Here is a 131,401-nt window from a genome sequence, read left to right on the forward strand (position 1 = left end):
ATAATTTTTTTGGCCAATTCAAGGCTGAAATATCGATTAGGGGGAAAATCACGTAGGAGAGTGGTCTCGATTGAATTTTAGACCAACCGGGTCAAAAGATAATTTTTTGGGGCAAAAATTACTTAACCAGAAGAGTGCGCGACAGGTCCGCATCACGGACCTACCCCCACCTAGTTCATTTTCTTACTTTGTTCATAAAATTCATTTGGAAAGTGCATTTTTTATGTTGCGCGACTTTTGTACATAAATCGCATTTGACAAATGCGATTTATGTGTATATTTTTTCATACATTTTTTCAGTTTCAGTGAGGGGTTTCCACCCCTCTTATACTTAACCCATGACGGATATAGGTCATTTTCGACCTTATAAGGGTTTCTAAACTCACTCCTTAGACTTTTTACGCATTCAAGCAAAAGAAACTAAGGTCAAAGAGAGGAGAAAGGGCTAGGGTTCAAGGATTTCAAGTCAGAATCTTGCCAATTTGATTGTCTATCTTCATCCCAGGTATGTAAGGCTAAATTAAAGAATGTACCTTGTTCTCCATGTTCTCCATGATTGTGATAGGTTGATATGTGAATGAATTGAGTCTTCATGATTGTGTTTCTTGAGAATTTCCTTAAATTTAACATATTTTACATAATTTTGCATAATTGATATTTTCCACGAACTTATTGCTTGAACAAATTATTTAAACTACTTATTTCATAAACACTAATATTATTTTGACTATTATTGGATGTATATACCTAAGAATTGAGTCTAGAGCCTTGGATTTGTGAATGCATGATTGTGATTGGGATGTTAGCATGATGATAGTCTCGATGACACTTAATAGTCTTTTGTATCTTCATAATTGAACCCAAGTGAATGGTCTCAACTGAATGTTGTCATAAATGATTGTCCAAACTAATCTTCAAAAATGTGATTGAGATCGATTAGATAGTATGGTTGGTCGAGAGGTTTGATTGTGATAGAATTGATGAATTGATTAGAGTCCAATGTGACTAGATGGAATGACTTGTATAAACTATTAATTTGAGTCTTATGAGCATATTGAGTCTTGAAAGGAGTCTTGAACACTGATTTGGGTAGGATGTAGGATTAAACCTCTTAAGTCCCAAATCGATGGACTTTAATTGATTGTGAATCCAATAATAGTAATTCGTCTCTTATCTTGGTAGGGTATTGGATGAGTGTGGCAACGACACCGCTTTATTGTATATCACCGACTCATAGGTGATGGTTGTCGGTTAGAGAAACTCTCATATAGGTCTTGATAGTACTCTGATTGAATTAGATTGAATTGAATTTTATATGATTAGTCTCTATCTAAACCTTATTCTTGCTTTAGACTTATGACATTCTGATTGAGTTCTTGTCTTTTGAGTTGAGTACATTGAGTTGATTGTGGAGATTGAGGTAAGTATTATTGACTGTTTTTCTTTCCTTCTATTTTACATACTCGTACATTCCATGTACTGATGCCTTTTGGCCTGCATCATTTCATGATGCATATACATGTGCTAGAGATCATCAATATGCATACCGTTAAGAATCTGTTCACACTCAACTGATTATTGAGTCCTCTCCTACATTCGGAGGATACCACTTATGTTATTTTGCTTTGAATTTAGTCTTTTCATTCTAATTTGAGGTAGTCATGAACCTGTCATTTGCACCATTAAAAAGTAGTGATAGAGGCTTCATAGACTAGATATAGATAGGTTGATTGTGTATTTCTATTCCTCAAATTATTTTTGTCAGACTATTCTCGTGACATAGATTGGAGTTTGTTTTGTTGGCCTATGACCTTTATTCCTTGAGTTAGATTGTTGATTGGAATTGCCCACCTATTTATCTCTTTATTTTAAGTGTTCTGCTGATTGAATGAATGAACAGATGTGTGACCAGGCCAAGTGGTTCGCTTAGGAGCCAGTAATAGTTTCTGAGTGCCGGCCACGTCTAGGGTACCCTCCCAGAGCATGACACAAACATGCTTGAAATACAAAGTCCAAAAAGCAAATGTAAGTTCTTAGTTTAGCAGCAATGATGTTTGTAGCAAAGGTAGATTCTTGGTTTGGCTGCAACGATGTTTGAGTTGAATAAAACAAAGGACACTCTTCTTCTCACATATGGAGTTATTGGTTCTACTTAACAATGAAGAAAATGATTGAATGTTTCATACACTAAATTGTGGATAAAATTAATATTTTAAAAACTGAAATAGTTTGGGAAAGGATCAAAAGTGCACCAATATTGCAAATATGAGAGACTATTAGTGATTCATATAAAAGAACAAGAATGACTTTGAGTCTTAATCCAAAGATAATGGATCATTTTGGACTTTTAATCGTATTTGAATGTACCTTTTCTAAATATGATTTATACTCCCAATTTAAAAAATACTAACAAAGTCATCCTCAAACATAACATCAAATTTGCTCTAAAAGGGCAATATATCAAAACAGATAGTAAATAATATCATAGATTATATCCTATATAATATCTTCTACCTACTATTACAAATATTTTTCCACTTTATTTTGAAGTTTTGAAGTTGAACTTGAAGTTGGGTTGGTTATAATTTAGAGAAAATACATACAGTCCCCCCTAAACTTATACCTGTTTTTTAAGTAGACACCTAAAGTTTGCGGGGTCCTATTACCCCATAGAACCATTTCCAACCATTATAAAGTCACCACTTTAATCCATTTTCACAGCAACTGTGATATCAAATTTGAGAAGCGCGTGAATGAATAAAATTTAGCTTCAGACTAGTGCATAAATGACACGTAGTATTGCCAATTTGAACCCCCAATTACTGTATCTTCTTCTTTTAAGGAAGAGAGCGACAAATGTGAAGAACTCCCGAATCCCGAGCAAAAGACTTTAGCAGAGTTGAAGTAGTTGTTGAAGATGCTCTTACTGCTCTACCGCCACACCCGCCGGCTAAGCAGGAGGAGAAGAAATCAAAGGCTAAAGCAGTAAAATCAGAGGCTAAAATAATCGAAGGGGATACCAGTTACCGTCGATGAAATTCTTCGCCTGTGGAGAACTTTGTGCAACCAGTTACAATTGAATTTCTCCATTGAAATTCAATTTGAAACAAATATCCATAATTTAAAAAATGAAATTTGATCGATTTACAACGATTTTAAAATTTCTAAAAAATTAATTAAATTGAAGCCATTAAAGAGTGACCAATTTTTGCAGTATATGAAAGATACAAAATGTGCCGAGTAAGCATTTTGGATCAACACCGAAGGACCAATTGATAATTCAAGCATCAGATTTATTCTTTATTTTGCTATAATTTGCAATTGCTCTTTTCTTGTTTATGGTGGCATTAGTTAAAAAAAAAAGAGAAAAGAGTTCCAGAAAGTTTGAGAGGAAAGGAGAGAGCGGAGAGTGAAATGAGTTATCTGGTTGGTTTGATGGTCAAAATGTGAACAAATTGGGGTTTTACTCGATCCTTTATCAAAAGGTAATAAAAAATAAAATTATATATATATTTTTGGAGAGTGAAAACACGCGCTGACTTTGAGACTAACATTGTTGTCAAAATGTTGTATTTATAATGGTTGAAAATGGTTCCATAGGGTAATAGGACCCTCACAAACTTTAAGTGTCTACTTAGAAAACAAGTACAAATTTAGAGGGGATTCTATGTATTTTCTATATAATTTTTGAAAATAATATTTGATTATTAAATATATTTTCTCTGAAAAACATGAAATATAACTTAAATTTCATGGGAAAATATTAATCTTCACATAAAGCGAAAAAATCTCATGGTATTATGTAAGTATATATGGATGTCCACTTACAGCAGTGGATGTGGATGTCTACTTGGGCAAATTGCCCAGCTTTTCTTATCAATTTGCTCACCATTTTTGCCTATATATTGCCAACTTTGGCAACAAACATATATACACATAGACGCACAGAAATATAGATACACGGCAATTCCTCTGCTTTACTTCCTCTTCTGTTCTCCTATTTACTCTCTCATTTATTTTGTCAAGTTGATTTATTTTATAACACGTTATCAGCACGAAGCTTTGCTATTTATTTAAGGTAACAAAAGTGGTAAGAGTTTTATTTAAATTTATTTTCATAAAATGACAAATATTTCAAAAATTAAATTTACTCCTCTTGATATCTCTAGAAAAGACTACTCATCATGGGCACTTGATGCCGAAATTCATTTAGAATCAATGGGTTTGGCAGACACCATTAAAGATGACATTATGGCATCCAATCAAGATCGTGCTAAAGCCGTAATATTTCTCCGTCACCATCTTGACGAGGGGCTAAAATTACAATATCTCACATTAAAAGACCCCCTTAAATTATGGAAAAATTTAAAAGAAAGATATGATCACCTGAAATTGGTCATGTTTCCACAAGCTCGTCATGATTGGCTAAATCTGAGATTAATGGATTTCAAAAATATAACTAAATATAATTATGTTCTATTTAGAATTATAGCTCAGTTAAATTTATGTGGAGAAGAGATCACTGAGCAAGATAAACTTGAAAATACATACTCCACATTTCCACCCGCGAATATGCACCTGCAGCAGCAATATCGCAAAAATGAATTTAAAAAATATTCTGAATTACTTTCTCACCTTCTTATTGTTGAAAGACATAATGAACTATTAATGAAAAATCATGATAGTCGGCCAGTTGGTTCTTTGCCACTCCCTGAAATGAATCAGGCAAATTCTAACCAATGAGAAAGAGGTCATGGCCCCAGTCGTGGTCGTGATCGTGGTCAAAGAAAGAATTTTAATCATGATACTCGGCTGACACCGAGAAATGATCAGCAATATAAAAGCATGGGTAAAAAGCCAGAAGCTTTACCAAAGAATAATTTAGAAAGTGTATGTCATATATGTGAAGGTGTGGGGCACTGGTCGCGGACTTGTCGGTCGTCAAAACGTCTGGTTCAGCTATATCAAGCATCATTAAAAAGGACAGAAAATAATCCAGAGATAAATTTTATCTCTAAAAATAATATTGAGCCCATGCATTTGGATGTAGCTGATTTTTTTAATTTTCCAGACGAAAATATGAATATTGATAGGACAAATACTATGTAAATGTTTTTCTTTTTATCTGTATTAAATATGATGTTTGTATTTTTCTAGTCAATGTAAATAAATAAAATTTATGTAATGTACCATGAGTTAATACTTATTTTATTTCTTATTGAAGAAAATATGAAAATACCTCAAATTTTATTTGGATCAATGACCAATCATGAGAATATTTGTGTAATTGACAGTGGAACAACCCATGCTATATTTAAAGACGAGAAATATTTTTTTAACTTGCTAAGAAGAAAAGCAAATATTACTACAATTTCTGGTAATTCAAAAATGATAGAAGGCTCCGGAAGAGCTACTATAATTCTGTCTAAGGGGACAAAAATTGTTATAAAAGATGCACTATTTTTTTCTAAATCCCCAAGAAACTTGTTAAGTTTTAAAGATATCCGCAGAAATGGATATCACGTTGAGACACTAAATGAAATGAATATTGAATATCTTGGTATAACCAAGATTGTCTCAGGCCAGAAATATATTTTGGAAAAATTACCAACTCTGTCATCTGGCTTATATTATGCAAAAATTAGAGCAATTGAAGCACATACGATCGTAAACTAGAAGTTTACTGATCCAAATACATTTGTGCTATGGCATAATCGAATAGGTCATCCTATATCAATAATGATGAGACGAATTCTTGAAAATTCAAGTGGACATCCGTTAAAGAACCAGAAAATTCTTTGAAATGATGAATTTTCATGTGCTGCTTATTATCAAGGCAAATTAATTGCCAGACCATCGACCCTGAAGGTTGGCATTGAATCTCCTGGCTTTTTAGAGCGTATACATGGAGATATATGTGGACCTATTCATCCACCTAGTGGATTGTTTAGATATTTTATGATCCTAATAGATGCATCATTTAGATGGTCTCATGTGTGCATGTTATCATCTCGCAACCCGGTATTTGCGAAGTTGTTAGCACAAATAATAAGATTGAGAGCACAATTCCCAGATTATCCAACTAAGGACATTCGCCTTGATAATGCTGGAGAATTTACATCCCAAGCATTTAATGATTATTGCTTATCAATTGGGATAAAAATTGAACATCTTGTTGCTCGTGTTCATACTCAAAATGGCCTTGCAGAGTCATTTATAAAGCGCCTACAATTGATAGCAAAACCTCTACTAATGAAAAAAAATTTGTCAATTACTGTTTGGGGTCATGCTATCTTACATGCAGCAGCATTTGTACGTCTCAGACCGACACATTATAATAAATACTCTCCATTGCAATTAGTATTTGGTCATGAACCAAATATAGCCCATTTAAGAATTTTTAATTGTGCGGTATACGTGCCCGTAGCACCACCACAACGTGCAAAAATGGACCCTCAACGAAGGTTGGGCATATATGTTGGGTTTGACTCACCCTTCATAATTCGATACCTTAAATCGTTGACCGGAGACTTATTCACTGCTCGATTTACAGATTGTCGGTTTGATGAAATAATTTTTCCACCATTAGGGGGAGAGAAAAAGAAATTCGAAAAAGAAAAAGAAATTGCATGGAAAATTTTATCATTATCATATTTTGATCCACGTACCCGTACATGTGAACAGGAGGTCCAGAAGATCATCCACTTGCAGAAAATAGCAAATCAAATGCCAGATGCATTTACTGATTTGAAACGGATAACTAAGTCACATATCCCTGCAGTGAATGTACCTATCTAGATTGATGTCCCAAAAGGACCATCTACAAGTATCATAGTTTCTGAATTCCAAACACGCCAGAAGCGTGGTAGATCGTTGGGTTCAAAGGATAAAAATCCTAAAAAGAGAAGCATGAGAAATAATAAAGATGATACTACAATAGAACCTCCTGAAGAAGGTCAAGATTTGAGTAATCCTGATATTCCTGAAGAAATCAGTGAACCCGAGACTCAAATGAATGAAAAACTTTCAATAAATTCTTTCGGTGATGAGATAAATTTAGATCGATCTAAAATCACGGTTAATAATGTTTTTGCATATAATGTTGCACTTAATCTCATGCAAGAAAGTGAAAGTCTTGAGCCTAAATCCGTCGAAGAATGTCGACGTAGATGTGATTGGTCAGAATAGCAAAAGGCAATTCAATCAGAATTAGACTCACTAGCTAAACGTGAGGTTTTTGGACCTGTAATCCAAACCCCTGAAGATGTAAAACCAGTTGGCTATAAATGGGTTTTTGTTAGAAAACTAATTGAGAGAAATAAAATTGTAAGATATAAGGCACGCCTTGTTGCACAAGGATTCTCTCAAAGACCCGGAGTCAACTATGAAGAAACATATTCACCTGTTATGGATGGAATAACATTTCGATATCTCATCAGTCTAGCTGTACATAAAAATCTTGAAATACACCTAATGGATGTAGTTACAGCTTACCTTTATGGTTCACTTGATAATGAAATTTACATGAAAATCATAGAAGGATTAAAATTTCTTGAAGCATGTAATAAATCTCGGGAGATATACTCAATAAAACTGCAAAGATCATTATATGGTCTGAAACAATCAGGGCGCATGTGGTATAATCGCCTAAGTGAGTACTTAATAAATGAAGGTTATATTAATGATGTTATTTGTCCATGTGTTTTTATTAAGAAAACAGAATCAGAGTTTGTCATACTCGCCGTTTATGTTGATGACATAAATCTCATTAGAACCCCTGAAGAGGTCCAAAAGGCAATTGAATATCTAAAGAAAGAATTTGAAATGAAAGACCTTGGAAAGACAAAACTTTGTCTAGGTCTGCAAATTGAACATTTAGCAGACGGGGTTTTTGTTCATCAATCTGCCTACACTGAAAAAATCTTAAAAAGATTTTACATGGACAAAGCACATCCATTAAGTACTCTAATGATTATTCGATCACTTGAAGTGGAAAAAGATCAATTTCGACCTCTAGGAGAGGATGAAGAAATTCTTGGTCCTGAAGTACCATATCTTGGTGCTATTGGTGCACTTATGTATCTTGTTAATGCAACTAGGCCTGATATAACATTTACTGTTAATTTGCTAGCAGGGTATAATTCTTTTCCAACGCGAAGGCATTGGAACGGTATCAAACATGTTTTGCGATACCTGAAGGGTACTATTGGTATGAGTTTGTTTTATACTAACAAAGGTTGCACAGACCTTATTGGTTATGCAGATGCAGGTTATTTATCAGACCCGCATAAAGCTCGATCTCAGACAGGCTATCTATTTACACACGGAGGGACTGCTATATCATGACGATTTACAAAGCAGTCCATTGTTGCTACTTCTTCAAATCATGCTGAAATAATAGCAATTCATGAAGCAAGTAGAGAATGTGTATGGTTAATATCGATGATACAGTTCATCAAAGAAAGATGTTGTCTGAAAAATAAATGTTAAAGTACCCACAATTATATTTGAAAACAATGCTGCGTGCATAGCGCAATTGAAAGGTGGTTTCATAAAAGGAGACCGAACGAAACATATTTCACCAAAATTATTCTTCACACATGATCTACAGAAGAATGGTGATATTGATGTACAACAAATTCGTTTGAGTAATAATCTTGCAGATTTATTCACAAAGGTATTACCAACATCAACTTTTGAGAAATTAAGATATAAGGTTGGAATGCGTCGTCTCCAAAATATCAAATGAAGTTTTCATCAGGGGGAGTAAAATACGCGCTGCACTCTTTTTCTCTTCACCAAGGTTTTGTCCCACTGGATTTTTCTGGTAATGTTTTTAATAAGGCAGCACTCAAGGCGTATTACTAGATATGTGTACTTTTTTTTTTACTAGGCTTTTTCCCACTGGATTTTTCCTAATAAGGTTTTAACAAGACACAATATTTATGGATGTTTACAATAGCTATGTATATTATTTCTTGTAATTTTTTTTATTTACACGTGGACATCCAAGGGGGAGTATTATGCAAGTATATATGGATGTCCACTTACAACAGTGGATGTGGATGTCCACTTGGGCAAATTGTCCACCTTTTCTTGGCAATTTGCTCACCATTTCTGCATATATATTGCCAACTTTGGCAACAAACATGTATACACACAGCCGCACAGAAATATAGATACACGGCAATCCTTCTGCTTTACTTCCTCTTCTGTTCTCCTATTTACTCTCTCATTCATTTTGTCAAGTTGATTTATTTTATAACACATAATTTATTAAAACTAAAAATTATGGACCAAAAGTGTAATAGCGCAATTTGTGGTAATAATACTGTGAAATTTTTCGGTGACTCTGAAGGTAAAAGGGGTCTCATCAGCATTTAACGGGGCGAAGCAATTTACTTATATTGTTTCACTCACGAAAAACACCTTTGCTCTTTCTGCTAAAATCTCTGCTCAAGTATCACCTATTGAAGCTCTATTCTTCTACAGGACGCAGGCGCAAATTCCAGAACGTGTAGCTATCGACGAATTTGTTTCATCTGGAATACAAGAGTATTAAGCCGTGAATCACTGTCGGAATCAGTTATGAAGCTCCGGTATGCAATGGTGTGCTCGTCTAACCAGAATCGGAGCATGGAGGCCCATTTTCTACTGAAAAGGGAGGGCTTTGATGTGGCCTCATACGGCACTGGGCAACACGTGAAGCTTCCGGGTCCTTCTATTAGGGAACCCAATGTCTACGACTTCGGTACTCCTTATAAGCAGATGTTCGATGACCTCCGCCGCAAAGACCTCGAACTGTAAGCCAAATTTGTCTTTCTGCTTCTTGGAACTGGTTGTGGTTAAAATTGTGTGTGTCCCCCAATTCAGTTAGATAGCCCTAATTATGTGTAGTGACTGTTATTTGCGCTGAACTTAGCGAGTTAAGGAATTTCCCTCTGTTAGGATTTGGATGATCTTCTTGAAGTTTTTGGGTGCCTAATTTCCTGTTCTAGTTTCCTCACCTTAATGGATAATAAAATAGGAGGACTTAATGTAACCACCTGGAGTTGGTCAAGGGACTGTTGTGGGTCAAGCTGACGAAGCGTATGGGCATTCATATTATAAATCTTACTCTTAACTTCTCGTCTTTTAGCCTGCATTGGAGGTTTCTTTCTAGGGTGAGTGTGTCTATCATTATTTCTAATGAGATAGGGAGCCTGTAACAGGATTTTCATGTGTATTGAGAGTTCTTTTTGTTCTTGGGGATAAATTTCAGCTCTTACTAAGTTTTTGACTTTTGAATATGGGTAAAGTTGCATGTTTTGGAATACAAAATCCTCAAGATGTTCAAAGCTATAAAAATGTGGCGTGTTCCTTTGCAGGACAAAAGTCACAACCTTCACTGTGTTTTTATACTATGAAGTGGCAATTATACCTATAATTGTTGGCAAATATTTCTTTATTTTCAGAATCCTCTTGTTTTAATTTGGATTAGGGGTTGAACCTCAGTTTCAATTTCCAGGTACAAACGAAATGGAATATTGCCTATGCTGAAAAGGAACTTGGGTGTAAAACTTGCACCTCAACGTTGGCAGGAAAATGCAACTGATGGTCCCTTTGATGTTGTAATTACATTTGAAGAAAAAGTTTTTGATTTGGTGCTTGAAGGTTGGTAATACTCATTTCGCATTTACGTTTTGTTCGAAAATGATGGATCGAGAATCCTACTAGAGGGTTCCACTTAAATGAGCTCTTTCTATCAGCTTGCTTAATGGAGTTGAAAAAAATTGCACATTATTAAGGTCAAGAAAAAAGATTGATATTATGAATTGGGTAGCACATTAGTAAGGTAAAAAAAAGATTAATATTAGGCCTTGGGTCAGACTTAGGCCTCATTTTTTTTCATTAGGACTTAGACGTTTCAATCTGAATGCATATCTGAATGATTAAGATGTTGTCTCTAGGTCTGACACTAAATGCTTAAGATAGTTTGTTTTTCAACATCTGAATGTGCATAATTTATTTATATTTAAACATCACATATATATAATTTAAATAAGAAATTAATTAACCATTGATCTTTATTCAAAACATATTTAAAAAGAGGAGGCTGTTGGATTTCGTAACTAAAAGATTCAGAATGAAACTTACTTGCCGAGGGTAGAATATCTACTTTGAGTGCTCTTCTTTCTCTTTATTTTCTCACAAAATTTTGGGCGCTTTATTTCCTCTTTGTTTGGCTTAAATTGTAAACATCTTGTTGGTCTTTTTAGACTCTAATTTCGCAATTGAAAACTAGCATTAAAAATACGGAATAAAGATGGAGAATTAGATTCGAGAATATCTGAAGGGGATTTGATAATTTATTGGTTCAAGAGAAAAATTAGGTTGATTATTGATAGTTGAAAGAGATGGAAGTTGCTTTGAGAAAGAAAACAAGAAAATAAAGCGTGAGTTTGAGAGAGAGAAATAAAAACGTGAGTTTTAAAGTCTGAATCGTATTAAGACTTCTTCACAGATTGTCGGATGTACTCAGTCCTATTAAGAGATATTTTTTAAGAAAAAACAAATGCATTTAATGGGCTTAGATCTGAATCATTCAGATTCAGACCCCCATTACGTGCAAACAAATGAAGCCTTATTTTATTACATCTCCAAACCTTCATCGTCGAAGAATGTGAACTTTTTTCTTTTTGATAAAATTAATGCAATATTTTATAAATGGGAAACTTGTGTTGAGCCAGTGCTACAAGAGATAATTACAAAATCTGTAATTCCCCAAATTCGAAGAGCGGTAACTTTACTTGACTACTTACCTTTATACAGCATCCCATTTTGAAACTAGCTGATAGATAGCCATGGAGCATCTGAGGAATAATTCGTAATGCTCATAACAACCTTTGAATAGACACATACAGTACAAAGCCAAGTTGTCAAATGATATCCCTGCAATTGCAAGGTATTTACATAGTGAAGGTGAAGATTGGTCAAAAATGCTCTCCAGTTGCAGTAGATTATGACTTGGACAGTTGGACATTTGGGGTGAGGAGAACTTCAATATGGTTATCTCTTGCAGAGGTATTCCTGTCATGCTTTTCGTAGGCAAAAAGAAAAATAGAGTAGCAGCCTAAGCCACTAGTTTTACCATCTATTTCTGAGTAAAACCTCGATATAGAATAATGATGGTGGTAGGTGTCACGACCCAAAAACTGAGGTCATGATGGCACACATCTCAAAACCCAATATGATGTGTAACCCTAAAAATAAAATTCATACAAGACTCCTAAAGGGGAAAGTGATTCCACGATTTAAATAAAAAGAAAAAAAAAACAATGAAGAAATTATCCCAAAACCTGGTGTCATAAGTATAAAGAGCATCTAATACAAGCTTCGAATCTGAAGATACAACATAAGTCTCTGAATGATACAAAAGACTGAAAAATAAAGATAGACTAGTGACGATCCGAATTCTGGGACCTCACCACTAATCTGAGAATTACACAATCCGCTAGAATATTAACTGCCACGTGGGGTACCCCGACTAGTATCTGCATCAAAAAGGGACACAGAAGTAGGGGTGAGTACAATTCACATGTACTCAGTAGGTTTTAGCTGACTGAGTATAAGGAATTAATCAAACCTATGAAATAAACTAAGGAACGCTTCCACCTGCATATAGAATAGTCCCACTTCGGCATCGGTGCCGCCAGTTTATATATATAGTGGCACGAATAAAGTATAATAACAACTCATAATCACAATTAATCAAATAATTCAAGCAGCACAAATGTCAATGCAATGCAATGCAATATGATGATGCAATGATGTGGTGGTACGGTGGAATCAAGACTGTCGCACAGCCTGTCGTATACACCTGCCGAGCTGTGCTACCAAGCAGGACCCATGGGGGTCTCGCAGACCATATACCTCAATCTCATTATCCTTGCCACCTCCTCGTGGTCAAGGGATCACAATGCATCCACTACCCTGCCGGAAAACTGCCTCAGTCAGGGACTCAAGATACAAAGGTTAGGATCACAATGCATCCACTACCCTGCCGGAAAACTGCCTCGGTCAGGGACTCAAGATACAAAGGTTGGGATCACAATGCATCCACTACCCTGCCGGAAAACTGCCTCGGTCAGGGACTCAAGATACAAAGGTTTAAAGGTGTTTCATTTTCTTTCTCAAAAAGAATTTCCATATTTCTCAACTTCCCATGTTTCATGATATGATGAATGAGGATGAATGCATCAAAACACATATGCATGGAAGTAATAATCAACTCACATGTGGTATAAGGTTCAAAGTTCTCAAAACATAACCTACACATGATATTCACCCTCAATAAATAGTAATGGGAAGAACACACTTTCATTTAAATATTCACCCCTTTCTCAACAATATTTCAATACCCAAGTATGCTCAAAAACCCCAACTCAATCTCTCAGGCGGCATCACAAGTCAAATAATATACTCAAGCCTCTCTCTTAGGCAAATCATAATTCACATGCTCTCAAAGCAAATAAGATAACAAATAAGGCCCCCCCACGGGCTATGTAATACAAATAAATCCCGTCACGGCAACACATTAATAAATAAGCCTCCACACGGACATCACAATATATATAACATTCTCAACTCATACTACAACCCCATCCCAAAGTCTATAACATATGAATGACTAATTACCCCATCTCAATCTCAAAGAAAGATAGCCAAACCTACCTCAATTGCCGAAACCGCACTCAAATACCTCCACCGGACAAGCAAATCTCGAATTCAGCGCCCGGAATGAAAATCCACTATCAACAATGAAACATACACGTCACAAGGAGTCCAATGACACCCATATTGATAGGTTTTGGAACCGGAGGTAAAATGGTTCAAAAATTAACTATTTTCGAAAAGGGTCAAATCTGTAAATTTATTGAACAATCCCATTCTATTGGTAATAAGGAACTCATGGTTGAAAAACCCATAAAAATAGAGCTCAAAACGAGTTGGAAATCACAATTTTCCTTAAATTCGGATTAGGGAAGAAACAAGGATTTTTGGGGTTTGAAACTAAAATTTAAGAGTTAAAATCGTCAAAAACTTAATGAAAAAGGAAGGTTTTAGGTCAAAAATCACTTACCCAACACTTTGCCTCGAAAATCTCTTCTCAAATCACCTCAAGGAGTTCAAGAACTCAAACAAATGTTGAAAACAATATTGAAATGGGAAGAAAGGGGCATTTTCTGCCCAAAAAGTTACTGTTAACGCGTGTTACTGTTCACGCGTGTTACTGTTCACGCGTGTTTTGTACAAATTTACGAAAATCACCCTCAAGGTCATTACAGTAGGAGAGTAAGGAAAGTAGTTTGGAGATTCAAGAGAGATCAGGGGCCAGGGTCTTCCTGGCTACTGGCCATGTAATTTAATCTCAAGGAGTTGCTGTATGAAGTGATTTTGCCAATGGTGGATGCAGTACTCTTACTATGTTTACTCATCTTGGAAAAGATTGTCCCTCCGTCCCAAATAATTTCTGTTTCTTGACCAGGGAAGATATAAGCTAGGATGTTTTACAAATTCTTACTTCACAATGCATTTAGAGTTTCTTAATGTTGGATAGTCTGTAATTAGACGAGAAATTACAGTGTTATTATCTTGGCATCCTTCCTCTTTTTTTCCCTTTTCTTTTCTTTTTGTATGTGTTTCTTTTTTCTTCTTTTCCTTCCGGGGTTTATGTGGCGTAGCTAGTAAAATTTATCCTAGGAGATGCTATATTTTCTCTTACCAAGGGAAAAAAGGGTTCCATGTGATATTCTTGGACCTAGAGAAAGCATATGATGAAGTCTCAAGACAAATCTTTTGATAGGTGCATGAGAAGAAATGATTACTTTTATAAATGCCTTAAAATAATATGCAAGAGAATAGTTACAAGTGTGAGAAGAATAGAGAGAGATACAGAGGAGTTTCTAGTAATGGTGGGTTACACTAGAGACCTACCTAAATTTAGTACTTGTTGACTATAACTATGGATGTGCTAACCAATAGGCAATAGAATATCAAATGATGTTCCATCATCCATTGTTCGTGGTGTTTGCAGATGATATTGTGTTAACTGAAAATCCTAGTGAGAGTGTCAATAATTAGTTAGAACAGTAGAGAAGTATTCTAGAGAAGGTTTTAGGATAATTAGAAGTAAGATTGAATATACGAAGATAAGTTTAGCTCTCATCAGGTTTTTATCCAAAATAAGTAGTTAAGATCTTATAAAGAGAACAAAGGTAAAATGAGATTAGATGGGATTGTGGGGTCTACATGCCGATGTTTCAGATACCTAGGTTAATTCTTCCAAGAGAATAAGATATAGATGAAAATATAACACAGAGAACGGCTGAAACATAGAAGATCTGCGGTAGAGAAATGCAATAAGTAGTTCTCTAGCAAAGAGAGCGGTTGCGAGACCAATACTATTAAAAGAACAGGGGTGAGGCTATGCTGTCATTCGTCTCACAATAGTATTATTTCAATGAAATATGTCAAATAAAAAGCAAGAGAGTGACACAAAAGACTCATATTGCCAACCCCGGCTAGTTTTGGATTGAGAATAGTTGATTGGTTGATGATGACATGAGCCTATGTTCCCTTGTGCTGTTCCAGGGTCTATGGTACTGTTTCTGCTTAAGTTTTTATTAAATGAATCAATTGTTCCACACTTGCTGAATCATGGTGTAGACATCAAAATTTTGTAGGACTCTACAAGACGAGTCGTATTTCAGTTAGGGTTACTTGGAGGCTACTTTACCTTAAATCTAAATCATGCATATATAAAGGGTATTATATTCCCTTGAAAAGGCATCTCGAATATTCGGCAAATTCATGGAATATTTATAAAGAGATCAAATCTAAATCTCCTAGTTCGAGAAATACGCCACTAACGGCCCTCAAATCATGGATAAATCTTATGATAGAAGAATCAAGGGAGGAACAAAATTGTATCCATATTGTTTTATGAATAAATTATTCTTGTTTCTTCAAATTTTATTTATGGTTGATTTATTTTCCATTTATTTAAAATTTGTTGCAAACACATGGTATAGCAAAATGTCTCTGTCTTATCAAAAGCAAGATCTTCCTTCATATAGATTCTTGTACCAAATCCATCCTATATATTCCTTAAGAGCTGCCTAGAATTGTTCTCATTCTGTGTTGTGGTACACCCGTCTTGTAATTCTATGATGGCGAAAAGCTTTCTACATTGGCAAGAGCTCCTATAATCATGGCTGTTTCCTCACTTGAAGTTCAAGTTTGAACATCATGTATTCTGCTGAATAATTTGAAACTTGGTCTGCTTACATTTTTTTATGAGTTTTTTTTCCATTTATTTTTGGATATCAAGCATAATTATTTTGAGCATGGTCTGATAATGCAGACCTTCATAACCGAAACCAAGTTCTCTTGAAGCCGGTTCTTGTAATCAATTTAGAAGTAAAAGATAACCATGAAGAGGCAGCAATTGGAGGTCGTCAAGCTTTGATTTTGTGTCAAGAAGTATGTGGTTTGTGGTTCTTCAAATTATCACAAAATTAATTTTGCTTCGTCTCTCACTAACAGTATAAGTTTGCACTGCAGCTTGATGCGACTGAAAATTGGGAGGATACAATTGATGATATCATCAATAATTTTGAGAAACAGCACCGACGGAAGCTCCTGTACAGCATCTCCTTCTACTGAAAGGGTAGCGATCTTAGTATCAGTTTGTTCGGTATCCAATTTGTCTGCTGGTATTCTGGGAACACATCACCTTTTTATGTAGAACCTTCCCAGTTATGTCAAGTGAAGAAACAATTGCTTCAAAAGACTTTGCTGGCTTGGATTTTTTTGTGCAGTGTTCCTGCTTGTCCGTTCTCATAAAGCATAGCAAAGTAATCGTTTTACTTAGAATTCTGTTTAAATTTAAGACAGTAACATCTTGGATTTGAGAGCGAATTAACTCATGCGTTGTTCCAACTGATGATAATTTCAATCATTTGTTACAATTTGTGTCCAAACCGACTTAATTACGAGTTCCGTTTGATTTGTGTAGTAGAGTCGATACGACCGAGTCACAACATTTTGCTAGGTTCCAATGTCGACTACATAAGGAATGGTGTCTTGAACTGGTGTCCTGTTGCATGATAAAAACAATTGTTAGATCCACTTATAAAATTCAAGAACTTGTCCTCATTTATAATACAGACAAGGGTCTTACAAGTAGATGAAGACAAACTTTTGTAGTTTTTCGTGGAATTAACCATCCCCTTTAGGTCAATTGAAGAAATAATGTACTATGATGAAAACCGTTGGACAAATCTTGGAAAGGTAAAAGACGAGATCACCATCCTCAAAGAGTTGAAAATATCAATTGGGTTTGTAAATGAGAGATGAAAGGAAAGGCAAGTACGTGGACGAATAAGAGTGAGTTTGGCTTAGTCTACAACATATCATTTTCATAAGCAAAGACATTATATACTGTCAATAATTCATTTCTTTTTGTAGTTCCTGATTAGGTTATTGTTGGTATAGAAAACAGAAGGACACCCATTGTAATTTAATAGATAAAGTGAAGCTTTTGGGGACAAATTTAGATTAGTCGATGCTCAGTTGGCAAACTAAAAAAGGACGCTGTTAATTAGATGAGTCTTTACTGTTTACTGGTGACTCGCAGAGAGCATGTAGGCTGCTTTTAGTAGTTTAATATTGCTTTTAATTTTCAAAACAAACGCCCACCTGGCCACCGTCCTGTGTTTACTCCTTTCCCAGTTCATCCCTTCTCTCCGTCTTAATTGTTCATTTCAGTTACGTGCACCCTAAATCAAACCTAACCAATTTGCCAAACCAAATATGTCGCCATTTCCATTTCACACTCTGCAAATTCCTTCTTCTACCTACTGAATTCCCACATGACTGAGCCATTCGCTGATTCGAATTCCGACGCTTGGCAAGATCTTCTCCGGAGAATGTTGCCGGCCGGAGCTCCCTTGCCGGACGATGAACAACTCGACTACTCCATCGCTGTTGAGTATAAAGGTCCTCCGTTAAATTTTCCTGTTCCTGTAGTTGATCCACTGTCTTCCCAAACTACCCTCCCAAAACCTCCCAAATACCGTAAGGTACCGTCTGTTCATTCCAAATTTGCTCTGCACATGAAGAAAAACAGTAGCGGAAGTTCCAGTTCGGCTTCAAGGCTACGCATCAATTCCAGCTCGGAATCCGAAAGTAAAATCCCGACAGATCAGTCTCTTTCGGACTTGAACAATAGTGGTAATGTTCCGGATTTTGATATTGATGAAAATGCTGAGAATGAATATGAGTATGATGATGATCAATATAATAGCGTAGATAGAAATGACTATAATTCGCCGCGGTCTGATTATATTGATGGTATGTCTTTGCCGGTAGGGGAGAAAGATGGAAAAAATGATACTCTAGGGGTTAAGGTTAGGATTCGGGTATGTAGTAGGTGTGGGAAGAAGAATAGGTTAAGGGAGAGAGAGTTTTGCATTGTGTGTGGGGCTAGGTACTGTAGAAACTGTTTGCTTAAGTCTATGGGCTCAATGCCAGAGGGTAGGAAATGTGTGGGATGCATAGGAGAGCCTATTAATGAGGCTAACAGAGAGAAATTGGGTAAGTGTTCGCGTTTGCTGGCGAAAGTCTGCAGTCCATTGGAAGTCAAGCAGATAATGAAGGCAGAGAGTGAGTGCTTGGCGAACCAAATTCAACCTGAGCAGGTGTGGGTCAATGGAAGGCCATTGCGGGAGGAAGAATTGGTAGAGTTGCTCGGATGTGCAATGCCACCACAGAAGTTGAGACCTGGAAAGTATTGGTATGACAAGGATTCAGGGCTTTGGGGAAAGGTGAGCACCGAGCAGTTTTTATTGTCCTCTTCTGAATTTGTGGAATCTTTTGGTATTTCATTTTACATGTTTTCTTATTGTAGGAGGGAGAGAAGCCGGATAGGATAATAAGTTCAAAACTGAATGTGGGTGGTAAGCTTCAGATTGATGCTAGTAAAGGAAATACAAAAGTGTTCATCAATGGCCGTGAGATTACAAAGGTTGAGTTCAGGGTTCTGAAGGTAAAGTAAATTGGAATATTGGATTATTCAGAATTTTCTGGTGCATGTGTTTTCTCCATTTTGCGCATGTGATTAGATATTCAGTCCTATTTTTAAGTATATGGGTTAAGAAATACTCTCTGAAGTTAGTCTGTTGCCCATTGGATCATTCTATCATGGATTCCATGTTTATAGCTTTAGTCGATTTTCCTTGTTGATTAGAGATTCTGGAATTAATCTGGGTGACAGCATTTTTGTAATTAAAAAAAAAAGAGATTCTGAAATTGAGTGTTCAACAGATCTTATTGTTGTTTCTATAGTTTGTAGAAGTTTCTAAATTTATTTAAGTTATCACTTATTTTCTGAGGTTTGAAGCTTGACATATGATTATTGGAATCAAATTTTGCTGGGCGCCAGCTTTGACCATTCTGACGCATGTAGGATTCTATTGGTGTATTGCGCAGAAGAATTATGTGCTTGCTTGAAGAGTGTTGTTGTTGAAGGAAGGTTTAAGACTGTCATGTATTGGACTGACATGAAACATGAAAGCTGCAAGCCTGCAACTTTAAGTGATGCAGTTGAAGTAGCATCTTTTTAGTTTTCGCAGAAAGCGAGAGAGGCTGGAAGAGTTCGAACCCATTTTAGCCTTGCCCTCCCACTCATTGTATTAGCAAAGCTAGGCCTCATCTTTTTAATGAGTTTCAACATTTTCCATCTTGAAGGATGCACTTAAGTAATGATATACTAATTAATTTTGCTCAAAAAAATATTTTCCTATATAGCGACCCTGAATTAGAGGTTTCGAGATGTTCAATACTGGATTCCTGGGTTCACATTGCATTCTGGAAATCAATTCAGATAAAATTTATAAAGATGATGATGACTTATAAGAATGGAAAACCTATCTACCTGTGCTGAAATCTTTCCTCTTTTTTCAGTTAGCCAAGGTTCAGTGTCAACGAGGTACTCACTTTTGGGTATACGAGGATGGATCCTACGAGGAAGAAGGTCAAAATAACATTAGAGGAAATATATGGGGAAAGGTTCTCTCGTAATCCTTCTAAGTAAAATTCTCCAATTGAGTGCAATTGTGATCTATTAAAATATTTTATGTTTACATTTAATTAGTTACAGCTATACTTTTTGTTAGGCAGGCATCTACTCGTTTCATTTGTTCATTGTTTTCATTGCCTGTTCCACCTGGAAATATTCACGGGCCAAAAGAAGATGCAACTGCTTTTTCAGGTGGGTCTATACCTGAGTATTTGGAGCATGGTAGAGTACAGAAACTTTTGTTGTTTGGGTTGGAAGCATCCGGGACAAGCACCATTTTTAAGCAGGTCTGCATTCATAATTATATATGTTCGATTATTAACATAAATTGGTAGGAAATTCCTTGATAAGAAGCTTGCAGTTTTCTATGATGCTCTTTAAGTGAGGGCCTTTCTTCATTACTCATAATATATCAGATAGCTTATTTGAGAAGAAAGCTTAAAACAAAGGATTCTTTATTCTTGTTCCTTCTTTTTGAAGGAAATTAGTAGTACTACTTTTTGATCATATTACAAGTTACAAGTTGGTAATTGCATTTATCATTAAGTTTGAGACTAATTTTTTTTTGAATATACACACTGAAACAGACTCTTTTCCTTTCAATCCAAAATTCAAAGTAAAAGCGCCTTCCTTCTTACTTGGTAAATTGCGCTCTAATTGATTTTTTTTGAGTTTTCTTTTCAACGGTTCATATCTTGGTGGATCATCTGGAGTACTATCTAGGGAACATTTTCATTCTAGTGGAACACAGACCAATTTTAATGGTTGCTTCTATCATTTTCCTGCATAACTGTCATGTTCGAACCTGGAAACTGCCTATTTGCTACTGTTACAAAACCTTAGTAATTTTTTTCCATGGTGATTTCTTAATCAATTGTATCCTCAACCTCTTTCAATACAACAGGTGAAGTTTATGTCTAAAAGCAAATTCACAGTTGATGAGGTACAGAATATCAAGCTTACCATTCAAAGAAACATCTATAGATACCTTAGCGTTTTGCTCGAGGGGCGAGAGCACTTTGAGGAGGAGGCATTAATGGATAAAGAAGCTTCTGATTTGGAGAGAGAAAATCTTTTACCAGGTATTCTAGTCACTCCTTGATTGTTGAACCTAATCCAACTTGAGTTGAACCCATGCTGGATTCTTGTAATCCTAATTTATTTTTGAGTTGACAAAAATTAAGGCCTGCAAAGCGTAGCTACTTTTGATAAATAAGGAAGCAAATTGGTAAATGCATTGTTTTAGAAATGACAAGTAGAGGAAGGGCACATGCAGATAGATTTTTTTCCTACTACTTCAGGTGCATGCTTATAAAGAGAAAGATTATGTTTGCTTTGTTTCTGATTTGACTGTGTAGTATACACGTAGGGAAGACTGGGTTTGAGGTCTGGTTCTGTATATTTTCATCCTTGTTATGTTCTTAAAGGATAGGATATGACCCTTATTTAATGTCAAAGTTGGCTCGTCATGGGTTGACCAATGGATCCTAGGTGGTTGATTGGCACAATCTTCAAAGGGCTAATTAAGTAGCATATTCCTTAAGTGAAGCATTAAATGAATTATCCTACTCCTTTTTCAACTTAGGTTGTCAAATGTTTTGGGGAAACATTACTATAAAATATACACAGTTTCACTGACCCCCTCTGTCTACATATACATATATATAAAATATACACACGTGTGTATTTACCTATCTGTCCGTGTTGTGTGAGCTGTTTATAAGCACAACGACATCCTCTCCTTGATGGCTATATATCATGTGGGCAATATCTTAATATTTTATTGTTGTGTGAATACTGTAAAGTTAATTCAGGTGAAACAGGAACTGATGGGAGCAAGCGCTGCATCTACTCAATCAATCAAAGAGTAAAACATTTTTCTGATTGGTTACTGGAAATCATAGCTATGGGAGATTTAGATGCTTTCTTTCCTGCTGCTACACGTGAATATGCTCCAGTTGTAGATGAGATCTGGAGAGACCCTGCCATCCAGGAAACATACAAGAGAAGGGGTGAACTGCATTTTCTTCCCGATACTGCTAACTATTTCCTGGATCAGGTATACCTTGTTTATACTATGATTTAACTTTGGGTTTCCGTAAAAAAGATGGCATCTGCAACTACTGAATAGCATTTGGTTTGGGGGTGGCAATTTAGGACGCGAGACGTGATGTGGACATGGAGTAAGGTCTTAAGTATATGTTAAATGCATTTGGATGAAAATGAGTAAACATTGTTAAAATATTTGTAAGGATGAAAAGAAATACACATTCGAATATATGATGTAAATGAATCATTTGGTATGATGAAGGAAATTGAAGAGTGAATACCTTTGTGAGTGGCCCAGTATTAGTACATCCAGCTCTGAATTACTGAGTAATCAACTAGTAGTAGTTTGTGCTAAATCAAGTTACAAAGCATAAATCAAAGAAAAAAAAATGATATCTAGTTGTTAGCTACACAATTTATTTGGGTTGATGTTTTATTAATTGATTTTATTTTGAGGAATGGAAGCTGATAATGCACGTTTTTTCGACTATTAATAGCATCAGGAATTTACCTAATATTTTTAAGTTATTATTTACTCACCAAACAAAATTAACATTTATTATAGCTTTCACTACTATTTATAATGTCAAACAAGTTAGGGTGGCCTTTCACAAGAAGGTCCAGATGTCACCATTTAATAATAAGGTCGATATTTCCTGACATGATAGAGGCAATGGGTTCCCAGCAAATACACTCCAGTAAACAGGTCACCTGAAGTTTATGGTTTTTACTGCTCATTGTGTGAAATGTAGCTTACTTTGTGTAAAGCATAAACACTGAATTACAGTGATAATGGGCAAAACAACTTCGAGTCATCTCAAAGAAAGTATTACATATCTGATAATAAAGGCTACTTAGGTTTGAAATGATTGTTAAAGTACATTTCTTTAGAAATTATCTTCCAATCTAATCTGCTTACAATATTCTCATTGTCAGTGCTATTGATATTTTAAGGGTTTTGTAAATTTCTTTTTGGTTCTGTAATTGCTTGCTAGATGTTACTAACTTTTTATATTCATCTTTGATAATGCTTTTCTTGAACTTTAGCTTTGTCTCTGCTGGTCAATATGTTATCTTACTTTTGCCAGGCCCTCGAGATATCTAGTAATGAGTATGAACCTTCAGAAAAAGACATTTTATATGCTGAAGGGGTGACTCCTAGCAATGGACTTGCTTCCCTTGAATTCTCATTTGATGATCACAGCCCCATGTCTGAGATCTATGGCGAGGACTTAGAAAGCCAACCTTCTTGGAACAAGTAACTCTTTTTGCATGGCTAATATTGGTTTTGATAAAATTTGACTCGTACTCATGGCCCCTCAGTAATCATTTGCTTTCTTCTGTCCGTCTTCCTTTAGGTATCAATTGATCCGTATCAGCTCCAAGGGAGTCCATGATAGTGGCAAATGGCTTGAAATGTTTGAAGATGTCAAAGTTGTAGTCTTTTGTGTGGCCTTGAGTGACTATGACCTGGAGTGGACCCGAGGTGATGGTATCTCCGAAAATAAAATGTTGGCAAGCAGAGATGTATTTGAGAGTTTGGTTAGACATGGTAGTTTCAACGATGCTTCTTTCGTGCTGCTCCTAAATAAATATGATAGCTTTGAGGATAAAATCAACCAAGTTCCTTTGACAGTCTGTGATTGGTTTCATGACTTTAGACCTTTCAGACATCGACAAAATAATCAAGCCCTGGCAAATCAAGCATATTATTATGTTGCTGTTAAGTTCAAACAGCTCTATGCTTCAATCACAGGTAAAAAACTTTTTATCTGGCCAACCAGAGCACTTGAACGTTCATCTGTCAATGAAGCATTTAGGTATGTACGGGAAGTTCTAATGTGGGAGGAAGAGAAGAAAAGGATGTATTGCATGGCCGAGGATGATTCTTACTCTAGTACAGAAACCGATTTTACTGCATGAGTGCAGCAAAAATGATCTTGGTCTGTCTGTTACTGGAAGAATGACATATCAGTATGCCACTTGGTTTTGTCATGAAAAATCTGCAGCCCCTGTGCTTTTCTAGTGGTTCCACAACATCCATTCAGAACTTCAACTTACTGGAAGGAAGGAGTATAGCATTTCGTTTTAACGATTGAGACAATCATTGAATTCATTTGAATTGATTTAGCTGATTCGATGAATCAGTTCGTAATTGAAATGGATGACGGTTTGATCCTTAGTTCCGTATAGCTTGTAAAAATGTAGAGCAGCCTTTGGACTCTCTTTTCTTGTAAATGTCTCAGCTATTTGAGTTATAAATGAAGAGTGTTTTTCCCTTTGCGTTGGTTTATATAGAACCTCTGCCCATTTTACTCACTGTATCAATTACAAGGACTTATTTACAAAAATAACAGTGATTTCTGAATTATTACAAATATAAAAGATTTTATTATGATATAGCAGTAGGGGAGCACATTAGATAATTGTGGTCCCGAGTTTAATGCTGTAACCAAAACGCCAATATATGTTGCAATCTTCACCAAACTCCTGTTTAAAAAAAAAGAAAGGAGTGCCTACTTTTTCTCTTCCATAACCAAAAATTGCTGAATATATCCAAAAAATATTATCGCTCTCTGTTGATTTTTGCCGTTTTATTGTACTGTTGAAAACGGAAACAAATTTTTTTACATAAAATTATTTAATACTGTAAATTTTACTAGCATAAAGTATTTTATACCTAGTATTTATTTCTTATCGATTCATTTTTTTGGTAACCTTGTAAAATTGTTTTAGTCCCAACGCAGCATTACTGAGTGTAATTATACAAGAAACCTGAGAAGATAAAAGTAGATAGTAGTAGAATGTATATAGGTGACTGTGGTAACAACCACTTACATTTATGTTTTTCGAATAAAAAAGAACCACCTCGTGGAGGAGGAGCACACAAAAACCTAACAAAAGCAATGCCATTAGATGGCAGTAGCAAAGCGAAACACAAGATTCATATCACATTACAAAGTACTAAGGGAACTGTTTGAGCTATGCTACAACTAGATCTCAAATACTACTGGAAGAGCTGCAGCCTAAAAGACCTACTCGTCTTTGAGTCTCTTTTCCACCACCTCAACTCTCTGAATCTCCTTGTGGTACTTGCAGACACGATAGATACACCTATAAACACATAAAAGCACTTTGTAATGAACTGAAATTATATTGTTTTGCATCAAAACACAAGGTCCCAAGGGATTATGCATATGTACCAGTACAGAAGGCATGCTGCTACACACAGAATAGCATTTCTTTGAGCCTTGTAGATCTGCATAAAATTTGGGAGACCGGAGAAGTTATACAGCCAGAACATAATGGTAAATGCATTTTGTTGTCTCTGATCTGATGTATCGTTTCGCATAAATAGGAAAGAAGACGGGGAACAAGTGCAACTCATGCTTTATATGTTATGTCGGTACTTTCAAGTTATAAGTGAAGGGGATACTTGGAATGATGTCTCTTAGAACCAATCTATGAGAGCAATAGGAAAAACCTAAAATGTCATTCTAAAGGTTGTGGTTTCTCGTATTTCTACAACAACATAGCTAGTGTAATCTCACAAGTGGGGTCTGGAGAGGGTGGTGTGGACGTAGACCATACCCTACCTTGTGAAGGTAGAGAGGCTGTTTCCGAAAAAACCCTCGGCTCAAGTAAAGCATTTCAAAGCAAGTTTGGAAAGTAAATACAGTAGAAAATGGTTTCTCATATATCTAAACTTGATATTTTGAAGGATCTGGGATCAGGTAGATTATATTGCTAAGACTGAACTCAATCATTCGATTCAGATCCACCAAAGTGGATCTAATGCATTTGATCCATGGATGCAGATAGACGAAATAAGAAGTGATGTTACAGTAATAAGCTTGCAAGCCTTTCATGCTAATAGCAGTCATCAAATGATTAGTTTCCCGCCATGATGCTCAACCCAACTCCGTATATTTACATAAAACTTCTTTTTGCTCAATCAGTATATTCTTTTTTTCCAACTCAATCTGTATATAAACATTCAAATAAAAAAAAGAGAGACTAGCTGCCCCTGAACCAACCATGTAAATTCATCCTTGGAATAACCACTTAGTTAATGTTTGTGTCCGAGTATTCTCAACATTAAGAAAATAGACGAGTGGCAAAAAAGATGAAAGGTAAGCAGCACATTTCTAAAAAGGCACAAAGTGTTTCCTTATTGGTGCAAACTCCCCCATTAAGTAGAAAGGCAAAAACGGATAAAATAAAAATGAAAAAACATCCGTCCAAACAAAGTGCTTCATTGACCTTTGAGTTAAAGGTTTCATTCTGCCTAGACGCATTTACACATAGATATCAAATTGATGAAATAATTTCACCACTTCCCTTAATGGGAAAAGAACAACAACAACAAAGTATGGTTTCTCCCCTAGTTTCCTTCAATTTGTCAGCAGATTACCGAAATTTCTACTTTTCAAAGCGATGAAAATTCCTTTCCCCAATTGGCTCATATTTTCATCATCACTTGATCGCGCATGTGTTGCTCCTGTTTTTGTGTCACCAACTCACTGTAGTTGGCACTAGTACAACCCCTAATAAGTTCATGTGAAAACCATGAAGAAGACACCCCTAAGTTACTTTCCCTTTAATACCACTTACTATATAGATTAATGGGAGCTACCAAAAAGCCAATTTTACTTATTATCTTAGTTTATCACATTGCCGCTCTTTTTACTAATTCAATGTAGAAGTGTCAACGTGACGTATATTGGTATAGTACAGTGGGATATGTGTTGTATTCGGTTGAAGTAATTTGGATGTTTCAACTTCTACCAACCATGCAGCGCTAAGAAGTAGTAGCCAATTCCAATTTGAAGAGCATTTTGGACGAGTCAATGTAGATGATAAATCACTCCCTTGTTGTTTTCTTCTTTATGTTGAATCAGCAAGTATCCTCCGACCTAAAAAGGTATTCTCCCTTTACATGACCAGATAGTCAAATATCATGTATAACGTTCATTTTATTACTCATATCCTTACATCAATCTCCAACAACTTGTCCATTCTTCTTTATAATAAATCTAAGGTCCTTCGCAAATTAGACACCTCAATATGTCAGATAATTCAGGAAACATAGTTATCAAGAAAATGTCAGCATGATTCTATATCTCTATCCAATTCTAGAAAGAGTGAAACTTGACCGAGGTGGACCTAGCCTATAAGGTATCGATTCACGTAAATCCAATAGCTTTCGTTCAGATTCTGTATTTGTATTAAGAAATCTATAAAATATTTTCAAATATTAGACCATGAATTCAATTGTTATTATATAGCAACTTGAGATTGTTATAAGAACCCATCAACTCTTGGCCTCGTGAACCACTCTATCAAAGAAAACTTAAGCATAAGGCTTGGAGAAAATAGAAAACAGTGTAAAGCAACACACATTAATCAAAAAGAGGATGGAAGAGCTAGATAATTCCATGGTGTAATCCCCTTAGGTTTTCTTCAGTAACAATAAGAGTGCAAGGATCACATATTGAGAATTCCTCAATTTCTAGGTCTCATCAAAGAGAATGAAGCAGACCTTTTGCCAACAGGCAGCTTACAAAATTAGAAAAACACAAATACAATCAACTCGTTAATCAGTGCTAAACTAGTATCTGCTAGACCTAATAATCATCAATTTCAGTTTAATCTGTATATACGCAATCCTATAAAATTGAAATATAAGAGAAAAATTACCGATCTCTCATAGCGGTCTCTCTCAGCAGCAGTACAGATCTCACCGGTGCACATCAACCGATGCTCATTCTTCCAATATATATCTAATCAAAAACAAAAACAACAAATTACATATAATTTTCCAATCAATAGATGACAGAAAAAAGGGTATTAATTATTACCAAGGAGCTGAAAACCGGCAAAGGGGATTATGAATAGAGAAGGCTGAAGAGCGAGTGAAATTAGGGAAACGAAACGAGATTTGAGTGCTTTTGGAGATGGCAATGTCAGGAGAATTGCTATGGCAGCCTCTGCTGCTACTACGTACGTCAAAATCATCCACTGTAACGCCATTTTCTCTGAATCTTTGTTGCTTCTGAAGATGTTATTCTTCTTATGGTAGAATTTTGGTGGTTTTGGTTTCACACAGCGGTACTTCTTACTTGACAAGTTTGAAGAAGCTACTTCTCAAATCTAATCGAGGCTTACTGTAGGAAATTACTAAACTATCCTCCATATGAAGTAAGTATTTATGGGGTAATTTGTAATTTAATTTAAGGTAGGCTAGATTTTAATAACCACGCCAAAAAAAGGAGACAGAGTAGTTGAATTTAATCTTTAAAAGAAAATAAAAAAAATATATATGTGTTAAAAGGAATCAATATTTATTTTATCGAGGAAATGGTTGTCTCGTGTTATTTCATAATTTCAGTTTGCATATTTAACCTTTAATTATTTAAAGTGTGCAATTTTAATCCTTGGAATTAACAAAAGTTAATTATTTAACAAAATAATTATTTTGAAATATATAAATAAAATGAATTGAAGGATTGGTAATTCTGAATGCTTGAAGAATTATGTGGGTAAAAAAAATTAAATTTAATAAAAAATAAATATTAAATTTTTTAAAGAGCGAAAGTTGTTAGAACACCATTGATAGTCTTAAGAAGCATGTCCACCTATTAAATTCTTAAATATAATCGTATTTAATCTTGATTAGTAACCATTGAAAAAGAGAGGAAGAACGAGTCGCTAAGGAATAAAAAAAGAGCATAGAACATTTGAATAAAATGGAGCTAATGAATAAAATATAATTTTAATTTTATATGCATAATTCTTCAAGCATTTAAAATCACCAACCCTTTATTTTAGTTTATTTTATAAATTATTAAATAATCATTTTGTTAAATAGTTAACTTTTGTTAACTTCAAGGACTAAAATCACACACTTTAAATAAATGAAGGTTAAATATGCATAGTCAAATAACACAGGGATTAAAACTGAAATTATGCAATAACACAGGAAATAAAACTGTCATTTCCTCTATTTTATCGTAAACAAAAAAAAATTAACCTTATCTATACTATATTAAAAGCATGAAGTTAATTTTAGATCCTAATTAAGGTGAGTAGGAGAGAAAATATACTACTTTAAATAATTTTATTCCTTCTTAAAATTGAAATTGAATAAAATATTTAAAAATTCCAAGTTTAGAATCTACCTCCCCCTATTTAGAATATTCTTAGAATTATTTAAATTCAACATACAAAACGCAATTTTTCATGTACCCTTCTTATTATTTTTATATATGTCAATTTCTTTTCATGTACTTTCATCCAAGTTTTTTGAAAATTTTCTACTATTTGTGATTTAATCTACTTATATTAATTGACATTGTTGTTCGCAATTAAATTTAATTTTTCTCTATAATATTTGTTATCACATAAGATATGCGCTTTGATCACGCTAAAAACGCGTTAATCAAATTTAAAATTTCAAAATATTATGAATAAAATATAATTTTAATTAAAATTTTCTTAAAGAAACCTATCCAAGTCAAAATAGAAAAGAGAGTCTTTAGAAATCAGACTCAAAATAATTACAAAATGTAGGAGTATGTAATGTAATTTTATCTTAATCTTCCAATTGTGATGGAGAGAAAATGTCGATCCAAATAATTGAAGCTAGAGTCCAAAAAATTTTCAAAAGAAGATTGGCTTAATGAGGTCTAATAGCCTGTTAATCATTATCTTTTTATAACAAAGAGATATCCCAAGAGCCCCAGAGGCAAAGCTAGAGGGGCAAAGGGGGTTTCATTCCCAGAAAATGACACAATAATGAACTGAAGCTTATTTTTGGTCATGGGAATGTCGCATCAAAGTAAGGGGGCCTTACATAATAGGTCATGTCACTAGTAAAAAATTCAAAATGATCATCTTTCTTCTTGACCGAAAAACTAAAGAACATCCAACCATCCTTTCCACACTGAAATTAAGTAAACCACCATAAAGAATTAGTCAAAGAATATCATTCAATGCAGTTTGCATCACTACACATCCAAATCAGTGAAAGAAAATTTTTGGAATTTGACTTCCTAAAGTCAAGTTGTTTTCTGTCTTTTGCTTCCCATTCATCTCCTCAACACCTCTATCTCATTGCATTAATAACAAGTTGCATCACAAACAGGATACTAACTCCTAATAAAGAGGAGAGGGGAAGAGAAGAGGACAACATAGGAAGAGTGATGGGGAGGTTGAAGTTGAATAGTGATCCAAGTACAAGGCTCAAGCACTTCAGTCATCCACATGAATTAGAGCTATGCACCCAACTCCAGAATAACCCCGCACCTTGTTCAGGATGCAAACTCCCATCATCAACCCAAATGTACATATGTAAACCTTGCAACTTCACCCTCCATTTGAGCTGCACTCAGTTCCCAAAACTGATAAATCACCCTGCTCATCCAGACCACCCTCTGGCTCTCCTTCCCAGGTCTAAATACCCCCGTGGCCTTTTCAATTGTGATGCCTGCAACCACCGCGGAGATGGCTTCAGCTACCACTGCAGAGACTGCGAATATGATCTCCATGTGACCTGTGCATCAAAACCCCTCAAAATCACATATCAATTGCATCAATGCCAGCTGGAACTTACCTTCAAGAATCCATATACCGATGCCAAAGGCTTCTCTTGTGATGTATGCCAGAAAATTGGAGTCAAGCAGTGGCTTTATAGATGTGGCACTTGCGATTTTGATGTTCATTTGGATTGTTCAAATTCTGCCCCGATATCAGCAGTTCAAGGGTCAACTATCCTCCAGCACCACCATTCATTCCCTGGGGCAACAAGTTCACAGAACCAGTTCCAGCAGCCTCCTATGACGGCAAAAATGAGGCCTAACCACTTTGTGCATAGTGCAAGTTCAGGCGCAAAGGGCAACCAGCTCCCACAAACTCCCATATTATCAGGACAAGTGATGCCAAATCAGTACACGCAGGCCAGTCTGGGTACAGCCCAAGCAAGGCCAAACCCATTACTCCACAGTACAAGTACAGGTTCAATCCCCCAGCACCAATCCCTGCAACCTCCTCTAATTCAAGGACTGGTGAGGCCTGATCAATACATGCAATCTCCTGGGACAAACAATGATTTGATGAATGCTGCAGTTCAAGGACTTGTGGAAGTTGCAGCTCAGCAGGTTGGTCAAACTATCATGCAGGGGTTCGTAGGTGGTGGTAACAACAGTGATGGGAATGAAGGCTCTTCAATTCTGAGAAGCATTTTTGGTGACTCGTCGCAGAACTAAAATAATTCATATCTTTTTTATTTCAATATTATTATCAGTTAATGTAAAATAGGCACAACTTAGGGTTAGTATCTTGGTAAACTACCACCCTATTTTGTTTTTTAGATGCTTGGAACTACCATACTTATGCTATATCAGTTGTCATAATCATGAGCCATGAACTCACAATGCAATACTACCTAAGAAAATAAATTACATCTTGATAAATGCTTATAATTTAATACTTGATTATTGACGTTTCTTGTTCAATATTCACAATCTGGTTGTGATTATCAAGAACTTGGGCATGTCCAATATGGCAGGTCCACCACCTTGCTCTTGGTGAGATGACCCAAACAACCATCTCTCAACGCCCAACTGAGGCATTTGGAGTTACAGTGGTTGAAGATTTGACTTTATTAAGGATAAACATCATTAAATTAATGCATCTTCATGAAGCAGTTGTCAGTATACCAACAAACACCACCGCGTTCTGCATTGTATTAAATGGTTTCACACTATTCGGCGATTAGTTTATGGATATCAGCATTAAAGAGAAGCATTAACACGGTATTAAATTCAGTAAACTTGTCTGCCAAATATTGGAGAACCAAATGAGGAGGAGAGGGAGCAAAGGGTGTTCATTAGCAGTTTGAGAATGATAAACAAAGGGTGTTCATTAGTTACTGATACATTTGCATTCCACCTGGAGCGTATTGTTCCAGGAAGTAGCTATACTATATCTAAGTAAAATGAGATTGAGATTAACATTAAAACCCATGGGCATCTTATTCAATAATCCAAAAATAATGCAAAGAATTATCTGCATATTAACCGACAACAATGAAACTTACACCAGAACTACAAATCAAAATCAATTTCTGGGAGCAAACGGTCGGGAAACAGGATATATACCTGTACAACAACAACATACCCAGTGTAATCCCACAAACGGGTTTGGAGAGGGTAGCGTGTATGTAGACCTTACCCTACCTTGGGAGGTAGAGAGGTTTCCGATAATTGAAAGAAGCTTTTCCATGACCATCAAAAGTAGCCTCAACTATGGCTCTATTTTGATATGCATCTAAAATATACAGCAGCCTTCTAGTTTTAGGTATAGGTTTCAGTCTTCCAGCAAAATTTGGCATTCAATACCCTCTTTAGAATATACTGTATGCTCAACTCTTAAAGAAAGCAACCTCTATCACTTAAATTAGTCTATTTCACCAACAATAACAACAGGAAAAGAATCATAACATTAGCTACCCTATCAAATAAGACAATATGATTTACCATTGCAACACAATTTTATCTGGAAGAGAAATGGCACCATATCGAAGATTAAAAAATACATGCAGAGAATAATCATCTGCAAAACAAATAGCCTTACACACACAAAAAAAAAAGAATCACCTTGTACTTTTTGACCTGAAAGGAAGCACCAAATGAGAAAACAAGAGAGATGAAAATATAACAGTTACCAATGAAAAGGTGTTAAAATCAGGCAGATTCCTTAGCCTCTTCAGCTGCCTCTTCCTCTCGCAATTTCTTCAAAGAAGGAGGGGGTCTAGGGACAATGCTTTTCTTCCATTTCCGATCAAGCTTCCTAGATATCCTTTTGTTAATTCCTTCTTCCAGCTCACGCTCCCGTTTAACAGTAAGCATTCGAGCAATCTAACAGATTAAGAAGGCCAGACGACCAGAAACAAAACTAAATCAGATTAAGAAGTTAAACATGAGAAAAGGTAAGTGTAACTACCAAATCCAGGCAAAATTCAGGAAAGGAAAGTAACATAAGCAGTGGCTCATGGTCACATGCGATAGGTGAAAGATTAAGATTAGAGTACTACCAGATGTATTCAAGAACTTGAAAACATCATTACTCATTTCAGAACTCAGATAATAACATAAACCCCCCTACCCCCAGCCCAACCCAAAAACAAAGGAGATAAAATTGGAAACTGTAAAAGAACCTAGGCACACCAGAAAAACATTAACAATGAAAACAAGGAAAAATGATGGAAGACTAAGCAGCCATTATTTTGGTTCTGAAACCAAAAATGTAAGGCCAACCATAACTGCTAGAGTCCAACCAAAAAACGTAACCCTTTTACAAGTACCAAAAGCAAACAGGTAGTCTCAATCAGAACTGATGCTAGTCTTTTGTGACTAATGAGGATATATCCCTCATTATGACTTAGGGCTTCAGGAGTGTTATGCCGAGAACAATAGTCTTGCAAACACAAGGATTGGATAATTGACACATTAAACTTCAAATTTTCAAAACAATACAAGATAATTAACATGAAGATCAGAAAAACCTTTTCAAACAGACCTATTAAGCTGCTCAAGTTGTTGATACTGCAATTTGGTTGAATCTACTACATTCAAAGATTCTGATGATCTCTCACATAAAAATTGAGTTCATTCTTTCAGTTCATTGACTGAAGTTCACCTTCATTATAGTTTAGAATAGGAAACTTGGCACATGCTCATTTCTGCAATAAGCGGAAGCACTTGTATTACTAATTACACTCGCAGAAAAAAAAACTAGCAGCCAGCAACTCAAAACCTTGTTCTCCCTCGTCGAGTTTGGGACTAAGGAATGGCTGGGACAACATACGCCCACCATAACAAATCAAAGGTTATTGAGAAATCTTAAGGAGGACCAATAATGTTTCTCAGATTAGTTCAAAATGTACAAGAAAAATTACTGCAAATTCTTCAACCTCATCTTAGGCTAGCAAATTCCATCAACAACCTCAATAATTGCTGCAAGGGACAAGCTATTAACTATGTTCTCTCTGGAACTACAACGCCATATACTTAAAAATAGTAAAGCATGAATCTACCATGTAGATGAAACTCCTCCAGACATATAAGATTCTCTCTTCAGTGCGAAGTGATCCCAAAATTTTGGCACAATTTTATGCCATTGTCCAAAATTTGCTCCGACTTTCACTCAAACATGTAGCAAAATACCAACTAATGCTAATCATGTGACATCAAAATTCGTAAGAGATGAGAGACTACAGATTCCATCACTACGATAATTTAACAGTGACATTTGCCAACTCAAAACCACACCAATTTTGTACAAAAACACAATCATTTTGTAGCTGGAGCTAACTAGTAAACCAAAAGGTAAAACCAGAAAAGAGGGAGAGTAAACAGTACCATTTTGCGCATTCGAAGAAACTCGCTTGACTTAAACTCGTTCCGAGCTGATCTTTGAAGACGAAGCATGAAAAGCTCTCCTTTAAGATCCACAATCTCTTCCTGAAGCTCCTCAGTAGTTTTTGTTCGAATTTCCTTCAATTCCTCTTCTCTCTTTGCCATTTTCACCACCATTGACGAAGAAGAGCGAATTGTCGTCATAGAGTAGGCGGTTCGAGCATGAATTGGGCAGACTTGAGCAATTCGAACGCCATGGAAAGAGGATTTTGAGAGGTTTATCTTGGAAGCAAAGGTGACAGTGACACTTGAAGGAGGAGTGGCAATGGAGAGGCTCATCATCCTTTCTGATGTTCTTGCTACTACTGGATAAGGGGGGGGGGGGGTCTTTTTTTCTTCATGTTGATGGCTATGTTTTATTTTCATTTTAACTCGAGCAGCAAAGGCCCAAAGAAAATGGTTTAATATTTACTGGGCCTAAATTGTCCAATTTTGACCCTAGATGCCACTTTTTTCCGGATAAAACTCATAAATAGCCGCTTTTTAGATCCTGTAATGGAAAAATAGCCAACATTATGAAGCTTCTAATTCCACAGTTAAAACTTCATGCCAATGCCATTTTTCAAAGATGAGGTCAAAAAGGGTCAGCCTAACCACCATTCATCAACAAATATATACGTGAGATGATAACCATGCGCTCTCCTCAACCCCAGCTGCTTCTAATCACGATGACAAAGTTTTTAGTCTTGGTGTTATCAGAAAGCTCTTAACATTAGGTTCCAATACTGCATTATCTATTCAGTTATTACATATTTAAAACTATATTAGTGTGTTTCCTTCTTCTTGAGAGCTCACTAGAAATTACAATATGTTGAATGGTAGTACTGTTTTAAAAACTTAATGTGCTTTCACTAACTAAAAACAGTTTTTGACCATCAGAGATCATGTTTGTATCCAGGATCTTGGCTCCATCTTCTGACACTACACAATTTGCTGATGAAACACTTAACTGCTCCTGTGCTGTGTTAATGAGCTCATCAAGGCTTTGAGGTACCCATAGAACAACTCCTCTTCTTCTCTCGTCTTTGAGATCTGTAGGTTCTGAAGCAAATACTGTGCATCTAACTCGCTGTCCTTCATCTGTCATGCCAATAAATATTGGTTAGCTCAGTTTATTATTGGGAGGGAAACAAATAATTAAGGACTTGGACACCAGAGAATAGATCATACAAACTTGAGTTCCTTACAAACACAGAGATATTCAAATAGTAGATTCATGTTTTCCCTCCAATGCTGTTTGTTTTTTGCACCTAACTAGCAATAAAGAGGCTATTGCTTATTCAAAGTCCAAAGATAGGCAACTATTTTAATACAATTTTAGACGCAAGTTGCCAATCAGAACTGATTGATAATTTCATGTACTTTGTGGAAATCTTACGATTACAAACTGCAACTCAAAAATCTAAAACTCATGTTACAGGATGTAACAACAAGAGTAATTGAAAAATGGATTGTGGATTATGGAGAACTCCAAAAATGGAAATTTTGGGTATACAGGAATCCTTGCACTCACTACAATAAAGCAATAACAAAAAACCCTCAAACTCTTGTTTGAATTCAAAGAAACTGCCTTATTTTATAGAATTAAAGTCAAAAGTAGGAACAGTGTGATATAACATGATTGATCTGATACGGAAACCCATTAATTTCGTTCATTCAACTTCTCAGAATGGAAACCTAAGCCAGTGGAGTTGTTTGAAAGTCATATTTGAGACATCAATCCAGAATTTCCTGATGGTACAAGATAGATGAGATTAAAAAAAAACAGTACAAGGGCTTAGTTGAGACATTTTGAATAGTTTAATGGTCACTGGTACTATCTGCACATTAAAAATATTATGTTGTATTGTTTTACTTAGTCATACTTTCTCCAAGATACCACACAAAGGTTTTATTTTGTTTGGCGACTTGTCTGTTCGTCTAAAGTTTGAAACCAACAGATGAGGAACCGGCAAGCCCTATTCCAATAACTCATTCTAATAACTTTTCCCTCTCCTTTCCGGACTATGAACATGATTACCAGAGCGTCATCAGCCTACATTGCAACAATATCAAACAACTAACAGAAAATGACAAAAATAACAGATAATTCTGCTTCTAGAGATGAGCTCAAAGATTCAAGGGAGTACTTCAAGGTTCAAATCGATGCACCTTTTAGTGCTATACACACCTTTAATAAATGGGATAACATGGTTAAGTTTAAAGCGTGAAGATATTGAAGAATCTGAAGCCAAAAAACTCAAGATATAAGTGGTAAACTCAAGTCGACTAGATCTTTGGAGCAAACAGAAAACATCGGATGAAGAGCAAGAATGGTGTGGAAATAGAAGTACTCAAAAGTATAATAAAAGTGAATAACTTAGATGCATATGTGAATCAAGGTCCTGAAGTCAAATGCTATGAATGGGCCAATGATCATGGGCATAAAGTTTAATATTGGAAGTTATGAAGCCCATTGATGATGGATATTACGAAGGACTTGTTTTGAATTTTTTTGAAAGTTGAGAAGATACGAAATCCAAGGGAGCAATTGGATGTGAAATCGGTACACATTCAAGTGAATTTTAAAGCATATACAAATTTGGGAGCTCAAAAGAAAAAAGAAAAATATTTTCACATTTAAATCTGTCAGAAAATAAGTATAAAAATGATTAGGTAATCCATTACTCATTTTGTGGAAGTTCTTAAAATGACGTTATCTAGTAGGGACTTGGTTTATCCAAAAGGTCTATGTCGACCTAATTCATCCCCATCTCTGGTTGGTTTTCCGTCTATTAATACAGAGAGAAGATTTCAGTTGTGATGTTACCTTGACTTCTACCAAAGTTTGGAGAAAATTCTGACAATTGACTACCCTTTGCATCTTCCAGTAACTTAATAAGATTCTTGTTTCCACCTACTCGAGCTTCATCAAGTGGACTTTTTCCCCACCTACAAATACGTATGCAAACAACAATTTTGAGTCTTCAAGAAGATGATAATACTATGCTAAATTTGCAGCAAATCAAGGATTTAGACATCATATTGTAAGCAGATGTCTTTAAAAGTTGTGACACTAAAGAAAAGTAAATAAAATGGCTAAAAATCAGTTCGTGCAATTATTGAGTGGAAATTTAAAAAAATAGAGCAGCATTTATCAGAAAACTCCTTGTTAGGACCATTCACCTTCAAAGATCCTCAATTGAAGAAGTAAATTTGTTCACGCTGTAACAGAGAGACAGACAACTATTTCACGCATGAAACAAAGATTTGATCACTACGTAATGCAGCATTTAGTCATCAAAAGTGCGTAAGATGGTCACAGAAAAAAAGGTATAATATCATGAATATTTTTGCATGTTAGAGGACAGATGAACTTACAATAGATATAATGTGCAGTTCGCATACTTGTTAAACTTGATCATATTTGATTGCTAAGAGAGGAGAATACACCTGCTTCTATTCTCTTACTAAAATAAGTGAATTAAATTCCTGAAAGTACCTGTCCACTGCAAAGACACTAGCCCCAGCTTCTAATAGTAATACTGAAATTGAAAACAACCCTTCTGATGCAGCAAGGTGAAGTGGTGTTCGAAAGTCATAATTTTTGGAGTTAGGATTGATGCCATTGGCCAAAAGTCTTCTCAAATACTCTAAATCTCTTTTTGCAACTGCCTCACAAAGGCAAGTCCCGTCATTATCTATACCTAGTAGTGCCCCTGCTTCCACCAGCAAAGAAGCCACATGATCATGGCCATTCTTGACCGCTTCAAGCAATGGAGTGTAGCCATAGTTATCTGTTAAGATAAGGTTCTATGAGGATTCCTTTTGGGGAGAAAACTAAACATCAATGAAAACTAAATTGAAGAATTCAAGTCAAGAGATGACCCAGCTAAACATGAAACAGGAAAAAGAAGTTACCTCTGCCATTAATCTCCACTCCTCTTTGGATAAGGAAAGCTGTAATATCTCCATGTCCCTTGGATGCAGCTAGATGCTGTACTTACACCATACCAAATAAGACTTCATCACCACCTTTTTGACTAAAGAAATGGAACTATATCCAACACCTTCTTAGATAAGACAAGAAAATGGTATCAACAAAGATACCAAACTCTGTTTGGATTTACTATGAGCAACTGTTGAGAAACATCTAAACTCAGTCCTACTTGTTCTACAGTTGTTGTATATGATTTTTTGTATCTTTAGGGTCAAGTGGGTCATGCCTAGAACAGTCGAGGAATTACTTCTCTGTTGGAAAAGAGGAGCTATAGACAACGTAAACAGAAGATTTGGAAAACCATCCCAGGTTGCATTTTGTGGCCTGTTCAGAGATAAAGGAACAAAAGGTGCTTTGTAGACAAACCAGAGCCAGATACGAGAAATTGTCTTTAGCATCTTAGTGTAAGATGGAAGATCTCTTTGACAGACAAGATGTTAATGTTTATCAATTACCTATAGAGCTAGTTAATTTTTCTATTAATAATTATGATGTGACTTGTGCACAACCTTTGTGCAGTTAAGAGTGAAATAAAATTTACTGAACTTATCAAGTAAAAAAGAAGAAAGGACAATCTTTCGGATTGTCACTTCCAGTCACAGAAAGGTCATCTAAAACTATATGACTCAAGATTCTAATGTTAAATAATATCACATTGTTTTCCTGTTGTGATTCCATAAAGTTGAACCACTGAATTAAATAAGCACTTCCTAATGGATTCTCAAGCTTGTTGTCTTTATTTCTCTGTGTAACATAGTCAGGTGAGAATAGTAATATTCATGTTCGACAAAATACTGAAGTCCTTGCTCTGCTTCTCCACTAGCGGTAATGGTTTATCCCAAATCTGTCATAGCTGCTCATTATATTTTTACTTATTAACATGTAAGGCAGACAATCTAGGATAAACACGACTACCTAAATAGTCTCAGGGTTGTGAACATAAAGGTGTGTTATTTCTCCCTATAATACCTTTTTTTTTCTTCCTCCCTATAATACCTTTAGAACTAGTACAGAATGGTGCATTTATCTGCCATCCTCACTCTAACCTACTTTAACAGCAAATAATTCTAATCTACATTTGCTGCATGCCAAAGATATAAGATGAATATGTGCATACTGCTTGTTCAGGCTTATTTATAAGGAACATTGACATAGGTAAACGGTAGCTATGGAAACAAGCTATAAATAAATTAATGTGACAGGAAACTCCAAGCAGAGATAAAAGACTTCTCAACACATACATAAGCTAAAAATAGATACCAGAGGTGATCTTCCATCATAATCAGTTCGGTTAGGCTCTGCTCCTGCACTAATTAAACGACTTAGTCGATACAAATCTCCATCATGAGCAGCACAGTTCAACCTCATGGCCAGCTCAGATTCATGTTTTGCAATATTTAGTGTTATATCTGACTCCGATATCTTACTCCGAAGGCTTGACTCTTTTCCCTGAGAAATTCCAAATATCACTTAAGATGAAAATGGTCCTTTCTGTAATTTCAAAATGTTCAAAATCACCTAAGACATTTTTTTTAAAAAAAAAAAACTACCTTTCCAAACACCTATGTCCAGTTCAGTTGCTTAATGCTTAACATAGCATTTGAAAAAAAAACAGCAATTTAAAGAAAACAAGAGATTAAAAACAAAATGACCGAACCTCAAGGAGGTTATTGATGATCACACGCCCATCGGAGAAGTATATTCCCAGAATCTCCACTAGAGCTTGTTTATCAATTCGCAGTAGTCTAGATAGTTCAGAAACTTGAACTGTATAAGGGACTGGAATGTTGCAAAGAACCGAAATTTCACCAACAGAGTTATAAGTTTGAAGATCCAGAAGAGACTCTTCAGTTTCATTTTCTTCTGATTTTGTTAGTTCTTCCTGTAGACAATAGAAATATGAACAGTTTATACATATACAGTCAAATCTCTATATAACAATCTCGTTCCTGTTGAGATTTTTTGGCTTTTATAGCGACTTGCTATTATACACCTATAACAACATTGGACATTTAAATCTTATTTGGCTGTTATAAAGGGGTAAGTTTACAAAGAGTGTACTGGTATAAAGATGGTTGTTGATGTTATAGGTAAAAACTGTTATAGAGAAGTAAAATACAATATAAAGATCGGTTCCAAACAAAACTTGGCTTTTATTGTGAAGTATTGTTATATAAGAATGTTAGAGGTCTGACTGTAATTGAAATTGAGACCCTGTTAAGTTCTTTGACAACTCATTGAATCCTTTAAGTAAAATCTTTCCCTTAAAGTTCATATTGATTTTTATAATCACTGATTCAACTAATCTTATATCTGAATAAATGAAACTATTCTTAGTAATTTTTTTTTTTATCTCAGTTGACATAATAGCCAGAACCTTGTATCTGTAATTCTGTACTATCATTCCCACACATTTACATAAATAACCCATTCCTCGCAACCAAATAAAGGGGAGAGTTTGACAATGATTGAGTAGTGAAGTTCATTGCTTATGTATGCTGTTTTTGGCTAGCTAAACATCAGCAACAGGCATCCACTAATTTCACAAAGATATCTATTTAAATTCAGATTTGTTTGCATGAGAACAAGACTTAGACTAAGCTTTGTATTTTCTGGAAGAAAAAAAAAACTCAATTAAGAGTTATTAATTACATTGTTTGGAAAATTACTCCACATATAAATATGGGTGTGAGCGAAATAGCAAATACATGATTTTCTTTTAATCTTAGGAGACTATGCCAACTTTCCTTTCTATCAGCTATCTTTTCCTCTACTTTATTTCTGATTTCTTTGCATCAAAAAGTTTCCAACTTGTGCATATTCTAGATATTGGAATGCCAAAATGAAGAATCACAACCAGCCTTGAATATCAAGACCAAAAAAATAAAATAAAAACCCAGCCTAAACTGGAACTCCTTACTTTTAACCTGGAGACCAACTTTCTCAAGATACTGCAGATGACAAAATATTCATGGTGTAGGGGAGGAGGAAACAGAAACTCTACATGCTGAATCTTTTTTTCTGTTTGCTGTTCATTTCCTTGTTCTCTTTTTCCCTTCTTTCATTCTCCTCTCAGTTTTGTTTTTATTGGACTTTACTTCTGTAGCTAATTGCTATAGCTACTACTACTCCCATTTTACCTCTCCTCCTAGGTTTAACAACTATTCCTTTTAGCATCTTGTTTAGAATGAATATGGAATTTAAAAGAGAGAAATCATACCACTTTACCGTGACAGATAAAATACAGTTGATCTGCCATGCTACCCTGTTCCAAAATCACTTCCCCTGGAAGGAAAAATTCTTCATGTACTCTGATTGCCTACAAAAGGAGAAGATTTGGTGAGGATGACTCTTCACTACCATAAACTTTACATTATCACAACTACTTCTTATCAGCTTCAATTCCAGGGACATGAGCAAACAATACACCCTAATTGACAAAAGTATGAATCATATGAATTGGACTAGTCATTAACCAAATAAGCACAAAACTGTTGGCTGTTGTAATATTTCGAGGAAGGAAACAGCAGAGATAAGTATCAAATTTTGGAGCAAGAACTTGAGAGCTTTAAATAGAAATCATATAAAGCTCTAAAGGACAGATAAAGCTTCCTTAAAGATGTATGATGAATGTGAAAAGGAGCTGCATTTAATTCAACTCATCTAGCTATTTACATGTCTGCTTCAAGCTAAAAGGACATAACTATTCTATAATCACTATGAAATGGGCTTGATATAGGATGAATTTATTTTGTTTACTTTTTTGCTGATAAAATAGGAAATGGCCTGATATAAGAAATTGCATTAGTAGTCTGGTGGAACAATTGAGGTGTGTGTAAGTAGGCACGAACACCAAAGTTCTGAAAAAAAGGATCAATGCTTCAGTAGATTGAACAGCTCTTGGGATATAGGAGCATATCCATTTGGACCAGGCAAGATTGGCCCACATTACAAAAAGCTGCTTGATGAGAAATAAGCAGAAAGGATTTGACTCCACATTTATTCTTTAAAGATTCAAAATAAGCGAACCAGAGACACTTTCTGTAAAAAAATGCAGAATGAAAATATTTTGAAATCCTTTTCTCTGTGGTTAAGTGAACTTACTATCTGTTTGATAAATTCATGCGAGCAACCTCTGAAAAGTGGGACTCCCCTGATGTAGGGCTCATATAACTTTCGCGAAATCTGCAAGAAGAACCATATAATGTAGCAACAGCACTCTAAACAATCATACTTCTACTTTTTACATTTCCTTTCCCTGATCTTTCCTTTTCCTTTGGTTACAGGGGACAATGAGCAAGATATTGTAAAGACTAAAATTCTTCTTCCAATACCTTAGCTCGAATTGAAACTGGAATATCCTGTAGAACAGAAGACTCATTATAACGGCTCTCATACTGTAATCTGACATGATCTTTGATCTCTTTGCTTATGCTCTTCCCCAGCTTGTTTCTGTTCATATATTTTATAAGATCTGCCATTTTATCCCTAAACCTTTCAGTTTTGGATCCTTTTACAATTAATGCTGCCATGTTACCGAGCAGGTAGGCACCGAGAATCATGTCAACAGAGACATAGATCATCACAAATATCATTTCCCTTACATTGACTGCATGAATTTCTCCATAACCTATAGCATAAGAGAACAATAAAATGCATTATCCTCAGATCCTGATTTTAAGAAAGTAACCTTTCCAAGTTCATACTGCTCTAAGAATTAACTAGAAGCTGTTACCTATAAGCTAATAATAGTAACAGAACCAGATATTTTTCCTAAAATGTATGCCTTAGCTTTTGATGTAAAATGTCTAATGAAGGGAGACATTATACCTTCCTACTTATAATATTTGAGACTATTTTATAATGTTATCGTGTGTAGTCAGCACAGACCAACTAATAGCACCTATACCAGCCTTAGAGCTGTATATAACAGAAGATCCAAGACTTCAGCTCCATATGTTAGGCATGATATCAAGTGATAATCTGAGAAGTGGAATATTCTAAGAGCTAAATTCTTTGTACTATCGCTAATGCATTGCATTTTCAGTATATGGAAGAGCTAATAACTCAGAGTTCTTAGCAACAGCAGTACAATCATTTCCTGTTGCAACTAAATTTTTCAATATCTTCAACTGAATGAAAATTTGATTCTGAACAGAATTATTGAAGCATGGCCGCTGTATCTAGCAACTAATGCTCTCTGCCAAAAGAATAACTACCGATTAGTTAGACCTAATTAAATCTCAACTGTAATTCCTAATAAACTGAATCACTAAATGTAACAGCATTTCTCCTTCAGTAACTTTGCTAATACTTTCTTTAATTTTCCTTTTGAGTGCTAAACAATAAGCAAAGAAATAATGAAAAGTCAGAAGATACACAATAGTGATTGAGATGAATCTAAAACATTTCTCTAATATTGCCAAGTAAAAAAGGGAGTAAAATATGAATGTTTTACACATTTACATAAAAATAAATAGATGGAACTGTACTGATAAAATCAACAACCTGATATAGTTTGAACTTTGACATGATAAAGAAAAATAGCTTACCAACAGTTGCCATTGTAACAACAGCAAAGTACAATGATGTGATATACCGGGTCCATAAATCAATTTCTCGGAAATGTGCATAGTTATAGTCACCCATCTTCAAACTTCCTATCCATGTATAACCTTCTTCCCATGGAGGCAATGTAGTAGCCAGGTAGTAAAAGATACAGGCAGCTGTGTGAGTGCAGTATAGTTCGACAACAAATAACTTTATAATCCTTGTAAAAAGATAATTCAGACGGATGTCTTTCTCCAACCTCTCAAAGAGTTCTGTCACCCTAAGGGCTCGGCTCAGCCTAATCCATAAGATATACCTAACTGGCTCCTTTCTGCCACAAGCCTGATCACAGAAAACAGCTTAACATTTCATTTTATAGCCCACACAAACCAAGTTAGTTGCTATTGAAAGCATTGGAAACTGACTAAATAGAGTGCACAACTGTCCTTAATCTAGCATAACTAGAATTAACATTCAAGCTTCAAAGACCACCAGATTCACAAAGATTTCAGTTGACAATCATTGTCCAAGGCTAAAACATAGACTTTTACAGACTTCGTGAGGATTATAACACTTCAACAAAGAAGAAAAAGATGAAAACACACACACAAGTCCATAATCAAAAGGGAGAATTCTTCACATTTGGTAGATACACAGTCCTCAAACTCTAAATTACCACTCTAAACAGTCCTGAAAGGATTTTCTAGACGCCACAATTAAATTTTCAATTTTCCAAACCGGAAATATTAATTACAAAGTCAGCGAAAGGAAGAATAATTCTACGAAATAACAGAAACTAGTTTGTGATAACTTCATTTGTGTCCAAAGAGAAGGATACAAGGTAATCAATTTACTCGAATCTCAAAAATGAGATAACAAGAACAACTTTTGGGTGCAGATCACAAATAAAATAGTTATACCAGTTATGAAGTCATAACACATTATTAGAACCTTGTCTTTTTACTTGAGCGCATCTGTATTAAATAGCATAGCCATAATATATCAATCAATCTATCAACTAAACCTCAATGCCAAATTAGTTGGAATCTGGCTGCCTGAATCCTCTGTGTCTATTCGGATCCATTCAGTTCCGATTCATCATTGCAACACAATGTTAGAACAAATTTTCAACCTACGACAACTCGCCTCCTTAATCGGGATACACTATAAGCTAAAATAAAGGTGATATAAGGGGAAATTTTTACCATAAAGGGGAATACCTTGTATATAGCATCCCATGGAAAGCAACCTAGCAAGTCCACCAGGAAACGAGACTTCAAGTACCTATGCAGATCAGATTATCCAAGGGTTCAGTACAATAAAAATCGGCGATTAAAAACAAAGATACTTCGCAAGGAATGAAAGTGTACAGACCGAATGGCGATGAGTTTACGATCGTAGATCATGCAGTAAGAATGGGCATCTCGATAGGCAACGAAGAAGAGTACGACGATGTCGATGAGGAAAGCAATTTGTCCAGCGATGTCGAGAAGGAACAGATTTTCTGGGAGTCCTCTGAAGAAGCCAAACTCCAGGGGAGTAAAGAATGAGGAGTACACCGCCCATATCAGAATGAATTGCGTCCACAGTATGTACCACCTGCATTCCAAAATTCTGCTTTATTACGCTAAGCCGGGAAGTGGCCATGTAGTGGCAGTGTGGGTGCTGAGGTTACTGGTTGTTTCCTTTGGAGCCAATGATTTGCAAGGATTAAACACGTTTTTTTCCAAAAGAAATTGGGGGAGGAGTCTAATAGAGGACTCGTTTGATAAAAGTTAACCCCGTAAACAACAATTTTTTGAGTCGAGAAAAATAAATAATCAAAATCGAAAAATTAGAGTAACAAGGTGTAATATTTGATTTCAAAATGTAGTGCGTGTTACAATCTCTATGATAATTCTCTGATTCTTCAAATAATATGTAATATGTTGAACTTGAATTTGATTTAGAGTAATCTTCTTCTTCAAATTTGAATTTGAATTATTCGTCACGAACAATTGTATGGTTATGACGAATAATAAATATGAACAAGTAACTTGATCTTGAACTTTTTGATATTTTCTTTCGTTTTTGATCTTGAACTTGAGCTTGAATTTGATTACTTAAACTTTGTAACTTTGTAGAAAATTTATGACATTTGATCCATGAGCTCTCTTCTTGCTTCTTGTTTTTGAAAACACCCCTCCTCTGAGAATAATGAGGACCCCTATTTATAGTTGTAGGGAGTGATATGAGGGTGTGATTTGATTGGTTGGTTTGAACTGATCAATCATAGCTTTAATTTAATTGTTCAGAACATGTCACATATACACGTGGTATTATTCTAGTGGCTCATTTAATTTGACTTAGATTGCCACGTAACTTTGACATGTGGCATGATTTTAGTGACTTATTTAATTTGACTTGAATTGCCACCTAACTTTGGCACATGGCATAATTCTAATGACTTATTTAATTTGACTTGGATTGTCACCTAATTTCGGCACATGGCATAATTCTAGTGGCTTATTTAATTTGACTTGGATCGCCACATAACTTTGGCACATGACATAATTCTAGTGACTTATTTAATTTGACTTGAATTGCCGCATAACTTTGACACGCATGAAAATGGGCCTCTAGAATGAGATGACATTGGGCTTAACAAAGCGGGGTCATCTTTATAGCCCAAATCAATGAATTTAAATTTTTAATTAAATTCACATTTATTAGACTTAAATAATTGACCCAATTTTATTAATCCAAAATATTTATTTGGACTAACATATCTTGAATTTAATATAAATTGAATTATTCTATAAATTTATATTTAATAAATTTTAAATGATTACAAATCCATAACTAATTTTGAGATTAATTTTTAAAAAAGTTTATCACATGTTTGATTGTAATGAAATTGTTCGATAATTTATTTCGATATTAAATATTTCGATCGAAATTTTAATATTATTTTTATAATTCTAGAATAACTTATTCCCCTAATCGAGCCCATAAGTTTTTAGAAAATATATATGAGGAAATTTATTAAATATAAGTGAATATTTAATTACAAATTCAATAACCAAAACAAAAGTATGAGTTCGATGGTAAATTTTAAACTCATCAACCTCAATTCCCAGTTCCTCCTCTAATTGAAAATTATTACTGCTATTAAAAGAAGCAGAGAACACTTAACATTTAATTTATGAAAAATCCTTTCATTTTTTTTCTAAAAATGTTCCAAACAACAAGACCTTCAATTAGAATTCTGGTAATTGAGAAAGTTGATGAGAAAGAAAATTAACTAAATATCTCAAATTGATTTATTGTAATAACAGCTAATTTACTATATTTTAAAGATAATTAATATCTTTTATAAATTATCATAGTGCAATCCTAGCTTCTTTCTTTCAGTATTATTTTTCAATTCTGTTTTGAAAAATATTTTTCGAAGCATGTCAGTTAGAAAAAAGTCTTTTTTTACTCGAGTAATAAAATTTGGGTATCACACTCCATCCTTTTAAAGCCTCATTAATTTGTGTCAAAAATAAAATAAAATAAAAAAGTGGGGAGAGGAAGTAATAAATTAAATAGTAGGCAAAAGGATAATGGATTTTGTTACATAAAGGAGAGGAGATAGTGTGACTGACCAATTATCAGGGTGAATAATAGATCCATAGCAGTGGTCTCTACGTGCCCTGCTTCTACTACTACTCTCTCCATTATTTACAACACTAACACTAGTGTTGTCAAGAGTAGAGTAATTCCGCAGCAGCTTTAACCGATTCTTCCAATTAGACGACGACGCTAATTTCTTGGAATTGGAACGTTCTTCATTAAGATCCTCAACCTTAAACTCTTCTTCTGATGATGATGAATCTTTTCCTAATCTTCTTTTTCCTCCATCCATTTCTTTCTACTTCTATATATCACTACTATAAAATCCAACCAGTAGTAATTTTTTGTTTTTAAGAATTCTCGTCTTATAAATGGAGTCAACTATTAATTAGTTACTGTTGCAGGATACCGTTAAAGACAGAATGAGGTGGTTAGAGGATATATGTGGCATTGGACGAGGAATATAATCTCTTTATGTTAACTCCAGAATCAATGTATTTTAAAGAGATAAGCACAGAATTTATGCTCCTACTTTATTCATTATTGGGCTAATTACAGTGTGAAGTTTTATTCTAGCAATCTTGTTAGCTATAATGTAAAATCTGTACTCTAAAGTATTTAATTTAAAATCATATATATGTTGTTAGTCATTAATTGCTGTGTTTTATGTACATATATTTTAATTTACACATTCGTCTATTACAATGACATGGTCAGGTCCTTACGTATTGTTCAGCCAACTTTTCAGGTGCACATATTACTAATGCTTGTCCATTCCTTTTTGGTTTATTTAGCCTTTTTTGGATTCCTCATGTCTTTGACTTTATCAAAAATTCAAAATGTGCTTATAACTTTTTCGTTTATGGGGGTTGATTTTTTTGGTAAATTTTACTATATACTTTTCACACGCTGTAACTGAAATAGTTAGTGTAATAAAGTTTTAAAATGTGAAACGAATAAAAGATATTGCCATTAAATTTTACTCGTGAATTTGAAATTCTATTATAATGGCTATTTTTTAAGCATGACCAAATAGTGTGATCAATGGATATTATTTCTATTATTCTCTCGGACTTCAATTTTGTCTAATTTTTTTTTTTACAAACTACCGTGAAATTACCATTAACCAACAACATAAAACACCTACAGTTAGGGACAAAGCTAATAGCCAGCATGTGGATTTGGCCAAACTCAATAAATTTTGCTCAAATAATATATTTGTGTTAATAAATTCATTAAATATGTATTAATATTAAATTTTAAACACAATTATTAAAATCGTCATTTTAAATTTTAAAAATCATAAAATTAAAATCTTAGTTTCGCCCTGCTCTCTGCCATCGTCCGAAATGGGTTCAGAGAAAAAGGTCAGGCCTCCGACAAAGAAAATCTAGTTACATAAGCAATGGCTAATCAATGACACAAATATTTTTGGATTAAATTCATACAAAAGTTAGATTAAAATTATATTTATTTGGGTTGATTAATTAGCTTGGACTTTATAAATTAATTAATTCATTTTAATAAATTTAAGTCCAAGATTCATTACACATTAAAGCCCAAATCCAACCATGTGTCATAGTGACTCGACATTCATGACCAACAAAATGATTTCATGGGTCCAAATGATGTGGTAGTCCTTGCCAAATTCAACAACCAATTAATCACAATCCGCCAAATGTCAAAATAAGATCTTTTGGCCAATCATAAGCAACTTTGTACACCCTCTATAACTATAAATAGGGGATAGACATTCTATTCAAAGGATTGTGCAAACACTTCAACATTGGAGAAAGACACAACATCAACTACATAGTTCTTCAAAAGAGTGGTCAACGAAGTTCTTCCCGAAGATCGACCTAAAACAACGAAGTACTGCCCAACATTTCTGGAGATCAAACACATCTCAATGAGATCCGAATCATCCTATATTCGAGAAATACGCTACTGATAGCCTTTAAATTATAAAAAAATATTAAGAGAACAACATAATTACACTCACAAAATTAATCAATAAAAAATTACTTTTTTCTTTAATTTATTTTAATTAAAATTAAATTTCAGTGCCACCAAAAATTATTGCGAACAATCTCCCTAAGAAAATTAATCTTTTTTCCAGTAGAAACTGCAATCAGAGGTTTTGATGCACCCAAATATTTACTTCATTCCTCGATATATATATATATCATGTACCCATCTCACCCATAGAGAATCTTGTTTTCCAGACAGCTGCCATAATAAAAGCTTACCCACATGTGCAAAAAATATTATGTCTATCTTCTTTAACTAAGAATGCCCCGAAGCAAGTGTAGTGGTTCGAAATTTCACTAGATGATGATTGGGTTATTTTAATTATCAAAAAATGTCATTTAGTGTATATTTAATGTATATTTTATGTATAGAGTGTATTATAATGTATATTCAGTATATAACTCATGCATAAGTAATCTATATTGTATATATATTTTTTATAATTTTTGACAAGCTATATTGTATAGTCATTGTCTATTTTTTATGATTTTTAGCTATTTTTTTATGTAAATAAAATATAATTATATTTATTATAACCTAATTAATTTATTATATATATTTAAAATTATCCTCTTTTATTCAATTTGTTATCATGGCACGCATCTAATCCATACCTCTCGTGTTGCATTTCACCCTATATCAAAGCCATGTGGGCTTCTTTTATGTCTCATTATCAATGGATTTTATGAAAGAAATAAGTTTAATTTTTTTTAATATATTTTGACATAAGGCATCAAATCCGTTGAACTGCCTCTGCACTTATTCTATTTAAAATCACTTAATTACAATATAAGATATTAAAAACAATTAGAGTTCTAGCTATACTCTAATCAAATTTATTATTGAGTAATAATAATTCATTTTCTGGTGTAAAGTAAACATGTGTCCCTTAATATCGTTACGGAGTTAATCAAAATTTTTAGTTTTCATTTTGTCACTATCAGTGAAGTTTTCATTAAATGTGTCAGATATTGTTAATAATTCTTTAACGCTTTAATCATAGTTGATTTTGAAGAGTTCTTTTTTCTTTAAGGATTCATTAGTACACATTATTTTTAAATTATTTTGTGATTGCTATATTAAAAAAACATTTTTTTCTATTTATTTGAGAAGCATTTGTGACAACAAATATTATATATAAAAAATTGCATTAATATTTTGAAGTGTGTTAAGTGCTTACATTAAAGAGATGCATAAAAACTACAAAGAAAGTTGAAGAAATAAAACATCTAAGGAGGGTTTGGAGGATAGAGAAAATAATTGTAGTGCTTAATTTTAGGAAGAGAATTTTTTTTGGAACTAATGAGTAACTATTGCTTAATTTTAGAAAGAAAAATATTTTAAAAATTGCTTAAATACACAATTTATTTTAACATATTCTATAAAATTTTCAACCATTTGAAAAAATTACAAAATCCCTATTCTCGGACACATCACTTTACGCAATGTATAGATCGGATACATCACTTTATGTGATGTATTGGGACATCAGAGACGTCACTTTATACGATGTATCGATCGGATACATCATTTTACGCGATGTATCGGTCGGATGCATCACTTTACGTGATGTATCAGGATGTTTTGAGATGTATCCGTATTTCATCAAATTTAAGGGATTTTCGTAATTTGAAAAAGAATAGGAATAAGATGTAATTAACTCTTAACACTATGGATCTCACTTAGTCTCAAAGATCTGAGAAATTCTCTCTCAAGGGAGGATAGCGGCTCCTTATACGGAACTACCATGAACCACTATGTATCCACCACCCCTCCAATCCACAAACCACCGGATCCACCAGAACCACCAGACACAACTAACGCAATGGATGAAGAAGCCCACATTAGCGAATCCTTCAAAGAAATACTACTCAACAAGGACAAATAAATTAACAGCTCTTACTCAATAAAGGATGATCCTACTGAAGAAGAAAATGAACCATATAGTGAGGCCATCATTCTTACTGAAGGAGAAAAGAATCGTTTATACCACCCATGGAAAAACTTCCTAATAGTAATGTTATTTGGGGAAAAAATTGCCCATAACTATCTAAAGAATAAGCTGATTGACTGGTGGAAACCGTCTGAACCACTTGTTCTAATCGATTTGGGATGCGATTTCTACATTGCGAAATTCAATCAAGTGGATACTAGGGAAGATAGGCTTGTCTGGGACCTTACCAATAGTGGTAAGTTAAATACTGCAACTGCTTACTCTCTCATTCATGAAGCCAATAAGCAAGACTGTCACGATCCAAAATGGGCCATGAGTGGCATCCACCCTTAACCTCCTAGGTGAGAGAACCAACGATGTGAACCCCAACTTATAAAGTATAACAATAACGTGGAAGCTCAAACTTATAAAGTAAGAAATAACAATCCACAAGAGTTTACTACATAACGTTTCCCAAAATCTGAAAGTCATCACATTAAGGACATCTAAATTCTAAAACTAAGTTTAGAAATGTCAAGAACCAGAATAAATAAATAATAAAATATGTCCGAAAACTAAGGACATCATGCCGTAACCAAGAGAATCCATCACGAGTTAGAAAGATAGCTCACCCTGAAATCTTATGAATTGGAGACTGACTAGAGCTGAGGTCGAGTTGAAGTCGGTGGAACACTCGCTGCACTCCACAAAATAAAACAAGAAAAGATACAAGTAGGGGTCAGTACAGTACAACATGTACTGAGTAGGTTTCATCGACCGACTCAAAATAGATACCATGTCGAAATGTGACACCCGATCCAAATATACCATATCGGAACGTGACACCCGATCCAAATATATCATGTCGGAATATGACACCCGATCCAAATATAGCTTAATTTATCATTCTTTATGGTTATATTCCATTTCATTAACAATATTTCATCAAGCCTTCTTTATTCAAGGCACCATTTTCGATAGGGCAAAGTTCAAGATTATGGATTTCACGGTCTTGGGATTTCAGACAAATCATAAGAACATACCAACCATCCAAACCACAACAATTAAATGCATAGTAAACTTCACGCATTACTCAATGACTATCAATCACTATTAAGAGTCTATCTATTATATAGAATAAACCATAACCTACCTCAATCGAAGAATCGAAGCCAAGCAAGCTAATTCGCCAAAGTCTTTCCTTTCTTCGATGCCTCAAAATGTTTCCAATCTATTAAAAATATAATATTCATAAATACACGAGTTTATAGACACTCATATTACTATGTATCTAACCTAGACTCAATAACCCATTCAAATCTCAAATTCCTAAATTTTGATAATAACTAATATTTCAAGTCTCGTATTCCTAAATCTTAAGCAAGGGTTAAGTCTCAGTTTCCTTCAAATGTCATAAATTTGATGTTATTTATATGATACAATGCACCTGATATTTAATTATCTATCTCAATATATCAAAACTTGGATCATAATTTGATAACTAAAAGAATAAGATTTCAAAACGGAAACTAACTGATTATAACTAATAGCGCACCAAGTAAATAATTTGCAAGACCTAAATTCATATCATACACCAGTAATCATTAGCTATTGATTACCTCATCACTTATCTTTACCACTAATCCTCCAAATATATAAACATTACTAACTTGTCCCCACATGGCCAATTTACATAGAATTAAAGTTATAAAACTAAAGCTAAGTAAATCTTGATTTTACCTGAAGGCCAAATCTATTGTTTTTCCCCTTTCGTGTTCGACGGCAAATAAATTCTAGTGTATTCTCCCTTTCTCTTTTGCAATTCAGTCGTAGCAGTTCACAAAAGAAAAATATAACCATAATCTACTTTATTTTAATAAATATGGAATAAGTGGTATAGGGTATTAATTAAATTAACACTTTAACCCACTAATTAAATAAGTTATCTAAGTTTACCCCTCAACTCAATAACCGTAATTATCGACTAGTCCAAATACCCATTAACAATTTATGGTATGAGTCTTTTATGAAATAAGAGCTCTAGTTCTTAAAATGACCTTATGAGTCGTTACAAAGACAAGCTCAAAGATACCAATAAGAACTTTGAATGGACTTGGAAACTCAAATTTCCAAACAAATTCAAATTTCTTATCTGTTAAATGAACCACAACAGGCTTAAAATAACTCAATACCTTCATAGGATAGGCATCAATGTTAATGAAAATTGCAGTGTTTGTGATCAAGCTCCTGAAAGTATTGACCACATCTTTATTAACTGCCCCAATGCAAAGGAATTCTAGCCAGTAGCTAGGAATGATAGCAACACCACCAGTAATACAACTGACACAATCACTTCATAGCAAACTTGGAACTCATTTGGAAGAGATACAAGGGAAAACCTTTCAACTATATCCTTGCATGGGATGACATTTTACCTTTCTGCTTAACATCTAGACCCAGAGAAACAGGAATCTCTTTAATGAAAGAAAGGACCCCATCTCTTTCCCTAAAGTCCTCCACCAAGTTTTTGAGTATAAGTTAATCATCAGAAATGACTGTAGCAAGAAGAGTTCGAACACCACTATTCAAGTCAAGTGGGAACCTCCTTCAAGTGGAACCTACAAGCCTAACACTGACGGTACCACAAACACCACTACTATTAGCGGGGATTTAAGAGGAATCATCTGAAACCACAATGGGAACTGGATTATAGGATTCACTTGTAAAGCAACTCAAACAAATCCTACTTTCAATGAGCTCATGGCCCTCAGAACAGGACTCCAAATGGCCCACGACCATAATTTGACTCCTTTAGAAATCAATCTTGATTCGAAGGAAGTTATCCACATGCTAAAACATGATAACCTGTTGTATTCTAACATTGTGCTTGAGTGCAGGTCTTTACTGCAGATGATGGAAAATTCGTAGGTAACACACATTTTTAGGGAGCAAAATAAAGTAGCGAACATCTTAAGCAAGGAAGGAGCAAAAAACCAAGGTTTTGGAAGCCCTATTTTTCTATCTGCTCCACCCATGTATGCATCAAAACTACTATGGGCAGACATTATCAGTACCATGTACCCTAGGACTGTAACCGTTTGTAATAACTATTTAAGTGGCCATACTACGGCCTATACTCTAACATCGTCTATCGTATGTGACAGACAAACTGCTCTTTAATCTATTTATATATAAAATATCCCCATTATCAAAAAAAAAACTCTTAACACTATGAGATTTGTGTAATCCTTTCAAAAAAAATTGAAACAAATAGGTAACCTGTAACAAACACTTAAATTTATCTAATACTATAAAGATTTATACATCGATAATTCATATAACTTGGACTCTTACTTGAATATACTATAAAGATTTACGATCTCTTGCGCTTTGACTTCTGATTTCTGTTATTTCTGTTATTATTTATTACTTTCTATGCTTTGATTACTAAATTTTACCTGTGACGCTTTCATTATTTATTTAATCGTTATTTGTTATTAGTCTTTATTTATTTGTATTTATTTGTCATCTATTCGTTATTTGTTTGTTGTTTTTCTCATAAAGCTTTTAATTTTCTATTCTTATCTAACATTTTTTTATGCATTTATGCTTTTACTGAGCCGAGGGTCTCCAGGAAACAGCCGTCCTACCTTGGTAGGAGTAAGGTCTGCGTACATTCTACCCTCCCCAGACCCCATGTTGTGGGATTTCACTGGGTTGTTGTTGTTGTTGTTGTAGACATGATCCACATAATTCATAATTAACCTCTCACAAAGTCGACACAACGCATACACAAGTATAAACATCGCAGTGACGGTTATTTGTGTAAAAAAAATAAAAATACGTACTACTTGTAGCTCTGAACAAATTAAAAAATAAATAATAAAAAATCTATAAGGCAACTTCCTTTCTAGTCCCCAAAAACCCCTGAAAAGTGATGAATGACGATTATACTAATGAGGTTTTGAGGGAATTAATTAATTAAGAAATGCGCATGACAATGAGAATATAATAATTCATAATATTATCTAATTGTTGGTATTATTGAAATAAATTATCCAAATATTTTCTTATTTGGCAAACACACATGGACCGGTAAAGAGTCTTTTTCCTCTACAGGAGGTCCAACTTGTTTGCTACCTAATATAATAAGTGCAACGGGTTTACGTTCATGCATCACCAAATTAAAATTTCAGATTTTACTATAATATTTATGTTATCCACATCAAGAAGCTGTCGTGAAAGACATATCAAAGCCCAACTCCCTTTAATATTTTTATCATTTAAAAAAAATATCTAAAGATAAAGAAAACTATTTTTCTGAGCACTTTGTTTTTAACTTCAAATTAATCATTTATATTGCTTGTGCAATTTTCACTGATTCAAAGGACGGGACAAGGACCAACTATTACATCAAACTCTAAATATAAGAGGAAATATACCACAAAATGAATTGTTGTCTTCAATTGTAACAAGCAATTCCGGTGAAGTAATTGATGAATAAAATGTCTCATATTCGGTGAATTAATATATAAAATCTTGGGCTTTTTATAAGAATTGACAACTCTTCTCGCTTTGAGCGAGTGGTGTAAATTAGATTCAAAAGCCTAATTTAACAGTAATTGAAATGAGATTTTTGAAATGTAAGAAGTAGGCAGAAATTGGAAGCTACCAAGAAGATAATTAGTGGCCATGTGTGGCGTTAATAAAAATCATTGTACAAAACGGCTACGCAAGTAGGATAATAAGAGCAAATTAATGTTTTTAGCAGCACGTGGGCCATGCGTTACTATCGACATTGTGTAATTGTGCCACTTGCTGAAGACTTCCATACCAAAAAGAAAAAAAGGGAGAAAGGAGACTTTAATACAGAGTATTACTGATGTTTCACGTAATGGAGTAATTTCTCGGAACGGTCATCCACGTTTGGAAAATTGTCTAAAAATGTCGTTCTTCTTTTTTTTTTGAATTATAATATCACTAATTATTTATATTTTTTTCAAAATATACTTAAAATGATAAAGACATCTTTCTCTCTTCTAATGGGAAGACATGTCACACTATTTCTTTTTAAAATTATTTTAAATCATTCATATTTTATAACTAATAAAACATTGTTACTTTTCTATATTGTTAAAAAAAATTATTGTTATTAAATGTCATATCATATTTTTAAACCCGTTTACTTTTAATAAATTTACTTTTATTTATTTATTATATTAAAAATAAAATTGCATTTGTATTTATCTATTTTATCATATCAAGAGAATAATAAAAATGGCTTTTATTTTTGCTTTTAGTTATGAGATGACATGTCACATTATTCCTTTTTTTGAACAATTCTTTTAACTATTCTAAACCATCCATATTTTATAACGGATAAAAAATTATTATTTTTCCATATTGTTAAAAAGTAAAAAAAATCATTGTAATTAAATGTCATATGATATTCTTAACTCCGTTTTACTTTTTAATAAATTTACTTTTATTTATATATTATATTAAAAATAAAATTGCATTTGTATTTATCTATTATATCATTTAAAAGGAATTTTATTTTTACTTTTAGTTATCAAAAATGGGAAATAGATTACTAAAAATGGGAAATAATTTAGAATGAATAATTAATACTAAAAGTAAAAATAAAATTCCTTTTTATTGTTCTCTTGATATGATAATATAGATAAATACATATGCAACTTTATTTTTAATAAAATAAATAATTAAAAGTAAATGAAGTTTAAAATCTTATCTAAAACTAATAATTAAAAAAAGATCAAAGAAATCATTTATAAAAAATATTAAGTAATAATTTGCATTTAAAAAATGTAAGAAATTTTTTAAAAAAATAAATACATACAAAATTTGTTTAGATTTTAGGCCTCTAAATAAAATTTCGCTTTAGGCCTTCATTTACGTTGAGTCGACCTTGTGTGTAACGTAACCTTAAACATGCAAAGTAAAAAATCAGAATTAAAGAATTTTAAAAAAAATAAAATTGAACGAACTAAAAATGAAAATCGGACAAATAAATTGAAAGTGAGGGTTTACCCCTTTTGTTAGCAACCCCATTATATATGCATCTTCCTTCCACCAAGTCCCTAAGACCTCTCAAAAAGTGATGCTAAAATATAATAAACCAAGTATAGATATAGTTGGACGTTGGTGCTGGTGAAAGTATACCTCCAAAACGCACCCATCTAATTATAAAATTCTGTCTAACAATACAATCTACTTTTCTTATTCCTTATAATTTATTCACAACCACGTCTTTCTCTTGGAAATTTCTAATTTTTATTTTTATTTTTGAATTTTCGTTTTGGCTTTTGTACACAAATTAATAATATGAGGTCTAGGAAACAGGGACGTACTTAGGATTTCAAAAGGATGAATGCGCTATTACGAAAAAGTAAATTTAAGATATAAATTTAATCGAATCGATTTTTAGGTTCTTATGATTGAATTTGTTTAACTTTTAAAAAATATAGGTGCAAAATAAAATTTTATTTTTTAAAATATACTTTTGGTTTAATTATATAAAAATTTTATAAAGATAATTTTATTCTTTAGGAATTATTGATGTGACCGACTTGAAGATTTTGAAAAATTAACGAAAAAAGAAAAAAAATACTAATTAAATATCAAAAAGTGCTATCAACAACCGTTTAGAAAGGTGTTACCCAATTTTAGAAAGAAAAAAAATAAGATAGATATAAGATTTAAATTTATAACCTCACTTAAACTTAAAGAGGTGCATCCAATTAATCATCATCGCATTATATGATATTTCTTGGCTCATACACATCTATAATTAATTAAGTATTTTTTTTTAAATGATAGTAATATATGTATATATATGTTGAATTTTACTTTAGTTACTGCAGTAATTTTCAGTTTAATACGTTGCTTAAGTTTAGATAATTTGAATTTTAAATTTCTGTTAGATAGATTAGTTTGTTGAGAGATTTTAGTTAGTTTTGAATTTAAATTATGCAGATTTTTGTTATAAGTTGGATATTTAAAGCCCTCATATGCTTAATAAAAACATTGAAAGTAATTGAAAGCCATTTCAATCCAAATAGTCATTTTAACCCTTTTTTTGTTGCCTCATCTTTTTTAAAATACCAACAATGGTATCAAGAGCTTTATTAATATTACGGAATTTGTGAGTTCTTTCAAAAAACTACCATATCTTTTTTAACCCGTCAATGCTACCTTTTTAACCCGTTAGGGCAACCCATTTTAACCCGTCAGGGCCATCATTTTCAACTCGTATTTTTTTCAACGCACAAGCAATTTTTAAACTAAAATGGCAAGTACCAGTCTCTCCCTGGATGCCCCAAAATTTTCACTGGCGAAAACTATTAGATTTGGTCAGTAAAAATAAAATCTTATCTTGAAGCCTATGATCTATGAAAAGTTGTGATGGAAGATATACCCTTGCAACCTCTCCCTATAAATCCTACTCTTGCTCAGATTAAATCTCACTCAAATGAAAAAATCAAAAAATTCAAAGCCAAAACTGTAATTCAAAATTCAATTGCGGATTCGGTTTTTTCTAAAATAATTTCTTGTTAGACACTAAAAGAAGCTTCGGAAAAAACTAAAAAAAAAAAAAAAGAATACCAAAAAAGTGATCGAGTCAGACAAATGCAAATTTTGAATTTGAAAAGGAATTTTGAATCTCTGAGGATGCAAGAGGATGAAACTATTGTTAAGTATTCTGACAAGATTTCTTTGATTGTTAATAAAATTAGGTTGCTTGGCGAGGATTTCAAAAATGACAGAATTGTAGAAAAAATTCTTATGACAATTTTAGAGTGATTCGAGTCTAAAATTTCATTTCTGGAAGAGTCTAAAGATCTCTCTACCATCTCTGTTGAAGAACTAATAAGTTCTCTTCAAGAACAAGAGCAAACAAGAGCATTCAGACAAGACAATGTTATTGAGTGTGCTCTTTATGCACAAAACAGAAAAGAAAAAGGCAAGTATCCTTTTTGTAAATACTACAAAAGAAAAACACACTCGAAAAAATATTGTTGGTGGAGACCTGATGCAATATGTGGAAATTTGCAAACAAGAAGGTCATGTTACAAAAGTGTGCAAGCTTAAAAATAATCTTTAAGCACAAGCAGCAGAAACAGCAATCGAGGAGGAGCAACTTTTTTAAATTGCAGTAACTGAAGCAAAGGAGGACTGTTGAATTTTACTTTAGTTACTTCAGTAATTTTCAGTTTAATAAGTTGGTTAAGTTTAGATAATTTGAATTTTAAATTTATGTTAGATAGATTAGTTTGTTGAGATATTTTAGTTAGTTTTGAATTTAAATTATGCAAATTTTTGTTTTAAGTTGGCAATTTAAAGCCCTCTTATGCTTAATAAAAACATTGAAAGCAATTGAAAGTCATTTCAATCCAAAGAGAGTCATTTTAACTCTTTTTTTGTTGCCCCGTCTTTTTAAAAAACCAACAATATATAATTTAGAAAATGAAGCATGAATTTATATAAATCCAAGAATTAGAGAATGGAGCATGAGTTCACGTGAAGCTAGAAAATTCTTAAATGTGCCCCGTTTGGAAGTAAACTTGAAAGTGAATGACAATGAAATTAATGAACGTAGAGCATGATTTAAAAGGAAACGTGTTTGCTATAGCGCCTTATGTAAGGGGTGATATGCCTTACGTTCATGCATCAATAAAGACTTGTTGCTGATTGAGACTACATATGCAACCATTTTAACTGATCTAATTTTTGTCATGATCCATTCCACCGGGTCATGCGGCAACCTACTCTAACATCTAGATAGAGAACCCTTACAAATTATCATGCGGAAGTTTAGCAAAATACCATTATAAGTCCTAAAAGAGTCAGGAATATACCAAAAACTGAATTTTTAAAACTCCAAAGTTTATTACAAGAAACACTTAACACCCCCACGGATACTAGTATACATGTACAATAGCTTCTAAAGACACAGAGTATAAATAAAAGCAAGACACAGCTCCCACCATAAGGAATGAAGAGTAGAAGTTTTTGGACACTCATCTTTGTCTTCACCTATTAAACATCACTAATTCTGCAATCAGACTATGCCAAGTGGCATAGTAAGAGTAGTATCAGTATAAACAACACGTACTGGTAGGCATCATCAGTCAATCTGATACCCACCACATAATATAAAGGAATCGATAAGAAGAAAACATGCTCTTAAGAGATTCACCGCCAAACCTTATGCAAAACTCTTATCATTTTCATTAACCTCATTAGAGTCGTTCAAGTGTAACTTTCATCTTTTCTAATTGGTTCGCTGCCAATTCAAATACAAATCAAGGCCTAGCCCTTCTATCACGTAGAGAAAGTTTCAAACTACGAGCTAGTACTAACTCTGTCTAACCCGTCTATTATATTTAGTTTCACATCATTACATGGCCTTAGGATAATAAACATCTCACTTGGAAGAGGACAATATTAGGGGGACTAAAGCTCACCTCCTAACCGCTAATGTCCCTCCATGGCGGGACCTATCCCGCTCTGACGGCCTCACCACAGCGGGATTTCTCCCGCCAAGGTGGCCTGCCCGGAGACAGAATCTCTGAAAATCTTTCAATCCTCTTTTTGACCCATGTGCCTACAGGACATCAACAATAACTAACTTTAAGTCATTAATCTCCCTTAACAACACGCTAACTGCTTTCCACTAATCTACCCACAACCTCATACCTACTTTGCGGATGCATCTAGCACCCATAACATAATACAATCAGGCATATACATGAACACATTATCAATTTACCATTTCAGGAGAAATATACAGTTTCACAAGGTAAATCTTAATTGCAACGGTCAACATAATAACACTAAGACCTTCGGTCCTTTCATATCAGTTATTACACGGGATGAGCATGTTCAATTATAATCTGATCAGTTTCTCTATCATCACACATATGGTCAAGATCAATTCACAGATGATAGTCGTATATTGGTTCTCTCATGGAACACATATACCCAAATCATATATGTGTCGGAACATGACACCCGATCCTATATATGTTGGAACGTGACATCCGATAATATATACGTATCGGAATATGACACTTTATCATATATATATATATATATATATATATATATATATATGTCAGAACGTGACATCCGATCTAATATATGTGTCGATACGTGACACCCGATCCAATATCACAATCACAGTCCACAATGAATAGTTCACACACTTGCACAATCAAGTAAAAGGTTCATTGCATGTAATTGTTCACAATAGTCATTTCATTAGTTACATTCTATCTTTCCCTTCATTAACAATATTTCATCAAGCCTTCTTTATTTAAGATATCACTTTTGGTAGAGCAAGTTAAGGATTATGGATTTCACAGTCCTGGAATCGGAGACCCATTACAACAACATATCAACCATCCAACCTCAACATTTAAATACATAGAAGACGTTACAACCTTACTCAATCATTATTGAGAGTCTCTCTATAATATAGATCAACCATAACCTATAACCATAGATAATTAATAGGTTCATTCAAGAGATTTATCAATACTAGATCAATTACCTCTTTCCCTTACTTCATTATTCACATTACTCAGATAATTCACATAGAACCATCAATCATATCAACAAGCAGTATTACAGTTATCAACCAAGAACTAGACTATTATTACTAGTCACAAGATAATCATACCCACATGGTACATTCCTATCCTAAACAACAATAACAATACATTCAGCCATCTAAACTCCATGCCCGAAGTCCTAGGCATGAAATCTCCTATCAATTATAATATAGAATGCGTGGGAACATATTTACAATAAATCAATTAGAGAAACCTAGCCTACCTGGGCGCCAAGCAACTGTAGAGAGGCATTGTGGCTTCAATCCTAGCTTCCAGACAACAAGAAGGTAAAAGTGGGCTTGAATTCCGTCGATTGGAACCTTTTCTGTGCTGAAATCTCTTTCTCCCTCCTTTCCCAAGCCTAAAGCAGCCTTCAGAGGGTTTCTGGGGTAACCCTCGCCTCTTTTTGGCACTTAGGTACAATAGGAGAAAATAAGAATTCGCGACATTAAGTTCTGCCCTGACCATCCCGTTGGAGCGGCGCCGCCGTAGCGGGATTATGTCTGCTCTAGCAAAATGGTGCGGATTCAGATGGCAAAATTTTACGATTTCTCATCTCCCTTAGTAACTATAGTTCAGATCGTTACATTTTTCCATCTTCATTGTCTACACCTAATGAAGCTGTCTCGAAAACTCTCATGTTTTCTTTTTTTATTTTCATCTGATTTTAGTTATACTCGTTAATATAAGAGGAAATAGAAGAGGGAATAATTACAAGATGAAAAATTGAAATCTTATTAACAACAAAGAAAATTTAGATAATCACCCAACTGATCAGCTAATAAGATTCCCCTCCGACTGAACATTCACTTTCGAAGCTAGCTAAATTTTTTCTTTTTCCGAATTTTAAATCCATTTCATGTGATACTTTTCAAACTCCATATATTGCATTGAAATTCTTCCCTAAGAGAATTCCACTCTCATATATCTTATATGTAATCAATCTTTGGAATATTCGTACAAAGAAAATCTTTTCAAGAATTAGTCCCTTTTACATGTGATTTACATTTCAAAACAGCGATATATATATATATATCGGCAGATATATAGTATTCACGTGTTACTTTTAACGTCCTCAAGTTCAAAATTTAAACTCCAAGATATTCTATAGAAAATATTTCTTCTCCCTCAATTTATTTCTCAAAATTTAAATTATGTGAAGTTTGATAAATATTTTAATTTTTTTTTTTTAATCATAATAAGGGATGTAGAGACACTCTTAAGTCCAAATTAACCCATTTGACATTTCTGAAAAATTCAATTGAAATATTGTTGAAAGAAATCGATAATTAGTAGCAATCTAGTGAAGTTGGATCGACATTTTAAAATTTAAAGTAAAATGAATTAATTATTAGCAGGAAGCCGCCAAGAACATGACCACTTGTAGCCATGGTTATCATTATAAATGCAAGTGGGGAAAATTGTTTAAAAAATTGGACCCTACATGCCATGTGTTACTGTCACATTTTTGTAATTTTTCGTGGGCTAAAGAAAAATTTAACGTATATACATTTAGAAGGAATCAGGAATCTACATCACTACTTTATGAATGTGATAATGCACGTAAAAGAAATGTATAGTGGATTAGTTTAAACCTAAAAAATTTGGTTTCAATTACTTTTGTTTGGTCTTAATAAAGAAACATTAAAAGATAATATTGTTTACCAGTGCAAACTTAATTAACTGATAATTGTTGATATCGACCAAAGATTAAAAATTAATTAATAAGTCATCTACATACCACAATAAAGCGTCGATTCATTTATATTAAAGGACGAGTTCTTTGCGATAGCTATTGTGGAAATTAATATGAAGTCACTTACAAACTTCTATTAAACGTTTTTAAAAAATGCATATGTATAACATATATCAACATCATTTTACGATCTAATTAGAGAAAGTTTTTTTCGTAAGACAATTTTAAAATTTTAGAAATATATATAATATTTACAATGATATTTTTTTTTTATCACGAGTTTTCAAATATCTTCTCAAATATTACTACGAAGTTCTATTTGCTAGTGTTAAGATTTGAAATTGCTGAATATTTACGTAGTAATTTTCTATTTTTATCATTTGACAAACATTATATGAAATATATTATACTATCACTCAAGATTTTCAATTAAATTATACCAGAACCTAAAAAAAAATAATCAAAAAGGTTTATAAAGAGTCCCCTCTTTTGTCAATTTTTGGATAAGTATTATATACTATAAAAAAATAAAAAATGAGTACGTCAAGCGTGACAACTAATAATAAAGACAAGACTCTCCTAACGCACACTTGCATCTTCATTCATATTATAGTATATGTAGGTTCCTTCTGCGCAGAATTACGTATATAAAGATAATATAATATGTGTTGTAGCTGATTATATATTTTTAATCTAATCAAATCAAGCTAAAATCCTTATTACCAAATCAAAATAAAGGTTTCTTGTCTTTTCAGGCACACTGCTGGTTGGATTAGTATGATCCACGAGCCTGTTTGATAGCTCATCTTCCTCGCCTACCCCTTCTTAAAAAAAAAAAAAGGTTTTTTTATTGATTAATTTTATGTGATATTTAATTTAATTTTTAAAAAATTAATAAAAAAGATTTTTAAAATTTATAATGTAAAATATTATTTGTGCATGTGTAGTTATAACTTATAAATTGTTTTATTAAACATAATAATTAAAAATAAATGATTTCTAATTATTAAAAAATATTCTTTGGTTATCATGTTGTATTTTTTAAAAATCAATTTGATTAACTTTTAAAGCTAAATTAGATTAAATTAATTTGATATTTTAAAATAAAAATTTAAATATTTAAAATTATATGAAAAATACTATAAATTACAAATATTTTTTCATACTAATATAATAAAAAATATATTTTAAAATATTAGTAAAAGTTTATTATTATATTTGACTAAAAAAACGATGACAACTAAAACGTAAGGGTGGAAACAAACTAAAAGGAAAAGTGTAGTATTTTAGTATAATTTTTTTTTTTTAGCTGAGCAATGAGATAATGATCATGGCATTAATTTAGTATAGTACGACATTAGAGGCCAATTAAATCAAGCAATTTGTTTTGTTCTTTGGAATTTGGTAATTTTGGTAACACCATTAATTTAATCACTTTGAACACTGAAATGAAGATGATTATATGTTTGAATTTGTAGTAGGTAACAAAAGTTTGCCAGATTCGTAGTAGTTGCTGGAAAAGAGATTGAAGATCCCAAAATTCCACAGATGATTTTTGCTGTGGAAATGGAGCACTTTTTCTAGTACAGAGAAATGATTTTGATTTCTCAGATTCAGAGTGGAAGAATATACAAAAAAGTGAACCCAAAAAAAAGAAAAAAAGAATCCCGTTCTATTTACAACAACTCGGATTCCATTTTCCCAGTTTTTAGCTTGCTTTTTCCCTTTTACGTGGATTTCAAATCGATACTCTGTATAAAGGGATGTTGCAAAAGTTGCTGTGCGCTCCATCTCTTACTGGACTCTTTCTGTAAGCAACACTCGATGAAATCTTTGAATTTTCCCGACGTATTTTCCGGCAAACTGGGTGGTTCACCGAAGCATATGGCGCACATCAGTGTAGCCCAATCCGGTCGCTGACCCGGCGGCAAGAACGGGAAGTGGCCCATGTACAGTTCCATTAAAGTGAGGCCTAAGCTCCAAACATCAGCTGCGTAACCGTTGTAGTTTACTCCATACGTATCTGGATCAAACCTTTCTGGGCTCATATAAGCACAAGTTCCGACGTATGAATTGCAAGGATCCAAAGTCCTGCCCATGATTTTGCTCACTCCGAAATCAGCGATTTTCACTTCCATCTCATGATTTACTAAAAGGTTTGAAGGTTTTAGATCTCTGTGAATGATTTTGTGATTATGCAAGTAGTCCAATCCACCGAGCACTTGCTTAGAGATTTTTGCTAAGCATAATTCCGAGAAAGTTATTTGTGATTTAAGAAGATTTTCTAGTGTGCCGGCGTCCATATACTCCATGAGAATACCGATGTCTCCGCCGGGCATATCGATGACTCCGTGACACTTGATGACGTAAGGAGAATCCGTCCGGCGAAGGATTGAGATTTCCCGGAGGATCTGACGGCGAATCTCGGGGTCACTATCACCGTGAACCACTTTGAGAGCGTAGATTGCGGAAGTCCGCTTGTGACGGACTTTATACACAGTTCCACCGTTTCCATGACCGAGAACCTTAAGCTTTTCGAGTTCTGAAATGGAGATAGTAGTAGTAGAAGCAGCAGCAGCGGTGGTGGTGGTAGAGTTGACGGTGGATATGGAAGAAGGAGGGAGTGGTAAGGGGAAACGAGGGCGGCGTTCGGAGGGTTCTGGCAAGGGAAGTCGGAGATTAAGCTGGCGGCGATCACGAACTAAAGCCATGTGATGGGTGAATCGGGTCGGATCCGTTTGAATTAGTTGGAATGGGAAATGGATTGTGCTTCTCGTGTGTTATATAAGTGAGGAGGAGAAAGCACGTGGGAATAGGTGGGGACAGACTACTCCTCTTAGCCACCCCACCATGTTAGGAAGGAGAGAGGATATGGGGGTGGAAGGTGTGCGGATAAATGTCACATTTTCATAAATCTTTTTGTTTTTGGCTTTTTTCACAATTTTCTTCATTTTTTTAATTAGAAAAAGTGGTGAAGTGAGCTGGAAAATTAATCTACATGTGATCTAATTAAATACAACTTAGGACGAAACAATCTAAAATGACCAGCCACCAAACAAGAGAAGATTAATTTGTTTGGTGAACGAAGAAGTTTTAACTGCCCATCGAAATGCTTAATTCCTTGGTGCGATTTCTTCGCCACTAATTCAATCTATTTTATCCAACAATAGCATTTCTTGATTCCATGGGTGATGGTCCGCGGTTGTTCTTAGTTGGTGGAGTTATTTATCTGGTTAATTTCGTTAACGAACGAGACTTCAACCTACTAATTAGATATGCAGAGATATTTTTTCTCGGCCAGCTTCTTAGAGGGACTATGACCTTTTAGGCCGTGAAAGTTTGAAGCAATAACAAGTCTAATGCTCTTAGATGTTCTAGGCCACAAGTGCACTACATTAGTGTATTTAACAAGACCATTTTATTTTTCAATTCCAAACAAACGAAGAATATAAATGGTAGAAATTTCTCATTTCATTACCTTAATATCAATAAGAATATTTTTATATGGATAACTTTTATCATTACTTTATCTACGATCGCCAATCATCATTACTAACCACTTTTACCAATAGAACCATCATCATTACTATTGTCAATCATTGATCAATATCACTAGTAACCGCCACTGCTGTCAATTATTATCGTCAATTGTCACTACCACACTAAGCATCTCCATCACTATAATTATATGCACTGTCATCACTGTCACTGTGAATCATTATTGTGACCAATTTCTACTATCAGCCACATCCACCATCACAATTTGTATTGACGCCAATTATCATCAACCATGCACATCAGTTCTTCAATCATCACCACCAATACAGTCAACGATTAAAATCAACTAGTTCAACCATCATAATCACCGCCACTACCAACCGCCACCATTGCACCAGGATCATTACAACATCAACCACCCTCACCGTCACAACTATCGTCATTACAAACTATTTCCACCGCCACTAACAAACATAAATGTTTCATATTTTTTCACCAAATAATAATTTATTTTATTAAATTTATATTTTTTCTAATATTAAATAATTTTTTAATTAAAATTATACATTTACTAGGTTTGAAAATAAATAAATTATGCTTATTTAAATATCAAGAAAAATATTATCAATAATTCAATGTTAAGATATATATAAAAATCGTAATCATACAAATTGAAATGACTTAATTTTAATAGAAACAAATGGAGCTCTAGATGTATTTAACACGAATTGATCTTTTTGGAAATGATTTGTTATTTTTGGTCCTTAAAATACTATTGTGTTTATAAGAAACTAACTCTTTCTGTAGTTTTGATGCAGCATACAATTCATCAATCTCGAAAAGAATAGTAAGTAGCAGAGTTTAGAGTATACACACGTTAAAATAATACTCCTATTATTAAGTATTGATTTGGACACATTGTTGAACTTTTTATTTACTCTTTTTCAACAACGAATAAACATTTTTCTTAATATTTCCATTTATTCTTAATGATACTTTCTTATAAGAATTACATAAAATTTTCAAAATCATAAAATTCAAAGAATATTTTGTATATAAAATTAAAACATTTAAAATGAAACTAGGTTAATATCAGAATGAGGAAATTAAACAAAAACACAAATGCAAATCACAGTTTTATAACAAATAATGATTTCTCTATTCATCTCAATTTATGTGGTGTTTGAACAAAGCAACAGTTTAAGAAAAACAAAAAATATTTTAGAAATCTTACAAATATAAATTATTGCATAAAAAATAAAATAATAAATTAAAAATTAATTATTTTTGTTGGTAATTAAGAAAAAATTAATCTATCGATCGCACTTTATTCGATGCAGTTACTATTTGAGCAGTTAAACTAGCTTTTTTTTATTATTTATTTTGTAAATTTTACCTAAATTCCATAGTGATTCTTCCTAATTACACTTTATTCCTACTCTTTTGAAAATTACCCAAAATTCTTTTTTTTGATGTAATCCGTATACATTACGTACATCCTGATACGCGATGTGTTAGAAATAGGAAAGAGTAGGAGTTTTAGTAATTTTTTCAATTGGTAGAAAATTTTAGAGAATATTGTAAAAATAAATTATATATTTAACTAATTTTTTTTTTATTTTTCTATATGTCTTTTAAATATGTTAAATTGTTAGTTATGGTAATTCATACTAAATTTACACGTGGAACCAAAAGGCATTAATGGGTTTGGGTGGCTTAGGAAATAGAAATTAAAGGATAAGAGCTAAGAGAGAAGGTGTACCGGTAAACCTCGTTGAGATAAATCTTTACCTAAGGTTTTGTCTCCTCCTTTTATTTTTCTATTAGAAAATGGTGGATGTATTTATCACATGTGATTTAAATTAGGAGTAATATAATACTAGTAGTAAGAAACAATCCAAAAATAGCCTCCAAATTAGTTCCAAATAAGTGACTTTTTTCTATGCTTTTTGTAATCAAGGAATTTTATTTTGTGTTCATCATTATGTAGCCTAATACAACATAATTAGAGTGGTACTATTGACTTTAGCTCTTTGACCTAACAATTGCATAATGTAATAATTGTTTCACGTTAATTTATTTACTAGTATCAACCAAGAAAACAACAAATTCAAGAATTTGTAAGTTTACTACTACGATATAAGCTTTCTATAAAATAATTGTCTTGTGTCTAATTAAAATTTAAAATGTTCTCATACAGTATTATTTTGAAGAAAAAGTTTGTTTTCTTTTATGTCCACGATCATCATGTCTTACTGTTATTTTTAGTAGGAGCAACTTTTTGTAATACACAAGAAAAATTGACTGACAGTACTTTATCTAAAAATAATATAGTAATTTTTTTGTGATATTTAATTAAAATTTAATAACTTTTTATCATGAAGAATAATTTAATGGCATAGATACAATTAACATAAAAAATAAGTGATCATCCTAAAATCCGAAAATCAGGTCCCTCCCCCACAACAACCAAGAATTAATGCACTAAACAGGCCGCTAAAGGTTGCTGTCTTTATTTATTTAGAAGATAGAAATTACTTTCGCCGTCCCAACTTATGAGATATTGTTTGATTAAATATTGAAAAATAATATATTTTTATAAATTTTTAATTAAATAAGTGGGATTCAAAATAAATAAAATATAGATAGTATTATTAAATATTTGTCAAAAAAATTGATATTTATTTTTTAAGATTAACTTAAAAAAAATATGTTATATAAATTGATTGAGACGCACTATTTTATATATTGATTTGTTGACAATTTTAACTTGGATCAATTTGTTTATGTTACGTCTTTCCCTTTTCATATTTTTGTTTTAATCTTTTGTAGTTGTTTAGGAAATTTAAAATTCGAAAAGGCAACAGCCAAAGGCGGCTATCTCCTACTTAAGTGATCCTAACATCGAACGTAGTTCACTGAATACAATCAATCGTTGTTCCTTCCAATCAATTAAAACTTTTTTACTATTCCCCACTTTCATTTTATGTGCTATTTTTTTTATTTTAGTTCGTTCCAAAAATAAATGTTACTTTATTATAAGTATAAATAATTTAATTTAATTTTTTTTATTATTTTTAATAAAATATTTTTATAATCACATAAATATTTAAAAATTGTTTAAATTACAAATTTTAATATTTTTTTATTAAACATTATACAAATTAAACGATGCCGCATAAAATTAAAATGAGAAAATAGTAATAATTGGGTAGTGCCTTGTCAACATCTTATTTTGGGTGCTACCTAGATAGGTGCCACGAGAAAAATACTAATTGCAAATGGTTTTGGGATGGCAATTAGGACAACAGGAAAAATCTTGATCCATTGTGTCTTGTTTAGTATTTTTTTCAAAAACTTATTTTATCTCATCCTGCCCGGCCTTATTTAGAGGCCGTTTGAATTGACTTATAAGCTGTTTTTAATTTTCTTTGAGTGTTTGGCTGATCAACTTAAAGTTATTTTGTGCTTAAAATAAGCCCAATAAATAGTTGAATTTATTTGGATGAACTTATTTTAAGCAGTTTATAAATTGAAAACAGCTTATAAGTCAAAAAAACAAAAGTTGGCCTACACCTATTTTTTTTTTTAACTTATAAGCAGTTTTCAACTTATAAGCTGCTTAAAAATAAGTCAATTCAAACATGCTATTAGTCATTTCCTAATTTTTGTTTCTTTGTTTGTCTATTTTGTAATATTCACCAATACAATATTTATGTCATATCAATTCAGACTCAACAATTAAAAGAAGGAAAAATTACTCTTTTACACATATTAAGATGCTATATTTACTTTTATTCCCTACTACACCCAAAAATTTCCAAAATCCCTCTTTTTCCTTTCTCTCTCTCTCCCTCGCTGATACATCTGCCTCCTCCTTCATCCTCGCCCTAATTTGCTCTAGTTAATTTGATCCTCTTCAACCGTTAATCAATTTCAAGGTTTCAACTAAGGTATATTTTAATCTTTCCTTATATGGAATTTCACTTCATCCTCATTCAATCTGATTTCTCCTAAAATTTGTATCTTTTGATTTCTTCTGTAAATCTTTGAAAAATCTTCTAAATTTTTTATCATTTGCTTTCTTCTGTAAATCTTTCTATTTTTATATCTCATACCTTCAATGATACATATGAAATCCGTTCATGGTCTCAAACAGTCCAATAAAAATCAAGAAATTTTTGTTTCACCTGGTTCTGATTCGTCTTGGGAAGGTTACGACGAGGTTAGATCCAAACATCGTAACGATCCAGCAGTGACGAATAAGCTATGTGAGTAATTGAAGTCAAAAGCTACAGTTAAACATGCACCCAACGAAATAGACAACAAGATTGAAGGGGTTACAACACACCCTAATCTCCCAAAGGTATGGGTAGGGGTGGGCATAAAATACCGAAAACCGAATTACCGAACCGAACCGGTTATTTCGGTATTTCGGTATTCGGTATTCGGTATTCGGTACTTCGGTTCGGTATTCGGTACCAAAATATTAAATTTCGGTATTTCGGTTTCGGTTTCGGTATTTTATAATTTTCCCATTCGGTATTCGGTATTTTCCGAATACCAAATTTATTTCTATTGGGCTATTGGCATTTGGCAATTGGGCCTCCTATAATTATTTTTGTTGGGCCATTTCTATAATTTATCTATATCCATTTCATTTCAGTATCAAATATTTACCTCTAATTCTTTATACTGCCCATTGCCCAACCCTAATCTTCACTCTTCACTGAATATTCACTCTTCACTTCTCACTTGAGTCACTCTTAACCGCCTCTGCGCCTCAGACCTCAGTCTTCACTCTTCAGTCTTCATGAATCACGCCGCCTTCAGCCCTTCAGCTTCACGCCGCCTTCGCCCTTCAGCCCTTCAGCTTCACGCCACCATCAGCTTCCCGTTCTCCATCAAATATCAAATCTTTTGGAAAGATTTGTACGGGATTAGTGAAACATAAGTTCCAGGTAAGAGATTCATGTTGATTGATGTCTTTGAGTAGTTTATCAACAGCAAGCTTTCTGGGAAGAGTAGAAACAACATTTTGGAGTTAACTTGTGAATTGCAACATTCACCTCCATCGCTATTCCAAGATTTTGAATATACTGCTTCTTGTTTTTAAGTTGAAAAGGGAAAGTATATAATACAAGGAAAAAGTGTACAACTGAGCTATGAGGACTAGTTGTTATTGATTTTGATGTTCTGTTTATATACTTTCTCTTTTGATTTTGATGTTCTGTTCAAAAAACCCAAATATTCTATATCTAAAATTACAGCTTATGTTTTTTGATGTTGTTGTTGTGTGTTGTAGGTGTAGTGTAGCTGCTGCAGGTGTAGTGTAATCTGTGTAGGTGCTGCATGTGGTGTTGTTGACTGTTGTTGTTGTGTGTTGCTGAAAAATAGGTGGGTGTTGTTAGTTGCTATTGTTTGTTGCTGTTGTTTGTTGCTGTTTTGATGTGCTGCAGGTGTAGTATAGGCTGTGTAGGTGCTGTAATTTATATTTTTTGATGTTGTTGTTGTGTGTTGCAGCCTTGCAGGTGTAGTGTGCAGGTGACTGTTGTTGTTGTGTGTTGCTGAAAAACAGGTGAGTGTTGTTAGTTGCTATTGTTAGTTGCTATTTTTGTGTGTTGCAGGTGTAGTGTAGGTTGTGTAGGTGCTGCAGCTTATATTTTTTGATGTTGTTGTTGTGTGTTGCAGCCTTGCAGGTGTAGTTTGCAGGAGACTATTGTTGTGTGTTGCTGAAAGCCTGAAAAATAGGTGGGTGTTATTAGTTGCTATTATTTGTTGTTGTTGTTGTGTTGGTGAAAAACAAGTGGGTGTTGTTTGTTGCTAGAAAGAACTTTGTCTTTGCTATTCCAAATGAAAGGGAAGATGCTGAAAAAGAAGGCTTGAATTACTATATTGTAAATCAGTTTTTGTTTTCATGTTCTTGTTCTGTCAATGATGATGAAATTTGAGGAGCTTGTCATAACAGTTGGCAGTTTTAAGTTCATAATGCCTTTTCAATTTTCCCTGTTCTCTTTATGTGATGTTTATATTAAAAGCAAGTCATATTTTTGGTAATTACCATATGCAGAAATCGTCTATCAGTGATTTTGGCCTTGTAGAGATTTCAATGTCTTTTAGATGCATAATGTTAGTAATGTAACTAGAACGTTTACAGATGCACTAAATCCCAAAATGAAAAGACAACCATCTTTGAACTGCAGGGACAAATGCAAGATTTTATCTTATTCTACGCATCTTAGTGTATTTCTTCACTATTTCTTTCCAGCAGCTATCAAGTGATAGATATACTTGTGCTGAAGCATAAATTGAGCATGCATCATTCAGTGTGATAGTGGTTGATTTCCTTTGTCGCTTTGATTATAGTTGATCCACAGTTGATCCTTGTTAAAATTGCTGCATTCAGTCATATTCATATTGGTATCGTCTATCAATAATTTTGGCATGTAGAGATTTCAATGTCTAATACAATAGAGTGGACTTTGACTTTAATATGGTATTATCGAATACCGTACCGAACCGAATTTTAATTTACCGATTACCGAATTACCGAACTGAAGTTTAAAAGTTTGGTATTTGGTATATACTTTGAATTACCGATTACCGAATTATCGAATCCAAATTTAAAAAATACCGAACCGAATACCGAACGCCCAGCCCTAGGTATGGGTTCAATTAAGTTTTTTTTTTTAGAATGAAAATTTTGTGAAGGTTTTAATGATTCTGATACATATCATTTATGTATCATATACATAATGTCTTTTTCAAATGCAATTTTTTGGAGATTTACTATTTCTAATACATCATGTTTAAGTGTCAGTTTCTGTTATTTCAAGTTTTAATGATTCTGATACATATCATTTATGTATCAGATACATAATGTCTTTTTCAAATGCAATTTTTTGGAGATTTACTATTTCTGATACATCATGTTTAAGTGTCAGTTTCTGTTGTTTCAAGTTTTAATGATTCTGATACATCTACATTTATGTATCAGATACATAATGTCTTTTTCAAATGCAATTTTTTGGAGATTTACTATTTCTGATACATTATGTTTAAGTGTCAGTTTCTGTTATTTCAAGTTTTAATGATTCTGATACATATCATTTATGTATAAGATACATAATGTCTTTTTCAAATGTAATTTTTTGGAGATTTACTATTTCTGATACATCATGTTTAAGTGTCAGTTTCTGTTATTTCAAGTTTTAATGATTCTGATACATCTACATTTATGTATCAGATACATAATGTCTTTTTCAAATACAATTTTTTTGGAGATTTACTATTTTTGATACATCATGTTTAAGTGTCATTTTCTGTTGTTTCAAGTTTTAATGATTCTGATACATCTACATTTATGTATCAGAATATAATATATAACTGCTTCTGATACATCTTCTGTATGTATCAGAATCTCATCTCATGCATCAGATATTTTAATGCATATGATACATCGTATTTATGTATAAAGTTCAAGTTGTATTTAACCATTTTCATGTCAATGCAGGGAATGAAATACGTCATCAAGAAGATCCCGTCCCACCCATTGAGATTCGGAACTATAAGAGCTAATCATACCTTATCTCAATCTTCTATCCATAAATAGCTGATGTGCATTAACTATTCTATAGCTAAAGTTATGTATCAGATACATAACTTATGTATCAGCAAAAGTGAAAAAATAATTGAAATCAACTTCGATTTGAATTGATGCTCTGTTTTTTCCATTCGAGACGATGCTCTGTTTTTTGGCTTGAATCTTCATGAACATCACAGTTGCTTTTTTAAACAAATTAATCTCATTAATTAGATCAGTGATTCAATTAAATAACTAATCAAAACTTACATTAAAATACTAACCATAAATAGCTGATATGCATTAAGTATTCTACATCTAAAGTTGATGTATCAGATACATAACTTATGTATCACCAAAACTGGAAAAAAAATTGAAATCGAATTTGATTTGAATTTATGCACTGTTTTTTTGCTTGAATCTTCACGTACACAACCGTTATTTTTTTAACCAAATTAATCCCATTAATTAGATTAGTAATTGATTTAAAGAACCAATCATACCTTATATTAAGATACTATCCATAAATAGATGATCTTCATTAAGTACTCTATAGATAATTGATGTATCAGATACATCACTAATGTATCAGAAAAGTTGAAACAAAGGGGATATCGGGTAATTTTGGTACAATGAGGGATGTATAGTAATTAGTCTTTTCCATTATGGGATTTAGGTAAAGTTTACTTAAAAGAATGGTGAAAAATTTAGTCGCGAAAGTTAATAGTTATGTGATATGAAAGAAATTTTTTATTTATTAGATGCATAAATTAATTCCAGAAACTACTTGTAAAATCCATGATAACTCCACAAAATATAAATTTATATATAGTTCATCTATGATTGATATGAGGTATTGATAAAGTCTCGTGAAAAAAGTAAATATATTACGGAATTTTTTTTAAAAAAAAAAATCTGATAGAAAACTATAAAAATAGGGGTAGAATATTGGAAAGAATCCCTATTTAACTGCTTTTAATATTGGCAGACTCATTTTTTAAGCCTATTTGAATAAAAAAATTTAAAGAAATTATTACACCATATATGTATTTAAGAACATATATTACTTCTCATGAAACAACTAATTAGGAATTACTAATACAACAACTAAATTACTACTGATAACAGATTTGTATTAATTTAATTAATTTAATTTTAATTTGCTATATAAATTACTATTTAATGCAAGTATGAGAGAATAAAATGTATCCCTTAAATAAAAGTTACCAAGGTAATTAAATAATTTAATTTTGGTCCTCTCATTTTACACGTCTGTCAATATGGTAGGCAATCTCCCAATATGGTAGGCAATTATATCAAACTGATCATTCTAAATTCTAATAATGGAAAATCAAAAAACTCTCCATATTCCTAGACAACCTTCTTTTCAAAAAAGAAAAATCCTTTCTTCATTTTGCTCTCTCTCTTCTTCTTCAACGAGAATTCGCAATTATTGCTTTTAGATTTCTCAATCATGAATAAAAACTTCAAAACTAATGTCACTCTCCCGTAAGAGCCCCAGATTTCAACACAATCATGAAGTTAATGATATACCAAATTTTAACATTATCACACATACACCAAAAAAGGAGGTAAAAAATAGTTCGGAAAATGACAATACCGCTATTGATATCAGTTATACAAAACAAACACCAAAAAAAAGAAAGTGTAACATTGTCGAATCTTCTCCGTCTTCAGATTCAGAATTCGATTTTATTATGATTTACAATATAAAAGGGGCAAGAAAGAATGCAAGGGAGATGCTTCAACATTGAGAATGCCCAAGAACGATTTGAAGCATTCTAAGAACAGAAAAGGAAAAAATATTGTGAAGGTATGAAAGGTACGAAATGATGGTGTAAGCAGTAAAAGCGAGGTGACCGGCACTGTTGTAAGCAAACTTGGTGGACCAAGTATTAAAAAAGAAAGTTGTTTCGAATACGCAGAACCTTAAGAAGCCCAACCTAAAATCAAGAGTGAACAAATAGATGTTGAAGATTGTCGAAATTAGCTTGAAGATAGTTAATTTTTTGGATACTTTAACTTATTAAGTATGCAAATGTTTGAATTCACATTAATTTTGCTGTGATATTGGTATTAATTCTATTTTAATTATGTTTAGTTAGGTACTGTTGACACCCAATTTTGACCCTTCACAAACGAAATTAATTTTCATATAGTAATTTTTTCTTATAAATCTAACTATTTTTTTTCACTCCACCCTTAACCAAATTTCAAGTCATTTTTTTTAAACTCAAAATTTGGGCCCAAATTCATCCCAATCCAATATTGTTATCCAATCTCTACAAGTCCAATAACAACAACAACCTACATTACTACAACATTCTAACACCTATTCACCTAAAGCCCAATTCTTATAATAGTTTTGGCCCAACACCAACATACTACAATACATATATTATACTTATACAATACTAACCCCACCCCTTTCTACTTTTTCCTTTTCCACCTCTCAATCCCACCTAAACCACCTTTTCTTAAAATCCCAAACATCATCATTCTCCTATCTTCATCTTTTCCCTTTTCCTTTTTTTCTTTTTCCTTTTTCACCCACCAAACCCATTATTATTCAAAACTCCATTATTACTCTCACCAACCTCATTCTTTTTAAAAGACATCTTCATCTTCTTCATAAAGAAGGGGATGAACAAGAAAGAGAGAGACACCATTTTTTTCACCAAGAACACACACACAAAAAAAAAATCAAGAACACACACACACAAAAAAAAAAAAGGAAGCAAGAACATAATACTACAAAAAAAGAAAATCATAAAAAAAAAAAAAAATTAGTCTCGGATTTTTCATTTTTTTTAGTTCTTTCTCTCATTTCTTGATAGGTTAAAAGAGTTCATCGCTCTCAAATTCGTCGTCTCAATCGCTGCCCGAAAATAGGTAAGAATCTATTCTCGATTTTATTTACTTAATTAATAATTATTTCATGTCTTCTATGTAGTTGATTTGTAATTATTTTTAGTTAGCATGTGTTAGAATCAATTAGATTAATGATAAAAAAATGAAATTTTTTTGTCTTGCTTAAAGTGTAGAGACATCTTATAAAAAAAATAAAAAATCTCAATTTCGTTCATGACTTTTTTTTAGTAGTTTTGTTTGACCATATAGATTCTCATATTTTTAATTTCTTCTTTATCATGATTTAAATAATAAATATATACTTAAGATATCATTGAGTTAGAATTTTCATTTTTTCATGGCTTAATTGATGTAAATCTTGCTTTAAAATTTGAGTTAGTTTACTATATAGGTTAATTTCATGTTCTTTAGTTATTTGAATATATATATTTTCTACATGTATGCATGTTGTTAGTCAATATATTAATGTAAATCTTGCTTTAAAATTTGAGTTAGTTTAATGTATAGGTTGATTTCATGTTCTTTAGTTATTTGAATATATTTCTATATATATATATATTATTATTATTTTTTTTTTACATGTATGCATGTTGTTAGTCACTATGTTACTTTATATGCACTTCTAGTTGCATTCTCCAAATTGACATAGAAAGATAATCTTCAATTTATTGTCTTAAAATATTATGTTATATTTCTTTGTTCAATTTAAAATGAATAGTTGCTTATATGATTTTATTTTGGTGCATGAGACACCATCCGAGTCCATCTTTGGACTAAATCCTCGCATATCATTGAGTTTTGAGTCAACTTTACCCTTGTTCGAATTTTGAAAGTTGATACGCAGATGTAAAGGAGGTTTACTATAGGTTTCGGAGGAAGAAAATAGGCTGATATACAATCTTTATACAGGAGATACAGAAAAAGGGTGACTGTATATATTGATATACATTTATATATAATCATGATATACAGAAATGAAATGGGCCAAAGGCCCAAAATACAGGTGGCCCAATATCTTAGTCCAGGTGTACAGAAACTAAGTATTGGGTCGGATTTTTGTTTTGTTTATATTGTTATTCTATTTATTTGGGTTGTAATAATTTAATTTATTTATGGTTGTGTATACTTGCTTAGATGTTAATTTTTAGTTTGGTTTGACTTAATCGAACTCCCCTTAAAAGAGAAACCATTTTTGTGTTAATTTGCTCTAAAAATGACTTTGTTCAAGTATTTTTCTTTTAGTTAGACATTAAAAAAAAATATAGAGTTTTCTTTCAAATTATCTTAAAGTTTTTTTTTTTTATAAGTTGATGTTCTTTCAAATCAATTGAGTTTAAAATGTCTTTCTCTAAAAAAAAATATTCTAAATAGCTCAAATGATTTTTCTTATGTAATCAAAGTTTTAATCATCTTTAATTTTGCTAAAATACATTAGATCTACCACTTCTCTTTAAATATATTTAAAATCCATTTATTCAGTCATTTAATAGAATATATTTTCTTAATAAATTATCTCAAATATCTCAAGTTGATTTACTATTCAAATAAATATATTTATCTTTACTACTTACAAGTAAAAAAAATTTTAAAAAAAGTTAGTCAAATACTTTTCAAATCGTCGGATAACCGCACGTTAGCGGACATTTTGAGTGCTAACACCTTCTCAAAGTGGAAATAAGAACCTCGTACCTTTTTCTCTGAATTTTTAAGACTTAAATCTGTTAGGGTCTTTTAAATTAAGTTTTCTTAATTTCTTTAAAAAATTAAGTGGCGACTCCTTTTTACTAAAATTGATTTTTTCTTATAAAGATGAAATTAATTTTGCACTTTGTCCATTTTTCGACATAACAGGTACTACATTACTTTTGGGTATGACATTGATAGAAAATTTATTTTTAGGCATAATATGACATTGTTATTTTGGGTATGACACTGGTACAAAATTTGTTTTTAGGTATGCTATTGGTATGAAACTTATTTAATTAGTTCTTTGGTATTTGATTCTGTTTTGAGTATGACATTGATATTAATTCTATTTTTAATTATGTTTATTTAGACACGATATTATTTTTGGGTATGACATTGGTATGAAATTTGTTTTTAGGAATAATATGGCATTTGTATTGACCTATGTTTTTTGTTTTGATATTGGTACAAAATTAGTTTTTACGTATGCTAATGCTATGGAACTTATTTAATTATTTGTTTGATAGTTAAATATATTTTTGGAGTATGACATTGGTACTAATTCTGTTTTAATTATGTTTGTTTAGGTAGAATATTATTTTTGGATATGACATTGGTATAAAATCTGTTTTTTAAGTATAATATGAAATTGACATTGAACTCTATTTTTTGTGTATGGCATTGGTGTAAAATCTGTTTTTATGTATGCTATTTCTATTAAACTTACTTAATTATGTTCTTTTATATTTAATTCAGTTTTTTGAGTATGACATTGGTATAATTTTTTTTTCCAGATATGATATTAGCATGAAACTTATTTAATTATGCTTTTATGTATGATATTTTGTATTGATTATGTTATGATATTTGTTATTAATTATGTTTTAATTTAGTGGTGTTCAAAATAAAAGTTATTCAATTGTGTGATTGAGCTTATTTGAGCTCTTCTCCTTCACAGATCAGAAATGGAGAAAATAGAGATGAAGAGAGAGGCGTTAGATTAGAGAGAAGAGAGAAGATTTCATTTTGGGGCTCAACTGTGAAATGCCCTAATTGTTCTCTGTACATAGTTCTTGTATACATATATAGAGCATTACACTATCGTAACTAACTAACTAATTGGTTAGTTAGTTCTAACTATGTATTAGGTAAAATGACTAAACTGCCCTTACTTCTAACTAATTTTCTAACTCCTTTAACTACCTTCTTTACATCTCAACACTCCCCTTCAAGCTAGGAGGTGCAAAAATATTCAAAACTCCTAGCTTGGATAGAAGGTGCTCATGTTGAGCTCTAGGCAGTCCCTTTGTCAGTATATCAGCTGGTTGTTCTTGGGTTGATAAGTAGTCAACTTTGATCATGCCTTGTTGTAATCTTTCTCTGATGAAATGACAATCTATCTTTATGTGTTTTGTTCTTTCGTGATAAACTGGATTGGCTGCAATTTGAATGGCAGCTTTGCTATCACTATAGACCTGCACTGGAACTTTCATATCAGCCTCAACTTCCTTCAACATTCCCAGCAGCCACACAAGTTCTGAAACAGTAGAAGCCATGCTTCTATATTCAGCCTCAGCTGAACTTCTAGACACTGTGGTTTGTTTCTTGGCATTCCAAGATATTAGTGATTTTCCCATCTTGATTAAGTAGCCTGTGACTGATTTTCTAGTGAGTGCACATGCTGCCCAATCTGCATCACAAAAGGCTGTAATTTGGTTGTCTGATTTACTGGATAGCAGAATGCCTTGTCCAGGTTGTCTCTTCAAATACTTGACTACTCTTAGGGCTGCCTCCATGTGGGATTTCTTTGGATGGTTCAAGAACTGGCTTAATATTTGAGTACTGAAGGTTATATTTGGCCTTGTCATATTGAGATACAGCAGTTTACCTATGAGTTTTTGATAAGCTGCCTGATCTATTAGAGGATCATGTGGTTCTTCTTGCTTTTGGTTCACATGGTCATCATAGAGTTTTGATGTGAGCTTGATGTTGGCATCTATTGGTGTTGCTACTGGCTTAACTGCAGTCATCCCTACTTCTGCTATCAGATCAAGAGTGTACTTCCTCTGATGCATGAGTATTCCTGCTGTGGATCTTGAAAATTCAATCCCCAGGAAGTATTTGAGCTCCCCTAAGTCCTTCATCTTGAATGCACTTTGTAGAGCTTTCTTTGTCTCTTCTATCAACTTTAGGCTGCTGCCAGTGACTAACATGTCATCTACATATACAAGCACAATGACAATACCTTCTGCTTATTTGTTGATGAATAGGGAGTAATCATGTTGGCTTTGTTTGAACTTGAGAGAAATAAGGGCCTCAGTAAGTTTGTGGTTCCACTGCCTTGGAGCTTGTTTGAGTCCATAAAGGGACTTTGTTAGTCTACATACCTTCTCCCATTGACTGACAAAGCCCTGAGGTAGCTGCATATATATTTTATCCTGTAGGTCTCTATGTAGAAATGCATTGAAGACATCCATCTGATGGATGTGCCACTTCTTTGAAGTTGCAATGGCAAGGACAGCCCTGACAGTCACCATCTTCACAACAGGAGAAAAGGTTTCTGTGTAATCAATCCCTTCTTGTTGGCTGTATTCTTTAGCTACTAGCCTGGCTTTGTACCTCTCTTTTTCACCTGTGGATTTGTATTTAACCTTGTAGATCCATCTGCATCCAATAGGCTTCTTCCCTACAGGTAAGGAAGTGACCTCCCAGGTGTTGTTGCTTTCTAAGGCTTGGATCTCTGTCTGCATAGCTTCAACCCATCTTGGGTCTTTGACTGCTTCAGCATAGCCGGTAGGTTCTATCACAGTGGATGTAGCTGCAATAAAACACTGATGAGAAGGAGACAGATGAGAGTAGCTTACATAGTTGGATAGTGGATATGGAACATCCTGGTTAGCATTCAGAGAGACAAAATCCTTCAGCCATATGGGAGGATGTTTAGACCTGGCAGATCTTCTAGTAATAGGTTGCCCAGACATACCAGGACCACTTGCATCAGTGTGAGGTTGGGTGGACAAACAGTCTTGTTCACCAGCCTCTAGATGGCCATATGTAGCCTCATCTGGTATTACAGATGGAGCAGGACTTGAGCTTATGGATGGGGATAGTTGAAGCTGTGGAGTTGTCTCACCTAGACCTTGTAGATTATCAACAAACAACTGCTGTGTTGCAGAGTGATCATCCTTGGCAAAAGGAAATATGGCTTCTCTAAAGTGAACATCCCTCCTGACAAAGAATGTGTTATTGTGCAAGTCAAACAAAATATAGCCTTTCTGTACTTCAGAGTATCCCATTTGCACAGCTGACTTTGATCTGGGCATGAGTTTGTCATGTTCAGTGAGATTCTTGGCTAGGGCTAGACAGCCAATGGTTCTCAAATGAGACAAACCTGGTTTTCTGCCATACACTCTTTCATAGGGAGATTGGAACTCAAGTACACTACTAGGAAGTCTATTGATTAGGTAAACAGCAGCTAGTACACAATGACCCCAAAATTTGCTAGGTATTTTTGCTTGAAATCTGAGGGCTCTGATTACTTTTAGTAGATGTCTGTGTTTCCTCTCAGCCACTCTATTTTGTTGAGGAGTGTATGGACAAGACCTTTGATGGATAATACCTAGTGCTTTGAACATATTATCACATACTGAATTCACAAACTCAATACCATTATCAAACCTTAAGACCTTGACAACCTTGTCAAACTGATTCTTAGTATACTGTAAGAAAGTTTAAGAGACACATACACATCTGATTTGTGTTTAAGTAAGAATAGCCAAGTCATTCTTGAAAAGTCATCAACTATTGTAAGAAAGTACTTGTTGCCATCAAATGTAGTTGTATTATAAGGTCCCCAAAGATCAACATGTATCAAATCAAAGTAGCTACTGCTTTTGATGATACTAGAAGGAAATACAGGTCTAGTTTGTTTTGCAAATGGACACACTAAGCATTCAGACACCTTACACATACTAACTTTATTCATAGTGAACATCTTAGCTAGTACAGCTGAAGACACATGTCCTAGCCTTTTATGCCATAGTTCCATATCTGTTTCCTTGTCTGTTGGATATGCAGCATCAACAGAGTATGCAGACTCCTTGGGCTTACTTGCATCACCTTGAGTTAATTGGCTCTATAGCAGATATAGGCCCCCTTCTTCTCTACCAACTTCCTTCACCTTCCCAGTGTAGAGTTCCTGGAAAACACAGAAATCAGAGAAGAAGGAGACAGAGCAGCCTAATTCCTTGATTATTTTACTGACAGACATCAAGTTATACTTGAACTCTGGAATATGGAACACATTAGTAATCATACTTCTAGATGGTAGACTACAAGAACCAATATGAGTTACTTTAGTGGTACCACCATTTGGTAGACACACATCCTTAGGAGTGTTAAGTTGAAGTACAGACTCCTTTAGTAGCATCTCCAGTTTAGACACCATATGGTTTGTTGCATCTGTATCCACAATCCACACCTCACTTTTTTCAGTTACAAATTGGGCCTTACCTGCATTATTTGCCTTATTGCAATCAGGTGCATTGGCCCTTGAACCAGACTGTTGATTCATCATCATAAGAATTTGTTCATATTGATCTTTAGTGAATGTACAACCTTGGAGTAGTTGTTTGACCTCTCTCTCAGCTGCCTTGTTTGAAGTAGGGATTGGTGATTTGTCTGCAGTGTGCTGTACTGTGCTATTTCTGCCCCACAATGCTTCATCAGTCACATTTGTGTTCAAGCCATAAGAGAAGTTAGCCTGACCTGACTGGTGAGATTGATTCGTATGGCAATTGGTATCTGCATGAACCATGTTTGCACTCTGAACCTTCCTTTTGGACTTGAAATTTGGGGGGTACCCTACCACCTTGTAGCATGTCTCTTTGGTGTGGCCCCTACACTTACAAAAATCACAGATTAATGATGCATTTTTCTTGAACCTATTGTTAATACCTGAACTGTTGCCAACTCTGGAGTACATAGCTACTGAATCAGAAGGTGATGCATACAAACCCAAATTGTTGATTCCTGTAACTACAGCCTTTTGACTCTCATCTCCTACTATCATAGCATACGCTTGATTGATAGTAGGTAAGGGATCTATCATGAGAATTTGACTCCTCGCTTGATGATATGTGTCATTCAGCCCCATTAGAAATTGATACAGCTTTTGTCTATTCATATGAGCTACAAAGCCTCTGGACTTCTCACAATTGCAGCAAGGCGAGGGAACTAACACTTCAAACTTATCCCACAATGCTTTCAGCCTTGTATAATATGCTGATACAGAAGTTGTTTCTTGCTGTAATGTAGCTATTTCTTTGTGTAGGCTATAAGTTCTTGATCCATCAACTCTGTCGAACCTCTCTTGCAGATCAGTCCACACATTCGAAGCATTTGACGCAAATGCAATTCCACTCAAAAAACTCTTCAAGACTGAATTCATAATCCATGACAACACAATTGCATTTGCTCTTTCCCATTGGCCCCACAGTTCTTCAACATACATTTCTTTTTTACACGTTCCATCCACAAGCCCTAACTTGTTTCTACCTAATAGTGCTAATTTGATTGACCGATTCCACAGGGTGTAGTTTTCAACACCTTGTAACTGAAACAAGATGATGTTTATACCACTCACATCTGTGGGACTAAGGAATAGGGGATGATTATAGTCAATACCTTGTCCATTGTTACCTGCCAAGTTTGCTGAACTTGGTATACCCACTCGTTGCGCTAAATCTATGGCTTCACCTGTCATTTCTTCAACCTTTTTGAGCTCTTTGTTGCGGAAGTCAGTGTTGGTGCAGATTTAGCTTCGACGGAGCTTAGATCTACAACCTACGAGCTAACAACTTTGACCGATTCTTTGACTCTGATCTTCGAGTCTTTGAATCAGCTATGTGAACTCGTTACAGAGACCATGCTCTGATACCGTGAGCTTATTTGAGCTCTTCTCCTTCACAGATCAAAAATGGAGAAAATAGAGATGAAGAGAGAGGCGTTAGATTAGAGAAAAGAGAGAAGATTTCATTTTGGGGCTCAACTGTGAAATACCCTAATTGTTCTCTGTACATAGTTGTTGTATACATATATAGAGCATTACACTATCTTAACTAACTAACTAATTGGTTAGTTAGTTCTAACTATGTATTAGGTAAAATGACTATACTGCCCTTACTTCTAACTAATTTTCTAACTCCTTTAACTACCTTCTTTACATCTCAACAGTGATAATGATATATCTATAGATTTCAATAAATATATATAAATTGTTATAATATTGACTTATAAACACAAAATATATTAGTAAAAAATAATTATTAGACACAATCAATTTATATAGACAAATTAAACAAAAAATTATACATCCGATTCAAGTTATGTACATTCCTTGAAAACTGAATATATATCAATATAATACTGTTCAATAGCTAAATCCTTCTTCACACCATAAATCATACCAAATTAATACACTAGATATATCATACACTAAATTCAAATTACATATATTTCTTAAAATTGAATATATCAATATAATATATTTGAAAAATTATAGCCTATTCACTACAATTATCCTATCAAATTTTTACAATATTATAGTTTAAAAATTTGAACAATAAATATCTTTTTATGATCCAATTATATTAACAATATATAGTTTACATATATTTGTTCGGAATCCAATTCATAAAAAGTTATTATATCTCAGTCATGACCCCTATTTTTAAAGTTATTATACATGATGAATTCCAACGATCTCCATATTGAATTAAAATCGAACATAAATTACTTTTCACGTAAAAATTAACAACAAAAAAGAATTATGCAGATTGCGAAAAGAAAATAAACTATAATACAAATTTGAATTAAGATTTCATGTTATCTATTTTCGTATTGAATCAAGATTGAATGAACGCTACCATTTTTCATATTAATTTTTTTTTTTGCTATTATTCAAGATTTATATTAAAAGAAAAAATAAAAAAAATCTTGGATGAAAGCTTAAAACTGTATAAAATACAAATAGGGAAAAAGGAGAAAAAATTGTGTATAAAAAGTTAAGGAAAAAATCATGTGAATGTATTTAAGGGAGAAAATTGTGTGATAATATTAAGGAAAGATATTTTAGGAAGAAGAGAGATTTTTTTGGAAAGAAGATTACGAAAATTATTTTTCTGCTTGAATTATGGAAGAAGATTATGAAGAGAAAATATTAGAGAGACATATTTTAGAAAATAGAGATCTTTTTGACCAACTGACTAAGAGAAAATTAGGGAATCAAACCCAGTTCAGCTTTCAAGATTGGATTGGTGTTTCGATAGGTGAGAGGTGTGAAAGACAGTCCTATATTGACAAGGACTAGCTTAAGTTACAAAACATTATATTTATGGATAGTATACTAGTTAATTAAATATGTTAGGAACTTTTAAAAAATCTTTTTTATTTTTTATTTTTAATTCATTATTAATTTGTTAGGCATTGATAGAAATTTAATGTTATATATTGAAAATTAGAACGTTCTGTTAGGACTAGTAATTTATAATCTTTAATATGTCATTTATTCAATTTACTCTTTTTTAAGCTAAGCTGAAAACTGCTTATCATAAGCTAAAAAAAAGTCGGGGTAACCCAATTTATTGTTTTGGCTTATAAATTGTTTTTAGCTTATAAGCTTTTTAGATAAGATAAGTCAAACAAACTAATTATTTTTGGGGGCTTATTTTAAGCACAAAATGACTTTAAGTTGACCAGTCAAACACTCAAAAAAATTGAAAAAAAATTATAAGTTAATCCAAACGAACAATTAATCCTGTCCTGCCTCGTTCTGCCCCACTTTATGTTCCCTTGCCTTTCTTTGCTTTGTTAAGAGTCTACCCCGTTTTATCTTGATTCGCCTTTTCTCAATTGTCATCCTTATAAATAGTTGATTTTCTTCTTATTCTAATCTTCCTGCCGGAATAATTACTAGGATTGCATGTTAAGAGTGTATCTTTTCATCATTAGGTAAAAAAAATTGAATCATCTATAGATAGAATTGTCTTTGGTAGTGCGTTTTACCGTCAAAATAGAATTTCTCTATGCAATCCAAATCAGTCAGTTTAATGGATAATTAAATTAATTAAAATGGATATCTTATTAAATCTTAAAAATTTAGTTTAAAATAAAAATTACATTTCAATAAAATTTAAATTGATTAGGTGAATTTTTAAGTGAAATTTTAATAATTGAGTGACTTTTGGGTTATAAAACAAAATTAAATAACTTTTTAAATAAACTATTCAAAATTGAGTGACTATCTAATACCTCTAATATACATTATCAGTGTTAGGACATATATTGGCATAGGTAGATATAAAAACATAATGACGAACAATTTATAGTAAAAAACTGTTATAATTCTCACAAGATTATATAAAAAAAATTATTTAGTTCTAATTAAAGCACAATAAACTTGTTAATTTAGAGATTTATTTTTGTCGGCTAAATTTATAGAGTACGTGTGCTATTTACCCCATTGTCATCATCCAACTGTACGCACATACCATATATTTTTAATCACAAATATTATGTATAATTATACCAATTAACTATTATACCTACAAACAAAAGAAATGAATGATTAGGTATGCAGACGCAGCTGGTAACTGATTATGACATGCTATATTTTATATTCTCGTCTTGTCGTATTAATATTATACTCGAGTGAGAATATCATGACAATTTTTTTTTAAAAAAATTCCCCCCTTTAATATAAGGTGTTATGTGATGCAGCTAAAGTCAAGTAGGATCACTATTTCATAATTAATTTTGCGAATTAAATCTTATACTAATAGGTTAGGTAGCAATTTTGCAATAAATTATTTTTAAAAAGGAGATCTAATATGGAAGACAACTTTGTGAAACATGAGTTTGAACTTCAAAATAGAAGTAGCAAGATGCATGTGAATTTCTGAATTTTCCAGTTCATGCCAACCAAAAGAACTTAGGAGTAGATTTCATGTAATTTCTAAAGAATTATTGAACCATTTTTATACGGTCTCTAAGGATTAGAATAAGCTGAATTTTTAAAAGGAAGTGATGTAACTGTTAAAAGAATTTACTGGAATTAATGAAATCTGTCCTATTAGTGATATGGAACCTACTCAATAATATTTTTGGTTCCTAGATTAATATGTCAAAAATGATTTCAGTCCCTAAGCCAAACTTGCAACGTATCTGTTTTTTTTCTTTCCCTTTTCTCTTCTGAATTGGCGGTTTGAGGGGGAAAAGAGTAGGAAAGAGAAGGTGACACAAACGATATGTGGGAGACTTATTTATTGGTCATGATAGGGTGTTAGTCGGTAGATTTACATCGGTTATTGATCATGATCAAAATTAAAATTAAATCAATTAAAACTAAATTAAATCAAATAGTGTTTTTGAACGTGTTTGCCTGATGCTAACTTTAAGTCATAAACTTCTTAAAGTCAGTCAAAAATGAAAAGTTAGGATTCCTAACTTTTTTTTTTCTAAATGCTTAAAGTCATTTTCTTTGACCATGGAAATTACTTTTATATCCCTTATATTTTAACTAAATTCTCAAACTACCCTTTTAATTTTTCTAATCCTAAAATTCACATCATTTTTCTCATTTAAGCACTTTTATCCAAACACTCAAGTGCTTATTTATAAAAATAACTTTCAGCACTTCAAAGTTCTAAAAGCACTTCATACATAAAAGTTACTTTTTTAAGCCCATCTAAACGGGCTCTTAGTTGTTATCAATTTTGATTTATTTATTGGGTTATTAATTATACACGAAAATAAAAAAAATGATTCATTTAAAAAGAAAAAAAATCATTTTTAATATATATAAAAATAATAATAGTTAGAACTATTAGCATTTTGAATAGCCTAAAACGTATGAAATGATTATTGTGTTCCAACTAATTAAAACTTGGTAATGTATGCCAATTGTGTCTTACACTGCCATTTTCTCAACTATATCTTGAGTGTAGGACGCAGCAACATTCATGGCTCTTTTTTGATACTGGAAGGCCCACCCATGTAAATTGTAATTCATGTAGCATCTAACGTTAAATGAGTGTATCCAGGCCCAATTGAATGTCAACAGGTAGAAATTATCGACTCGTGCCAAAGCTAAAGAGCAGACAAGGAGAATTAGGCCCAAGTGTACAAATATTCAATCTTGAAGATCAAAGGGTTAAACTAAAATATATACTCATCTCCATTATTGATTGATTAAATTTAAATATAATATTGAAACAAAAAAATACTAAAATATTGTCATGCATGTTACTAGGTTGATCACAAGATCAAAACTTTGCTGCAATAATTTAGGAGCAATGTTTGCTCCAATATTTTAAAAATATTGATCCCATCTAATCTTTTAGTTGGTTAATTATTTAAATATCTTTTTTGTCAATAATATGACATACAAGTTAATTTGACATATTAAGCTCTCTTATAGTTAATAAATACACCACATAACATAGAATTACATGTACACATTTCTGTCAAAACACATTGACCAACTCCTTCCTGTCATAACTGAGTGGTCGTTTGGTTGGTGGATAAAAAATAATTTATTTATATATTAATTTTTGTATAACTTATACGATATTTGATAGGTTGATAAGAAATAAATTATTTATTTACAAAGTTAATATGACGTTTGATTGATAATTTAGAAACATACATAAGTAGAACATGTATAAGTTAGCTGAGAATCTATATATTATTTTATGCAAGATAGAAGATAAAATAACTAATCTTTGCATAAATAATTCCTACATAATATAATACTTGCATAACTATTACATTCCGTATTTTTGCATTTTGGATTATTCGTAAGCTAACGATTATAAATTCAAGGACTTTTAATTTTGAATTTTAAAATGACATGATTCGTTGTAGATGCCAAGTTATATGAATAATTTATGTGTAGTAAAATACATCTCAAGAAGGACCCTTAAGCCAAATCAAAATAGAAGCCATCAAATATGTTTTTCTTAAAGTCACGTTTCGGGTAAGCTGACTTCGGGAGGCCATAACCTCTTTATAATTTGAGAATTTGGGAAAACTCTCAACATGAAAGTTGTAGATAATTAAAATATCTTTCCAACCATAGGTCGTGGGACGAAATGTGATATCGGAGTAATAAGATATAGACGTTTTAAGTCTGACAGGCCAAACTAAATAGTGAATTCGGCCCAACCCAATTCTAATTCGGGTCAGGCCCAATACCTACGAAATTAGATCTGATTTTTTGTAACTATTCCTTCAAAATTTAGACCAACATAATTCTGGAAATTTCCAGAGAGAGAGAGAAAGGGAGTTCTTGAGAGAAATCCCAAATCCGACCAAAATTCAAGTCCCGAAATCCGAAGCTCATGAAGAGAAAATTGTTGTACGTCGCGTTGGCTTCAATTTGAGCTAGAAATCAGCCAATAAGGAGAAGATTTTATGTGGTGCTGCAAATTTAAGGTAATATTAAAGTCTCCTTTTCATTGTTAACAAGTTTAGTTAGAGTTTTAACGGATTAGAACGGAGAAAATAGTGTTATAAACTAGTTTGGTGATTTGTTGAGAGTTATGGGTTAAAGGGTTGTTTTAGGTAGATTAAATAGATGGAATTATCTTAGTGATGATGTATAATAATGGTTGATATTGTTTTGATGTTGTTGATGAGTTGTTGTTCTTGAATTTGGAGGAAAAAGGTGTATGAAGATTGTGAATGTTCAAACCCATTTTTGGAATTGAGTAGCTGGTAGTAATTCTGGAATATCTCATTGTGTAGACCTTTGATTTTAGATATTCAACATGTTTTGGAAAGCTAATACACGTACCTACAACTCTTATGTTTATGTCTTAGTCTATATCTGCTGTTATTATGTCGAAAACTGAGCATGAATCATAAGACAAATTCTGTCCAGATTCTGGATTGAAAATTCCTTCATGTATAGCTGTTCGTATTTTGATGATATCTCTTTGTAGAAAATGAATTTTGAGTTGATTTCTTTTGCATTGGAAACTTAAGACAGAGATATAAATGTTTCATTAAGGTTATAAAGTCCAGTTTTGCCGTTTTCATTTTCAAAATTTAGATACAACGTGAGGTACTTGACTTTCCGAATTTACTGCTTTGGTAACATGAATAATAAATCTTATTTTGTGTCAATATTTTGGATTGTTGATGTTGGTTGATGATTATATGGCTGGTTTGAAAGTGGGAAAAGTGAGCGGTATAGGGGAGGTGCTGTCCAATTTTTTTTAGAAATAACCTACTAACGATAGACTACATTTTATTTTTGTCCATAGCTTAATCATAGTGCTTAACGTTTTAATATAGGTTGAGACAATATTGGACAACATATACGTATAAACGCTAAAGGTATGTAAAGTTAACATCTTCTTCTTTTGGCATGATCCATATGAAACGAACGAATGACGTATGCTTAAATTCCAAAGAAACTCGTATTCGTAGATATACTCGGATGGCTACCGTTCTTGATTTTCAAAATTTATATTGTTATGTCTTGACTCATGTGTATGATTCCAGTCATCCTAGTTGGTATAACTCATGTTGTGGTATAATTCATATTTTAGTATAATCCATAATTGATGTGATTCATAATGACTATTGTCTTGGTTTTCAAATGATGGACTATTTTGCTTATTCTATTAAGTCTCCGATAATGATCAAATTTCGCAAGGTTGCTAATGATACCTTATTCGTGCATATTGTTATGGTATTATTCACCGAGTCCTACGATAGGCCGGGTATGTTATCATGTATGGATTCCACTACATTATTCACCGAGTCCCTTCCTAGAGGGCCGGGTACGTGATATGATAATATGATATTATGATGATATGACGATATGATTATGGCACCGAGTCCCATAATGGGTCGGGTACGGTATCAGTGTACACTACTCTATTCACCGAGTCCCTTGCTAGAGGGCCGGGTATGGTATATATATACATATGACGATATATTGATATAATTGTGACACCGAGTCCCATAACGGGCTAGGTACGATATATGATGATATGCATGTCTTCATTTTATAAGACACAGGTACAGTGATTTATTGATTATGATACTTGACTCCTGAATCTTTATTTCAGATGTGATCTCCTTTACGGTATTTTATGCTTTATATACTCAGTACATAGTTCGTACTGACCCCCTTTTGTTCGGGGGGCTGCATTTCATGCCTGCAGGTACAAATACTCATTTTGGAGAGCCGCCAACTTAGGATTCTACTCAACGAGTTTGAAGTGCTCCATTGTCTCGGAGCCCAAACTTTGGGTACTAATCCTTATAATGTATATATTTGTGTATTTAGGGGTACGACGGGGCCCTGTCCCGTCATATGCTATTGTTAATTCTCTTAGAGGTCTGTAGACATATGAGTGGGTTGTATATAGATGTTGTCCGGTGTACTAGTATGACTTATGTTTTTGGACGTTTACATTCAGAATGGAAGCCTTGTCGGCTTACATATTATGTTATCTTATTTTTGACAATTAAGACTCCCCAAGAAATAGGTGATTTTAGTATATATATAAGTAACAGTTTGAGACAACGTGTTACCCATATAAATCCTTTATCATGCTTAATTGCCGATTGACTATAGATAATATGTGTGTATACGAGGGTCCAATTTGGACACTAGTCACGGGGCTAGGTCGTGACAATAACTCTAACCAGCTACTAAACAACCCTAAAGTGTTGTGAAGATAAGAAAATATTTATCCTTAACAAATGTTTGATTTAATTAAACTCTAAGAATAAAGCATTTCTTTTAAAGATCACAAAAACAATTGTAATTTTTAATTGTTACCTGCCCGATGGAGTTGATATTTGTTTCCTGAATATAATTTTTTTTCGTTGATACAATTAATTTCTCTGATTCAATAATTATAGCTACATTACAAAATACATAAATTATAGCTATATTTTGTAATCAGGGGCGAATTTATGTGCAAATTTTGGGTCACGAAAACTCGTGGTCATTCGACTAAATTTGATATATTACTTGTATAATTCTTAAAAAATATATTAAATATCAACGAAAGAAATCCATGCTCAAAGTGATAAGATGGTTTATTGGTTTAAGGGCTTGTTTTCAACATGATGGTCTCCAGTTTGAACCTAGCCAACAAGATTAGTGAACTCCAATGGAAAGTTTTAATTATAAAAAATCATGTAGGTGTAAATTATTCTTATTTCATTTTTTTTACTTTCATTCTTTATTGTAAAATTAAGAAGAAGAAAAAAAAGAAATGTGAATCGAAAAAGAGAAAAAAATAAGAAAAAAAAATAAAATATTTTTTTTCCAGCTATATTGTAGTTGAAATATTTTTTTTCTAGCTATATTGTAATTTAGTTTTTGTATCTATAAAAAAAGTTGGGGCAGTTATAGTAAATTTTTACAATAAAATTAGTGAAAATAAATAAATTTGATCATCAAAATAATAAATTCAAAGTAGCCGTTGAATCAAAAAAATCTGAGAAGAAAACATGTGAGAAAGATCAAATATATCTCTACATGAATTATTTTTATTAATATTATTTTTTGCACTTGCGTTAGAGAAAAATAGTATATGTGAGTGTAACAGTAGGAGTTTATATAAGTCACTTTCATAACGAGAGGTATCAACTCTAAATGACAAAGTTGATGGTTATATCATGATTGTTTTCTATAATTTTAGATCTTATCTTTAAAGTAATGGTGCATCGTTTTCTAAAAGTCTTGAATTCGCCTCTATTTATAATTATGTTCTAAACTAGAGCTATATATGAATTTTCTCCAAATAAAAAATAAAAATAAAAGGTGTAGTTAGAAATTCAATAATAAATTATGGAATCATTTTGGCTATTTTCTTTTTTTTTTTTAAAAAAAAAACTTGTAAAAAGTGTCGCAGAAAGAAGGTAAGCCATGCAAAAAGTGATGAAATTTCAAATATGAGAAAGTCAGATCAGCTCATTAACTCGCACACTACTACTGGTCCACCACAACTCTTTCATCAACTTCTGTTTTTTCACCTAAAATCCACAAATAATCAACCTTCCGATCAATTTTCAAATCTTCATTAACTAAAAAACGTCCCTTGTGAATCTTGGTCTATAATTTCTTCTTAAAAAACGATTTTTTTCTCTTGACCTCTTCTCCTAAACTACAACTAGATAATTCCAATCAACAGCTATTTAAATACAATTTTTTATTCTCCTAACTCAGATTCCTAGATATTCATTTTCATCTTTTTCTCTGTTCCGAGTTGCTGCTGAGTCACAAACCCAGTTCATCAATTTCTTTTTTTCCCCAGCTATGGCGTCTCTTGGATTGGCTCAACGAATCAGAATTGGGCTTGATGGGAACTCGGGTATTGAACCGATGATGGGTCGGGCGGGTCGGTTAAATTTCGGTAGAAAACGAGTTGGGTTCAGAGTTATGGCCTTAGAGGGCCAGTCTGTGGAGCCCGATCTCAGTGTTACTGTTAACGGGTTGAAAATGCCTAACCCATTTGTTATCGGGTCGGGTCCTCCCGGGACCAACTATACAGTGATGAAGAGAGCCTTTGATGAAGGCTGGGGTGGTGTTATCGCCAAAACGGTAAAGTTTTCTTCGACTTTAGTAGTATTTCTTTAATGGATCCTTTTTTTATCCATATATTTTCAGTGGTGGATCTAGTTCCAGTTGTCTGTTATCTGTTAGTAGTACTTTCTATCTTTTTGATGGAAATCCGATTTAGTAGGAGGACTAAAATGAAGGAAGAAACTAAATTGAGCTGTTGATATGCATCTAATTGAGTGTGGCAACTGCTCAAGTAAAGTTAGTTCAACATTTGGGAGAATGACATGAACTTATAGATCTTCTCTGTTAGATATTGTAGATCATTCGGAGGTGGATGGAGGATTTAAATTTCTATGGGTTCAATTTTAAGTTTTTTAGAATCGAACCGATTTTGTTTTTAAAATTATGGGTTCATATCTACTATTTGTTGCAGTCTTAATATAACTTCACACATAGAGCCCGTTTGGATTGACTTTAAGTTGATCAAAACCAACTTAAAACCCCTTTTTAGCTTTTGGACGTGTTTGCCTAATACTGACTTTAAGCCATAAAGTTCTTAAAGTCAGTCAAAAATGAAAAGTTAGGATTCCTAACTTTTTTTTCCAAAGTGATTAAAGTCATTTTCTTTACCATGGAAATTACTTTTATATCCCTTATATTTTAACTAAATTCCCAAACTAACTTTTTTTATTCTTTTAACCCTAAAATTCATATCATAAGCACTTTTATCCAAACACTCAACTGCTTATTTATAAAAATAACTTTCAGCACTTCAAAGTTCTAAAAACACTTCATACATAAAAGTTACTTTTTTTAAGCCCATCCAAACGGGCTCATAATTTAGGATCCGCTTCGAAAGTACGTGGTTGAGATGAACCAGGTACCATAACATTGGATCCACCCTGAGATCATCTATGTAGGGTCTTGGATCAGTATGTATGGAGTAATCATTTAACAACTTGTAATGGAGTTCTGCATGTGCTGATTCTATATCAACTAAATGGTAAGAAATATTTCCCTTGTTTTAATTTGTTTGTCTTAACTTTTCTTTTTAGTTCCTTTAAAAAAATGTCTCTTTCTTTTTTCGGCAGTTCTTTAGTTTCAACTTTTAAGACCACAAGATTCAAAATTATTCTCTACTTTTTCAAAATTGTGCCAAGTCAAAACTAGACAAACAAATTGAAACGAAAGCAATAGTTGTCACTGAAAAGTGTGATAAACTCCTTTTGCTTTTGAAAGGATTTTTTTGTCTGACTGAAATGTGAGATCAACACTTTTTACTTATTTCTGTTGTGGAAAGTGCAGAGAAGAAAGAACTATCATTGAACTTGTTAGTTAACTGCATACTATAGTCTTCTATATTAGAATTTTGAAATCGGTTCTCGACTTTCAATATGGTCCTTCCTTCAAACTCGAGTTGGTGACTGAAATATTGTTGAATATATTATTAAGAGGGTGTTTGGATTGGCTTATTTTAAGTAGTTTTTGGCTTTATAAGCTTTTTATTTTAGTTTTGGAGGTGTTTGGGAAAGATAAAAAGTGTTTTTAAGAACTTTTTTTAGGCTAAAAAGTACAAAAATAAGCTAAAAGCAAGTTGGCTACCCCCAACTTATGACTTTAAGCTTTTAGCTTATAAGCTACTTTAAAAAAGCCAATCCAAACACCCTAAGAAGCATGCTTTCTCCAGTCTGTTTGATGTTGAAAGCAAGTCTTTCCTCTTTAATCATTTTTTTTCTTCCCTCAGGTGTCTTTGGAAGCTGATAAAGTTAAAAATGTGACCCCAAGATATGCTAAACTAAGAGCAGATGCAAATGGTTCTGCCAAAGGACAAATTATTGGGTGGCAGAATATTGAGCTCATTAGTGATCGACCTCTGGAAACAATGCTGAAAGAGTTCAGGCAGTTGAAAGAAGAGTATCCAGATAGGATACTTATTGCTTCTATCATGGAAGAGTACAACAAAGCTGCTTGGGAGGAACTTATTTACAGAGTTGAGGAAACTGGAATTGTAAGCATATGGGGCTTAATGGATAAGATTTTGTTCTCATTATATTAATTTTGTCGCGTTAATTCTCTTTTTAGAAGTTATGACTCTCTCTAATTGATAGTGTTTTACAGGATGCCTTTGAAATCAACTTCTCATGTCCCCATGGTATGCCTGAACGTAGAATGGGTGCTGCTGTTGGTCAAGATTGTGATCTCTTGGAGGAGGTCTGCGGATGGATCAATGCTGTAGCCACAGTTCCAGTTTGGGCAAAGATGACCCCTAATATCACGGACATTACCAAGGTATTTTGTTATAGCATTTATAACAACGATGATAGATCGCTAAAATGTTCAAACTAGAAACCAATTGCATATGTTACGAAGGTCATAACTTCTCCTATTCATCATGCTATATTCTTCCTTTATTACTAAAACATTCTCTCAGGGGAAAGTTGCATTGTGGAGCTTGTACATGCTGTTAGTTTCTTAGAAGATGGATTGTCCCTTATTCCTCCCTAAATCAACCTGATGACACAGCGTAATTTCTTCTTTGGATCATTCTGTCTTGCACCATTTGTGACCCCTTTACTTGTTTGGAGATTAAGCTTGCTTTGGTTTCAAGGTCTCTCTATTGCACTTTCCACTTGTAGAGTCTTTACCAAATTGAATGAGGTCGATAATGACTGTTAAGGACTTGAGAAGTGTGATTAGAGCTGTCTGATCATTATTAGTTTGACATGTAAGAGGACCACCTTGGCTTGAAATGAAATGATATATTTATCATTAATATTCTCTGTCTGGATTAAACCATCTTCACTTCACTTCCCTACTGTAATTATGGCCTCCCACTTGTTTGTTATTCACTCATGGCTGAGAAGTTATCAACATTATTCTTATACGTAAAAGTTGCGTCTTCGATGTGTTTCTAATTTCTTCCCCTTGGATTGTAGCCGGCTAGGGTGGCTCTTAACCAAGAGTGTGAGGGGGTATCTGCTATAAATACAATCATGAGTGTAATGGGAATCAATCTTGACACCTTAAGGCCCGAGCCTTGTGTTGAGGGGTTAGTATCTCACTATCTCTACATTGAAAAGAATGCTGAATTAAAATTTTCTGCTTTTATGATCTCCAGCAATTCATTTTCTACTATTTGTCTTAGATACTCTACTCCTGGAGGCTACTCAGCAAAGGCAGTGCATCCAATTGCCCTTGCAAAAGTAATGAACATTGCACGGATGATGAAGTCAGAATTTGGAGATAAGGACTATTCACTCTCTGCTATTGGGGGAGTTGAGACAGGTGGTGATGCCGCGGAGTTTATTCTTCTCGGAGCAAATACTGTACAGGTTGGATTAGAAAGTGACCTTTTCCTCTATTTTTTGTGACTTTACATATTGGGTGAAAAATTTCCTTGCCCTAATCTAAATTTAGGACTTTTCCTTGAAAATATTTCTTCTAAGTTGTGATCTAACACAAGTGAAAAATCTCTCAAAACAATTTAGTTTTGATCGTAGTGAAATTTCAGTAAAATGGAGAAGAGAGCATTTCAAGCTAGACTCATGGGCAACTCCTCTTAATTTGTTTGTTCCTTTCTCTTCTTTTTTTCGGCCATCCTTTTTTGCACGACATTATCTTGGAATGATAAAACCTTTGTTGGTTTATTATGTAGGTTTGTACCGGTGTCATGATGCATGGATATGGACTTGTGAAAACGTTGTGCTCTGAGCTGAAAGATTTCATGAGAAAGCACAATTTTTCTTCTATAGAAGATTTCAGAGGGTAATCTCTCTCTTTCTCTTTCACACGCACACACACTCGGAGGCATTAGATCCATCTAAAAGAAGAAAGAAAGAATTAAGGCTCAACTAGAATATCTATTTTTTGATTTCCCATCCGGTGTCCGGTACCCATATTGGAGCCCGACTAAATCCGGATTCGCGCCGGTAAGTCCCACATTGGGGGTGGGTAAAGCGCTCCTTATCTGGAATATCAAGCATTAGATTGCATTACCTATTGATATTTGCTGGCCAAGTGGGGTACATTTTAGTTCAACTTGGACCTAAAACAGGTCAAAGAAAAAGCAAACAGAATTGGTATTTAACCACATTTTAGTTCTTAACCCAAAATTACCCAAATTGAAAAAACCTAAAACTTTCATTATATAGTAGGATCTTGATCTAGGTTCTTAACTTTCTTCCTATAAGATCCACTTCTGTGGTTTCTGTTAACTTTGCCCAGTACTTCAAGTTTGACTTTTCACAGTGCTACTGCATAAAGCTATACGTAGTAACTAACGATACGAATCTCTTGTTTATAATTTGAATTTGTGTTGTGTGCAGAACGTCACTTGAATACTTCACAACTCACACAGATTTGGTGAGAAGGCAGCAAGAAGCCATACGTCAAAGAAAAGCGGTTAAGAAAGGTTTACTATCAGATAAAGACTGGACAGGAGATGGTTTTGTGCAAGAAACTGAAAGCATGGTTTCCAACTAGACCTGTAAACCTCCTCTAAATGCACTTTTCATCTCGTGTTGTAGATCATGAATAAATCAATCTCTTTCATATATCTGACTGGATTGGTGTATAGTGACTTTGACCTCTTTGTTGTTCATTTATTTTATCTTTTAACTTGATTCAAAATACTTGTGTTTATGATGTAGAATCCCAGAATTCATTTAGTTACTCTAATCATCCGAAAAGCCATTTTATAATTAGTGGATAGCTCTATTTATATCTATAAGTATATCACTCAAGGCAGGTATATAATTGGAAGATAAAATAAATCATATGTTGTGTGAATGCAACTCCATAAATTCTTATAGCCTGGTTGGTCAAAAAATGTTTTTTGAAAAGTACTTTTGGTGAGAAGTTGTTTGTATTTGACTAGTTAATTTTAAAAACACTTTTGAGCTATAATTAGTATTTGATCAAGCTTTTAAAAAATATTTGAAAGTATTTTTTTTATTTTTTTTAAAAAGCTATATGTTAAGAATACATGGTTGATGAACTTTCTGAATGCGATTCCTCCATTCTTTTTCTTCTTGTTTTGGCTTGATTACATAAGTACCACTAAATCGTGTTAAGCATTTGGTAATTATGTTAGGTCAAGGCTTGTGAAAACAGTAGCAAGACGAGAGAGATCTTTTTTCTAGTTTCAGCACGTGTATACAAATATGTAACTATTTACTTTATAAAATCGACTTCAACATCTAAAATTTATTTCCTACATTTGATACTTATCATTCATTACCTTTAGTAAACTACTTTCAAACGGGCTCTAAGTGCTTTTCTTTGCAAGGAGGAAAACGTTACTACTAATTGGAGTTTATGAATTTAAGAATAGACTATCACAAGTATAAAAATTCATGTTGGTTGGAATTGATGAATGCATGGTCTTGTCAAACTAGTCCCAATTGAAAAGAAAAGAAAAGAAAAGAAAAGAAAAGTAAAGACAGGCACCTTCAAGTTGAGTAAACTAAAAAATTATTAAAACTCTCCGAGACTTTTACTAGGTGTTTGGTTATAAATTTTATTTTTTAAAATTTTATGTGAAATTTATGAAATTGAAAATGAAGTTGTGTTTCATTATACTCCATTAATAAATTTGTAGGGTTTTGAAAAATAGTGGGGTATTAAAAGATTCATAAACTCCATTAATAAACTTGTGAAAGTTTGAAGAATAATGAAAAGGTCTTGCAGATTTGTGAATTAAATCCAAAATTGTGATTGATATTTGTTGACTTGTGTTTATGAAATTGTAATTAAATTTAAATCAAATGTGGAAGGATTTAAGCTATTTGGTATGAATTTGCTGTTCGATTTGTGAGCAAATATGGAAAATATTGTTGATTTTTTTTCCAGAATTTGCAAAAGGGACCTATTTAATTCAATTTTATTTTTAACATTTTATTTCATGTGTCGGTAAAAAATGACGTGAAATGCAACATCATGTGTCCACAAAATACAATAGGATGGAATTTAGGTGTCTAGATATGTAATCCAAAATTAAAATATTCACTTGTGAGGCCAAATTTAAATGCCTACCTATGTAAATGCCTCATTTTAATTTTAATTTTTTTTTACGTTATGTGATTTATTCCTAGTTTTTGTAAAAATAACTATTCCTCCGCTTAAAAAAAATAAAAAAAGAAATACAGGGAATGTAAGGTATTGTCGTAATTAAACCCAAAACAAGTGGCCGATTTTCACATCCCAACATATATATAATCATCTTCAAGGCCTTCCATCACTCTTTCACTGAAACTAGGGTTTCTCTTCCGCAGCTCCTTTAGCCTCGCCTCATCATCCCCTTCCCCCAAACCCCCAAAGCAGTTCTAATCTCTTCTTCCCAACATGGCCGTCGGGTATATGGCTTTAACTCGCACGCCATATTTCTAGTTCTTCTTCTCTTCTTTTTTAATTTCTAACGCTCTTTTATTGTCTCATTGTACAGCAAAAACAAGAGGATTTCCAAGGGAAAGAAGGGAGGAAAGAAGAAGGCGTAAGTAGCCCTAGCACCTTAATTCCTTGTCTCTTTTTTGTGTGTGTATGTGTAATGTGAGGTTTACTTTTCTGTGTTTGTCTGTGTGTGAATGTGTGCAGGGCGGATCCCTACGCAAAGAAGGACTGGTACGACATCAAGGCACCATCTGTTTTTGAAATCAAAAACGTCGGCAAAACCCTTGTTACCAGGACTCAGGGTACCAAGGTATTTATTTGCTTTTTTTCCTTTGTGAATTCTATTGATCTTGTGTTTTGTTGCTTATTTTTTAGTTTCATTTCTTTAAGTCTGTTTTGGATTCTGTTTAGTTCTTATGTAATGTGGACTAATTAACGAAATGATGTACATTCATATGTTGAGTGAATGGAGGAGGAAATGTTGGTTATGGTATTTAGGGATTGACTTTTTTTCAATTTCTACATTGCTAAACATGAAGAGTGAGAATTTTGGTCAAATAAGGGGTTCTATTGTCAATTTTATCATGAATTCACCAGTGAGTTTTTATTTATAGTTAATGTTGCTAGTTGGAGAGGGCTAGTTTGCCTTGTTACAATTTACCTCTAACTGAGGTGTGCAAGAACTTTTACTTTGAAATATGTAGCAGACAGCTAAGTCCTTCACTTCAGGTTATGACATGCCCTTGTGATTCTGCATCTTGTATCTACAAGACTGCGGGATGAAAATTACTTCACTGCTATCTGTTTCTTCCCCTTTCCGGTATGCGTGGATGCTAACTACATAGGTAAAGAAGTCTTTCACCAGTTTTTTCTCTGTTTCACATTGTTTTGTGATATCTGCCTACTTGTGCAATTGTTAAATCCGCTGCCTAAAAATATAGATAACTTATTCTTATGTATGGACACTGGGTATGTTGTTGTTGTATTCTTATATAAGGAACTTGAATTTTTCATCTCTTGGTATAAACAAGTTATAGTTCTAAGTGCACTTTCTGACCGAAGTAGTTGTTTGATTTCCTTTCAGATTGCTTCAGAGGGCCTAAAACATAGAGTATTTGAAGTTAGCCTGGCTGATCTTCAGAAGGATGAGGATCAGGCTTTCAGGAAAATCCGTTTGAGAGCAGAAGATGTGCAAGGGAGGAATGTCCTCACTAACTTCCATGTAAGATGTTCCTTTTAGTCAATCTTTTGTTCACACTGTTTAAGAGGTGTCATGTATGACTATATATTGAGCTCTAGCTTTGTTATGTAATTACAGGGAATGGATTTCACAACAGACAAGTTGAGATCTCTGGTCCGCAAATGGCAGACTTTGATTGAGGCCCATGTGGATGTCAAGACTACAGACAGCTATACTCTTAGGATGTTCTGCATTGCTTTTACAAAGAAGCGTCCAAACCAGCAGAAGCGTACCTGTTATGCCCAGAGCAGCCAGATCCGTCAGGTATTGTATTTCTACTTGGTCTGCATGTATGCGGACATATATTCTTATTGTTGCCATCATGTCTTGCGGAGTTCTTTTTTGGTCGCTGACTAGAATTTTTCATCTTGTGTTATAGATCCGCAGGAAGATGGTTGAGATCATGAGAAACCAAGCAAGTTCCTGTGACTTGAAGGAGTTGGTTGCCAAATTCATCCCTGAATCAATTGGCAGGGAGATTGAGAAAGCAACTTCCAGCATCTTCCCCCTACAAAATGTTTATATTCGAAAGGTCAAGATCCTCAAGGCCCCTAAATTTGATCTTGGCAAGCTGATGGAGGTAATATTATCTATCTGTTCATCATATGCGTTACACAATATATGCATTGTGTAGTTTACTGTCACATTCATATTGTATAGCTGCCATTGTTGGGTTATTGATTGAGAGTTCTTTCTGTAGGTTCATGGTGACTATTCAGAAGATGTTGGTGTGAAGTTGGATCGGCCAGCTGATGAGACAGTAGCAGAGGCAGAGGCCGAGGTTCCTGGAGCTTAGACTTGTTTCACCCATCTAAGTTATGTGATCGAATATGGTCGTAGTCTTTAGAGCATCACATTGTTTAAGTTGAGTTTTGTTGTGACATCTAAAATTTTTGCATCTGGTTCTTTGCCTGTGTTCAATTCATACATTATCATAGACCAAGATATGGATTTTCCAACTGTTTTTCCCCTTTGTTGAATTATATCACTGTGAAGCTTGGTAATTCGTGCTACATTTGAGATGAGATAATTTTTATCAAGTTGACCATTTTCTTGACTATGACTTGACTAAATGATAATTTCTCTTAATACTTCCCTTTTCATGCCATCGCTGGAAACTACTTTCGTTTAATAGTTGAATTTATGTTTTTAATCCCCAATTTATATGGAAGTTCAATTGTGAGAGAACTACATAACTGTAGGGGATTTGAAATAAATTTAGTTAATTGAACCTAAAGCATAAACATGAAGTTTTCTTATTTTGAGAGTTGTTTTAATTATAATAATGATGATCATATTCGTTCTCCGGGGTATGTTAAGTTAGAGAGTGTTTTTGGGTTTTTACCTTTTCTTTTAAAATTATATAAACTTCTTTGGTTTTTGGTTTTGACCAAGATGTCTTCTGTCCGTTGTCCTTTGAGTTAGGCATGACATTTTTAATATGAAGGACTTCGTGCGCAATTGATGTCTTTATGTTGTTATCACCAGTATACAGTCTCTGCAGTCTCAACATCTTTCAATTCGTGTTAGACTTTTCATTTAGATTCAATGTCATTTCTCTCTGTAAAATATTCTTAATAGTACACGAGTCTTTTTAGTCTGGCCTAAGTAAGTTTAATGGCCTATGAAGCTTGAGCAGGATTGGGTTGAGCCAATTTGTGGGTAAAATACAGTGAGTGAGATTAGGTTAACCCACAGAGGAATGGGTTGGGTTGTCCGTTTTAAGGTCTATCAAAAAATGATGAACCAGCACCGACTTGATTCGTCAAATCCTAAAACCCGTATGAAGTAGCTCGTTTGGACTGAGTTAGCCCATATTAACAATTCTATTAGATAGTCATTGCTTCTACTTAAATTTTCTCATAGTCCTTGAACGTGATTCTATCACATGGTGCAGTATTAATAAAGTCTATTTCATTATGGTTATCTCCACTCTTAAATGTTATCAAATGGGAACCTCTTTTTATAACGTGCAATGTATAACCTAATCATATGCTAATTATTGAACTCTTAATATAAATAGCATTTCCTTAGTCATTGCTAGACCCATGGCCATATCCTCCATGTACTTTATCGAAACTGTCGATATATTTTACATACATAGCCATTTAATCTCCCAAATAAATCACTAATTCTATCTAGTATATTGGTGGTCTTGAATCCCTTGAACTATTACTATGATAAAATAACAAAGATTATCGATCATTGAATAAAAGATGTGATGAAATCAAATGTGTGTGATTAAAAATAAAATTTACCTCGATACAGAGAACACATAATTTAAATAACTCCGCCCGTAGGGATTAACCCGGATAAAATTTTGCTTTAATTAGTTTCTGTAAAAGAAATATATCATTGCTAGCCTCTTATACATGGATCAAGATAACCATTTTATTCTTTACTGGGACAATATACCAACATAAAGCTTACATAAATATGAGCACACATATAGAGAATATTTAAGCCGTGTGACAATCGTCTCATCTAAAAGTTTAGTGTAAACGGTTAGAGAGAACACACTTTTAGTTACTTAATTATATCCACGACATTCATAACTTGTGTACAAATATGCACATGCACCACACACACTATATTACGTAGGAAAAGTTAACCAAAGGAATTAATGACACTGATATGTCAATGCCAAAATTCCAAGCCTGACTTGTTATTTACTAGATTGCCACAGTTTGCAACTTGGGCATGTTTTCTAGTTTAGTAGCTGCTTTAACTCCACAATTAGTATCATTCGGACACGTGGCAACCTGTACTTTATCAGTAACAACCAGTAAACCTGCAAGCTTCACTATGTCAATAATTTGTTCCTGTGTGAGTTCTGTAAGCTTCTTAGTTGCATTCATGTTCTCATCCTTCACAATGACTTCAGGTTTTTGTATCTCTGGAAGTTTCTGCTCCTTTAAGATGGTCTTCTCCTTTTTGCTATATATTGCATAGAGCACAATTTGGAGTATACCAAATATGAATCCCAATACATTTGGAGCCTAAAAATATTAAAAAGGTTAGTACGTAAGAACATTGATAAGATGGAAGATATAAACATGTCAATATGTACATTCTTGGAAATACGAAGAGAAGAGAAGATGACCGATGTCCTAGTGAGGAGACGTGAGATGTTGATTATGGTGGGGTGAATAGACATAGAGGTATGCCGAGAAAATATTGGGGAGAGGTGATTAGATAAGATTTGAAACACCTATAGCTTATTGTGGACAAGACCCTATATAGGAGGATACGAATGTCGAAAACTGGGATAGAAGGTTAATAGGTAATTGCGATGTCTGTTTCCCTCATCAGTGAGTGGTATTAGTACTTTGTGTTTCTCTCCGACTTTCTTATACTACTTATTTCTTATTATTATCTATTGTTTCCTTTGCTTCGACTATCATATTATATGTTGGTGCTTACTAGTATTTCTTAAAGTATTCTTTTTTCTTTCTTGTTTTGTTGCTTTAATTACTTGAGCCGATTATCTATCCGAAACAACCTCTCTATCCTCATAAGCTAGGGTAAAGACTGCATACACACACCACCCTCCTCAAACTCCACTTGCAAAATTTTATTGAATTATTATTGTTGTATACAACGGCGGAGGTAAGCTTTAATATTTGTACATGTTTAGTAGAACACAATAATTTTGATCTAAACCTTATATATATACGTGTGTGTCAGGAAATTTACTATATCCATATATAAAAGTCAAATACAAAACTCAGTTATTAAAACTTGAGGTTATTGTTGTAAAATTCAAATTCTCAATCTGTCGTTTCCGCATGCAAGAAAATTGAAGTTGTACGACAAGTGAACTTACGGCAATGTTAATGTCCTTTAGTAGAAGACCATAGAAGAACCACATGACTGCACTTAATGTGAGAAAAACTGATAGGAGAAGTGGCATGTATTCCACACTCTTGGTCTTGATGACTTGTCTCTGCATGAAATTATTTGAGAAAAAAATTTAGCACAAACTTAACACAGAGAAAAGGAAGAAAAAAAAACTGCAAGTAAAAGCTCACCACAATGCCTAAGGGAGCAACAAACACACATAAGGAGAAAATAAGGCAAATCCATCCAACCACTTGTCCACGAACGACTCCTTTGAATAGAAATTCGGTAACCAGGACTATTGCACCAAATCCACCAACCACTGATAACATGAGCATTTTTACAGTTTGGACCTGTATAAATATAAATATATATATCAGACTTATGTGTTAATTACGTTCTTCCTTTAGGCAAAACAAATTTTATTTGTAAAAAACTTACGTACCTTGGCTTTCTTTGGTGCATAGAAAAGGTAGAAACCAACGTAGATAGTCTCAATGAAGACACCAAATGAGTTAATAGTGATGAGTAAGGGGGTGTTGGTTTTCAAAATTGCGTAGTAAATCCAAAGCATGGAACTAAAGAGAGCAACCACGTATGGAATTGACTGATACCCTTCTGTTGATTTCTTCTTGTAAATTGTATAGAACGTGGGTCTACAAGTATGATAATATTATGGTGTGTTAGTCAGATTATAATAAGCCAAATATACTGATAATATTTTAAAAAATACAAGTAACTGGAGACTCACATTGGAGAAAGGAACACAATGAACGAGACAATGTTACCTGCAAATTGAATTGCCAAAATAAAAAAGAAATGAGAGATGATCATGAGTTCACACTACTAGAAAACAAAGAATTAGCACGGTGGACAAAATTTTGTAACTAAACAACAAAAATCTCATGCTAATATATCTCATTTAGCTACTGATTAACGACGGATAGTAAGAAAATACAATTCGCTAGAAGTTTTTTCGCAAGGAAATTACCGACAAATTTCATAGCTAATTCCGTATTTTCTTGTAGTATCATACACAAGAGACAAGACTTTAAAATGCATTTCACGAAGAATGATATATTTAGGAGACGACCCATATAAATTATGAGTATTAATTAAATTAGCTATAGTACGATGTACCTACGTAGTGAGTATCACTTCCGCTACCTACCTGTTGATATGTTCATTTTTGCGCTTACAAAGAAGTCATAAATTTTGTTAAAGATATTCAAAGTTTAATATATATGTGTAAAAATAACTTTTAATATATATATAATATTTTTCGGCAAATGGTGTTAACATATACAGTGGATCAACAAAAGTTTTTCTCGCGAAGATTACAATTATAAACCAAATGATAAGGTGAAATGATCGGCTGAAAGAAAAATAATATGTTCGAGATCATTTTGGTAAAAATAGAATAATAATTTAACACAAAGGAAGAAGAATGCATAGACATTTAACATTGAAGGAATCCCATATGAATATTTATAGTATTTAACAATTATTATTATATATCGAAGCAAGAAGGAGAAAAAGGGTTAATTTACCAAGGACACCAAAAGCGAAAGCCCAGTGATCAAAAACACCTGCCATCTCTCTCTCTTTTGTTTTTACTAGCCAAACAGTTGCAAATTTCTAGCACTGTCTCTCACACACAATGCTAGAGTTGCAAATGACAAGCAAGTTTTCTACTTGGCTGTGAAATGAGAGGTAGGCTTGGCTCACATATTTATACTGCCAAGGAGGTGTGGAAAGTAGCTAGCTAGCTAAGGTGCATGCAATTATTGAAGAAACAGATATTTTTTTCCGGCGCAAATTAGCGAGAAATTTATACTATAGATCATGATTTTCTCATTCATTTACCGCTAAATCAACTCATAAACCAACTCATTGGGAAAATGTATGATGGAAAACAAATTCTCACTTAATTAATGTGGGAAACTTCCTTTTTTCATATAAAAACATTACTATTTTTTCCTTTCATAAATTCAATCAAAATATCAGTGAAAATAGTCACTGAATATTTTTCAGTGGGAAAATAGTGATTTTTTAGTAGTGCACATTGGTGAGGGATGGGATCTATGGAATTCTTATATGGCTCGGGCAATCTCTCTTTCTTTGAACTAGATTTTGAGATGTGACCTAATTTGACATGATATCAGAGTCAGACTTATCCGATGTGAGACCCCGAATCGATTGAGGAGGATAGAAAGAGCCCCGGTTTTGGACCGGTGAAGTTACTCTCGGTCCATGAATGGCGCACTCTAGTCCGAAAAAGGGTCTGGGTGTGGGGGCTTATGGTGTTGAAGTGAAATACCACATCGGTGAAGGATGAGATCCCTTGACTTTTTATAAGGTTTGAGCAATCCTCTTTATTTTGAGCTAGTTTTTTTGGAGCGTGAGATAGGTTCATAAATAATTATTGTATTTGGACAAATATTTAATGAAAGTGATTTAAAAGCACTCATACGCTCAAAGTTCAAGTGTCCCATCCATGAGGCTCTTTTATTATGTCATCCCCCAATCCGTAGGAGCACTATTACTTGCAACTCGTGCTTTATTTTTTAGAGGTTGTATTCTTTTTCAAAATTGGTACAAAATGAGCCACCAATTTGAAAAAGATCAGCTTAGAAATGATATATGTTGGGACCAATTAAAGTCAGCAACTTGCATCAATAATAAAGAGAAGATCAATTTGCTGCAGTGGCTGATGAATTTATGATATGCTTCGTTTTGCTTTGCTTGGGTGTCATTTTAATTTATCTGTATAATGTATGATGAAATGAAAAATACAGATACAATTTTGTACGTTTCTTAAATTTGTAAGAACTGGTGACATGTTTAATAAATTAGCATATAATGTGTTTTTCTTACATGTATTATGCTTTAATTCATGCCTACCATGTCAAAGACAACTACAGCTCAAAAGTTTAATTTATCAATTGGCTAAAATTGTACAAGAACTTAGTTCATGTGTAAAAATATGACCCATTCAACACACCTAATTCAGCCTATCTAAAAGTTGGCAGTTTTGAGCTAAATATTAACTATTTGAATTAAAACTTTTTCTTTTGTTTGATATGTTATACCATACTTATAGTAAGGAAGGAAAAAGTTCTATGATAATTAAGCAATTTATTAAAAAAAAACCCAAAAACAATCAAAACTTGGTAAGAGTTGGACAGATAATTAAACTATAATTCATTGTTTAGTCAAGCTTTACCTAGCCTTTCCTCAGTCAAGTTACTTCTGAGAGAGGATTACGAAATGAGAGGAGAAAAACACATTCAGCTATTCAGGCTTTTCTTTGTTTTATAACATAATAATATCATTTTAATTAATCTGTTCAAATTCATTTCATACCTTACATTATTTACCACCCATATCCACGTATCGCATGAAATTATATGCTTGTTACTACGATTGAATCCAAGATGTTTCGTACCATCTCCTCTAATTGCTACATATCTATTTGTGGAACGTGTTTTCATAAATAAACTTTTGATTTTACCATAGATTAAAGACTACTACGAATTTGAACATTCTAATTATATTAGTTTAATATTTATATTATATAGTAATACATACGTACGTACCATATATTATATAGACAACTGCTTGTCTGATTTTGATTTTATAGCTAAAAAGTAACGAGTAAAGACACATTATTGTGATTAAAAAGGGTCTCGACTTTTATAAAGTAATATTACAAATTTGAGAGATTGAGATCCAAAGATGCATATTGAATACATCTTCCAAATTGCGTGAGAACTCAATTTTTTATACTTCCTTCCTATTATAAGGTTGTAATTAATGAATTAATGGTCCAACCCCACCCATTCCATCATTTTCTACAGTTAAAAGCAAATTTACCTTTTGAAGATAAAGTTTATGTCATTTTAAAATCGCGACGATTGGTAATTTAATATAATGTCTTATGTATATGTATGTCTGTATACCTGAATGATGAATTCAATAATTAAGAAGTATACCTTTTACACGCCTATGAATTTTGACTCGATCGATAATTAAGAAGATGATTACTATAAGTAATGTAAATTAAAATACAGCGATAAAATATTATCATATGTGAACCTCTCTTTTTATAATATGGGTTAGTTTTGATTAAATCATAAGTTAAAACGAACTGTAGAAGAGTCTATCCCTTATCATATGGTTAAGATACACCAACATGACGATTTTGATCACTACCAACAGGAAGATTTCGTTGGTCGCATGAAATTCCTTGAACCAAGGTGTTCCATATTTTTTCAAAATTTTGTTTTTATTTCCACTTGTAATCATATTTGTGGAGCATAGATAAATTTCGAGAATTCTCAATTCTCACCATAGTATATTTATTGCATCAGTTGGAACTCAAATTATATTGTATAGACCATTCCAACTTCCAAAAGAGCAGCATGAGGGATGTTTAATGCATTTGGAGGCTCTCTACAATTCCTATCAAGAAAAGCATAAGCCATAACAAGAAATTGCTTCACAAAATTCGACCCTTTACGTACTTTCAAATGTGAATGCCCCAAAAAATAGGCAGTGCCACTTTCCCTTGCATCAACAAGTTCTTGAAGTTCCTTCCTTACTGATGAATTCATCTTAGGATTACTTACAGGCAATATAAATCTAACTTTTTTTCTCCTTGTAGTAGTAGTAGTAGTAGTAGGATTTTCAATATCTGTTACTTGTTGAAAACTTTCACCTTCAACAACAGGGACCAATGCATTTCCATTTGTCCCCAAAATTATCATCCTTCCCTCTTGTAAAACCAAGGCTTCGTGATGTCGTTCCTCTCTAGCTATGAACTCGCCTATAGAGCTAATAATTTGATCCTCGAAATCATTAACATCCCTTACATGATCACGATATCCATAGCGAACAATGCATCTATATATCTTGTATTCCTTATGACCGATCCTGCCTACAAGGTATCGTTCATTTTTGGGAATGTATGGGACGGGCAAAGACTTGAAGGACAGTAAAATCAGCACTTGATGGAATGCAGGGAGGTTGGTGATGAAATGGGAGAAAAAAGCTGGGATTCCTGTCACAATGTTAGTATGGATGAATCCAATGCCGGGGACTCTAGAAACTCCGAGTCCAGGACTCAGGTCTGTCAGCCAGTCCACGGTCACCCTGTTCTCTACGTCGAATTCATACTTTTTGATGGTACCATAGTGCCAAGAGACCATGATTGTCATGAAAATCAACGACAAAACAACGATGCACCAAGCTCCCTCGGTAAAGTTCAAGAAACATGACGATAGGTACAATGCCTCAATCGAACCAAAGAATAACAAAAACAAAACAGAGAGAAATGCAACACTCTTCTCCCATTGCAGTGCTATAATTAGTGACATAAGACAAGTTGTCACCAGCATTCCACAAATAACAGCTAAACCTGAGAGAAAATTAAGGAAAAACTTTATGAGATGTTACTACAAATGCATAAATTTGTCCAAAAAGCCCCAAATTTACACCACCGTTTAGTGCTAAAAAACCAACAGAAGTGAAGTTGTGATCACTGTATAAAGCAATACCTGTAGCATTTGCAATAGTTGATATGTCTCGGAAACCTATCAAGATTGACAGGCTAAGGATCATAAGCATCCAGTTTGCATCAGGAACATAAACCTGTCCGCGCACTTTATCTGATGTGTGGATAACTTTGACCCTCGGGAAGCAAGCAAGTGCTTGACACTGATTTATGATGGAAAAACTTGCAGTAATCGTGGCTTGGCTACCCACGAGGGAAGCAAAAAGGGACAAAATTGTGAATATGTGCTGAAGGTGTCCTGCGCAGTTGATAACTGAGGATTAGAAATTCGAAGGAACAAACCACTACCACGACAAGTATAAAAAAACATCTATCGAACTTACTATGTGTCACAGATTCACTAAGATGAGCTACATCATCTGAAGTGCCGAGGTGCTGGGAAAAAAATGCTGCTTGGCCAGCATAACATAAGACAAGGGCTGGATATACCAAAAAGATAAAAGTGACCTGCAAAAATAGCATGCTGTGAAACTCTTAATCTCCTTGATCATGTACTCCCTCTGTTCCAATTTGTTTTTCTGGTTTTGACTTGACACGGAGGGTAAAGAAGACTTCTGAATCTTGTGTCTTAAACTAAAGATACGTAAAATGTACCAAAATGTCATTTAATGATGTGGTCTTAACACAAACAAATTGAAGCAGAGGAGTATCTATTTAAGAATGGCTAACAAATTTCATAAATACCTTAATGGATCGGTTTGAAAAATGACCTAAATCTGCAAACATTGCCTCTGAACCTGAAAAAAATGTAAGCCTTCATATATCAGAAAATTTTGGTTTTAGAAGTGATATAACAGAATTGATGAACATCCAAATGAAGGTGAAATACATAAGTTCTAGTTAACACGACTAACCTGCTATACATAAGACGATGTTGCTCAGAAGTTTCAAACTTGTGATATCTATTTTATTAATGAACCTAAACATGTATGTTGGGGATATTGCCCAGAGTATTTGGGGATGATGAATTATATTGTACAAGCCGAATCCACTTATAAACACAAGCCAGACGATAACAATTGGAGCAAAGATGACACCGACCCTGTTGGTTCCATAACGTTGCAGCATGAAAAGGCAAACCAAGATGACACATGCTACTGGAACTGGTATAACTGAAAGTATCATTTCACATAATCAAAAACATATTAGTGCCATTTCATTGCCCGAAACTGAAAGTTTAGAAGTTAGGAAACTTACATCTCTTTAAATACTTATCAACAGATTGTCTTGCCTTGTCTGAAGAGGTAACTGATAAAAGTTGTATCAAAAGAATCAGCTTCAAAGTCCTGACTTTTATATAAATATCTTGCATGACGAGTAATAGTAATACAATTCTTACATCGAGGTGCCAATTTTGACAAGGAACGTCTCAGATCTGACGTTGCTGATAAAACTGAAACAGAAAGTAACATTCAAAACCTGATCCTAATCATGTGAAAGTAGGAGGTAATAAGCAAAATGCCCAAGTAGTGAGAAATAAGACTAACCCAAAAGAGCAGGGGTAAAAATTCCGTCACAAATTATCAAACAGGAACCAACCAAAGCCAAAAGTAAGAGCAAGTAGTGACTGCTTTTATATCTTCCTATCGTTCTTCTTGCCCTTGATTCCACATTCATTTTAGAAAGGGTTCCTTCCTCTTGATGCATAAGCTCCGTATCATTTACATCACTCGGAAGCAGACCTACATTAGCACGCCTACAAAGTAGGGAATACAAAGCAAATGTACCACCTGCAGCAACAAATCACTGACTTATCGTATGATTTTTTGAGCATATACATAGTATCAATCTTAGCCAGAGATTTTCAAATTACGCGTACCTTCTCCGTTATCATCAGCCTTGAAGACTATAAAGGCATATTTCAACAGGGGAATGATGGTTAAAGTCCAAAAAACAAAGGAGAAGAGCTCATATATCTGCTGTCCTGATTTGATATGGCTAGGATCAATCGAACCGAATGCATACAAGGGAGTAGTGCTTAATCGACCATATACTACTCCGAGGCTTTGAAACGATAGAACTACCACGCCCCTCCATGTTTCTTTCTACAAATTGATCACCACAAACAGAGGAATAAAACATGAATATGACTTATAGAATAGTGATGAACGATGTTGCCCGGATTCTCCAAAACTGATGCTGGATACTCTAAAATTGTACTATTTTGAAGGATCCGTTAGACATTCATCCACATTTTTGAAGATTCCGATCAAGTGTGCTAAATCCATGTTAAGACATTTTTTTAGAAAATTGTCCCATCCATGGGGGATGGGCATCATGTAAAGACATTATACGCCATTTTAGCTTTTGAAACTGAAGTAGCTGGAGCTTCAAATATTATTTTAAGTAGTTCGTTTGACGGAGCTTTTGGGAAGTCAAAATCAATTTTTTATCAATTTTTTTTTTTTTGGAGATTTGAGGTGTTTGGAAGTGGTTTTTGAGCAGTAACAGAAGCAATTACAAATAGGAATAATATTTTTTTTCGAAACAAAAAATTCCTTACAAAAAATTATATTTATGAGATTGTCACTAAATAATTTAACCCATACATCTCTAAAATTTTAAAAAATTCTCTCGTCCTCTTCCTTTTTTTTGCTTTAACTATATTTATATCGACTAAAACCCTTAATCGAATATATTGATTCTTTTATATTTTAAATTTTAATTAAATAAAAATAAAAATGTAATTAAAATTATTATTATTATTATTGTAAGGATGTCTTTTTTCGTAGTTTGACTTCCCCAAAATTCTTTTTGGAAAGATTGGTCAATCACAATTTGATCAAATACTTAAAAAGATAATATTCAAATTAATTGGTCAAACATAATCTATTTCTCTTCAAAAGTATTTTTCTAAAAAGTGATTTTGACAAATATATCTAAACATAAATAATTATTAGAAATTCGGTCAAATAGGATCTCAAATTTCAGGTGGCACCGCAACTATGTGCGGGATCTGAAAAGGGGTTTTACAAATGATTGAAAATTCATTACAGGGTGTGGTGCACACTTACCTTAATAGCATAATGAATGGAGACAGGGCTTAGTGAAGGATCCATATCTCAGTTAAACAAAGCAGAAATGCAAGACAGCCTTTGATAAATTTAAGGTAACAAACCCAATTCCAAGTGATAAGAGAGCTACAACATTAAACATATAATTAAGTTCTTTGAGAGGAAACGGTTGATACGAGGGAGACACACGTTAATAACAAGGTCCAAATATATATATATTTATAGAGACTTTTGAGAGAACAAGAAATTAAAAAGTAAAATTTACGTAAATCTCATAGTGTTAAAGAACTAATTTCATTATTTTCCTATCTCTTTTTTAAATTACAAAAATTCCTTAAAATTAAAGGATTTCGGATACATCAGCAGCAAACATGCGGATAAATAGGAGAGAGATGTATCCGAGAGGAAGGGTTGTATCCGAGAAAGGATAGAGATGTATCCGAGAGAAAGGGTTGTATCCGAGAAAGGATAGAGATGTATCAGAGAGGGGATAGGGATGTATCGAGAGAGGAGGGATGTATCCTTCTGTAATTTTTTTAAATAGTAGAAAATTTTAAAGATTATGATAAAAGAAGATGTGTATTTAGATAATTTTTTCAATACGAAAAGTTTTTTATTTACTATAAATGTTACAGCAAGTATGTATTAAGAATGCATAATTTATATCTGATTAGCCAAAACAAACAAGGAACCCAAAGATTCTAAAAAGTGGACTGAGTTATATATAAATGGAACAAAATCAGAATAAACTTTTGTCGTTGCATCAAATGTTCGGTTTTTGTTAGGACTGATAGGAAGAGTTTTTAATTATTCACATGCTATGCTGACTGGTTGACCTAATCATGTTCCACACTAAAGTCTTAATTCTTTTTTTGGTCAAAGAGGAAGGAAAAATGAAATTTCTAGTAAAAAAGTTAAGTTCTATGCGCTTGAAAAAAAATGTTTACATAATTAGATTACTTATAAAGTAATTACAAGTGAATCTCTATATTTAAAATTAATAATTGGTTATATAATTAAAAATAAGTAACTAACCTGCTATGTGATGAACTGATGATATAGTAAAGAAATATGTTGTCAATATATATAATTTGATTCTTTATTTTATTTATCTCTGGTATAGTGGTATTAAATGGTTTCGTAATTGCTTACTCTGTTTACACCCACACCCACACAAAATATATAGATTGATTTTATTATTTCACAAATCGTTGCCAAACAAAAATTGGAAATGACAACTACAATTCTACAAAGTGACAATTGAGTAACCCAGGGATCTCCAATTGGAGAAAAACGATTTATTTTTTTATAGTTTTTCTTTCAATTGCTTCAAATAGAGGTCCTATTTCCCACTACATCTGGAGTATTCAATTATTTTTCTCAAGCCTAGAAAGTTCCGTATGTACTGTGTTAAGTTTTTAAATTTGCCTTGGTAACTAAAGACGAATAGTACAATAATTAGTATATGCTATAGTGAGCATACGTGGGGATTTCTTTTGGTTTCTCACCCGTGTCCGATACTTATTTGGACTTCTTAACTAATCATGATTCACAAAACATAAGACCCATTCAAGAAAAAGTGCTCTCTAAGAGAATTTTTTCTATCTGTAGGACTCAAACCCAAACCTATGGACTATGGTTAAGAGTGTAGGATCCTCCCGCAATCCTTGGTGGTGCGTGAGATTGATGTTAGAACATCTCTTCAACACTTGCAAGGAAACAACATCTGAATTTGTTCTTCAATTTTGGCATGCGCATGGTCTAGTTGAACTTGAAAAACGACTTGTATTAATGAAAAAGAACAATTTATGCTTCAGACTTTTCAGATAGATCCAGTATTACATCTTGTTGTAAAAAAAAAAAAAAAAAAACCTTCCAGCAGTGTAATTTTTTGCATAGAAATATAAGGAATTGCTAGTCATCCATATGTATGTCACAAAGATGATTTGTACAAGGAGTTCTGAGCTCGTAAGCTCTTGCTTACAAAACCACCAAATGCTACAACCTTTTTGTCTCTGTCAAATCAAATCTCGATGTGCAACTTGGAAATTCTACAAACAAAGTCGGTATTATAGAAGGAATGATGAGATGTAACAGAGGACAAAACAAATAGGTACATGGAAGTTAATCTCAGTCTCCTTTGATGAGATTTAAACAGCGGGCTCACAAAGATGTGAGAAAACTTACTACGTATTGTTGTAGAAAAACTCCTACTAAAGCTATCAACCTCTCACTCTGCAACTTCCGACATCAAGAATTCTTGGTCCATCCCAAACCCTGAGGCTTTCAAAAATAGACTACAATATAGGCTTCCAAGCTTTAGAAACTGCAGGGTACGCATGGCCTACAAGATACCATACAGCCTATTTTTCTAGATTAAGTTCTTTCTCAGATGTTGCCACTAGCTTGAGGAAATAAGGGATGATCTAGGCAAACTATTGGGATGAGTGCATCTTTTTTATTTGGATAAGTAACTATTGGGATAAATGGAAATTAACAGAAAAGAACAACTGATGACTGAGAACCGATGTGTGATATTAAGCTTAAGTTTACATCTTCATTATTAGAGCATGCTGTAAGCGTTGCAATACTACTAATGAATACCTATCCAAATCATTTTGCATTCAAAAAGATAGACCAGACTTGCACAATAGTTCTTCATCCATATCAATCAACACATAAACATTGAAGCTGTGAAGCAGATCATCAAAGATCATGCTCCATCTTTGCTAAACCCCAACAATCTTCTTTGTTCACTTTTGTGTTCACGTGCGAGTGTGCTAGTGTGTGAAAGCACGATCGAAGGGCTCTCCCTTTGCACCATGTCAACAAAAAAATTGTACCCAAAGTGAAAGGGATATTTCTTTTGCACAAAGTAAGGATGACACCAAAGGTAAGGCATTTCTGGAAGAAATTCACTCTGAACAACATCCAGTAACCAACGGATTTTGACAATTCCTTGTTAATAATATACCATACAGATACAATTGTATGCCTGAAACAATAAATCGAAATAATATACTGTTTGAGAAACGAGTAAAGCGTAATAAGGTAAAATGTTCTGTGTATAGATGCCCATGAATACATCCTTATACATGTATATGTCTGCAATAATGGTTCTTGATGCATTAAAAAATCACCTGACTAAAGGTAAATTTATTTGACAGTAACTTAGAGAAAAGAAAAAATATGTTTCTCTTATACAATGTTCCTGCTAGTATCTCAAAGTTTTCTAATTAACCATTTCAGTATGGTAATTCCATCATCACAAAAGCTCATTAAGCATTCCCATAAAGAATAGCTGATTCTGATGTCTGCCCCGAATTATAACACCAGGGAGTGAAGCTAATATCCATGTACATATGTATATCAACAAAGTTGGCAGAGGAAACATTGAGAAAAAGAGTGCACAAACACGAATTACTTCTAACTTTATTAAGACATATCTTAAAGCTTCTTTACAATACCTTCTTTGCATTGCAGATTTTCAGCACATCCAATTGTGGTAGTCTGGAAGGAAAAAGATTATTATGCTGCAATTCTAGACCTCAATTGCAGAAGGATTCTTCTGAATGATATGTTTAAAACCCAATCTGCAGGACTAGTTGTTGGTGCTTCCTGTGCATTAATGGAGAAGAGCTTTTAGGATACAGAAAAACCACTATAATTAGCTTGCCTTAATGAAAAGGGAGTACCATTAAAAAGAAAATGTGCCACTTTGTACTCTTGCTTCCATGTTGTTGCACTCACTGTGTCGCTCTTCTGGAAAGCAGAAGAGGTGCAAATCTCACAGTCAAAATGGTTTGTTTATTTACATCACTTCCAAGAGTTTTTTTCTTGTATACCATCAAAAATTCCAAATGTTCCACAAGAACAAAACTTTCTACCAAAATCCTCTACAAGAGCAAGATCCATTCTTGATATGATGGAAGCGACTTGAGTCCCTCAGTATAATTTCATGTTCAATGATTTTGGAGATATATGTCATTGCAGTATGACAGTCTCCACAAACTCGCAGGTTCTTGGTTATTCTAATAGGCACTCCAGGAGCTGATGTGAGAATGCCATAAGCAAGGGCCAACTTTTCACTATGTTCAATAAGAAGATCACCTTTCTCCTCATCATCTACATCATGAAGCGCAAAACTTGTCTCCGGAATATACCCCATTGCTTTGATACGGTGAATCAGGTCTTCTAAGAGAGCATATATCTTTTCAGACATTGGATGACATCTGTCCCCGACAAAAAATGTAACAGTCTCCTTCTTTGCTTGAACCCAACTACATCCAGGTCTCTTCCTTATGCCAGAATGTTTCATAAGGGATCTAATTCGGGCCACATCTTTCCAACGTTTGGCATTAGCATATATATTTGAAAGAAGTGTATAAGTCCCATCATTCTCAGATTCCAATTCTGACAGCTTTGCAGCAGCATGCTCTGCAAGATCCACATTTTTATGGACTCTACAAGCACTAAGCAGTGCAACCCATACTACTGAGGTTGGTTCCATTGGCATGCGTTCAATGAGCTTCATAGCTTCATCCAGTCGACCAGCACGACCCAAAATATCAATCATGCAGGCATAGTGTTCAGCCCCAGGAACAACTCCAAAATCCCCCTTCATATTGTTGAAGTAATTCATACCCTGCTCAACCATTCCAGAGTGGCTACAAGCGTATAGCACAACAAGAAAAGTTACACCATCTATGGGCAGACCTTCTCCTCTCATTACGTTAAACACTTGGAGAGCCTCCTCCCCACGACCATGCATTCCATAGCCAGTCATCAGGGATGTCCATGAGACAGTATTCCTCTGCTTCATGTTATCGAAAACAAGTCTAGCTGCATCAACATCTCCAGATTTGGCATACATGTCAATGAGACAGTTAGCCACAAAGACTATTGTAGGTTCATACCCTTGTCGTAACACATATGCATGAATTTGCCTACCAATCCTAAGACTAGAAAGACGAGCGCAAGCTACCAGAGCACACGATATAGTATATGCATTTGGGATTACGGAGTACTCATCCTTCAGCATCGCCGAAAAAAATTCTAAAGCATCATTTGCATCGCCGTGCTGGGCATATCCACCAATCATGACTGTCCATGTGACAACATTCCTATCTCTCCTGCCAATATCATCAAACATGGCCTGAGCAATTTTCATCTCCTTGCACTTTGCATACATGTCAATCAGAGCATTAATCACCATGAGATCCTCCTCAGCACTGCTTCCTTCCAAACTCAACATTCTTTTAATGGCATAGCAATGAGTTTCCTTCCCTTGACGCAGTGCTCCAACAGCAGCACAACCTGAAAGCACAGAAACAAGAGTGATCACATTTGGCTCTGCCCCAGAAAGCTGCATCTCCTTAAAGATATTGAGCGCTTCATAGCCTAAATCCCTCTGTGCATACCCCGAAATCACAGCACTCCACGTTACAACATTCAAATCAATCTCTACTTCCCTCATTCTCTCAAACAGTCCAAAAGCCTCATCAAATCGTCCTATCTGAGAATACCCAGTTACCAATGCGTTCCAAGAAACCACATCTTTCACCTCCATTAGCTCAAAAACCTTGTTAGCATCATCCAAACGCTTGCATTTTGCATACATATCCACAATTGCATTTCCTACAAAAATATCCTCATGCAAACATCTCCGTATCGCATAACCCTGAAGTTGTTTTCCTCGTTTCCACGCCCCTGAAGAACCACAAGCTGGAAGTACATTAACTAAACTAACAGCGTCAGGACGCAGCTCAAAACTATTCAACGAAACCATCGAATCAAACAATTCCAAAACTTTCGTATCCTCATCCTTCTGTACATAAGCCGCCACTATCGAATTCCATGAAATAACATCAGCAGTTCCTCTCACAACCGTTTCATCAAACACCTGGCGTGCATGACCCAACAGCCCACATTTCCCATACATAGCAATAAGACCATTGCATACAAACACATTGGAGTCCAACCCAGATGCTAGAATCAGGGAATGGACGGATTCACCAGAAATAAGGGACTGAAGCTCACCACATGCCTTGAGGACATAAGGGTATGTGTAGCCATCTGGGTTCCAATCAAGTCTCAACATTTCGCGGAAGAGGACCAGGGCACTCTCGTGATGTCGGAGAATAACGCCGCGTTTGATGAGGTTGTTCCAATAGAACACAACCTGGGACGACCATGTTGTGGGGTATGCTGAGGGTGAAAAGGAGCCGGCAACGACGAGTTTGGCCTTGATACAAGACTTGCATTGTTTGAGTAATTGGGTAAAAGAAGGAGTTGCTGCTCTGAGTAATGGCGTTGATGAAGAGAAGAAAGCGAAGAAGGAACTGGCTTTGAAGCGAAACTGAAACAGGGCTAAGTCTGAAAGTTTTGGAGGCAACGATGCGGGAACAATCATAGTCCCAGCTTCCTCTTTACTTCAAAAAAATCGATAAACGGAAACTCTCTGTCTTTTCAAGCGGGGATTCAGCGGCTTCCATTGGAAAAAGTATGTCACAAAAGAAAAAAAAGAATTATGAAGTTTCGTATCAATTGAAAAACTTGCAAAAATGAAAAGAGGGAGTTGCTCAATGTGTTCAATTCGAAAGACTTGAAATTTGATGAAGAGAGAGAGTTGCTCGCATATAAACATTCAATATGAGCGAATTTTTTTGGATATAAGCATTCAACTTGTAAGTTCAAGTCACCGATAAAGTAAAAGGTTGGGAAGGAGGGCTAAAAGAAAGAATGAAAAAAGACTTGAAAAATATATTTAATTCATTCCTAATTATTATTTTTCTTGGTGTGTTAAGAATTTGGAAAATAAAAACTTAAAAAAATTGGAGAGGATATTTACTAGATTTCGAATATCACCATAGAAAAAGTAATGAGATTCTTTATTAATTAAGAATATTAAACAATAAGGTTTTCAAAATTAAATGTAACTTTTTAATAAAGATATAAATGGATGAATGATGGATACATTTTTTCATGAGTCGATATATATTTCACAAAAGTTAAATAAATGGATGAATTTATAATCTATTAAAATATCTTGTAAAAAATAAAAATAAAAATAATCTTTGCAGTACATGAAAAATTAATAGGTATTTCCTTCGTTAAAACCAACTTACATTTACATATGCTTTCACCTTTCAAGTTCAATAATATTTAGTTGATAGTAAAAGATTAATTAATAAAAGTAAATTTAAAATTAGAAAGCAAAATTTAATATAAAACCTACACAATTATATGCTCTTTGTCGTTTCTTTTTTTTGTGTGTGCAAAAAGGGATCAACATATATTACTAGCTGTTAGTAACAAAAGGGTCACCCACTTGTGTGGGTTGCATAGTTGTGTTTAGTTGAGCCACATTTTGGTCCTGGAAAATAGTAGAAATAGAGTTTGTTTTTCTAATAAAGGTAGTTCCTACAATGTCTGCTTCTACTTCTTGTTGCGCATACACCAGAGGAACTAGCAAAAATGGTTGGATCGTTAAAAACCACCCTTTCCAGACCTGCTTTGGCGAGGGCATCAGCTACTCTGCTTTGTTCCCTAAACATATGAGATATTCCTCTTACGTCCAGCTCCTGCATTAAGCACCTGCACTCATCAAGAATGTTATTGTGGATTAGATTATTTTCCTTGATCATTCTAATAACTTCTGTGCAGTCAGTGCATATTTCGAGTGGTTGGAGGTTGTGTTCAATGGTAAGTTGGACTCCCCTTCGCAGTGCATGGAGTTATGCACCCTTAGGATCGGTGCGTGCGATGGCTTCATTGAATCCCATGATCCAGTGTCCCTGGTGGTCCCTAAAGACTCCTCCCATGTTACACCCCGTACTTTTGTACTTTGAAACGCGTTCTTAAGTCTCTTGAAAGGCTCTTAAGTTCTTGGAAGGATCGTAAGCCTCCTAAGTTTCTTAAGGTTTCCTAAAGTTTCTTAAAGCTTCTTAAGCCTTCTTAAGAACTCTTAAGCTTCTTAAGAGTTACCATATGAGCCGGATAATCTATAACGCTATCAAACAACTCTAAGGAAAGGAGAATGCGATACCCCATAGTAGAGAAGATTGGAAATAAGTTATAAGAATTCAAAAGAAGTTGGAGACCGAATAATGAGTCGTAGGACTCGACTTATTTACGTAAGCTACCAACTTGGAAATCTTACATACTTAAGCTACTTGAGTGCATACCAAGCTTACGTAGCAAGGATTACATAGGTTCATAAAGTAAGATGAGATTACGAACCCACGATGGGGAAAAGAAGGTGCCACATGGTAGCAACTGGGAGTGCCACGTGGCTGTAGCTGGAGTAAGGGGTGGGCCCCCACATGCCATGTGGCAGCCCATAGTTGGAGGTGTGGTACGTTGTCCCTATAAGGGCTTGACACGTGTCACCCCTAAAAGTGGCCTCTATATATATGTTTTATGTCTTTATTTCATACTTATCCTATAGTCATTCTTATCAAGAAACTTTTAGAGACAAAAAGAAGAGAAGAGAAATCTAGAAAAAGAGAGAAGAGAAACCTTAAACTTGAGAAAGCGAGCCATGGATTTGGAGCCAAAAAGGTAAGTACTCTGATTTTGTTCCGTGAACTAATTATATAGGGTATACCACGATGTTATAAAGGTGTTAGTAATGAAAATTTTTGGTTAGGAGCAGCACCAAAATATTAGCAAACAACCCCAAAGTTCTAGCTGCGCTAGGAGAGCTTCCGAGGTGAGTTTTGACAAGTTTTGGCGAGTTGGAATTTATGATGTTTTTATGAGGTATATTACATATCTCAAATGAGTTTGGAAGTGGAAAAATTGCATAAGAATGTTTGACGTTAGAAACAAACTAAATTGAAGTCATAGTATGTAAATCGGAGTCGAGTAGTGTGTTGTTGTTGTGGTGCTGCTGGTTGGGGGTGGTTTAATTGTGTGTTGCAGGGTTGTAAAGTACTCAAAAAGGGGTGTGGGTGCTTCTTATTTCAGCCACACGACCCTCTATTTCGTATGGTAAAAGATTTTACGAAAGGAAGGCCAAAAACTTTATTTTGGTATCGTAGTTTCGAGCTAGTTGTTTGGAGTTGTATTGAGTAATGTTGAGGTGATTTAATTATATATATAGCTGCTGGTTGTTATTGGTAATATGGCTGCTAAGATTAGCAGTTGTATAAGGCAAGTTATATGGGAGATGCTGCCTGATTTTCGGTAATTTCGGAACTAGTAATAAACTAGTCGAGGGAAAGGGATAAGAGAATAATTCCTATGAATACGTGGGTGTAGAGTTGGAAATTGGAAAATGAAAGGTTATTAATCTTAGTATTACTTTCATGTTAAATAGGTTAAGGAGATATCGAAGCAAACTGGGTTACGATTAATCCCTAAAGAGGTATGTGAAGCTTACCCTTTCTTTCTTTTGGCATGTCTTAGCCTTAAGTTATATATATACGAAACTTGGGAGTCATTCCATTAATAAAGCTCTGAGCATAAGTCAAGACCCTTGTTCACTTCTAGATGTTAGAACTCTTGCACTAAGTGGACTCATCACCTTTCAAGTCTTCTGTAGGATGAAGAGTAGTACATATAAGGCCTATCTCCTTCTTTCGTTGAAATCGCTTAAGGTAAGTGAAATGATGTCTGATATGAGTTTAGAGGTAATTTCATTTATAGGTTTCGGATATAATTCGTGACTCGTAGTCACTTCTAAATACTAAGGGTCCTAAAGTAGTTAAATTACTACTCTCGAGCCATCTATATGTTGAATAGTAAGTGGAGATACAAGCTCCTATTCTGAAAGGCTCTGAGAGGATAAATGTCTCTGATTGCATAAGCTGTATCTCTGATTACATAAGCTATGTGTCTGATTACATAAGTTGTGTCTTTGGTACACGGCTATGGTTCCTGAGGCCCTAATTGATGTAATCCCTAATAACATCTAAAGGGTACCTCGGAGAATTACTTTCCTGGTCTTCAAGTGACGGTTCACTTGACTGTTTCATTGAGTCTCAGGAGATGATTTAGTTGTATATGGTTTCTCACTACTCTACTCGTGTATACGATAACCTTTTTTTCACCGAGTCCCACGTGGGGCTGGCCTAATATCGTGCACAACTTTACTACTTCTTTCACTGAGTCCCGGGTCGGACGTGATATGATACCGTGATGTGATGGGAGATGCCACGTACGAGGAGGGGATGTTATATATAGTGATATGATTATGTGAAAATATAATGATGCGACAACGATTCACCGTGTCTTGGGCCGGATAAAATATGATGATTATGACATCGAGTCCCATAAAGGGCCGGGTACGATTTATGGTGATATAAGAAAGGAACACCGAGTCCCTCACTAGAGGGCCGAGTACGGTATGTATATATATGATGCGGGTACGCTATAGATGTACCCTACTCTCTTCACCGAGTCCCTTACTAAAGGGCCGAATACCATAGGTAGGTATGCATGTACAAATATAGTGACATATTTATGACACCGAACCCCATAATGGGCCGGATATATTATGATATATATATATATATGATGAGGTTATGCCGTGTACGATGGTATGATGCCGTATAAAATGACACGATGAAGTGATATATATGATGAAAAGAGATAATAATATGATATTATGGTGGAAATGATTTTACTGCATGAGATGCAGGCACGGTAATGGGTTAATTATTATACTTATCCCCTATATCCCTGTTCTAACTGTAATATCGTTATGGTGTTTTATTCTTACATACTCAGTACATATTTCGTACTGACCCCCCTTTCTTCGGGGGGATGCGTTTCATGCCCGCACGTACAGACACGCGACTTGAGAATCCACCAGCTTAGGATTCCATCTAGCGGGTTTAAAAAGAGCTCCATCGTGTCGGAACCCAGCTTTTGGTACCGACCATTGATGTATATATTTATGTATTCAAGGGTACGACGGGGGCCTTGTCCCGCCTTATGTTTCTGTTTTTTTACTCTTAGAGGTCTGTAGACATGTATGTGGGTTGTATATGTATGTGTGAACAGTTGTGCCTATATGTTACGATAGCCTCGTTGGCTTATATATATTATCTTGCCTATTGACACGCTATGACTCAAATAGGAGACAGTTTTCCTTATAGTTAGCAAGGGTACACGCGACTGTCCAGTTCGGACACTCGTCACGACCTATGGGGTTGGGTCGTGATATCTCAAACCCCTAGTCCCCATATTTTTGGGCATAGCCCCGTCAATGTTAAGCATGAAGTTTCCTATTTTGGGGGCCATTTGACATGAATAGTGATTTTAAGGATCATTCCATTGGTGGTTTTTTTGATTAAGAGGTGGAATTCAGTGGCAAGTGCAATTATGTAGTCAGTGTTAATGACATCCTTTTTGCAATTGAAATTATTGTTATTCCTAGTGAGCCAAATGTTTTAAAGGTAATAAGGGAAGAATGTGTCCTAGTTAAGCCATTTGTTGAACATTCTACCTTTAGTGATCAGCCAAGTGTTCAACCAGTTGTTGAAGTTTATGGAGTTGGTGTCTAGGGTGGTATTTTCAGTGCTTTTGCTCATGGTGGTGATCTAGAAGAGAGATGCATTACTGCATTGAAAGAAAACATGGTTAATGTATTTTTGGGGGGCATCACAAAAAAGGCATTTTGGGTTCACATTTATACCCCTTTTGTGAAAGTTGTGGTTTGTGGGAAGTCTGCAGTGGTAAAGAAGCCAGAGGAAAGTTTTTATTTTGTTAGGTATTTTTGCATTCCAAATTTCCATAAAGTTGTTTCCAGGGGAAAATTCGGATTTTTGTAGGTATCCCCATTGATATATTTATAGGCAGAACCCACACAGAAATGTCCATCATGTGAAAGGCCCCAGATGAGTTTATCTTACTAGGCACCTCTAATGTTGGGGTGATGGCTTTTGATGATGTTTTGGATGTCTTCAGGGAGACTGAATGAGAACTTGCAAAAGTCCCAAGTCCCATTTTGGTATAGATCCCTGACTGTCAGGTGTTGTTCCTCTTTCCGAGGGGGCCTTGGATATTTTTCCTTATGGCATCACAGTGAGGAATCTAGGTGTCATAGATGAGGTTAACTTTGTTCCCAGTCTTGACAACCCATTTGGTAGCATTTGTGCAGTTCTTCCATCCTTTTATGATGTTATTCCATATTCCAAACACTACTCTTTTAGAGTTATCGGTTCTAGTGGGTTTATGGTATTTGATAACAAGGACCCTACTCTATAGATTATTTGGGTTCTGGATAACTTTTCATGCTAGGTTGGTAAGGGTAGGCCTGTTCCTGATTTCACTCTTATGGATACCAAGGCCTCCATTTTCTCTAGGGCTAGCAATGGTATCTCGCTTAATAAGGTGAAGTTTTCTTTTTTCAGCAGTGGTTCCCCAAATAAAGCCCTTTTAGACTTTATTGATAGTATCAATAATTCTAGGAGAGAGCTTAATGTATTGCATTACATAGAATGGGATACTGTCAAGGGAGAATTTAGCCAGGATGGTTCTACCAGCCATATTAAACATTAATTTTCTAGCCTGCTAACTTTTTTCTCATATTGTCAATCACAAATTGAAAATCTCCATTGGTAGGCTTTTTGTGGAAGATGGGGAAGCCCAGATATTTTTCAAAAGTTTTACATGTATCAATGCTGAGGAAATTTGTACATAGAGCTTTAGTCTCAGGGGGGCAGTTATTGGAGAAGATCACTTTGGACTTGGTGAGGTTCACTTTTTTGCTAGACTGGGAGTTGAAGCTTTGGAGGATATTGTTGATGGTAGTGCAGTTATTAGAGTTAGCTTTGGCAAACAAAGTGAGGTCATCAGCTAAAAAATAGGTGGAAAATTTTAAGAAAATAATTGGTGATCTTGATGGGAGACCAGATCTTATGATGGACAGCCTTATCAATGTGTTTGGATAGCCTTTCCATACACATGATGAAGAGATAAGGTGACAGAGAGTCACCTTGCCTAATGCCTCTTAAGGGGTAGAACGATTTAGTCTTTCCTCCATTGACAATGATGGCAATGAAAATAATACTGACACAAGACATGATAAGATTGGTGAGATTTCTAGGGATTTTGAAAAAAATTAAGGTATCCCTTTTGAAGGACCATTCTAATCTGTCATAAACTTTTTCAATGTCTATTTTCAAAATCATGTTAGGTTGCTTTCCTCTCATTTTTCCAAAGTGGGAGATGTACTCTTGGACAATAATAGCACTGTCAAAGGCTCTTTTGTTTTAGAGGAAGCTAGACTGGCTATGACCTATGATGGTGGGGAGGATAGGCTTGATGTGATTGATAATGATTTTTGTCACTAGTTTGTAGATGGTGTTACAGAGGCCAATGGGTCTGTAGCTTCTAAGGGTAGGGGGTGGAGCACTTAGGGATGAGGCAAAGAAGATTCTTATTTGTCTCAAGAGGCATTTTTGCATTGTGGAATACCTCTTTACAGAAGCTAATGGTCTTTTCCCTACCAATGTTCCAGTACTTTTGGTAGAACATATGGTGAAGTTCATCCTGGCCAGGGGCTTTGAGAGGTTTAAAGGAGAAAAGGGCTTTTGTAATTTCAGTGTCCCTCAAGGGGGTGTCTAAAGTGGCATGACTTTCGGTGTTAGGGGTGTTGCGTCTGTCATGAGGGTTGACAGGGGTTTTCTTGGAGCATAGTTGGTCAGAGGTATAGAGCTCAGAAAGGTATTTGAGAATGTGGTTCTTGATCTGATCTTGTTCCTCAAACAGGGTTTCCACCTCATCTTTTAGGAGGAGATTTTGTTTCTCGTTCTTTTATTGATTGTGGAGGTGTGAAAAAAATTGGTGTTGACATCCTCTTCACTGAGCCAGTTGATCCTGGACTTAGTGTACCAGAATTCTTTTTCAGAGCAAGTTATTATACCTTTACAGGAGGTCAGATTCAAGGTTTTGAAGGAAAGGGCTGTGGTAATAGTTGTTGGAGTTTTGAATACCATTGAGTCTAGCAAGAATTATTCTCATTTGGTTGAAGAAGGTGCCAAATGTGGTTTTTTTTCAAATCTGTGCTTCTTTTTGGAACATGTCAATAGCAGTTTGGAGAGTGGGTTGGCTATTGAAAGTTTGTCTGACAATGTTATGGAAGGATGGGTGCCCACATGGTTTAGCATGCATAATCATTTGTTTTTCCTAGGTAGGCATCATGAGTAATTTCTTTGAAGCATATTTCACAGTTACATATTATATCGATAGGAACTAACATAAATTAATAATTTGAAGCATGTTTAATCACTCGATTAATTCTTAATCGGTTTAGAGGCTTCTATGTAACCATTCTGTGTAACCTGTTTTAGTTTATTATTCGATTTTGAATGGCGCTTTATCACGGTCTAACATGAATTAGTACGTTTTTAAGATTAATAAATAATAATTAAAAAATGATAGTCTATGTTTGTTGAATAGTATGATCAATTATTAATTTGGTTGTGAATTACTCTCTCTTATTTCGTATTAGTTGCTCACTATACTAAAAATAGTTGTCTCATATTAGTTGATCACCTTACTAAATTAAGAAATTATTAATTAATTTTTTCCATATTATCCTTGCAATTAATTCTTTTTGAAAGTGTTTATACTTATTTGTAAAATTTCAAAATTCTTAAGAAGTGAATTGATAAAATTATTCTTTTATTTATGATTTCTTAATATACGTATAAAAAAAAAAGTGGTCAACTAACGTAGAACGGAATTCCTTTAGAATTGGAATACCCGTTTCCTCCTTAATTAATTAAGGAATTAATGACATGATACCCTTATTACGAAATTGATCGATCACACCCAACACATGTCTTTCCCTAAAACAATTCAATTTGGTCTTCATAATTATTGGAAGATTATGATTTTTCTTTCTTTACTTTATTTGTTTGGTAGCCGTATTGAATTTTGTTAAATAAGTAAATCGGAAAATTTTTATATATTGAAAAATAGAAATCAGAAATAATTAAGAAAAATATCTGAGATCATAGAATTCTCACGTGTGTTCTTACGGAATTTAATTTTCTATTATATTCAAAATTATGAATCACTTCCTCCCAAAATAAAAAGAATATACATGTTAACTTAAATTTAGTAACAAATCACACAAAGACCCAATGTTTTATCTGCAAGAAAACATGCAAAGGAAGTTAAGAAATTTCGATACAGAAATTCAAGGCGTCGAAACTCTCTATTTATAGCCAAAATCTGCTTCTAAAAAGTACGAAAAACACATGTCCAAAACAGATTTGGTGTTAGTTTGGACAAAAGTTCGTGTTCGAAAGGAAAAAAAGAAAATTAATTAGTAAAATAAAAGTAAAAATAAAATCCAAAACTTATCAATCAAATTATTATTTATCAAAGACAAAGTCAAGCCGAGCCAACTACAACGACGCGAGTAAAGACTCGTCTCAACTTCTTGAGAATTAGAAGAAGACCTTCTATATATAACAATAAAGGTTTTCTAAAATGAAATTTAGCTTCAAATTTCCCACTGTTCATCCATTCTCATAGACATGTCAAGCGTCAACCTTTAACTACAACACAATTTTCTTTGTAACTATAAAGTATTGTACAACTCAATTAAGAAAGTACGTTTATTCTTCCTCTTTTTCATCACATTTCCTTTTTTTCTTCCTCCCTTGTCTAATTAATAAACAAAATTTCATATCTAATCAACTAGTTTTTTAGTTTTAATAAAATTAACAATTTCTTTGTTTTATCATCTAATCCCGCATAGTAATAAATTTGGTAGGATCCACATTTGTAGACCGCAAAAATTAATCAACATCTTTATTTTGAACTAATTTGAATTATGATTTTATTTCTGCTGATATAAATTAATAAAATAAAGTTATTTATAAAATAATAATTGTGTCCTGACGTACCTTAATTCGTCAGGAGTGGCTCAACTCTAAAGTCATTGACCCTAAATATAAGACTTAAAAATATTCAATGTTAATATATATATAAATATAAATAATTATGTATTTATTGTTAATATTAATTAAAATTTTCTTAATAGTTCATTGTAAATC

At 33.8% G+C, this 131,401-nt stretch overlaps 12 protein-coding genes and 1 long non-coding RNA gene across 18 annotated transcripts; 6 read left to right on the forward strand and 7 right to left on the reverse strand.

Annotated features, from left to right (window-relative positions):
* Positions 1 to 9,345: 9,345 nt before the first annotated feature.
* LOC129896127 (uncharacterized) lies at positions 9,346 to 17,012 on the forward strand. The gene is made up of 4 exons (XM_055971957.1): positions 9,346 to 9,803; positions 10,508 to 10,653; positions 16,406 to 16,524; positions 16,606 to 17,012. Exons 1-4 carry the CDS (start codon positions 9,589 to 9,591, stop codon positions 16,705 to 16,707), a joined length of 582 nt encoding a protein of 193 aa, XP_055827932.1. The 5' UTR covers positions 9,346 to 9,588; the 3' UTR covers positions 16,708 to 17,012.
* Positions 17,013 to 17,513: 501 nt separating this feature from the next.
* On the forward strand, positions 17,514 to 24,454 carry LOC129894308 (extra-large guanine nucleotide-binding protein 3-like). Of its 3 annotated transcripts, none has more exons than XM_055969934.1 (8): positions 17,514 to 18,869; positions 18,953 to 19,090; positions 20,008 to 20,112; positions 20,224 to 20,409; positions 21,027 to 21,204; positions 21,946 to 22,181; positions 23,260 to 23,429; positions 23,530 to 24,454. In XM_055969934.1, the coding sequence occupies exons 1-8, from the start codon at positions 17,916 to 17,918 to the stop codon at positions 24,092 to 24,094; spliced, it is 2,532 nt and encodes an 843-aa protein (XP_055825909.1). In that variant the 5' UTR covers positions 17,514 to 17,915; the 3' UTR covers positions 24,095 to 24,454. The 3 variants fall into 3 exon arrangements, with proteins under 3 accessions (XP_055825909.1, XP_055825907.1, XP_055825908.1); XM_055969932.1 differs by having other exon boundaries at positions 17,515 to 18,869; positions 21,928 to 22,181; XM_055969933.1 differs by having other exon boundaries at positions 17,515 to 18,869; positions 21,937 to 22,181.
* A 493-nt stretch (positions 24,455 to 24,947) lies between these two features.
* Positions 24,948 to 28,348, reverse strand: LOC129895914 (uncharacterized). Its single transcript, XM_055971701.1, has 4 exons — positions 28,033 to 28,348; positions 27,872 to 27,954; positions 25,375 to 25,430; positions 24,948 to 25,285 (listed from the first exon to the last, which is right to left on the reverse strand). Exons 1-4 carry the CDS (start codon positions 28,202 to 28,204, stop codon positions 25,207 to 25,209), a joined length of 390 nt encoding a protein of 129 aa, XP_055827676.1. The 5' UTR covers positions 28,205 to 28,348; the 3' UTR covers positions 24,948 to 25,206.
* A 1,799-nt stretch (positions 28,349 to 30,147) lies between these two features.
* Positions 30,148 to 31,437, forward strand: LOC129894314 (uncharacterized). Its single transcript, XM_055969951.1, has one exon. The coding sequence runs from the start codon at positions 30,166 to 30,168 to the stop codon at positions 31,435 to 31,437; it is 1,272 nt and encodes a 423-aa protein (XP_055825926.1). The 5' UTR covers positions 30,148 to 30,165.
* Positions 31,438 to 31,502: 65 nt separating this feature from the next.
* LOC129894315 (50S ribosomal protein L29, chloroplastic-like) lies at positions 31,503 to 34,995 on the reverse strand. Its single transcript, XM_055969952.1, has 2 exons — positions 34,594 to 34,995; positions 31,503 to 33,090 (listed from the first exon to the last, which is right to left on the reverse strand). The coding sequence occupies exons 1-2, from the start codon at positions 34,930 to 34,932 to the stop codon at positions 32,917 to 32,919; spliced, it is 513 nt and encodes a 170-aa protein (XP_055825927.1). The 5' UTR covers positions 34,933 to 34,995; the 3' UTR covers positions 31,503 to 32,916.
* Positions 34,996 to 35,342: 347 nt separating this feature from the next.
* On the reverse strand, positions 35,343 to 48,141 carry LOC129894313 (potassium channel SKOR-like). Its single transcript, XM_055969950.1, has 13 exons — positions 47,809 to 48,141; positions 45,554 to 45,778; positions 45,400 to 45,463; positions 44,182 to 44,521; positions 42,964 to 43,259; positions 42,734 to 42,814; positions 41,850 to 41,948; positions 40,287 to 40,511; positions 39,890 to 40,078; positions 38,551 to 38,626; positions 38,132 to 38,426; positions 37,460 to 37,581; positions 35,343 to 35,730 (listed from the first exon to the last, which is right to left on the reverse strand). The coding sequence occupies exons 1-13, from the start codon at positions 48,066 to 48,068 to the stop codon at positions 35,480 to 35,482; spliced, it is 2,523 nt and encodes an 840-aa protein (XP_055825925.1). The 5' UTR covers positions 48,069 to 48,141; the 3' UTR covers positions 35,343 to 35,479.
* A 17,414-nt stretch (positions 48,142 to 65,555) lies between these two features.
* Positions 65,556 to 66,846, reverse strand: LOC129896116 (mitogen-activated protein kinase kinase 9). Its single transcript, XM_055971941.1, has one exon. It carries the CDS (start codon positions 66,782 to 66,784, stop codon positions 65,801 to 65,803), a length of 984 nt encoding a protein of 327 aa, XP_055827916.1. The 5' UTR covers positions 66,785 to 66,846; the 3' UTR covers positions 65,556 to 65,800.
* Positions 66,847 to 72,121: 5,275 nt separating this feature from the next.
* On the forward strand, positions 72,122 to 73,645 carry LOC129896447 (uncharacterized). The gene is made up of 3 exons (XR_008767974.1): positions 72,122 to 72,968; positions 73,095 to 73,149; positions 73,263 to 73,645. It is a non-coding gene; the product is annotated as an uncharacterized LOC129896447 (long non-coding RNA).
* A 21,068-nt stretch (positions 73,646 to 94,713) lies between these two features.
* LOC129895337 (dihydropyrimidine dehydrogenase (NADP(+)), chloroplastic) lies at positions 94,714 to 100,000 on the forward strand. Its single transcript, XM_055971044.1, has 7 exons — positions 94,714 to 95,362; positions 97,068 to 97,331; positions 97,442 to 97,612; positions 98,260 to 98,372; positions 98,469 to 98,655; positions 98,979 to 99,088; positions 99,649 to 100,000. The coding sequence occupies exons 1-7, from the start codon at positions 95,078 to 95,080 to the stop codon at positions 99,803 to 99,805; spliced, it is 1,287 nt and encodes a 428-aa protein (XP_055827019.1). The 5' UTR covers positions 94,714 to 95,077; the 3' UTR covers positions 99,806 to 100,000.
* A 1,553-nt stretch (positions 100,001 to 101,553) lies between these two features.
* Positions 101,554 to 104,010, forward strand: LOC129895807 (40S ribosomal protein S3a). The gene is made up of 7 exons (XM_055971578.1): positions 101,554 to 101,676; positions 101,766 to 101,813; positions 101,915 to 102,020; positions 102,795 to 102,932; positions 103,029 to 103,214; positions 103,330 to 103,530; positions 103,651 to 104,010. Exons 1-7 carry the CDS (start codon positions 101,666 to 101,668, stop codon positions 103,744 to 103,746), a joined length of 786 nt encoding a protein of 261 aa, XP_055827553.1. The 5' UTR covers positions 101,554 to 101,665; the 3' UTR covers positions 103,747 to 104,010.
* Positions 104,011 to 105,283: 1,273 nt separating this feature from the next.
* On the reverse strand, positions 105,284 to 108,502 carry LOC129895685 (bidirectional sugar transporter N3-like). The gene is made up of 6 exons (XM_055971427.1): positions 108,341 to 108,502; positions 107,542 to 107,578; positions 107,236 to 107,446; positions 106,982 to 107,143; positions 106,777 to 106,896; positions 105,284 to 105,949 (listed from the first exon to the last, which is right to left on the reverse strand). Exons 1-6 carry the CDS (start codon positions 108,384 to 108,386, stop codon positions 105,623 to 105,625), a joined length of 903 nt encoding a protein of 300 aa, XP_055827402.1. The 5' UTR covers positions 108,387 to 108,502; the 3' UTR covers positions 105,284 to 105,622.
* Positions 108,503 to 110,957: 2,455 nt separating this feature from the next.
* On the reverse strand, positions 110,958 to 115,474 carry LOC129895300 (potassium transporter 25-like). Its single transcript, XM_055970995.1, has 10 exons — positions 115,380 to 115,474; positions 114,185 to 114,410; positions 113,853 to 114,095; positions 113,705 to 113,758; positions 113,563 to 113,613; positions 113,220 to 113,477; positions 113,050 to 113,102; positions 112,689 to 112,812; positions 112,349 to 112,603; positions 110,958 to 112,209 (listed from the first exon to the last, which is right to left on the reverse strand). Exons 1-10 carry the CDS (start codon positions 115,422 to 115,424, stop codon positions 111,176 to 111,178), a joined length of 2,343 nt encoding a protein of 780 aa, XP_055826970.1. The 5' UTR covers positions 115,425 to 115,474; the 3' UTR covers positions 110,958 to 111,175.
* A 1,743-nt stretch (positions 115,475 to 117,217) lies between these two features.
* On the reverse strand, positions 117,218 to 122,091 carry LOC129896050 (pentatricopeptide repeat-containing protein At5g16860). 4 transcript variants are annotated; one of them, XM_055971866.1, is made up of 3 exons: positions 119,075 to 122,091; positions 118,847 to 118,997; positions 117,218 to 117,430 (listed from the first exon to the last, which is right to left on the reverse strand). In XM_055971866.1, the coding sequence occupies exon 1, from the start codon at positions 121,789 to 121,791 to the stop codon at positions 119,263 to 119,265; it is 2,529 nt and encodes an 842-aa protein (XP_055827841.1). In that variant the 5' UTR covers positions 121,792 to 122,091; the 3' UTR covers positions 117,218 to 117,430; positions 118,847 to 118,997; positions 119,075 to 119,262. The 4 variants fall into 4 exon arrangements, with proteins under 4 accessions (XP_055827841.1, XP_055827842.1, XP_055827840.1 ...); XM_055971867.1 differs by lacking the exon at positions 117,218 to 117,430 and adding an exon at positions 118,427 to 118,693; XM_055971865.1 differs by lacking the exon at positions 117,218 to 117,430 and adding an exon at positions 118,427 to 118,724.
* Between the last annotated feature and the right edge of the window lie 9,310 nt (positions 122,092 to 131,401).

This window comes from Solanum dulcamara, chromosome 7, assembly GCF_947179165.1.
Source record: "Solanum dulcamara chromosome 7, daSolDulc1.2, whole genome shotgun sequence".
Lineage (NCBI taxonomy): Eukaryota > Viridiplantae > Streptophyta > Magnoliopsida > Solanales > Solanaceae > Solanum > Solanum dulcamara.

What these genes read in the sequence shown, in the direction of transcription:
- LOC129896127 (XM_055971957.1), top strand. Translation starts at nt 9,589, where the DNA reads ATGAAGCTCCGGTATGCAATGGTGTGCTCGTCTAACCAGAATCGGAGC. An exon ending in CGCCGCAAAGACCTCGAACT is followed by an intron (nt 9,804 to 10,507) that starts GTAAGCCAAATT and finishes TTCAATTTCCAG; the next exon opens with GTACAAACGAAATGGAATAT. An exon ending in CTTTGATTTTGTGTCAAGAA is followed by an intron (nt 16,525 to 16,605) that starts GTATGTGGTTTG and finishes TTTGCACTGCAG; the next exon opens with CTTGATGCGACTGAAAATTG.
- LOC129894308 (XM_055969932.1), top strand. Translation starts at nt 17,916, where the DNA reads ATGACTGAGCCATTCGCTGATTCGAATTCCGACGCTTGGCAAGATCTT. An exon ending in TTGAGTTCAGGGTTCTGAAG is followed by an intron (nt 19,091 to 20,007) that starts GTAAAGTAAATT and finishes CTCTTTTTTCAG; the next exon opens with TTAGCCAAGGTTCAGTGTCA. An exon ending in GAGAGAAAATCTTTTACCAG is followed by an intron (nt 21,205 to 21,927) that starts GTATTCTAGTCA and finishes AATACTGTAAAG; the next exon opens with TTAATTCAGGTGAAACAGGA.
- LOC129895914 (XM_055971701.1), bottom strand. Translation starts at nt 28,204, where the DNA reads ATGGCGTTACAGTGGATGATTTTGACGTACGTAGTAGCAGCAGAGGCT. An exon ending in GAGACCGCTATGAGAGATCG is followed by an intron (nt 25,431 to 27,871) that starts GTAATTTTTCTC and finishes AATTTTATGCAG; the next exon opens with ATCTACAAGGCTCAAAGAAA. An exon ending in GCAGCATGCCTTCTGTACTG is followed by an intron (nt 25,286 to 25,374) that starts GTACATATGCAT and finishes ATGTGTTTATAG; the next exon opens with GTGTATCTATCGTGTCTGCA.
- LOC129894314 (XM_055969951.1), top strand. Translation starts at nt 30,166, where the DNA reads ATGCAGTTTGCATCACTACACATCCAAATCAGTGAAAGAAAATTTTTG.
- LOC129894315 (XM_055969952.1), bottom strand. Translation starts at nt 34,932, where the DNA reads ATGATGAGCCTCTCCATTGCCACTCCTCCTTCAAGTGTCACTGTCACC. An exon ending in TTCTTCGAATGCGCAAAATG is followed by an intron (nt 33,091 to 34,593) that starts GTACTGTTTACT and finishes TTAATCTGTTAG; the next exon opens with ATTGCTCGAATGCTTACTGT.
- LOC129894313 (XM_055969950.1), bottom strand. Translation starts at nt 48,068, where the DNA reads ATGGATGGAGGAAAAAGAAGATTAGGAAAAGATTCATCATCATCAGAA. An exon ending in TGTTACAATGGCAACTGTTG is followed by an intron (nt 43,260 to 44,181) that starts GTAAGCTATTTT and finishes CTTATGCTATAG; the next exon opens with GTTATGGAGAAATTCATGCA. An exon ending in CAGTTTCAATTCGAGCTAAG is followed by an intron (nt 42,815 to 42,963) that starts GTATTGGAAGAA and finishes TTCTTCTTGCAG; the next exon opens with ATTTCGCGAAAGTTATATGA.
- LOC129896116 (XM_055971941.1), bottom strand. Translation starts at nt 66,784, where the DNA reads ATGGCTTTAGTTCGTGATCGCCGCCAGCTTAATCTCCGACTTCCCTTG.
- LOC129895337 (XM_055971044.1), top strand. Translation starts at nt 95,078, where the DNA reads ATGGCGTCTCTTGGATTGGCTCAACGAATCAGAATTGGGCTTGATGGG. An exon ending in GTGGTGTTATCGCCAAAACG is followed by an intron (nt 95,363 to 97,067) that starts GTAAAGTTTTCT and finishes TTCTTCCCTCAG; the next exon opens with GTGTCTTTGGAAGCTGATAA. An exon ending in CCCGAGCCTTGTGTTGAGGG is followed by an intron (nt 98,373 to 98,468) that starts GTTAGTATCTCA and finishes TATTTGTCTTAG; the next exon opens with ATACTCTACTCCTGGAGGCT.
- LOC129895807 (XM_055971578.1), top strand. An exon ending in AAGGGAGGAAAGAAGAAGGC is followed by an intron (nt 101,814 to 101,914) that starts GTAAGTAGCCCT and finishes GAATGTGTGCAG; the next exon opens with GGCGGATCCCTACGCAAAGA. An exon ending in CCAGGACTCAGGGTACCAAG is followed by an intron (nt 102,021 to 102,794) that starts GTATTTATTTGC and finishes ATTTCCTTTCAG; the next exon opens with ATTGCTTCAGAGGGCCTAAA.
- LOC129895685 (XM_055971427.1), bottom strand. Translation starts at nt 108,386, where the DNA reads ATGGCAGGTGTTTTTGATCACTGGGCTTTCGCTTTTGGTGTCCTTG. An exon ending in TTTCGCTTTTGGTGTCCTTG is followed by an intron (nt 107,579 to 108,340) that starts GTAAATTAACCC and finishes TTCAATTTGCAG; the next exon opens with GTAACATTGTCTCGTTCATT. An exon ending in TAAAGGACATTAACATTGCC is followed by an intron (nt 105,950 to 106,776) that starts GTAAGTTCACTT and finishes TAATATTTTTAG; the next exon opens with GCTCCAAATGTATTGGGATT.
- LOC129895300 (XM_055970995.1), bottom strand. Translation starts at nt 115,424, where the DNA reads ATGGATCCTTCACTAAGCCCTGTCTCCATTCATTATGCTATTAAG. An exon ending in CCATTCATTATGCTATTAAG is followed by an intron (nt 114,411 to 115,379) that starts GTAAGTGTGCAC and finishes ATCAATTTGTAG; the next exon opens with AAAGAAACATGGAGGGGCGT. An exon ending in TAGTGAATCTGTGACACATA is followed by an intron (nt 112,604 to 112,688) that starts GTAAGTTCGATA and finishes TCAACTGCGCAG; the next exon opens with GACACCTTCAGCACATATTC.
- LOC129896050 (XM_055971866.1), bottom strand. Translation starts at nt 121,791, where the DNA reads ATGATTGTTCCCGCATCGTTGCCTCCAAAACTTTCAGACTTAGCCCTG.